Source organism: Suncus etruscus, chromosome 3, assembly GCF_024139225.1.
Source record: "Suncus etruscus isolate mSunEtr1 chromosome 3, mSunEtr1.pri.cur, whole genome shotgun sequence".
NCBI classification, from domain to species: domain Eukaryota; kingdom Metazoa; phylum Chordata; class Mammalia; order Eulipotyphla; family Soricidae; genus Suncus; species Suncus etruscus.
Window position 1 is genome coordinate 62,023,956 of NC_064850.1, and position 144,179 is coordinate 62,168,134.

The following is a 144,179-nucleotide window of genomic DNA, read 5'->3' on the forward strand; positions in this document are numbered from 1 at the left end:
CTTTCTTGCTACCCAAAATGGGAAAATATTTTTTAAAGGATCTATTTTTTAAAAAAGTTTGAGACTTTAATTTCTTTTCATGCCCATAACAGTAGAGAGGGGGTGCCTATATTCTGAGTCCCTCTAAATCTATTATTAATCTTAGATTTCCAACCTGGGTGGGATTTAAAAAATCATTTCATCTCCCAATATTATAATTGGAATAAGGAGTAGGAACATAAGCAAATGACTCAGGTGCTTTTCCTGTAACATTTTATTAGAACTCCATTTTTTGACTTGGAGAGGAACAGGATTTCTTTGGAGAGCCAAGATATTAATAATCACTCTGCAAATTAATAATGAGTATCAACTCACTTAGGTAGAGGCAGTGACTTTTTTAAAATGTTTCATAGTCTTGAGAAACTTAGGAATTCAGAAAATATTTGAAAATGGAATTGAATAGACTGGTAACTGATCCTGAGTCTATTTATAAAAGATAAACTTTGTCTAGTTCAATGTGTTTCAACCAATTTATGACAGAGTCACCCTTCAACCTTGTTTCCTTGCTAATGTTCCCCTGGCCCACTGGATTAATTCCCCTCAGTCTCATGTTATGAGCCCCACTTCTCTGTTTATTTGATGTCCCCCTTGGAATATCCTGATGTTGCCCTTGAAAAATCCAGAAGCTCCCAAAGAGGTCCTATGCACCCCAGTTGATAAGCACTATATTAGTCCTTGGCTCTTGAAATCTAGAAAAATTCCTGTGTAAAATCAAAGGAGCATAGATTGCTCTTTACTTCATTTGCTCAAACAATGCTACCTTGAGAAATATTTTTAGTTGCCTCATTTGTTCATTAATACTGGAGTATCCTAATGGGAAAGGGTTGTCAATATGACAGCCTGAAGAAGACATTCAGCTCTGCAGAAGGTTGGGATAGTTCATACACATTCCAAATATGATTTCTGTTTGGAACTCCACTGTCCTCTTGGTTAGATTGGCAAACCTTTTCACTTCTCTGCTTTCTTAGAAATCCTTTTGCTTCAGTTCACATATTTCTGAGACTCACCCATAGGCATTCACAGTAGGAAAAGTGACAGGATTCATCTCTCTGAACCCCAACAAGTTAGTCCTAAAGGACACTTGCATTTTCAGATTAGAAGTGTCTTACATTTGAAATTTAAACTCTTGCATTAGGGTGATGTTAAGGTAGATGATTGACAGGAACTATTCTAATGTTTTGAATAATATAGGCATCTCAAATTTGTTTTTGTCTACTTTTCCTCATGTAGACACACACTCCAGGCCTGGTTCTTTCATACCACCCATCGGCTAAATCTCAGTCTGTGAAACTTGGCTCTATAATTAGGGGAAGATTGTGTCTGAGCTGCAGAGTCAGCTGAGGCTCAACCAGGCAGGCCCACCAGCTGCGGATTTGCTCACCCAGAGAGAGCCAGTGGGATTATGGGGCACAGAATTTCTCCCAGTCATTCCCATCTTATTAATGCTTCAGTGTAGCATAAAGCTTCATTCATTATTCATAATAATCCAGTCAGAGGGCACTTGGAGACCTGATAAATTCTCACCTAAGTGACAACGGCTGACAGGGCCTAGGGTTTTATAGCCCTTCTCCTGCCATAGCAAGGTGCTGTGGGCAAAGGTCCAGAATGATCCTCCACTAATGACCAGTGTGATATACGAGCAGCTGTGGATTTCCTGACACCCAGGCTCCTCGGCTGAGGCTCCCACCTGCACGCTGGGAGGCAGAGATGAATATCTGTCAGACTATAAAATGCAGGAACAGATTCCCACATGGTAGACTTTTTGGCAACTCACAGGTTAACTCTGAGATGCGAAGCTGAAGGCAGAAAGCCTAAGGAAGAGAGAAAAAAGAGCATAGGTGCTTTTCTCACCATGGAATTTGTATAAATTTGGGTCATGCCAATGGGCTGGGACAATGAAGGTTCTCAATTTGCAAATTCTACATGAAGACATTCAGAGAACTGAGTGACTTTTAAGATGTTGAATATTTGTTGATAAAAATCAATGACCACAGAGTAAATTAGGACTTTAACTACAATTTTCATGAAGAATAAAATCTCTGGAATATTCATGTTAGTTTTTGAAATCATCTTGGTTTCACAGTATGTAAAGAAAAACTATTCCTTTTGTTCAAACTAGAGATTCTTTCTCTTGTGAAAGTTTATTTTTTTGTATGTTTGTTTGTTTTGATATTTTGGGTCATACTTGGTGGCACTCATGTGTTAGTGCTGACTCTGCACTCAGGGATTAGTCCTGATGGTGCTCAGAAGACGATGTAAGACGCCAAGGATTAAACCTAGATAGGCCATGGGCAAAGCAAGCACTCTACACACTGTACTATCTCTCCAGCACTAGAGATCCTGTCTTAAAATATATATACATATATATGTATATATATGTGTGTGTATATATATGTATATATATATATATATTATTTGTTGCTGTTGTTTCCTTGCTTGATGGTGATGATTCTCCAACTGAGAATAAATGCAGTTGTTAGTGTTTTCCTACTTGTTTTGTACTATGTCATGCATGGCCTCTTTAAAGATGTTCTTAAGTCATTATTTTCTTTTGTTTTTTGTTTTCTTAGGCCACACCCATTTGATGCTCAGGGGTTACTCCTGGCTAAGTGCTCAGAAATTGCCCCTGGCTTGGGGGGGGGGGGACCATGTGGGACACCGGGGGATTGAACCGCGGCCCTTCCTTGGCTAGCGCTTGCAAGGCAGACACCTTACCTCTAGCACCACCTCACCGGCCCCAATTTATTTTATTTTAATTTTTACATTTTGGTATTTGGGGCTTTACATTTAAATTTCATATTTATTTTTGAATTTTGGACCACACCTGACAGTGTTTAGAGAGTACTCTTGGCTCTTGCTTAACAATGACTTCTAGTGGCTCTTAAGAATCTAGATGCATAACTGGGGATTGAACCAGAGTTTGTCATGTGCAAAACAAATGTTTTCATCCTTGCATTACCTCTCTGGCACGCCTTTAAATTTTAGAACTTTTGGACGTTTCTTGGTTGAGAAAAGTGATGGAAGGAAATGAAACATTAAAATTAAGAGAAACATCTATTTACAAAAACTTTCCCTGATGTTTTCTGGATGATTCTGGCTGGTCAGGAGGCATGTCCATTATATTCCCAATATTAATTTTACACATGAAATATGAATTGTTTATGGAATGAGGAATTTACCTATCAAACTGTAAGGAAAACATCATTCTAAACATTTCTTTTTATCTTGGTCTCATACATCTCCCTATTGAAGACAGAATTGGTTGGTAAATTTGGAAAGGGAAGTGGTCTTGCTCAACCCTGCCTCCTGTTGTCCTTGGCAAAACTATTTCTTATTGAGTCAGGATTGGCTGGGCCTGTGCTTGAGGGAGTCAGGGAAGGTAAGTGCTGGGAAGGCCATGTGGATGACAGAGTTTAGTCGCATCCCCTGCCTTGGATTTTCCTTTTTTATTTATCTTGGCATTATTTTTGTTGGTTGCTTTAACTATTTAGACTTGAAGATTAGGGAAAATTATGACTTGTTGGATCTCCTTAAAACCCCCCACAACACCTATGTTAAAAGTGAATGAAGGGGCCGGAGAGATAGCATGGAGGTAAAGCTTTTTCCTTACATGCAGAAGGCTGGTGGTTCAAATCCTGGCATCCCATATGGTCTCCTGAGCCTGCCAGGAGCGGTTTCTGAGCATAGAGCCAGGAGTAACTCCTGAGTTCTGACAAGATGTGACCCAAAAACCAAAAAAAAAAAAAAAGTGAATGAAGGACAGTGCAGAAAAGTTCTGTCTCTTTTCTCATGGTCTACTTTTGTAACCTTAGAAGGCTCTTCAGGATAATTAATAGACTAAAACACTTGCATTTAAATCTTGTCTTAAATTATATGGTGAATCATACAATTATACATATAATTTAAGATAATATTTAAATTTAAAAAGCAACAAAAGTTCTCACTTTAGGCAAGTCAGTAATTTTAAGGCTAGAATATTTATTTGTTTTTATTTTATTTTATTTTGGGTGGAGTGGGGCGGTCACACAAGCTGTGTTCATGGGTAACTCCTGGCTCTGTACTCAGGAATCATTCTTGGTAGACTTGGAAGACCATCTGGGATACCTGGGATCTAACTCGGATCAGCTGTTTGCAGGGCAAACTCCCTCTAGGCTGTTCTCTCTCTCAGTTCCCAATACTAGTTCCTCAACTCCAATCCTCCCACCTACTCTGTGTTGCATTTTGAATACCTTTCTCCATAACTCACACTTGTTTCTAATCTTGTGTCAGTCACAGTTCTCAATTTATTCTTAATTAAGCTTTGTTAGAGGCTTATTTTCTGATTATTTTTATACTACATCATACTTAGAATAAGACCCCATGTGAAAAACACCCTAGAGCTATTACAACAGAATAGTTGAAAGTTCTTTGAGTTCCCTGTCAAACAATAGATTTTTTTCCCCTTATGGTTACTATATTGGTAGGCACATAAGAAATCTCTTTTAGTAGAAAATAGGCCTGTTTCCAGTTTCTGTCTGAGAGGATGCTCTCTTCTTTCTTTCTTTTTTTTTCTCCCATGACATGGCCACTATTAATTCTCTCTTTTTGTTTACTGCAACATAAAGACATGAAATCTGTTTCCTTTCACTTTAGTTCTGAAATGGCCTTGTACATTTATTTGACAGTAAGAGATGGCAAAAGCATGATGAATCTATTCTGGGACAGGCCTAGGCAGAATGGCATCTTTCACTTCAGTCTTAGAACCAATAAGATTATCAACTTTTATTTATAATCTAAAAATATTTCATTACAAGCATGTTCATAGTTGGGTGGTGCTTAAATAAAGAAAAAAATAAAAATAATAAAAAGAAGAGTTGAAATCTGTAAATTTAAAAAGAAATAAAAAAACACATCTCATTTACAGGGCCACAGAGATAATTCAAAAGACTGTAAAGCTGTATTAAAACCTGAGTTTGATCTTGGCACTGTAGGGTCCTCACACTCGGGCTTCATAGGGTTACATAGTGTACCACTGGTGGCCCTCAGCACCAGCTGTCCCCAAGCAACAGCACCACATCCCCAGCCCAAAACTATCAAATCATATTTTGCACATCTTGGCCAAGTAACTCTAGCAGTGACTCACAATTCTGAGTGCTGCCGGAATAAACAGTATCTCTCTCTCTCTCTCTCTCTCTCTCTCTCTCTCTCTCTCTCTCTCTCTCTCTCTCTCTCTCTCTCTCACTGTCTCTCACTGTGTGTCTCTCTCTGTCTCTGTGTCTCTCTCTTCTCTCTCTCTCTCTCTCTCTCACACACACACAAAATAAAGCACCTCATTGATGGTTTATCACAATTACTGATAAGCACTTTAAGAACAAACTTTTGTTCAGTTCTTTATCACCCATGACCTATGCTTCCCAGATCAATGTTAATATGGCTCAGATCTTAGTCTCTACATCCAGTTGTCCTTAACCATCTTGAGACTTGGTTCTTTGTTTTTGAAAATGAAAATACATCGAGTCATATAGACATAAGGGAAAGTTTAAATTATGAAGAAATATTCTTTGGAAGGATATTTGACTTACATTTTTAAGTGTCAGATAAATGGCGACCTACTGTAGTGTAGAAAGTACTGACTCTCGTAGGCTAAGATTCTGCACACAGTTCCAGTGGAGGGGGAAATAGCCTGTGTTTGGTGCACACATGTTTTAATTCCCTGAAGAATTTTTATAGACTTTCTGTCCCCTGCAGCTCCTGGATAGACACATTAAACAGGGATCATTCTCTTTTTTATTCTGTCCTCTTCCTCCATTTATTAGGCTAATTAATTTATTTTAATAAGGGAAACTGCATTCTCTTTCAGTCTGGGCCCCAGGCTCTCCAGGCTGTGAATTCTCATTTTCTTCTGTTTCCTTAAGATTTGCTGACCTGGCAGCAACCCCCTTCATCTTTCTCTGAGCAGGAGGGAAATGTATTTAGTGTGTAAAAATTTTCTCCTCACAAAGTAAATGGGGGTGGAAAGAGGGGGCATGCCCCAACACTGGAAGTAATGGCAAATACAATCTGAAAAAAGGTGATGTTTTTCCTATTTGGGTATTAGCTCTGTGCTTGCAATTTGGAGAAGAGGGAAAAAAACACACAGTAACTTTGAACTGATGTTAAACCTCTTCAAAGGGTCATTTTGTCTTTCCCCAATCAAAAGTATAGTAAGGATATGTGGAGTCCAAGTAAACACTCAGCCTAATGCTTTGGAGGCCTAGGAGTAACTTCTGAGGGAAGATGCTCTACTGGTCCTTACTTTTGATGCTAGGTTGACATTCTTGAAGCTCACTGGGAAAGCCCAGTCTCATCACAAAGATCTTTTTAGTTGGCTGTGTTTTCTTTCCTTATCTTGTTTATTATGATCTAATCTTGATCCAGTTCAACACTGATGATGGAAGTTATTTCATTGTGGACACAGAGTAGAAATATGCTTTCATTTCAAAATCATAACACAAGAAGATTTAAAAAAAATAGAAATCTTTCCTTTTCAAAGTCCCTAGGCCTGCCTGCAGGTGCAAGGGGTACTGGTTTCACTTTGCTTGATCAAATCCACGGCAGTATCTGGACATAAATCCCAGCCCTGAGTTTCTTTCATGGCAGGTCATAAGTACAGTTGTTCACACTTTGGGTTTGGATATGGGGGTCACTTTCTCAGCAAAGTCTCGTTTTTCCAGTCCTTGCCTTGGGCTAATAGTTAGTTACAAAGCTCAATCTCAAGAAATGTCAAACCTAATGAAAAGAAGGAGAAATCATAAAAGAGAAAGATGGCTGTAGTTAGAACCCCAGTCCCTCTCACTCAGGCTTCATAGATCTCTTGAGTAGTGAGGACAGAAGTCGACTACTTCCTCATCTCTGGCCACCCTCACCTCACTCATATCACTGGGGTGCTATTCATCAAAGATCACTTCTGAAAGAACAATATAGTAAGACATAGCTGCTAAGTAGCAGAAGAAATCAAACCCTGTTTCCACATTACTCAGTCTCTTCATGGCAGCATTTATATCAGTCATGAGTGTTAAAAGCTCTGAACTTTTAATTTATAGAGCAGACAGCCTTTTTTTTTTTTCCTTTCTGACCATAGGCTTGTATACCTGGATTTAAAGTAAAACCAAGCAATAGCATAGGGGGAAGGGTTATGAGATACCATTAAAAATTTTCGGCATATATTTGGCTTCATCAACCCAAATGCTTCCTTTGCAAGGAAGCAATATCTGGAGAGTCTAGTAGTGAAAAATGCTGAGATTTTGAAGAACTAAGTTTTTATAATCTCTACACTAAGACAATAGGGCATGCAAGACATTTTTCCTTCCACTCTTCCCATCAACCTACCTTCTTTCCCCTTCTCTTATTTCTTTTTTTCATTTGGTTCTGGTCTACTGCCTAACTTTCAACATATATTTTCAACATATGTATATGTATGTATATATTTTTTTCTGGGTCAAGCAAAAGTCTTATTTAGTTTCAAACAGTGAACAAAATATAGTTTTTGCATTCATGGCACTTAATTTATATTTGTTATAAAAAGTGTTGAATCAATGTTAACATTCACAAGAGTATAGTCATTAGAAAATAGTCATACATAAATATATAGCCTCTGTTGTAGAAGTGCTCCGAAAAAGACAAATATGGCATAAGGCGAGTATAAGATATATAAGCAAAGTGACAACCTGTGTCTCTAAAAACTGTCATCAGGACCTGCTTTGGAGGTGCTCCAGCCTTTCAGAACATTGGAGTCAAGTCTAGAACTGGGATCTAGCAGAGCAGATGTGCATGACATTTATAGCAGAGTGGGCCTATCTGAGTGACCCTGTTGGTCTCATGAAATCTCGCTCGCTTTCTGCCTCACCTTTGATATATCTCTCAATCTGTTTCAAAACAAATCTTTTTTATAAAAAATATCTCCATCCCTGAAAATAATATCTTTCTGAGACAAATATAGCTGGAAGATGACAATTATCTGGTAACTATATTCAGTGATAAGGAACAATACATAAATTATATCTATTAAAAATCCTCCTAAATTATCAGAAAATAAGAGCTTTAACACCAAATTTATTCATCTCTTTCGTGCATTGTGGTTAAATGAGTGGGTCATAAGCACAAAAGACAATGGCTTTAGGAAGTAGAGTCATCAGTTTGTATAGGGAGAGCATCATACATTCAGATTCAGAGAGGAGCAAGGAAAGAAAAGGTTCCCTAACTGGCCGGGTGGCTGGGGTAAGCACAGCTCTTTTCAGTTTCCTCACATGCATTCTTGCACCTGAACTACACATCCCCTGAACTGGAAGATCAGTGTGGCCTGGTGGAGGCCCATTCAGATCTGCTGGCTTGTCACTCACCATTGGGCTCTCCTGAGACTTACTGAGTAAATTTTTAATCCTTTTAATTCAGCTCTTTAAGAACTGAAAATCTCATATTTTCTCAGTTTCTAGATCTTGATCTAGAGAAAATATCTGAAATACAATCAGATAGAACCCCCTACCCTGTCATTTATATACTTGTTAGGCCATTCATGAGATCAACAATGCAAGTGGTATTGTGTTAAACTATAAGCAAGTTGGAAAGTGAATGCTCTCTTTTTTACTCAGCACTTAATGAAACTACAACTCTCAGAAATCCTGCCTGGATCCAAAATGTTCACCTCTATGCCAATTCTGGTGAAATTTGACTTAGAAATGGATCTGGAAATGTGGTTTTTCCAGGTTTCTGTAGGAACATTTTGGAGAGCCATGGAAAATATGTTTCCAGGAAGAAAAAGGAGAAAGCTTTGTGGGTATATTTAAAAGGATATCCTATGCTTCTATAGCACAGAAAACGTTTCTGTAATAAAACTGCATTATATAATCACCTACACTGGATTCAGTGAAGAATTAAAATAATAAAGCTAAGGTCTTAGAGGCTGAAGACTTTACATTTGCCACATGCCTTTACCATTTTCCATCACCTCCACAAGAAGACACTTACATTCTTGCATTAAAGTCAAATTATGGTGGCAACACCTGTTTTTTAGGTTATAGTTCCATGTTAGAAATTGTATTCATGACTATAGAATTTTCTGTTTATTATGGCCCTTTTCATACTCCAGCTATTGTCTCACTTATCCCCATAAAACAGCCCTAAAAGTTTGGTATTCTTGAAATGAAATTCTCCATTTTATAGATGAGTAAAATGAGACATGAAAAATTAAGTGATTCGCTAAGCAATTACAACTGGCTAGCAGTGGGATCAAAAATGAAGATGTTAAATGTTAAGGCTACAAGGTAAAACTGCTATATGAATAATGAGGATAATTTTATGTTTCTTCTATATTTCTTTTAGAATACACAAAATTGCCATAATCAACCAGTGTCTGACATTTAATAGATGTTCTGTAAATAATTTCCCCCTTCTCCACCCATTAAAATAAACTCCAAGACATTACAGGACCTTGCTGAGTTCCCAAACTAGTAAAAAGTTCCCAAACTTGTGAGAAGGAATTTGGGACAGTAAGGAATAATGCTAGTTAATAAAGTACTTACTGGAATGAACATGGAGCTTGAGATGTAATTTGAAAGAACAAAGAGCTTCATGAGAGACCAGAAACATTCAAAAATTCTATGGTTTTAGAAGCCTAATTATTTATTTATTTATTTATTTATTTATTTATTTATTTATTTATTTGGTTTGAGTCCACACATGGCAGTGCTCAGGGGTTACTCCTGGCTCTTTGCTCAGAAATCACTCCTGGCAGGCTTGGGGACCATAGGGATGCCAGGGATCAAACCCAAGTCTATCCTGGGTTGGCTGCATGCAAAGCAAATGTCCTACCACTGTGCTATCACTCTGGCCCCTAGAAGCCTACTTTAGTGAATTCAAACACTGATTTGTATCTATTATCTATATATATGTAATATATTACATATACATATACATAATATATTACCATAATATATTATGATTCATGAGAAACTAGACACATTCAAACAACCTGTGGTTTTAGAAGTCTATTTTAGTGGATTCAAACACTGTCTTATAAATGTATAATTATACATAATATTATATATTATAGTGTATATATGATTCAATGAAGACTGTGCATATCTAGCTATACACACATTTTGGTTTGGGGGCCACAATTGGCAGTGTTCAGGCTTTGCTTCTGGTTCTGTGTTTAGGGATCATTCTTGGCAGGCTTGAGAGTGCCGAGAATTGAGTTTAGTCAGCAGTGTGCAAGACAAGTATGCTACCCGATAGTAGCATCTGGTCCCTAAATTGTATTTTTTGATAAAATACTAAATGTTTTTCTTTCATTTTTACATAAAAAAGTATATTGCCTTGACAATTTACAGAAATGCAAATAGGAAGTAGAAACAAAGGTTAAATGTGTGAATACATAAAATAAAAATTAAAGCCAAGATTAAATATTGATGATAATGGCAAATCACAGATGTAAGTTCACTATAATTTAATTGATATCTATAAGAATTTGATATGTGTCAGGTATTGTTGGAGGGATAAAGAATGTATAGTACTTAGCTTTTTACTTGAAAAGTTCTACTTTCTAGAAGGAAAAAATATTATTTCATTTCCTCATATATTTTATCTAGAAGTGAAATTGCTAGATTGCAATAGAGTTTTATTTTAAAATTTTAAGGACCCTCCACATTACATTTCAATAATGGCCTAACTATTTAAATTATTATTATTATTTTTGTACATTTAGTGTTTTTCTTAGAGAGTAGTTCTTAAAAGTACTCACAACTGAAAAAAATACGCTAACAGAATTGGTTGGTGTGAAAGTATACTAGAGACTAGAGTCTTTGCCCTAACAGATTTTATAATATGTTTAAAAATATAAATCTCATTGACTTGGTAAAACTCAAACTGTGCTTTAAAATATTTTAGTAAATATCAACCAAGTGCAATCCACAGGCTTTAGACTCTAACTGAAAGCCTCTTTAGAGAAATAAGTGGGTATGTTATTATAGCAGTGTCTGCTTGTAACACGGTGTTTTGTAGAAGAAGGAGCCAATGAAAACATGTGTATTCATTTGTCTACATTCAAAAGGAATAATGAAATGATAAACACTAATTAATACTGATCATGTACAACGTTAGGATAGAAAGAGAAAAAGAGAAAAATCAGAATTTTTGTCTTGCAGCTTAGAATATGGAAGCACTACTCTTAGAGTCTAAACAAAGAAAATCAAAATAAAATGATTTTTTTCCAAAATTAAAAATACATTCAGACAAATGAACCCAATTTTTTGTAAAGTTGCTAAAATAACTGCTTAGAAATAAATCACTGCAAGTAATTTAACACAGTTGTTGACTGTATAAACCTAAGACCAAAAACACTAAACAAGTGCTTTGGAGGTTTCATGAGGGCCTGATTAAAGCCTCAGAATCACAGAAACAAACAAATCAAAGCAAAACAAGAGCTTCAATAAAAAATCAAGCAGTCTTCACCAATATTTACAGAACTTATTGTTAATGGAATAGTGTTGTTATTACTGTTTGGAAAAATAAATATTGTTTTAAAGAAAATGATTAGGAATAGATTTTAAGTCACATTTGTTGAATTAAATAATTAACGATGGGGCTGGATGGCGATGGATGGAGGCCTTTGTGCTTAGGCCCCAGCCACGTGGCTTCATCCCCATCCAGCTGGCGGATTCCAGGCCCAGGTAATCGGCGTAATCAAGACTCACTCACATGCAGGCATTAGGAAGCATCATCTTTATTCATGCCCTGACCACCACAGGTGTGTGGCCTATCTCATAACCTTTCAAGCATTCAGCCATTCTTAGCCCTGCATCTTATAATTCAGTCATCTTCCTCCGAAAGCCCAGCAGGGCCAAAAGGCAAAGACCCTTAATCCCCTGGCTTCCGGGTTTATCTACCTATTCCAAGACCCCTCCCAGGAATGGGCCGGGTCTTGCAGGTAAAGTATCCGGTTCCCAAGACCCCTCCCAGAAATGGGTGGGTCTTAGATAGGTACCCTACAACATTCAGCTGCATTCAGGATTTACTCCTGACTCTGTGCTCAGGGATCAGGATCACTATTGGCAATATTTGGTGCTGGGGATCAAATTGAAATTGGCCACCAGCAATGCAAGTGAATTACTCCTGTACATATATCCAGTTTTGTGATATTTTCAGATATCATGGTTTCCATGACAAGATAATGAAAGAACAAATATTGTGTGTCACATTTAAATAAAATCTTTATAGTTCTAGGTATATATTGGAAATATAAAAGAAATTCAGGTATTCATTTTTAATAAAAATTCTTATTTGCCTATTACTAGTCGGGCCTTCCTGCTGTCTCTGGCTTCATCTTTGGTGCATCTGCTGAAAGATGGATTCTCTTGTCCTTTCTACACATCACTATCACTACCTGACAGATTTACTATGCAGAACACTAGCAAAGGCATAAGAGCCCTAAATGAGAAACTAGAAGAATAAGAAATAATGGATCTATTTCACATAATGGAACTAATTTTATCCTCAAAAAGCTGAAAACACATTCTTCTCAAGGGTACGTAGAATCTTCTCTAGGTTAGAACACATGTTAGGACACAAGTCTAACTTACATAAATTCATAAATATAAAAATTATACCAAGCACTCTATCAGACCACAATGCCACAGACATCAAGATTTATAGTAAAAAGAAGATGTGGAGAAAATCTAACATATGGAGTCTAAACAACATGATGCTCAGCAATAGCTAGATCAAAAAAAATCAAGGAGGAAATGAAAAGATTTTTGGGGGGACTTAGATAGCAAAGGAACAAAATACCAAAATATATAGGACACAACAAAAGCAGTAATTAGAGGTAAACTCATAGCAATACAGGCCTACACAAAGAAAGAAGAAAAAGACAAAATCAACACCCTAAAGGGACACCTTAAATACCTGGATAACCAAGAGCAAAGGAACCCAAACACAAGCAGAAGAAAAACAATAAAAATTAGAGCATAAATCAACAATATTAAAACAAGAAAACAATACAAAGAATTGATGGAAATAGGATCTGGTGTTTTGAAATAATAAACAAGATAGACAGACTGTTGACAAGACTCATGTGGAAAAAAGACTTATGTGGAGAAGAAATGAACACTTTGATAAAGAAGAAATACAAATGGCCAAAAGGCACATGAAAAAGTGCTCCACATCACTACTCATCAGGGAGATGCAAATCAATACAACTATGAGGTACCATCTTACGCCACAGAGATAGGCGCACATCACAAAGAATGAGAACAAGCAGTGTGGCAGGGATGTGGAGAGAAAGGAACTCTTATTCACTGCTGGTGGTAATGCCGTCTAGTCAAACCTTTATGGAAAGCAATATGGAAATTCCTCCAAAAACTGAAAATTGAGCTCCCATATGTTCCAGCTATACCACTCCTAAGGATATACACTAGGAACACAAAAGTACAATACAAAAATCCCTTCCTCACACCTATATTCATTGCCGTGCTATTTACAATAGCCAGACTCTAAAAATAACCAAGATGCCCTTCAACAAAATAATGGCTAAAAATATTATGCAGCCGTCAGGAGAGATGAAGTCATGAAATTTTTCTATACATGGATGTATTTGGAATCTATTATGCTGAGTGAAATATATCAGAGGGAGAGAGATAGATGCAGAATAGTCTCACTCATCTATTGGTTTTAAGAAAAATGAAAAACGAGGCCAGTGAGGTGGCACTAGAGGTAAGGTGTCTGCTTTGCAAGCGCTAGCCAAGGAAGGACAGCGGTTCGATTCCCCAGCGTCCCATATGTCCCCCCCCCCAAGCCAGGGGCAATTTCTGAGTGCTTAGCCAGGAGTAACCCCTGAGCATCAAATGGTGTGGCCCGAAAAACCAAAAAAAAAAAAAAAAGAAAAGAAAAATGAAAGACATTTTTACAATAATCCTCAGAGACAAAGAGAGGAGGGCTGGAAGGTCCAGCTCACTACCTGAAGCTCACCACAAAGAGTGGTGAGTGCAGTTAGAGAAATAACTACACTGAGAACTATCATAACAATGTGAATGAATGAGGGAAGCGGGAAGCCTGTCTGGAGTACAGGTTGGGGTGGGGTGGGGAGGAGGGAGATTGGGGACATTGGTGGTGGGAATGTTGCACAGGTGAAGGGGGGTGTTCTTTACATGACTTAAACCCAACTACAATCATATTTGTAATCAAGGTGTTTAAATAAAAATATTAATAAAAAAGAAAGGATAAAAAACATCTGCTACATCATAGTAAAAAATAAGAAAGAAGAAAAAAAGGAAGGAAAAATGCTCAAATAAATTAGATTAGAAATGAAAGGGGAGAGATTATAACAGAACCTCCAGAAATTCAAGATATCATGAGAGCTTATTATGAACAATTATATTCTGTTAAGCTAGAGAACATAGAAGAAATGAACATATTTCTGGAAAAATATAATCCACCAAAATGAATGAGGAGAAAATAGCAAGCCCACAAGACCAAACACAAAAAAGGAAATTGAAATAATCATTAAAAAAAATCTCTAAGAATAAAAGTCAAGGTGGGTTTATGGGTGAGTTTTATTGAACCTTCAGAAAAGGGTTCTATCATTGATTTGTGTCTTCCAAAATGTCAAAGAGATAAGAGTCCTCCCTAATAACTTCTATGAAGCTAACATCACTCTCATTCTTAAAGCTGGCAGAGATACTACCAAGAAAGAAGATCAAATTCACTGATGAGCATTGATGCAAAAGTCCTTAACAAAATCTTAGCAAACCAAATTTAACAACACTTCAAAAAGATTATACAGCATGACCAAATGGGTTTCATTCCAAGAATGCAAGGATGATTCAAAAATGCAAATCAATCAACATCAATCAATAATCACATCAGTAAAAGAAAGGATAAAAACCACCTTAACATATCAATTGATGCAGAGAAAGCATTTGACAAAACCCAACACCCATTAATGATTAAAATCCTCAGCAAAATGAGTGTGGAAGGAACCTTCCTCAAGATAGTTACAACTATCTATAAAAAGTCCACAGCCAACTTTATTCTAAATTGTGAAAAATTGAAAGCATTTTTACTGAAGTCAGGCTCTAGGCCTTTATGTCCACTATCTCAACTCTTATAGTATTAGAAGTCCTAGCAATAGCAACCAGACAAGAGAAGGAAATCAAATGAATCCAAATTTAAAAAGAGGAAGTCAGTGGCCAGAGCAGCAGTAGGACATTTGCCTGCAGGTGCTAACCTAGGACCGATTGCAGTTCTTACCCCCAACATCCGATGTGGCCCCCCAAGTCAGGAGTGATTTCTGAGCGCATAGCCAAGAATAACCCTTGAGCGTCACTGGGTGTGGTCCAAAAACAAAACAAAAAAAAGGAAGTCAAACTATCTCTATTTACATATGACATGATGCAACATTGAAGATGCTAAAGAATCTTCTAACACTATTAGAAATAAACCAATACAGCAAAGTGGCAGACTACAAAGTTAATACACAAAAGAGAGTTGCATATCTTTTTACAAATAACAACTCAGAGGAGAAAGAGATCAATGTGGCTGTCCTATTTAAAAGTATGCAAAACTGGGGGGCCGGAGAGATAGCATGGAGGAAAGACATTTTGCCTTGCATGCAGAAGGTGGGTGGTTCAAATTCCTGCATCCCATATGGTCCCCCGAGCCTGCCAGGAGAAATTTCTGAGTGTGGAGCCAGGAGTAATCCCTGAGTGCTGCTGGGTGTGACCCAAAAACAAAACAAAAAAAAAAGTGTGCAAAACTATCAAGTGCCTAGGAATCAATCACCCTAACAAGACAGGTGAGAGACCTGAACCATGAAAACTTTAAAGCACTTAAGAAAGAAATTGAATAAGACCTAACAAAATGAAAGAACATTTCATGTTCATGTATTAGAAGAATTAATATTATTAAAATGACCATGTTACCTAAAATACTGTATAGATTCAAGTCAATCCCTATTCAAATTTAGATAATGTTCTTCAGGGACTGAGAGTAATTAACTATAAAGTATATGTGGAACCATAAAAGACCTAGGATAGCCAAATCCATATTGTAAAACAAGAAACCGAGAGGTATCTCATTACCTCATTTGAAGCTCTACTATAAAGCTGAAATAGTGAAAAAACAGTATAGTATTGAAACAAAGACAGATTTTTAGACTAATGGATCAGAAGAGAATATACAGTTACAAACCCCCAAATATATGGTCAATTAATATTTGAAAAAGGAGCCAATAATTTGAAATGGAAAAAAGGCAGTCTCTTCAACAAATGGTGTTGGAACAATTAGATAACCAGATGTAATTAATTAAAAATTGATCCATATCGCACACTTTACACAAAAGTCAATTAAAAGTGGATTAAAGATCTTGAGATTATACCCAATTTCATAAAGTTCACTGAAGAAAACATAGGCATAAAACTCCAAGAGTTAAACCTCAGAGAAGTCTTTGGTGAGAGGATGCAAATGTCAAGGGCTATAGCATCAAATCTGAATGACAGGGACTACATCAAACAAACAAACAAAAATTCTGTATGGCAAAAGAAAAACGGGTAAAAACTAGAAGACAGTTAAAGGAATGGGAAAAAATTTTGCATTCAATACATCAGATAAAGGTTTGATATCTAGGATATACAAAGTACTCACAAAGGTTAACTCCACAAAACCTAAAAACCCCATGAAAATGGGGAGAGGAAATGAGCAGACACTTCTCTGAGGAAGACCAACAGATAGCCAACAGACACATAAAAAATGCTCTGTCACTTATCATTAGGGAAATACAAATTAAGATAACAATGAGATATCATCTTACACCAGTGAGGATGGCTCATATAAAAAATACTGAAAAAATCTCTGTTTGCAGAGATTTTTGTGGTGAGAAAGGAACTCTCATCCACTGCTGGTAGGAATACTGTTTGGTTCAAACCCTATGGAAAATGGTATGGAGGATTCTCAGTAAATTCAAAATTGAGCTTCTATATGACCTGACTCATCAATATTCTCTCTGGGGTAATATTGGACAGAAAAACATTCATCCAAAAGGATTTATGCACACCACAATTCATTGCCTCACTCAGCACAATAGCTAAGATTTGGAATCAGCCTAGATGTCCAATACTAGATGAGTGTATCATGAAGATGTGATACATAAATATGATGGAATACTACATAGCTGTAAGGAATGATACAATTTGCAGCAACATAAATGAAACTGGAAGATATTATGTTAAATGTAGTAAGCAGAAGAATAAATATAGAATGATATCACTTTTATGTAGTATTTAGAATAATTACATTAAGAAATGCAATGGTCTAAATGGGAGTTGTCTGGAACACCCTTGGCCCCAGAATCTAGTGAGGAGAAGAAAAGGAACTACATGGAATAGGAGAAAAACAAATATAATAGGATGGTTCCAGAGGCCAAGTGGTTTCAGGTACATTTGTAGTGCTAAAAAGGACAGAACTAGGGGGCCGGGCGGTGGCGCTGGAGGTAAGGTGCCTGCCTTGCCTGCGCTAGCCTAGGACGGACCGCGGTTCGATCCCCCGGCGTCCCATATGGTCCCCCAAGAAGCCAGGAGCAACTTCTGAGCGCATAGCCAGGAGTAACCCCTGAGCGTCACAGGGTGTGGCCCAAAAACCAAAAAAAAAAAAAAAAAAAAAAAAAAAAAAGGACAGAACTAAATATCCAAATCAAAGGCAACAACAATGGAATCAAGAGACCCAAACATTGACAATCTAAACTTAAAATAGGCCTGCTATATTGGCAGTTTAGTTTATACTGGCAGTTTGGGGGCACAGGGTTTGGATGGGATTCACTTGGGGAACAATGGTGGAAGTAGGTTGACACTGGTGGAGGGATTGGCCCTCATTCATTTTATGTCTGAAATCCAACTATAAAGGATAATAAATCACAATGATTTCAATAAAATAAACTTTAAAAAATATCTTATTTGTGTGGCCAGAGAGATGCCATGGAGATAGGGCGTTTTCCTTGAGTGCAGAAGGATGGTGGTTCAAATCCTAGCATCCCATATGGTCCCCCAAGACTTCCAGGAGCAATATCTAAGTGTTGAGCCAGGAGTAACCCCTGAGCGCAGCCAGGTGTAACCCAAAGCCTATATCTATCTATCTATCTATCTATCTATCTATCTATCTATTATTTGTCTTATTTGCATTCATTAAAAAGGCCTAGAATTAGCATTAAACTTATGACAATACATTTTTCATTGTTTAGATTATAATTTCTTCAATATTTCACACTAAAAGAAAACATGAATTCTTAAAGGAATGAGTGGTTCCAGGCCAAGAAGCATCAGTACATAAGTTTGTCAGCAAGAAAACTTTCAAATATGGTCAGGATTAAGAAAAACAAATACATATACTTTTAAGAAATAGAGAAGGCAACTTAAAGACACTCATTGGTCAAAGATGAGTAATTTAATCAAGTAGAAAGTACTAGTTGGAGCTATACTTATAGTAGAACAGGTAGAGTCTTTATCATACACTCTGCCGACCTGGGTTTGATCCCTGGTATGCCATATGTACCCACAAACCCACTATGCATAATTTCTGAGTGCAAATCCAGGAATAACCTTTGCCTTGCATGCAGTTGACGCAAGAAAGACCGAGGTTTAGTCCCCTGACATCCCATATGGTCCCCCAAGAGTGATTTCTGAGCACATAGCCAGGATTAACCACTGAGCATCACTGGGTATGGTCCAAAATCAAGAAAGAAGAAAGAAAAAAGAAAGAAAGAAAGAAGAAGAAAGAAAGAAGAAAGAAAAAGAAAGAAAAGAAAGAAAGAAAGAAAGAAAGAAAGAAAGAAAGAAAGAAAAGAAAGAAAGAAAGAAAGAAAGAAAGAAAGAAGAAAGAAGAAAGAAGAAAGAAAGAAAGAAAGAAAGGAGGGAGGGGGAGGAGGAAGGAAGGAAGGAAGGAAGGAAGGAAGGAAGGAAGGAAGGAGGAAGGAAGGAAGGAAGGAAGGAAGGAAGGAAGGAAGGAAGGAAGGAAGGAAGGAAGGAAGGAAGGAAGGAAGGAAGGAAGGAAGGAAGGAAGGAAGGAAGGAAGGAAGGAAGGAAGGAAGAAAGAAGAAAGAAAGAAAGAAGAAAGAAGAAAGAAAGAAAGAAAGAAGAAAGAAAGAAAGAAAGAAAGAAAGAAAGAAAGAAAGAAAAGAAAGAAAGAAGAAAGAAGAAGAAAGAAAGAAAGAAAGAAAGAAAGAAAGAAAGAAAGAAGAAAGAAAGAAAAAAGAAAGAAAAGAAAGAAAGAAGAAAGAAGAAAGAAAGAAAGAAAGAAAGAAAGAAGAAAGAAAAAAAGGTAGAAGGAAGGAAGGAAAATAATTGTAAATAATGAATCAAATACTTAAAAGTTCATAAGTTTATACATAACTCTCAAAGCCAAACAAATTTAATCCAAGTTTAGTGCTTGCCAAGATACTAACTCATCAGATATAAATGATAAAGAAAAAATTTCAAGCACTTGTTAGGGCCCAGAGTAAAATGTACTCATCCCTTTGGGTTTATCGGAGCAAACAAATTTGCACCAGCTCTATTAGGAAGAGAAATAAAGCTAATCTAATTACCTATGCATGGAAAACTTATATAACTATAATTTCTATAGTAAATAGTATAAACTGGGGGTAAAGAGGTTTAAAATCCTATGCTAGAAAATTGGATCTGGCCCTGGGCCATCAAAGCCAGAAGAAGGGTCTCAAGTAATGAGAAAGTGATGACTGCATAGGACAAAACCTTGCCTCTGGTTGCATGCCCTACCTTAAGATAGGTTTCTCTGATAAAACTGTTATTTTTGAAGAAGTTCCTAAATCCTGATGCTTTACATTCTTTAAGATTACAGTAACAGTTTCTTCTTCAGCCCACGAGAGTCCCTAATTAACCTTAGTTTCCATACCAAGATGCCATGTATGAAAAAGCCTCCTGTGGAAATTTTGGGAGTCCATGAGACATTTTGGAGATACTCTTAATTATTTATTCTACTTGTCCCAAGGACTGTGATTTAGAACATTGGTTCTTAACCCCTTTCCTACTGTGACTCCTCTGACTATGTTTTCTTGTGTGGCTCCTAGTCTTACCGATTAGCCCCTTTGTCAAATATTTTGCTCCTTGTGACTTCCACCTTTTGTCCCCTAGGAATATTTTAGGGAAACCAGGAAAAACTGTATTGGTCTTAAGGAATTTTGGGGCAAAAGTACATTGTTATTCCTCCCCAGTAATTTATTTTGGACTCAGTATTCTTTAACATAGACTCAATTATTCTTTTATTAATTTCTATTATATTATTTTCTGGGGCTACTGAGCAACTCTCAGGATGTTCAGAGGTCCCAAAAGCTATCCTTAGCCAACCAAACAGATGGTTCAAAACAAGTGCCAGAAAATTCAATGCTACTCAGGACATAGGGTGTCAGGGATATGCAGGCCACCCTGCTGGAAGTCAAGGGTCTCTGAGGCTGCTCCTTGTCATGCTGGGGGAACAGGTGGTGATGGGAATTGGACTCAATAGGATGCAGACCCTCTAAGTGCTCTATACTATTTTCTATCCCCAATATCTTATTTTTCAAGGAAGACTGAAAAAACAAAGCATTCTTGTATTTAGTTTCCAAATTGCAGTTAGTCTGGTAGCTTTATAAAGAGAATTATTGTGATCTTCAGTCTACGGGAAGATTTGAGGTGGTCTCATTGTGATTTAAATTTAATATCATTATTGTAGTCACTCTTTATTCCAGTGTGTTCTAGATTGCCTTAATCTATTTCTTGCATTTCCTTTTCTTACTCTTTTCTTTTTTGTACACTTTCCTCAATGGTAGCAGGAAATGGCTCAGCTTCCGGGGAGAAATGTTCTTCAGAACCAAGTTTAAAAAAAAAATAGAGAGAGGAAAAGAAAGAAAAAAGATTTTGTAAGTATCAGACAAGCATATTTTATTAAAAATGGGCACAGCCTCAACTTTTATTTATTTATTTATTTATTTATTTACTGCAAAACAAAGTTTTTATTGCAGCTTATTTAGTAAGATGTGATGGGGAGGAAAAAGGAATATATATATTCCTTTATATATATATATATTCCTTTATATATATATATATATTCCTTTATATATATATTCCTTTATATATATATTCGTATATATATATTCCTTTATATATATTCCTTTATATATATATATATTCCTTTATATATATATATATATATATATATATATATATATATATATATATATATATTTGGTTGGTTGGTTGGTTGGTTTTGGTTTTAGTGTCACACCCTGCTGTTTACATAAGTTACTGATAGTTCTGCACTCAGAAATTACCTTTGGAAGGTTAAAGGGAGCATGTGAGACACCAGGGATCAAGCCCCGATCTCTCCTGGGTTTTCTGAGTGCAAGGCAAATGCCCTACCACTGTACTATCTCTCCAGCCCTGGGAGATGTGTATTTCTGAGAGAAAACAAGCCTTCTTCGCCAGAGTGGAAATAGGCAAGCAAAGAGACATTGAGTCAAACAAGAGATACAAATATGTTCCAGGGAGAACAGGGGTTTGAAGAGAAAGCCTTCCACTTATATTTTACATTTAAAGCTTTAAGTAATTTTTAAACTGAAGGACATATTTTTCCACTTGCTAAAGAATGTCAAATTAGATGAAAACAAATGTTCTTATCACCTTTTTTATATTCCTTCTAAACATTTCCATGTTTAGGAGATTGGAAGATTTTTTCTAGATTGAGTGAATGGTACTGTTCTTATGTTATTTTTAAAAAAAAAAACATTTTGAAAACCTAACACAATATTCATACAGCCACTCTCGAGAGAGCCTTTCTGTGAAAGAATATAGTTTCTTTACCTGAAGGCCCAGAAATGACATTAAAGTGAGATTATGCTCCAGCTGAGTCCTGAATAATGAAATGGAAATAGGCAGGTCATGGCTGCAGTGGTTTCCCACTAGAAATGTCACCACATTTTGTTGAGATACATAACAAAGACGGCAGGTTTGCATGCGTAATGCACCTGCCTCCTGCAGACACTGTGAACTTCCCAGGACTTTCTGTATATTTTCTCCTGTGCTTTTTTTTTTTCTTTCCTTCAGCATCCCTTTTGGAAATGAAGCCTGAAGGAAGGATATTTCAGAGATTCACTGCACCAGCGTCTAGACTAGAGCCAGGAGAGAAGCAAGCCCGTTTCGAAATCCCAGATGTGAGATGGTGAGGAGAGTCTCATAAATCCACGGGTCAGGCTGCTGGCCGCTCGCCCTTAGGGCCTTCAGACAAATATAGAAACAGGAGGACTAAAAGAAATGCTGACCTAGTATCTCACAAGTCCAAATTTTTGAAAAACAAAAACAAACCAACCTGATATGTAAATGCTATCTGCAAGGTTTCGAGAAAATTAAGGAAACACAGTTGAACCTTGTGATTCCTTTTCTATATGAAGACCCTTCAGTCCCTAACCCTTGGGCACCCCTCCATTTGCATGTCTGATGCTCCTACTTCATGTTTTTCTCACCCTTACTCCAATTATCTGCTTTATTCTTTTTGAAAACATACTGATCAGCCTTCCTAGAATTCTTCCAAGATGAAGGTTGATTAAAAAATTAGTCAATAGAGGCCTGAGATGTAGTACAGGGGTGAAGGAGCTTTCCTGACACTTTCTCCTCAGGCCTTGCATTAAATGACATGGTTGGCTGAGTTTTACGGGGAGGGGCCCTTGGCCTTCTCAGCACTGCTTGAGAGTCCCCCCTTCAAAAAAAAATTCAATTAAAAATATCTACACAGGCCATGCTTTTTGTAAAAGAGTTATTACGCATAAGAATAAGAAATTACTGTAGGCATTGGGTTTTTATGATAATAAGTGAAAATTTTGATAGGTAAAATGATTGCCATAGGACAATGGTCAAGTTCTTAGTTTGCTTAGTTCCCAAAAGATTATTATTTAGCAGATTCATGTCAGATTGGAGGAATCTTTCCAGATACCATTAAAACATGTACTTGTTTTCTTCTAGTCAATATTTTTATTAATAATGAGTGAAAATAGATTACTTGTTGTAAAATAAGCTCCTGCTATGTGTTGATCTTGTTTTCAGCTTGACATCTATTAATTTTTTTAAATCCTCATTCAGTCCTTAGAGCTGTGATTTTGAAGATCGGTATCACTGGAAAGTCACAGTGATGAGAATCTCAGATCAATATTAAACTAGGTTAACTAACCTTGCCTCAAAGACTAAAGATAGAAACAATCTTTCTCAGTTTACCTATCTCCTCAAAAGTTTAAAGTTAAGGACAATCTTACTCATTTTGTTCTTCTCCAAAAACTTGCCCTTTATTTTTTTTAGGTTTAAAGATAAAATAGAACGAGCCTCCGGGACCAGACAATCATAGGATTTTAGTGTTCTTTCTGGCATCCATTGATTGGCCTAAAATCCACCCTACTTCCCTGCTCTTTTCCTATAAAACCCCTTTCTTATGACTGTAGACAAGATGGTTGTGTTGAGATTCTGAGTCTGCTAGCTTCCAATCTGCTTGTTTCTTGCTAGTAAAGCTCTTTCTTGATCCATCATCCTCTCTAGTTTGGTCCTTGAACAGCAGTGGAAATGGGCCTTGGCAGTCACCATCTTAGAGTAAAGCCCCCAGGCAAAAGTTAGTGAAAATGTAGTTTGGTACTGTAATACAGGTGGAGGAGGTGGCAAACAAGGCACGTTTCTGAGTATAATAACCATTATATTGAGATAAAAGGATTTGTAAATGACAATGCTATATTTTGTAATACCAAAAGAATTTTTGGTATGTGGAATGGGAAATAATTGTTTCTGCTGAACAGGGAGAGGGTGTGACACAACAGAAGTTCATATGGGCTTTCCCCAGGAAGCTTAATGTATTTCAGTGGGTTTTCAACTAGGGCATTTTCACCTCGGGTGTTTGAGCAAATGGTTAAAGTAGTAAATTTAGCCTAATATTCTTCCACCACTTTTCCTGAAGTAAGTCATAAGACTTCATCATTAATGTATGTTCCTTGTACTTGGAGAAAAATATTAGTACCTTAGACTGATGATTTGGGCCTGAAAATCTGTACAAAAATCTGTACATTAAATTAATCCTTATTTTTCTAGTGACTTTGAAACCAGTCCTAAAGGAATAAAGAACTGGACTGAAAATTAACATTGATATTTAATCTCCTCTGGGCCTGTTTGTGAGAGTGAAAAAAATTTTTTCTCTTCTCTTTCAACCAAAAGCCTAAACAAAGTTCATACCATATAGTCTGAACTGTTAATAAGAATTAGATCGGGATATGCTTCAGAACACAAGTCCACATGGAATTTATTGACCATCCTGGTGCTTACCATTCTGCAAATGTGTCCTTTCAAAAAAGAAAGTTCTCCATGGCTTTTTCTACTTAAACTGCTTCTCATGATCATGCAGGCATGATAGTACTCTGATAGTATTCTAGAAGGAAAGTCCAGCAGCTTCTGACCTGCCAACTTCGGGCAGATAGAGCTTTCACTATTGTGTGCCACTTCATCTCAGTTGATAGGCCTGCTAGAGCAGCATTGAAATGGGAACTTCACAAGTACAACCTTTTTCTCCTTTGGCACTCAGAACCCCAAATGCATTATTGTGCTCATTCTTCACAAATTCAATGTGTATTTGTTTAGAAACATTCCTTAAGTCTCCCTTTTCTTGGATAGGTCTCTTTGTCTAAGAAGATAGAGGAAAACACATTTTCCCTGCAGGATATTGTAGGCCAAGATGCAGAGATATACTCCAGGGAGTTAAGTCACTGAAATGGCAAATATTGAATTAGGTTAGCTGGATCATAATAACTGAAGGTAGCATGGTTGCAGAGTAACCAATTTGCACAGCATAATCATAACCACTATCATTATTGTACTGTTTTTTTTTTACAGTTCAAACTAGTTTTAACACTGTGTTTAAGTTTCACATAACGGTAACACAGTACTCTTTTGGCAAAAAGAAAAATATATTTGACATAAACATTTTAACTATTATGTGAAACTAAGGTAAACTAGGGGGTTTGCAGGAAATACTTATCCATCTGGAATTGATCCCAAAGTAAAGATTTGTACTTGACTGTCTTGTGTACTAGGGACATTCAGCAGAGAAGGTAATACATAATTTCTTTTTTAAAAATAGAGTAAAATCTTGAACCTTACACAGGTATCAAAATGAACCTGTTAAGAATCAAAATGAACCTGTTAAGAAACACTTGAAGGCAATAGACATATGCATATGTCAAAATTGAATCATAAAAGAAGTCAAGAATCATGAATTTATCTATAGTCAACAAATTGGCTTTTCCAAAGTTGAAAAATGCAATTCAATGAATCACTACTAAACAGGTCTAAATTTGCATATTTACAATTTATATAATTTTCACAATGCTTACAAGTAATTCAATTGGGTAATCCCAAATGTTATCTCTCCTCTAGGTAATTCTAAGTGTCTGCTTGCAACACAAAATGATTTTTCTACAATGGTTTTCTTCTAGTTTTCACTTTGAAAGATTATTCAAGCTTTAGGGTGAAGAAGATCACCTGGGTAAGCCAAGAGATAATGATGGTGAAGACGGAAAAGAATAGAGTGAATGGGAAACTCTGAAGATAAATAATGAAACTTAGAAAATGATTGGATATGGATGTTGAAGAAAGAGTTGTCATACTTGGGCCACTGAAAAAGTTTAGATTTTTATCTCTGATACAGCATTAAAAATAGAGTACAGTGGGTAAGGCACTTTCCTTGCATGGTGCCATTCCAGTTTTGATCCCCAGCATTCCATATGATCCCCAAGCAATGCCAGGAATAATTCCTGAGTGCACAGTCAGGAGTAATCCCTGAACATCAATGCGTATGGCCCTTCAAAACAAAACAAACAAAAATTCATTCACAAAGATATTAAGTATAAACTTGAATTTATTAAAAATTCAGGAGGTCATTTAAAAGGCAAGGCACATTTATTTGAGGTCGAAGATTTATAATTTGGTGTAGACCATTTAAGGAAGAAACCTAAAATGTCACTTTTTACCCTTCCATCTTAGAAATAGTGAGATTTGTGTGGCAGTAAAAATAAAAATATGATACAGGAGAAAATTTTGGCTATTTTTTAATGTAAAATATTCTTGATTATACATGATTGTTACCAAGATCTGAGAAAATAGCTCAAACAAACTGTTTTGCACTCTGCATGCAAGAGGCCCTGGGCTAACCCAGCACCATGGAACTGTCTGGTTCCTTGAGCACCTGCAGAGAGACTGCCAAATACTGCACGCCAGTAGTACAGTTCAAAAAACAAGACACCCTCAGAAAGTTACTAGAAAGGATAAAAAGAGAAATTGACTCAGTCTATCTTTCACTCAAAGTCCATTATTATTTATTCTATTTCAAACAATTATCTGAAACAATTGTTTGATGACTTCCTAAAACAGTTGCTATTGGCTCATTCCAAATGTCACTGACCCTGTTCAAAGATCTTTGGCTCAAAGAAATCACCAATATTGTTCCTCAGCTTCCTGGTTTTCTAGCTTTATTTTTTAACAACTTCTCAGATGTCAATTTTTTTACATGGAAGCACAGGACCAGAAGCTACTTCTATGAGCTCATGCTTTGCAGGCAGAAGGCCTGAATTGGACCCCTCTGGTAAAACCAGGAACAACTCCTGAGGAGAAAACCAGAAGTAGTCCCAGAGCTTAACTTTGTCTCTTCTAAATAAACAACAAAAATTTCAAATCAAAAGGAAACACTTGTCAATGGCCACGAAACAAATTAACACTAGAAACATCTGATTTGGAGTCAACTGTAACTCAGGCTTAGAGAGGAAAAAGTACTTGTAGAAACAGTAAGAAAAGGAAAAATCCTGGAGAAAATAAAATTTTGGCTAAATGTTGACATTTAAATAATGACAGAGGTAGGGCCGGAGAGATAGCATGGAAGTAAGACGTTTGCCTTGAATGCAGAAGGTAGGTGGTTTGAACCCCAATATCCCATATGGTCCCCTGATCTGCCAGAAGCGATTTCTGAGCATAGAGCCAGGAGTAACGCCTGAGTGCTACCGGGTGTGACTCAAAAACAAAATATGTATGTATATATGTATGTATGTATGTATGTATGTATGTATGTATGTATGTATAATGGCAGAGGAAGAATACAGTTAGAAGAAACTGCAATGGAATTTGGAATATGGAAAATAGAAAAAACATCGTGATAGCTATATTAGGTCTCTAATATAGGTCTCTAATAACCCTACCCTTGCCAGGGTTACTTGAACTTTATTTTTGGAGATGTAATAATGGAAGAATGTTAATCTTCTTCACAGAAAAACATACTTGTCATCAGGTTAGTTGTTAAAGCACTTAGAATCAAAGCTCAAAAATGGAGAATAGTAGCAGATTTTAGATAAAAGTTCAAAATTATCAATCAATGGAACTGAAGGACCAAACGCCATTTTTTTATTTCTGCATTTGCTAAATAGAAGACAACATTACTCATTTGCTTTAGTTCTAATAGAATTTCACTAATAGATTAATTTAGAAAATTGTTCTACTTCACCTCAGGACACTCTGTGACTATTCTGGCAGTATAAAGTGTTAATTTTGTAAATCTTTATTTCTGAAACTCAATGTCTTTGAGGAAAAAGGCATTCAATTAAGTTGATTAATTAACAAAATTTTTTCTTTGTTGGGGTTGGGGATTGTGTCACACCTGTGGTGCTTAGAAACTGAACCTAGCTTTGTGCTTAGCAGTTGCTCCTAGCAGCATTCACAGTAGCAAGTACAGTAATGCAGAGCTTGAATTGGAGCTGGCCAGAGGCAAGGCACGAGCCTTAATCCCTACACTATCTCTCTGGATTCTAGTCTATTAAAAATAATGACATCATCATCATCTTCTTATGTAAAAAACAAAAACCTATGGAATATATTTTTCTGTAGATTTTTTTTTTGGGGGGGGGGCACACTCAGAGAGCCTCAATGGTTACACCTGAGCTCCGAGCTCAGAAATCGCTCCTGGCATTCACAGGGGACCATTTGGGATACCTGGCGATGCCATGTGGTCCGTGTGCGAGGCATACCCCTATGCCCAGTGCAATCGCTCAAGCCCCTTTTTCTGTAGTTTAAAAACAAACAAACAAACAAAAAACATGGATTTGGAGGTATTTTTTATTTGTTTGTTTTGGGGTTTTTTTGTGGGGTTTTTTTTTGTGTGTGTGCAACACCGGTGACGATTAGGGGTTACTCATGACGCTCAGAAATTGCTCTTGGCTTGGGGGACCATATGGGACGCCCGGGAATTGAACAGCAGTCCATCCTAGACTAGCGCCGGCAAGACAGACACCTTACCACTCCGCGACACCACTCCGGTCCTTAAAAAATTGTTTTTAAAATCAAGTACTTACTATCTTTTTTTTGGAGGGGGGGGTGGTGGGAGGTCACACCCGGCAGCGCTCAGGGGTTACTCCTGGTTCTATGCTCAGAAATCGCTCCTGGCAGATTCGGGGGACCATACAGGATGCCGGGATTCGAACCACCATCCTTCTGCATGCAAGGCAAACGCCCTATCTTCATGCCATCTCTCTGGCCCCAGTACTTACTATCTTATAACCAATTACATACTATGTTGACTGCTAAACTCAATACCTTATGCATAAGTGATGTTTGAAACTTCTGAAGATAATAACTTATAATTACCATAATTTATAGTGTTAAGAAGTTTCTAAAATTACTAACAATTTATAAAATAAAAACCTATAGTTCAACATTTATCCTCTTGTTTACAGAAATGGAAAGAGAATGGAAGAATTTGGCTAAATGATTCTTGAGAACCAAAACTGAACCTTTGCCTCTTAAGTCCCCTCTTAATTGATGTGCTAATCGTTGGAAAATCATACTAAAGTGTTGAATGTTCCAGTGCCTTCTGTCCTAAAAGAGCCACACAGTTTACCGCAACCTTGAGACACAAACTCTTTTCCAATATGATACTAAGAACTTGAAAGCTATTCAGCTGATTTCCTAACTAAGTGTGTTGTTGATGTTTTTCTAAAATGCAAACAAATTGAAATTCTTCCTGTTTATTTTAGTTTTTTTTTTTTTCTGGACTGTGATTTTGTCAATGGCTAAGTACATAATAAATAACTTATTTTGGATTTACTTTACAAAGCGACTACTTTAGATACTTCCCTTATTTTGAGATACATCCAAGTGGCTTAAGTTGCAGTGTTGGATAAAAATATTTACTAAAATGTAGGAGAATGTTCACCCAGAAAGCACTAGGTCTAGAAGATTTTGAGAATTATTTGTGGACAATTTGGTTCTAAGCTTTAGCAACTAAAGAAAAAAGAAAGATTTGTTGAGCAGTTGTATTTATTTTTCAATAGTATTAAAAACCTGGAATTTCAATTTCTTAATAATATGGCATTTTCTTCTCTTGACTTAAATGAAGACAAGAGACAAGATAATATCTTAGATTCTTCTCTCTGTAGAGTCTTGTAATCTTGAAATAAAGATATCTTATTCTTACTGCCTATATAGCATAGAATAAGAAAGATGTAGGTCTTTCTTTAATAATACAGGTTCTTTGAATTATATGTTCTCTGAATTAGATAGTAAAATAAACTTAATTAAGTGGCCTTAATCAAGATTTGTATTAGAACCAATGATTATATTATTTGTTATTCCTGTTGTGCAGATCCAGAGTAAGCACAGAGCACAGCTACCTATGGCCCAATTCATCCCCACGTAAAATAAATTAAAATTAAAGAATGTTTATTTCTTATTGAAACAAAGGATTTCAACTTCTATCCTGTGATAACAGTTTCTAGCAAACCATATTCATGTTTTAAAAGAGCTATCTGCATTGTCCACTGGAAAACTATTACTATTTTATAAAACTATTTCAGATTTTATTTTGTTTGGATTTTTTTTTAGACTTCATGTTTCTGAACAATTTTATCTTCTTGAAGAAAAGCCTAATAGGGATATTATGATAGAAGGGCTATTTAAAAGTTAAACATCTGTCTGATTTATTTTATTCTCATGTAAATTTGTTGATCAGTTTAGGTTTAATAAACAAATATTTCCAGAAATATTACCATTTTCATAGATAAAAATAATTTAAGTGGAAGTTTTTAAAAATTATTTTAAATTATAATAACTTGCAGTTTTCTTTATAGGCATTTGATAACTGTAATCAGAAATCCTGACTTGTTAGCAAATTGAATAAACTATATCAAGGTGACAGTTACCCTACCATTTTGAAACTAAAATACTTACAAGAATGATTCTTTAAGGGCAAAAAGGGAAATTCAAGGTGAAAAACAATGGAAAACTCCTTTTTGGGTCTTTTCCTGACAATGTAAGTGACAAAGTTTGAAGGCAAAGTCATAATCATAATGATGTCCCTACAGGTGTGAGGGCATTGCTGAAAGAAGCCAGGGGATCCCAGAGAAACTAATGATAGAGGAAAAGTCCCAGTTAGTTAAACTCCAAGAATGGAAGCAGAAGGCCTAATTGTAAGGCCTACAGCCACAAGCGTGCACAGAAAGGACTTCAGGTCTGAGGTCCTCCTGGAATAAACCTTTAGTGATAACGACACAGTCCACAACAGGGAGACTTTTATATTTATAGTTTATGCTCCATTATTGCCAGAGGCCTCGAATCCCACATAGTCAAAAATCTTCATTCACTGCTGCCTGCTGGGCATTTAACAAGGGCTCTTGTAACAAGGCCCAGAACAAGTGGGAACATGAATAAAAGTGCAGGGGCCAGCCAGGCACCACTGGCTGTGAGGTAGCCAAGTGGAGGCATTGGAGAGAAACAGAGAAAGACACAATGACCCTAGTGCCTCAGGGCATGGCTTCAAAAGGTGTCAACACCAATTAAATTGTAAAAGCTCTGTCAGCTTCTGAAAAGTCATCCAGACAGGGACAAGACAGTCCATAATCAAAGGCTGGGATGTGCTTCGGTTTCGTGTAAGTGAGATCCAGGGTACACACACATGCCTGGTAATCAGCACCACATATGTGAGCCTTCAAGTTAGGGTGTCCCCAATCCGCAGCTACCCAGGTTTACTGCTGGGGGGAGCTTGATCGCGCTTATTAGCAGGCAGCTATTGTTGACTCTCAAAGATAACTCCCCTCCTTCATATATCTATAAAATATATACCATGATCATGTCCATAGTTTAGGTAGAGGATAATTGTCTAGTTCCTTGGTTTGAGGAAAATAGTAACAAACTCTCAAAGTGCATTGAAGAAAACTTTTTTTTTGTTAGCAAAAAGTTGTGGAATCTATTATTTTTAGCAGCAGGAATATTAACAATAATGAATTTGTGTGGGGGGGAATCATTAATTAAAAACGTTATGCCAATAAGGTAATCTACACTTCCCATTCAGCCTTGCAGGGTAATTTAGTACTTTTGAGAATGTACTGGTTCTTGGCAAAGATATCCCAATTAGGAATAATTTCTCTCTCTCTCTCTCTCTCTCTCTCTCTCTCTCTCTCTCTCTCTCTCTCTCTCTCTCTCTCTCTCTTTCTCTCTCTCTCTCTCTCTCCTTCTCCTTTTGTAAAGGCTTTTTTTTCCTTGCCTCCAGGTGACTCTGATAGGTATGACCAATTTGTTGGATGGCTTTCAAAGTGACAGCAGAGTTGGGGATAAGTAAAGCATTTTATAGCTAAGGGGAAAAAAAGATAGAGGAGAACTGTCAAACTATTTCTCACATATTTCATTGCAAAGTAATTTTCTCAGTCTACAGAACTTTTTCATTCACCAGATCAAGTAAAATGCCTGAGGTTTGAGGAAGATGGATTCAAGCTGAAAGAAAACTATTGAAATTACAGTTCCAAGCCTGGTCATTCTTTTAAAAATCACTCAATGGGGCCGGGTAGGTGGCGCTGGAGGTAAGGTGTCTGCCTTGCAAGCGCTAGCCAAGGAAGGACCGCGGTTCGATCCCCCGGCGTCCCATATGGTCCCCCTAAGCCAGGAGCGATTTCTGAGCACATAGCCAGGAGTAACCCCTGAGCGTCAAACGGGTGTGGCCCAAAAACCAAAAAAAAAAAAAAATCACTCAAAATATTATTCTTATATGTAAGTTTTGATATGAAGTACTACTTAATTTAAAAAATTAGAATGCAATCATTCTTTCATAGTAAGTAGTAAAACTATTTGAATGGCACATTGTAATTTAAATTACAATACAAAAGTGTTTCTGGGTCTAGTTGAATTCAAAATTTGTCTCCTAGAGAAGGGTTATCACATTGCCTAATCTACAAGTCTACAACTTGGATTGTTTTTGTTTTTGTTTTTTGTTGTTGTTTGTTTTGTTTTGTTTATGCTTCTTGAATCCTAGAGAACTAACTTGTCTCAGTTTTGGCAAGAAGAAAAAGGGTTATGGAGATATTTGAGGTTTCAGTTATTATTTCACAGTCTAATCACTTCATGGAAATAGGAAATTAAGAAATAATACATTTGTTGAAATTTTAGTATTAATGCTGGGTTTGTCAAAATTAGCTAAATTTTGCTACATAAATTATATCTTAAAGACAGAAACGAGTGATCATTTATAAAACTATGGGGAGCTGCAGAGATAATATAGGAAGTAAGAAACCTGTTAAGTATACAGCTCACCTCATTTTGATCCCTGTCACTTCACTGGGTCTCCTGAGCACTGGCAGGGGTCACACCTGAGCACAGAGCTAGGAATAGCCTCAGAACAAAGCTTGAGGTGGCAATACCTTTATCCATCCATCTTCTTTGGGTATGGAAAACCCTAGGAACAGTGTTCTTGCTCACATTTAATTATTCTGAACTCCTTTTTTTGTTTCCTGCAGGCAGCAGATGTCTGTGTTTTGTTTTCTGATCCAACCTGCTACACTGTGCCTTTTGATGGGAGAGTTTAGTCCAGTGACATTTAAGAAAACTATTGACAGAAAGAGCTGTTGTGCCATTATGTCCTGTGGGGGGGTTGTTGTTACAATTGGGGATTTGGTTTGTGTAATTGCTCTTTGAATAGCTTATTAAGGGTCAGTTTGGTTAGCACAAATATTGCAAGTTCTTTTTCTGTCTCAGAATATTTTTAACTCTCCCTCCCATGTAAATGAGAGTTTTACTGGGTAGTGAACTCTAGGTTGAAATCTCTTTTCATTCAGTACTTTGACTATGTCATTCCACTCTTTCTTGCCTGCATTGTCTCAAATGGAAGATTTGGTTTGATTCTTACGTTGTTTCCTTTACACTTAAGGTTCAATTTTTCCCCCTTACTGCTTTAAAGAATCAAATTCTCTCTGTTTTTTTTTTCCCCCCCATTGGATTACCAAATATCTTGGTGTTGTTCTGCTATGGTCTAATTTGTTTGGCAATCTTTTTGCCTTTTGGTTTGTAGAGAAATTTCTTTCCCAAAAGTGGGGAAGTTCTATGCTATTATCTCCCTTACTACTTGTCTTCCCCTTTCCCATCTTCTTTCCCTTCTTTAATAAGAGATTATTTCTTTAATACAGAGATTATTTCTCTTGTCTTTGTTCATTAAGTATCTTACATTTTTTTCTAGTGTTTTGTCTCTCCTTTCTTTTCTGACTTCTTTATGACTACCAGCTTGTAATTTATCTTCAGGTTTGCCTAAGTGATCCTCCACCTATGTAATTCTACTTTTTTGGATTGCTAGCATGTTTTTTAGTTCCTTCAGTTCCATTTGTATGGATTCTCTCATCTTCTGAAAAAATTCTTCTTAGATATGATTTAAGGAAACACTGAATTTTTAAAGTGCAAATGCCTTCAGTGAACAGCTTTGATATGCAACAAGAGAAATGGGGAATCTATGCCTTGAATCAACAAAAACCGAAATAAGAATCCCATTAGCTTTAAACCTTAATTGATTTTTTTACTATTTCAAACTGGATTTGAAAAGTATAAAGGATCTCAGAAATAAGTTTATGTATTTGTTCAGGTATTCAAGAAAAAGATTAGTACAATGAAATGAAAAAAAGGATAAAAGATGAAAATTTTCTTAAGTTCCAAATCAGAAAACTTATTCTTGAAAGAATTGCTTTCATAACATGCTAAATATTCATCAGCAGCCATAAAATGATTTTCACTTATTCCTTAGGATTTCCTTCTGTAACTAATGTCAAATAGACTAACAAGTAGGAGTTCATAGATTTCTACTTTACTTCACAGTTTCTATCTTAGATGTAATGCAGGGAATATACAAAAAAGGACCAATGTAACAGAACTTTCTTGTGAAATTTTGAGGTAACAGAGGCTGTGTATGTTTTTGTGTGTGCTTTTTTTAGTATTGCTTTTCTACTTATGTAAATAGAAGCTCAAAGATCCTTAAAAGTGGAATGGTAATTGTTAAAGGAGAATTTTTCCTTGTTCAGTTGTTTCTTGGTTCCAGAACGGTAAAAGTTGTGATTAGTACAAGTATGTAACACAGGTAACTGAGTTACAAATATTTCCTTAGAATAAAGAATTTTAGCCTATCTTTGTTACCAAAGGCTTGTACATACACTGAAAATCTTTTTTATTTCATTTTCATAGTCCTATCTATCATCTATCTATCTCTCTATTTATCTATCTTTATTTATTTATTTAGCTTTTTTAGGGGGGGCACAGCCTGTGATGCTGAGGGGTTAGTCCTGGTTATGTGCTCAGAAATTGCCTCTGGCAGGCACGGGGAACCATATGGGAAGCCGGGGATCGAACCCTGGTCCATCCTAGGTTAGCGTGTCCAAGGCAAAAGCCCTACCACTTGTGCCACTGCTCTGGTCCCTTTTAGTCCTATTTTTAACTACCCTTCCACTCCATTGTTATACATTTTCTCTCTATGAATCTAGCAATAGAACAGATGCAATAGCTGTGTTGTTATAATCGTCATCAAAGTACTAAGGAAGATGATCATACAGATTAGCAATTTATGCCTTACAACAAGTCTAGACTTTAACGAGACTAAACATTATGTTACTGGAAATTCTTTGATATAGCACATGAAATTTGTTGGTGGGATGAAAAATAAAGATGGCAAGTGTGTTTGTTTGTTTGTTTGGTTTTGGGTCACACCCGGCAGGGCTCAGGGGTTACTCTTGGTCTATGCTCAGAAATCGCCCCTGGTAGGCATGGGGGACCATATGGGATGCCAGGATTCGAACCACCGTTCTTCTGCATGAAAGGCAAACACCTTACCTCCCTGCTATCTCTCCAGCCCCAAGATGGCAAGTTTTATTGAATAATCAGCACTGAAGACATCTTGAAGCAGGGAATATATAGAAATTCAGAGAAAACTGTTATGATAGATTCAGGTCAATTGCAATGTGGGTTTAGTTCAATTTTTTTATTTGCAAGAACTTATCTACTGTATTACCTATATGACCACCTGGTACTACTGTGTGGGTGTCCTTTGGCCTCAGCCCTCTGTGCTCAGGAATTGGGAATATTTGTAATAAGTTATGATTAGATGACTTTGCTCTTCTCAACTTCCCATTAGTCTAGTGAATCCCCCAATGTTTCTCCCTTTCTCTGCTTGTATATAACTTTACCGCCTTTTGGCACTTTTCCTCCTCAATGTGATTCCTTGCCATTGTCTTACCCTTCCCTTCCTTGTTTTAACTGAAGCCCACCTCCTACCTAGTGGCAAGCTTCCTATTGAAGACTAATAACATAGTCAGAAATAACAAATACCAAAGGCAATAGAAGCAAAGAGCTGGAGATAGAATTTCTTGTTTTCTGACATCTATTCATATTTTCTTCTTACCTCACAGACATCTTCATTAGAAACTAATAAACCCCTGAAGAAAATTTTAACAATTTCTTTATTAACCTATTCATGTGTTCTGCATATGCTTTACTATTCTTTGTTCAAAAATATAGGCATTGTAATATATAATTATAATACAAATAAAACTGAAATAATGTGTATGTATAGCCATTTTTTGTTATAGCAGTTTCTGTTTGAAAGAAAACTGTTGCCATTAAACAATGCAGCCTCTTATGTGAAAAAAATAAATAAATAAACCAAGAACTGCCAGGGAGTCAAATAATGTTCACAAATAGGTTCTAACTACTTTAAGAAACAAAAAGGTACAGATCTTTTTTATTTCAATAATCAGTTAAGAACGTTATTCTGGGTTTGGCAGGCCCCCGCCATGCCAGAGGCCTGCTTGGCCAGGCCTAGGGGGGGTGCGGGACTTGGGTAACCCCAGCACCCCTCTGCCGCCTTGCTCCAGATCTCCAGGGCTTCCCCGGGCCACATGCCTGGGCAAGCCGGTGAGTTGGGTCCCTTGGTGGAGCTTGAAGGTACCCTAGGCCTTCCCCCACTATCCATGCGGCTCCTTAGGGAGGGTCTGGGTGGGGCTCTGAACTTCTGGTCTCCCAGCTTCTTGAAGGATCTCTCCTTCCTGGGAGCCGGGAGTCTAGCAGGAGGAGGTTTGGCTGGCACTGGTAATCTCTGTCCAGTCTACATTTTCAAAATCGCGCGGGGGCAATAGCCCCCACGCGCACAAGAAACATTAATAGTACTCTCACAAGAAACATTAATCGTACTCTCACAAGAAACATTAATCGTACTCTCACAAGAAACATTAATCGTACTCTCACAAGAAACATTAATAGTACTCTCACAAGAAACATTAATAGTACTCACTATCATTGAATTATGGTTTTATGTATGCAGAATGTCCATTTTGTACTCTGCCCTTCTGCATACCCCTTCATAAGTTCATATTTCTCTTTAACTTCTTTAACTCCTATCATCATTACTCCTTTTTTACCCTTTCTAACTTAAGTACTGTTGAGTCCTAAGTCACAGACCAATGTGGTGCCCTAGAGTTAACACCCACCCAACTATTTTAAAAGGCATAAAAAGGACACATATCTTTTCAACATTTTATGGGTGTTTTCTTGACGGCTATAACTTTTGTTAAATACTTTCTTATACAGTGATGATCCCCCCCCCCATGTTTTTTATCTTCTCTTTGTGAACTGCTCAATATGGAATTTGGTGTGAAAGAATCCCTCAGCTTAATACTTATGTTTGAACCAAGTCATGGGTCTTGTTGGAAATGTTCTTATGCCCCCATATATCTGATAGCACCACGTGGCTTTATATCTTGTTTGCATAGGCACACTAACATGGGAAAATACTATACATACCAATAAGTTCTTATCTAATAGAAATGGGAACACACAAATCTTGTAGTGCAATGAGACCTTACACCCTGAACATTGACATAAAGACCTGGCACAGGCCTCAGAAGAATGGGCATTCTCCATTTACCCCTTGATCTACAGAAGACATTTACAAAACATCCAAGGTTGTATATAATGTCACCTGGAGGCATTCCTGTACCAGGGACGACCCTACAGCTGCTCTGACATCGATCTACTCAAAAGAGACACCCCTTAACACTGAGAAGACAACAAGAACAATGACCTGCTTACTGGACAGGGCTTGCTGTATTGCCCCTTTATGGTGAGGTTTGTCTATAACATCACCTGGAAGCAATCCTCTACCACGGAAGACCCTACCACTGCTCAGACATCGTCCTGCTGAAAAGAGACTTCCCTTAACAATGAGAAGACTTAACAACAACAACCTGCTTACAGGACAGGGCTTTCTGCATTGCTCTTTCATGGTGAGGTGAAACGAGAAGGCACTCCACATCATGACTTCAATGTAGGACATGCAGATTCCAGAATCTTTAATACAGAAACGTGACACCAACACAGAGACTGTGTGATAAGTGTGTTGGCGCTACGGACAATGTCTTGGAGCAAACGATAACTTTCCTGAGGCCTAGAGCTGGTCTTATGCCAGGAAACTTCAGGGGTAGGATCTCTTTGTATTTAGGCCAAGGTTATTCCTTTCCATGCCTCTCATATTTGGTGGGCCTATGCAAACAACAATTGCCACTCTAACACCGTTTTTACTGTGCTCCTTTGACTCTAATCCTTAAAACGCACCCACTTAAAATTTGAGGTTAACTTAAGCTAATATGCATGTACATGGAAATGTAAAAAATACTATGCCTTTAATGTTTAAGGAGTTACGTAAGTTTGATGGCTTTAGATTGCCTTGTGTGCTGTTAAGAAATATTATAATGTGCTACAATCTGGGGACTTGAGGGACAAAGTAATTGCACATGGATTCTGTTTTATTTATCTTAACTTTCTTTGGTGAAAGTTCAAAGTTAAGATATCAGCAAGGGGACTTCTTCTGATAATTATGTTATGGGTGATTGTCCTTCCACTGTAACTTTACCTTATCCTCTTTCTTTGCATCTTTTGTTCTCATAATTCAAAATAAAAAAATTATAAACAAAAAAGAACGTTATTCTGATGGAAGAATAGAGATTAGAGCAGAAAAAAATTAGCACCAGTGATGAGGAAGATGACTGAGCTATAGAAGAGAGGCCTTGCATATAAGGGATCAGCAGTGTGAAAAATTATTAATAAATAAATAACTTATAAACTCCACTTCTAACTTTTTCAAAAATAAAATTTTATACTCACTTTACTGATCCTCTCAAAGAACAGTGCAATGAAACTTGAAACACTCATTAGATAGTGTGGGAGTTAAAATAGATGATGCATTATTGGGGCTGGAAAGATAGTGCAACAGGTAGGACATTTGCTTTGCCTGTTGATCCTGGATCAAACCCCAACACCCCAAATAGTATCCTGAGTACCAAAAAGAGTGATCACTGAGCAAAGATCCAGGAATAATTCCTGAGCATCGCCAGGTATTGCCAAAACCAAACCAAAAGAATTTAATTATTGCTTAAATTTTTACCTCATTGTGCTCATTTTCTGTTCTTTTCTACCAAAGCTGCTCTCGGTTTTTAATTCTTGATTTTGAATTTTAATATGCAGAACTGTATAGCAGGATAATACCAAATTAATGCCAATAAGTACATAGAAAAACACAATAGCTTGGTTTATTAGGAAAAATATGAATATGATGTGCTGCACGTGGACTGATAAATTGGCACCAACACATTGACTTTCTTTCTCTCTCTTCCTTCCTTCCTTCCTTCCTTTTTCTTCTTTCTTTCTTCTTTTTTGCTTTCTTCCTTCTTTCATTCCTTCCTTCTTTCTTTCTTTCTTTCTTTCCTTGCTTCCTTCCTTTCCTTCCTTCCTTCCTTCCTTCCTTCCTTCCTTCCTTCCTTCCTTCCTTCTTTCTTTCTTTCTTTCTTTCTTTCTTTCTTTCTTTCTTTCTTTCTTTCTTTCTTTCTTTCTTTCTTTCTTTCTTTCTTTCCTTCTTTCCTTCCCTTCCTCCCTCCCTCCCTCCCTCCCTCCTTCCTTCCTTCCTTCCTTCCTTCCTTCCTTCCTTCCTTCCTTCCTTCCTTCCTTCCTTCCTTCCTTCCTTCTTCACAATTGGCACTGTTCAGGGATTACTCTTAGCTCTATGCTCAGAAATTAGTCATGGCAGACTTGGGGAACTATATGGGATACCAGGGATTGAACCTTGTTAGCCATCTGCAAGGCAAAAGCCCTTCCCATTATGCTATCTCTCTGGTACCTAAAACATAGGAGTTTCTTGAAAACAAGTATGAATGTAACTATTAACAAGGAGAGATTAGGTGCTGGAGTGATAGTATATCCGGTAGGAGACTTGCCTTGTGATGCATGACTCAAATTCTATTCCCTACTCCTGGCATTTCATATGGTCCCATGAGCTCTGCCAGGAGTAATACCTGAATATCCCCCAAAGACCTATGTAAGTAAATGAGTAAATAATAAATAAATAAATAAATAAATAAATAGGAGACAGTATGATAGGCAGAGAAAAACTCTGAGCATCAGTGGACTCATTTATAGTCAATAGTACAATGAGTTAGCTTCACAGTTATGTACCTAATGATAGAGATAGATGTTGAAAATATTTGATTCACTTATCACACTTTCTTGGACTCTGAATTAAAAAAAATGTTTTATGTACAATAGTTTAGTTTTCTATCAAGAAGGGAGATCAGAGAAAAAGAGAAGACTTTTTAAAACTCATTGTGATTTTTATTGAACAAGAGAAATAGTAGTGTACATAGATTAGGTCAAGGTTGAAGCAATGTTTTTGGAAAAACTTTGAGCACCTAATCATGGACTTTTTTTCCCTTCACTTCTAAATCCTTGAGATTTTCATGTAGACAGTATTTCTCCACAAACACCTAATAAAACAGAGGAATAGGAAAGAAAGGTAGGGGATTTTAAATAGACTTTTGAGCTGACACCTGGTTTTTATCAAACTCACACTCTGATATTCATTAGCCTGCCTTGATGTCTTTTTGTTTCTTGAATATAAGATAGAGCTTATTTTAATGACTGCTGAAGACAGGTTTGTTTCGAAAGCCAGTTAGGGTTTTGAATCATTTAAATTAAATCTCATACCTTTTCTTAAAATATTAAGAGATTCTTTTCTCAATTTCTGTTTGCCATTGGCTATATGATCTTCAGGGTTACAGAGACCTAGAAATAACAAACTGAAATAAAGTTTTCTGAAGTGTCAGATCCCTCTTTTTGCGAAAGGAAACTATTTTAATTAGTATAAATTGTCCATTTTGAATGCCTAAAAATTGAGTTCACAAAACTTTATATTAAATGAGAATTTATATGATATACTTCGTAGGTAGAGTTGATACTTTAATGAAATAAAATGATGACCGTGTGTGAAGAAATGCTGAAATTCAAAGAAAGTCAGTCTTATTTGGTTGCACATCATATGAGAATATAATGAAAACTTAAATATAAAAGCTTAGGATTTTTAAAAAGAATATCAGTTCATATTAAGAACAGGACCATTGGGCTAATCAGGATATGCTTCCTGAACTCATGTCATTAAACTTACGTCATTTTCAAAGACCAATGTTGTAGAACCAAAGAAGGAGTTCTAGTCAAGCTGGTTCTTAGAGAAAATTTGGACTGAGGTTTCTGGGCTGTATGATGGGAGCAAGAGACAGAAGAGGGTGTTCCAGTAAAACAAAGAATTCATACATGAAAGGAGTTGCACTGTAGACAGCTGGAGCTGTCATGAGATCTCTAGGACGGAATGACTATAGGACTGGGAAGAAGAGGCAGCCAGTGTTGAGGATCAAAGGCTTGCAGATTGGAGAGTCAGGCAGGAATCCCTGACAGTCTCAAGCCTTCCCCATTTTTCTTTCTATAAGGGTTATTAAAAGGAGGAATATATTGATGGTAAATCTTTTATTTATATGGTCACATTTCACCTTTTTGGGCAAAATTAAGTCTGAACTTGGCTAACATGAATAGCTTCTGTAATTCAGGATACTCCCTTGGTTTTTTGAAGTCATTATTTTTCAACAATGCTTTCTGTGAATTTTATTTCCCTTTTCACTTAATTTATTACTTTTACCTATTTTTATTAAGGAATATTGACTTACAAAGTTGTTCTTAACAAATACCTTTATACAATTTTCCAGAACACTTCTATCTCCAGTGTGTGAAACTCTGTACACCAGCATCCCCAGGTTCCCTCCCCACAACTCAGCCTGTCTACTTTATGGTTATGGTTAAATAAAATTTGGTTATTGCAGTTTGGGTTTATCAGACCTAAACACCACCAATATGCCTGAGGCTCCTGACCACTAGCCCTCTTACTTATCATCATGCAAGGCTAGTTCAACATACAAAACCAATCAATGTAATGAACCATATCAACAAATACTATAGTTTTAACTTTTCTCTGTCTTCTACCTAAAATTCTCTTTTTCCTTTTTCTAGCAATCGGGTTCCTCTTCTTTTAAAAGACAGTGTAAATCACCTTTCCATAAAGGTTTCTGCTAATTTCAACTTTTTTCCATCTTTAACCAAGGAAAATATATTTGTTTTCAGTCATGGCACTGGACATTTAATTTTTTTCCTATATTTTCATAGCATTTTAACTTACCTCTTGAATTTTGCTGCGACAGAATCTAAATATATTTATATAATATACATCAGGGGTCTCAAACTCGTGGCCCGCGGGCCATTTGTGGCCCTCCATACAACATTTTGTGGCCCTGCCCTAGAGGAATCTTGTTTTGTTTTGTTTTGTTTTAGTTGTTTGGGTCACATCCCCAATGTTCAAGGCTTACTGCTGACTTTGCACTCAAGGATCACCCCGACTTTGCCTTCAGCAGCCCCCAGGTAAATTGATTTTGAGACCCCTGATATACATGCTATATATAGAACATATAAGATAGATAAATATATTTTATTTAAGATTTTATACATATTACAGTATTCAAATAATATATATTATATGTTATATTATATACACAATGTTATAACATATATAACCTCTATTTAGTCATACCATATCTATAAAACATAGCCCACATATATAAGTTTATATAATTTAAATTCCGTTCTAGAAATAAATAACCTAAATTTGTGTATGTTGCTAATTTATCCATATCTGAGTGTTGTTGCATTGTTTTTCACTTAGTCTAGTAATCTAGTTAAAAGAGACAGTGACGGATATGGGTTCTGGACCACTGAGAAAGTACAGAACATCACTCTCTGTAAGATTATATTTTTAGGTTTCTTATCACTTTGTAAGAACTATTTTTGGCTCAGAAAAACATGTGACACATGAAATAGTAGATAATAGTTATAAAAACAGCATGGTATTGGAATAAAGACAGACCCTCAGATCAGTGGAATAGGCTTGAGTACTCAGAGAAGGTTCCTCAGACATATAACCACCTAGTTTTTGATAAAGGAGCAAGAAATCCTAAATGGAGCAAGGAAAGCCTATTCAACAAGTTGTGTTGGCACAACTGGTTAGCCACTTGCAAAAAAGCGAACTCAGACCCCCAGCTAACACCATGTACAAAAGTAAAATCCAAATGGATTAAAGACCTTGATATCAGATCTGAAACTATAAGATATATAGAACAACATGTAGGTGAAACACTCCAGGACATTGAGACTAAAGGCATCTTTAAGGAGGAGACAGCACTTTCCAAACAAGTGGAAGCAGAGATAAACAGATGGAACTATATTAAGCTGAGAAGCTTCTGCATCTCAAAGGAAATAGTGCCCAGAATACAAAGGGCACCCACTGAGTGGGAGAAATTATTCACCCAATACTCATCAGATAAAGGGCTAACATCCAAAATTTACAAGGTACTGACAGAACTATACAAGAAAAAACAACTAACCCCATCAAAAAATGGGGAGAAGAAATGAACAGACACTTCGAAAAAGAAGGCAAATGGCCAAAAGACACAAGAAAAGATGCTCAACATCACTAATCATCAGGAAGATGCAAATCAAAACTACTATGAGGTACCGCCTCACGCCACTGAGATTGGCACACATCACAAGGAATGAGAACAAGCAGTGCTGGCGGGGATGTGGAGAGAAAAGAACTCTTTTTCATTGCTGGTGGGAATGCTGTCTAGTACAACCTTTATGGAAAGCGATATGGAGATTCCTTCACAAACTGGAAATTGAGCTTCCGTACGATCCAGCTATATCACTCCTAGGAATATACCCGAGGAACACAAAAATACAATACAAAAATCCCTTCCTTACTCCTATATTCATTGCAGCGCTATTTACAATAGCCAGACTCTGGAAACAGCCAAGATGCCCTTCAACAGATGAGTGGCTAAAGAAACTGTGGTACATATACACAATGGAATACTATGCAGCCGTCAGGAGAGATGAAGTTATGAAATTTTCCTATACATGGATGTACATGGAATCTATTATGCTGAGTGAAGTAAGTCAGAGGGAGAGAGAAAGATGCAGAATGGTTTCACTCATCTATGGGCTTTAAGAAAAATGAAAGACATTTTTAACAGTATCTCAGAGAGATGAGGGCTGGTAGGTGCAGCTCATGACATGAAGCTCATCACATAGAGTGATTAGTGCAGTTGGAGAGATGACTACACTGAAAACTATCATAACAATGTGAATGAATGAGGGAAGTAGAAAGCCTGTCTCGAGTACAGGTGTAGGGGGGTGGGGAGGAGGGAGATCTGGAAAATTGGTGGTGGGAATGTTGCACTGGTGAAGGGGGGTGTTCTTTACATGACTGTAATCATACAACTATAATCATGTTTGTAATCACAGTGTTTAAATAAAGATAATTATAAAAAAAGAAAAAAAAAGAAAAACATGTGACACATGAAATAGTAGATAATAAGGCAACTTTCAAGTTACTATTAAGAAAACAAAAGTGGGGCTTTATAATCCACTCTTCAAATTGCAGACCTTTCAAAGTTTTCTTTAAACAAATGTCATCTTTGGGTAAGAGTTTAATCAAATTGGTGGGGAAATTCATAATCTACCTAATTATCTAGCATCAGTGAGTTCTACCTCACTTTGTTCCTTTAATTGTTTCTGGATGAATTCATAAAATTCCATCTACTCAACGTCAACTTTTACTAGACTTTGCCCCCTTAGGCTTGGATGACTGGAGTTCATCATATTTTATTTTTAAGCCTATAGGTATATTTCATTTTCTCTCCTGGTGCCAGAAGAAAATCTACTTTGGTAGTAACTTTCAATGGAAAACCCATTCTACAGTGCAGCCGACTCACAGGGCACATGTGAATTTAACAGGCAGGTTTAGTGGGCTATTCAGCAGTAGAGATTAAGAAGCTAAAGTCAGTAGTTTCAAAAATGATGACGTTATTCACCTTCTGCTAAAAAGCCCTGCATATGGTAAAAGTCTGGTCCACTTTTAAGCATGTCAGGTCATTTAGGCACTTGAAATTTCAGCAGTTTCACATAGTCTTAACTATAGTGATTTAACTCTTGAGAAATGTTTTTAGAGAAACAAAACCACAATCCTGTGTGTTTAGCTATTTTTTTTACCTTACTACACAGTATTCTAAATATTATAATGTATAACCTGAGAGTAAAACCTTTATAATTTTACTTTTTAAAATATTAATCTTGAACTAATTTGGAAAAATAAATATTTCTGGCAACACTTAAGAGTTAAACTATTAAACTCTCATAGTTTAAGAAATCTTACTGGCCTTAATATGAATGATGTTGGGAGCAAGACCTTTACTTTTTCCTTTCCTCGGTTTACCTTCCCTTCTACTTTCTAGAAGCTGTCCATGTTTATTCCTTTTCATTTTTCTCTTTTACTTTTTCTATTCAGGCCTAAATCAATCAAATTAATACTAACATTAATTATATTAGAAATACAGGCTGATGATACTGAAGTAAGCAGTCAAGGGTAGGAGATGGCAAAACTTAGCTTTTTTGTTTGTTGTAGATTAAAGCTGTGAGTCAGTTCTATGAGTCAACTCATTATCTATTTACATGGTCTCTAATGAGAAAGTTTGGTAGAATGAAATGAGCCAGAAGTTTGCAGATGTGGTCATTCTAAATTTTGAGTTCTAGTTCAGGTCCCCTTCCTGGAACCAATGACCTGAATATCACTCTTCTCCTACCCATTTTCTCTGTAAAATGAGAAGATTAACTCCAACAGGCTTTATTCTTCTGTCCTTTTGTGATTCTAGCATATCTCTCTGGAAAATCTGAATGACTACTCCCAAAAGGAAAAAACCAAACAAAAAAACCCGAATGATGACTCACAAGCAAGCTTCTGGGTTATCAACATTTCCTAAAAGAAATTGTGAATGAAATATTGTAATAGTAGGGTAGAAATTGCTGTAAATAGAAACATAAAATAATTATATAATCACCAGCTCTGCCAATAATTTAGAATACTAAATATTTCTCAAAAACTAATCCATTAGGAGTGATTCCTGAGTGCAGAGCAATGAGTATCCCCTGAGCAGCAATAGGTGTGGTCCAAAATTTCAAAAAATATTTTTGAAAGAAAATTACAAAATCAGTTTTAAATATCTAGTAATTTGACTTTTAAAATACAGACAAGGAGATTGTCATAAAATTTAACCGATATTACAAATTAGTACAGTATTAGGAACATTGATCTTATTGTGCATGCTTGATAATGCACATTTTATGTTCTGTTCAGCCCTATAGACATTCCCATTTGCTATCAGGAAGAAAACTGAAATTCACTATTCATGGAAGGAGTACTATTAATGAAGTTAACATGGAAACTTTCTCCCATGTAGTCCAACTATAGTACACTCAAATTACTTTAGAATAGGACTCTAGTTTTTTTCAAAAGAGAATTTTTCTCACTCTCCTTGAAAATTCTAAGTATTGAAAAATTTCAGAAAAAATGTTTTTGATATTTGACATTTTTTATTTAGTTTCAAATTAAAAATAGTAGTAATAGAAACTTTAATGTTTTATAACCAGACTTATAAAAATTAGAGGTGACTGTACTTTGTGAAAAACTTTTAAAATGAAAAATCATGGTATATACAAAGAACATAGAAATAGACATTGATCTGATCATGGCAATATCTCACTTATTGAGAAGAAACGGCTTTTTATATAAAAAAAATTGAAACATAATTCTTTGTTCAAATAATACATTAGAAGAAAGTTCCCAAGTTTTAGAATGTGAACTGATAGAAAGTATGGCAATAGGATAATAAGTCTTATCCCTTTAATGTTTAGAGTTCTCTGTGTCTTGGTTTGCATTCCTCCCCACTCTCATAGTTGAAACTCAACTGGCAAGCTCATGAGATTAGGCACTCCCATATGAATTTGAGCACTTCCTGGCTTTTTACAGGCCAGAAATAACAGCACAGAGTGTTTTTACAATAGAACTACTTTTGGATAAAAACAGGAAAGGGAGAGGCATGTTAAAATTAAATATTTTATAAGATGAATAGAACTAAATAGAACCAGAAGAAAACAATGATTTCCTTTCAATTTAAGGCAAATTAAAATGGACTCTGATTATATCTGTTACTTGCTTGTTTTTAGATAGGAAAATTATCCCAATATGCTTTTTAAATGATTGCAAAAATGTGTGTGTGTGTGTGTCCCTAGAAATGAAACTACCAGTAATTCCATAATTTAATTCCCTACTCTGCCCCATTTAGAAGAGCCACTTTGTTGGGAAGCTTTGCCATTATTTGTTGACATCAATTCTCAAGAACAGAAACCAATATTTGTGTTTTCCAGCAATTTTTCCACTATGAATTAAGATTGAAATTTTAAGGAAGGCTATTAATATCTTTTAATTTTATGATAATATTTCTCATCATCAGGAGTCAACATTGCAGATATGTATTATTCAATATTAACTACATACTGATTACAGAGTTCTAATTCTACCACTTTCTAAATGAAAAGTCGTATTGTTACTAAATGCTATATTATTTCTCAAAATTGAAAGAGGAGAGCATTGTTCTCTAAATGGACTCTCAGGAGCAGAGCAGATGATCTTTTGCCTTTTTGTATTTTCCTTTGGGGTATCTGTTCTTGAAGAGAACAATAAACATGTTTCCTGTATCAGACTATCCTGATATTTTTCTTTATTCCTTTTGAAATCGTACCAGTTTTTCTTCTGACATGATTGTTATTCTTTCCAGCCTGGCAACCTTGGGCTAACAGCAGACACCGGTAAATGCAATGCTTTTTCTTTAAGCCTTTTCTAATTTTTAATTAAAAAGAAAAGCTAGACGCTTGCAGATCACCTACAGGAGTGTGACTCTCCATGGTTACCTGTCACTCAAGAGCTCTGGCTCTGAGGAATGCTAATTAGCCCCACTAAAGCGCCATAATTGAACTGGAGAGACAGCTCCTGAAGGTGCAGGTCTGCCTTCATTCAGAACCGTCCTGCCATCTGAATGGAGGGAGCCCCCTGACAATGTAAGGGAAGAAAGGGAGATGGGGAGGAAAAAGAAAAACAACAACATTCCATCTGCCATTTTTAACTCGCCGTTCTGAAGTAATTATCAAGATGTAACCTGGATACCAAGTCTCTACTTAAAATATTTTTCTTTAACCATTAGAGAATGAGCCATAGCGTCTGCTTGACAATGATCTCGAAGAAGAGTAATACATTTGAACTGTGCAAAAGGAATCATCTGGGATAATCAAAGGAGATAATGCTAATGATGAGAGCAGGTGTATGTTTTGGGGAAAATAACTTATTATTTAAAAGAGAGCAATATTTGCACCCTGACAACTATCCTTACAGGAATGAACCTTGGTTATAGTTTTGGAGGGTAAGAGAGAATGTTCTTGATGTTGTAATGTCTCTAACATAGACATTTGTGTTTTCCCAAATTTAGAGGGGAAAATAAGATTTGGTAAATCTAGGACAAAGCAAAAAAAAAAAAAAAAAATATATATATATATATATAGCAATTGTGTTCCAAATGGATTTCATCTTTTCAACTCAGTTCCAGATATTAATATGGAAAATACACAATGATAAAACTATCAAATGCTTGACAGCTGATATAGATGTGGAGATATATAGAACTAAAGCAATACATATTAAAAAGTGAGGTAGTTCTTTGTGTGTGTTTGTTTTAGCTTTTCAGACTATACCCTGCAGTGCTTTGGGATCACCCCAGGCAGTGCTCAGGGGATCAGACCATGCATCTGGTGCTTTTGGATGTGAAGCATTGCCTCAATTATTTGAGCTATCTCTCTAACCCCTGAAGGAGATCTTAACTGAAATCATTCTAACTTCAGGCTCTAATCATTCTAACTTCAGACTCTGAAAGATAGAATTTCACAGATTATTAGTATTACAGTACTTTAGAGTTGAAGGGACCCTAGATAAAAATAGGAGTTTCTAAAAAGCAAGACACAGACAAGCACTATATGACTTAATAAATGATGGTAAAGTAGAAATGGGATTCAAATAAAGAATTTCCTAAAATAAAGTTTATCATTTGTGATAAGGAATATAAATGGTAATTGATAAATTTTTTTAATTATAAGATAATATGGTACTCTAACATATAGGTGAGAGAACCTTGCTGTCCTTTGTTATAATGGAATATGTACAGCACTTGGCTCAATGCCTGGGTTCCTCTATATATTTTTTAAAAAAATAAATATATAGGAAAAGCCTTATATGATTTGACTATTTTAAATTCCTTTCAACTACTTAAAATGTTGGTCCACTCAATAAGATAATTTTGCACCTTTTAAATTTTTATTTATTTTGGGTATGACTCAGTCTGGAAGTTAATTTGGTTGTGGTGACTTTGACAAATGTCTTTGCTAGAATAACTGGGCACCACTGTTATATTCACTGAATTAGCCATGTGTTATAAACTAGTTACTTTGTTCCTTCAGAGAATTACAACATATTCAAGCAACATATTTAGAACACTGAGCATATGTGTGAAGAAAAGAAACAAATGAAAATGAAAATCTAGCACCAATTATGTGACTACTATATTCCAGATATGTACATATAAATTCTTATAACAAATTCATACTTTTCATTGTTTTATACACATTTTATAGAGAGGAAATAAGTTTCAGAATGTGTTAAGTAATTTTCTCAAAGCCTTCAAGTCAAAGAGCTAGAATTTAATTTCAGTTTAACTCAGAATATATACTCTTTCCACATTATATATTTGTAACTTCCAATCAATCTCCTATTCTCTTAAAGATGAAAGACTATGCACCTGAAAACTCAATTCTCTGATTATTTGTATAACAGTATGGAGAACATTATATAATGACTCTTTTAACTATTGATCAACCGATTTTGTGAGAGAAAGTCAGGGAATACTTCTACAAGATGTCCAAGAATTGAAAACTAAAAAATATAAAGGGACTATCCCAGTTCCTTTGCAGATAAAATAACTCATGTAGAAGGATAAATAACCTGGTGAAAAATAAGCTTTGTGTGTTTTTGTTTTTGTTTTTTTTTTTGGTTTTTGGGCCACACCCAGTAACGCTCAGGGGTTACTCCTGGCTATGCGCTCAGAAGTTGCTCCTGGCTTGGGGGACCATATGGGACACCGGGGGATCGAACCGCGGTCCGTCCAAGGCTAGCGCTGGCAAGGCAGGCACCTTACCTTTAGCGCCACCGCCGGTCCCAGCTTTGTGTGTTTTAAAAACAAACAGAAGGTCCCAAGTTCCTGAGTAGACTGATGAGGCAAAAGTAATTAAAGATGTAGTTGGAAATATAGGAGTGTAACTCTTTTAAGATCTTATAGGTAAAGTGAGGGATTTCACTGCATCTTATTCCATTCATATTGAGAAGCATCAGCTGATCTTTAAGTAGAGCTCGGATATTAAGCTATTTACACTTTTAAAAAAATCACTGAACTTACAATACATTATATTGAGAGGAAAAAGGAGGCCACACTGCTGTTCTAATTGTTTTAGATAAGACATTAGGGTTTCTTCAGTGGGGAATGTAGGAAATTATCAATTTGACATCTAATATGAAGAGATGCTGAGCTGATTTATGTATGATTAGTAGTTGGTGTAAGAAAGCTCCAGGATGTCAACAATGGACCTAATATTTCAGCCTGAAAACCTATGTACCTAGAATTTTCATTAGTTTTATGACTCTTCAGAGATTAGATGTGAAGCGTGAAGTTGAGCTGTTGGCTTTTTTTACGTGGTAGAGGCAGTGGGATGTGAGTGAAGCTGCTGGGGCTTTCGCAGGGAGGGCACTCAGCTGTCTCACTCCTAAATGCTTCTCAGTTTTCAGTCAGAAGACCAGTGTACTTAATGCAATTTTTAGTAGTTTGTTTTGAATATTTTTCTGAAATTAGGTGTGAATCTGTCCAAGTTTTCTTTTTATATATGTGTATTAAAATACTATAGAGAAAAATGCTATTATATTGCATTGGAACACAACCATTTGTGCTCAGGGATCATCCCTGATTGGGCTGAGGGGACCAGATGGGGGTACATACTATGATTGTTCCTAGGTCAGCAGTATGCAAAACAAACAGTATGTCGTGTCCATTTTACAGTCACTCTGGCTCCAAAAAGTGCTACTTATTATGTCTGAAATTTTTTTTTACCTCAACTACTATCTAATAAATATCATCTAGCAATTTAATTTGTGCATTTGATTTGTGGACACTGATTTTGTGAACTCAGTATACACATGAAAACTATAACAAACATCGGTAACATAACAAAGTAAACATAGCATAGCTACGATTATATTTTTATTTTATTTATTTTCATTTGTTTTGTTTTCTGGGTCACAACCAACTGTGATCAGGACTTACTTCTGGTTCTGATTTTAGGAAATTAATCATGAAGAGAAACAGGGAACCATATTTGGTGTCCAGGATTAAACCTGCGTGAGCCACATGCTAGGCTAGTGCCCTGCCTGATTTATCATCTTTTCTGCCTCCCACAACATTAGCTACTAGTTTAAGTTAAAAATAACAATAATAACCAAAACTTAGTCTCCATTGTTAAAGATGTACCATTACACTATTTAAGAAGAACATAGATTTAGAAAAGAAAGATTAAATGATTGTTAATTTGTCCCTCACCACCATCTCCGCACACCCACTGCCCCAGGATCACTTGAATAGGTTTCAAGAGAGAATAATTCAAAGCCTGTCAAATGGAGAGTTGACAACACCTTTCCCACCTGGTAAGTTAGCAGCCACATCATGTCAAACCTTCATTGTTCATGTGAATGGAATGCTGTGAAGAGACCAGCCCTTCTCCACACCCTGAACTCCTTCTCTTCAACTCTAAATTTAAGAAGACATAAAAGTAAAAACTGGGTTTTGATAAGATCTGACCACTGCATAAAAACCTGAGTTACAATTATTATTTTATGTACTTTGAACTTTACTGCTCACTCCTTAGGAGAGAATGTTGGGGGGGGGGGGAGGTTGTCAGTAGAAATATAGAAAGTAAAAGAAAGAGAGAGCTTGAGTTTAAGCTTACAGAATGTGGGGTTATTTTCCACTAACCAATGGTTTCCATTATTTTTATGAGACAGAGTGGGTAGAATTTTTGACCTTATATTGAATATAACTATCAATACACAAAATGTTGATAAGAACTAAAAATATCAGATTAACAATATTGTTCTAAAATCAATGAAAGGCCTTTAGTTAAATTTACTTTTAAGAATATTTTCATCACTACTGAATATTTTGATAGTCTTCCAGATAATTCAACAGCTATTACCCATTCTCTAATTATTCTTTCCTTCATCTTGCCTTTATAACTTTAATATTAAACTTCCACAGTATTTACCTTTCTTTTCTTTTCTTTTCTTTCTTTCTTTTCTTTTCTTTTTTTTTTTTTTTTTTTTTTTTTGCTTTTTGGGCGACACCAAATAACACTTAGGGGTTACTCCTGGCTATGCACTCAGAAATCGCTCCTGGCTTGAGGGACCATATGGGACACCAGGAGGTTTACATGTGCAAGGCAAAGCCTTACCGCTTGTGCCACTGCTTTGGCCCTCACCTTTCCTTTTAAATACTTTGCTTGGAAGTAATTTTTATAAGTTCATTTTAAAGCTTTTTCAAATATTTTTCAGAAACATATTTGAGAAAATTAATGTGGATAAAGAAATTTCTAGAAAACAGTACATGAATAAATCTAATTTACTAACTTACTTGCTCTTTTATGACTCATATTGAGATCTTAAGCTAGGTGATATTAATCCTCCAACTTCATGGCTTTTCTAAAGGCCACGTTGTGAACAGATTTTTCAGGCTATAAATGAACAAAGATTCTCCTGTATTTAAGACATATATGCAATGGATGATTCAGTCATTTCTTTTGTTTATTTACAAATTTAGGATATTTTGGTCAATAAAATATAAATAGGCATAATGTATGCAACTTCAAGGTCATGCTTTAAGGCATGTATTTTTCTTTGCCATATTTTCTTCTTCTTGGTGACAAGTATGTGGAATTGGTGGTCAACTATCTTAGATCATTTAGAGTCAGCTCATAGAAATGACAAGCCTTAGGAGAGAAAAGCTACCTCATAGACTTCTCATTACTTGATGGACAGAGCCACAAAGTAATTAAAATTCATTTGAGGAATAAACACTCAATTATGTGTCTTTGTCAAATAATTGTAAGTATTCTTGCTAATTATAGCATTGTGTAAATATAAAAATATTTTATAGGTACAGGAGCAATAGTGAGGCACTTGATTTGCACATAATATATCTGTATTTGATCTCTGATATCCCAGGTGATCCCTCAAGCACCTTCAGGTGTGATTCTTAAGTGCAAAGCCCAAGAATTACCCCTGAGCATAGCTGGGTGTGACCCCCCCATGCCAAAATAGCCAACATCGTCTAAAAATAGTATGAACAGTAAATAGGTCAATTTTGGAAGTGTGCAAAATATTAAAAAATGGTTAGTTTAATCTTTTTGTTTTTAATTTTAATTATGACAACAAAGATGCAAAGAAAGAGGACAGGGTAAAGTTACAGTGGAAGCCCAATCACCCATAAACAGAATTCTCGGTAGTCCCATCGATGATATCCCAGCCTTGAAGTTTCAGCCAAAGAACATTAAGAAAAACAAAACTGAACCCATGTACAATACAATTACTTTGTCCCTCAAATCCCCAGTTGTAGTACATACTATTTCTTAGCAGCACACAATATAATCTAAAGATATTAGACTTATGTAACTCCTTGAACATTGAGGGCAAAGTACATTTATCTAGTTCCATGCACATGCTTACTAGTTTAAGTTAACCTCAAAAGTTTTAGTGGGTTGTTTTTTTTTTAAGGATTGGAGTCAAGGGAACATAGTAAAAAACGGTGTTAAAGTGGCATTTGTTTGCATAGGCCCACCAAAATATAAGGGACATGGAAAGAAAAATTATGGTCTAAATACAAGGAGACCCTACCCCTGAAGTTTCCTGGCACAGGACTGACTCTAGGCTCCAGGCAAACTAGTTTGTCCAATTCAAGTCATCGTCTGTAGTGGCAATACACCTCCATTCCTTACATAGTCTCTGTTGTTGGTATCATGCTTCTGTATTAAAGATCCTGGAGTCTGCATATCCCATATTGCAGTCAGGATGGTGCAGAGCATCCTCTCGTTTCACCTCACACTTAAGGGGCACTAGAGAGAACCATGTCCTGTATAGCAGGTTGCTATAAAAGACCTTGGATGTTTCATAGATAGCTTGCCTGGTTCTGGCGTGAATGGAGGATGCTCATTCTTCTGAGGCCTGTGCCAGGTCATTATATCAATGTTCAGGGTGTAAGGTACATTGTACTGAGATTTATTAGATAAGAACTTAACTATATGTATAATGTTTTTCCCATTTTAATGTGTCTATGCAAACAAGGATCAATGCCATGAAGTGTTATTGGTGCATCTGGAGGCAATAGGAACAAGACCAGCAATTTCCATGACATAGTTCAATCATAGGCATCAAACTGAGGGACAGTTCCACCAACAATCCTTACTGAACAGCTTACAAAGAAAAGACAAGATGAAAAGTGGATAGAAACATCATGGTAGAAGAATATTTAGAGAGTTACAGCAGTTAAAGAAAATACCCATAAAATATTCAAAAGATATATGTGTTCAATATGTGTTCAATTTGTGTCCTTCTAAATAGTTCTGGGATTTGTTAGATCTACTGTATGTCTTTGGTCAAAAATTAGAACTGTGTGTTACTGAAGTTAAGAAGGGTAAATCTGGGGTACTGATGGTTGGGAGGAGTATATGTTCGTGTGGGAGCGCTAGCCCCCGCGCGGTTTGCAAAATGTAGACTGGTATGAAATTGCCAGTGACAGCCTGAGTATAGCTGAGCAGCTATCTGCCACCCCCAGATCAAACTCCACCCCCTAAGCCAACCTCTGGAGCCGGCCTGGGAGTGGGGAAAACCCAGGGTGCCCCATCAGCTCCTCCCAGGAACCCACCTGGAGATGTGGAGGAAAGGGGGAGAGGGGGGTTGGGTGATCCAGGTCCGGGCCCCCCTACCCTAGGCCGGGCCAAGAGGCCCCTGGCACATGCGGAGGTCTGCCAGTTGCCCGCCCAAGCCGGCTAAAAATCCTGCTCCAGGAAGGGAGGGAGACCCTCCCAAGCCTGAAGGACAGGGATTTAAGCCCCACCCTAAGCCAGTCTTCGGACCTGGCCTGGGAGTGGGGAAAACCCAGGGTGCCTCATCAGCTCCTCCCAGGAACCCACCTGGAGATCCGGAGGAAAGGGGGAGTGGGGGTTGGGTGACCCAGGTCCGGGCCCCCCTACCCTAGGCTGGGCCAAGAGGTCCCTGGCACATGTGGAGGTCTGCCAGTTGCCCACCCGTGCCGGCTAAAAATCCTGCTCCAGGAAGGGGTTAGTTCAATCTTAACTATTTTTGATTGAGTAGTCCCAACTTAAGTGATAGGACTTCGTTAATACATCTTCAATAGAGATGCATTTCTGGTCAATAGAATAAGATATTTGATTTCTAATATACTTATAAGTAAATTTACAGTGTATATTATAAAAGTCTCATCATATTGGCATCGTTGCATTAAAAATAGTGTGAGTATAGGTATCAATGCTAACAGTATAATAGCATATTTCAAATTTAGAAATTAGTGGTGTCTTTGGAAAGTAATTTCATACTATCTCATAAAGTTCTTCACTCTTTGAAAGATGTAATATAGCATGCAGTTGCAAAAAGATGCTACCCTTAGATCTCACTGAATCTCTTAATTTATTTTTTGCACAATGTAATTAAACTAGAATAATCAGAAATACCAAATAACCTCTTTAGTCCCTTGGAGAGAATAAATTGATATATGGGGCTGAAGAGCAAGTAATAAAGCCAGAAGCTGCTTAGTTTTTATTATATTCACTTGCCTGAGAAGCAACTTATTCCAACACATCATATTCTGAGTGTCAGAGTGATCAACTTTGTTCCCTCGAAAAATCACAAATTGCTTTATATCAAGGGCTTTAGAGATTACTTCAGAATTTAAACCTTGTATCTTAAATCTGCCCAGGGCCTGTACTGTGCCATTTTATGCTTGTTCTCTTTGATTCTCTGGGAAGCATTTTAGGACAGGTGTTACCTAACAACCCCTTTAGTGATTCAGCCAGACATACCTAGGGATCACATATTCTGTTACATTAATTCTGTTAATAAAATAAAAGTCAACTATGACAATAGCTCATAACAAATATTGGACCTATCAATAGCAATTTACATAATTTTTTGGTTTGTTCTTACAGCTTTCACTGGGAGGTTAAGTGCTGAGTACATAATCTCAAAACTGAAAGGTTTTTGGTAACAATGAGCTGACTCAGAGAATATTTGTGGTAAGTCTGGGTCTGTACAGCTGCTTTTAGCTCTCAGTTAAAATCTGCAGATATTGCCCACAGAATATCAGAATAGATGAGGATTTTGATGTTGATCCATCAACAACTAATGAAAAATAAAGTATCCTAAAAGTGCTGATATTTATTAATTCTCCTAGCAGGATAATTATGGGAAAAAGACTTTCCAGGCCATTGGCAGATGCCTTCTATTTTTTGGGGGTGGGGGTGGGTCACACCCACGGTACTCAGGGGTTACTCCTGGCTCTGTGCTCAGAAGTATCTCCTGGCAGGATTGGGGAATCATAAGGGATGCCAGGCTTGGAACCAGGGTTCATTCTGTGTTGGCCATGTGCCTTACCACTCGGTGCTAATGTTCCCATCAGGCAAATGCTTTCTCAATAGTAATTTATCAGTGAGTACTTTCCAGTCTCAAAATATGTGCTGGGGCCAGAGCAGTGGCACATGGCTGACCTAGGACTGACAGTGGTTTGATCCCCTGGCATCTCATATGGTCCCCCAGCCAGGAGCGATTTCTGAGCTCAGAGCCAGGAGTAAAGCCTGACGTTTGGGTGTGGCCCAAAACAAACAAATAAACAAACAAAAAGTGCCAAGTATTTCCTATGGCTTACCTTGTAGAGATTTTAGAATAATTCTATGATGTAGCTATTACTATTGATGTTAAAAAAAACTCAATTTAGAAAATTTAAGTACATTGCTTTAAATTGCCTAATCTTAGAATTGGTAGTGATAGAATACAAGCTCAGGTTAGTTTGATTTTTTTGTTTAGAAGTAATGTTTTAGGTTTTGGTACTATACAGGGTAGTAAGTACAGGATATTAAATATAGGATATCAAGTATATGATAGTAAGTCTAGGATAATAAGGGTTATGGTAATTACCTTACATACTGCTGATCCTGATTCAACACCCCCACACTGCATATGGTCTCCTAAACATCTCCAGAAATATCCCTGAGAGTGCTGCCAAATGTGACCCCCAAAATAAAGCAACATTTTGTACAAGGAAACTGTGAAGAGAATTAAGACAATATATCTGAAATTAGTTGAGTTACACCATAGAAAAACCTGATTGAAATAAAAAATACAGCACATTCAATACTTAAAAAGATTTGATTTTTTTTTTGTTTTTTGGGCCACACCTGTTTGATGCTCAGGGGTTACTCCTGGCTAAGCACTCAGAAATCACCCCTGGCTTGGGGGTACGATATGGGATGCCGGGGGATCAAACCGTGGTCCTTCTTTGGCTAGGGCTTGCATGGCAGACACCTTATCTCTAGCGCGACCTCTCTGGCCCCAAGATTTAATTTCTTATTTTTAAAAGAAAATTGTGATTTCCGGCCTGATTTCACCCTTGGTGCGGCTCATCAGCCAGCCTGCCTTCCTGTGAACTTTCCGGGGAGTCTGCCTTCCCGTGAGCCTTCCGTGGAGGTGAGTCGACACGCCCAGAAAGGGAGGAGCCACTGAACTTCGCTGGATCTCAGATGCCAGCACCCTTCTGCCTCTCTACTCTGCTGTCCTGCATTTTCGGCCTGATTTCACCCTTGGTGCGGCTCATCAGCCAGCCTGCCTTCCTGTGACACGCCCAGAAAGGGAGGAGCCACTGAACTTCGCTGGATCTCAGATGCCAGCACACTTCTGCCTCTCTACTCTGCTGTTTTGCATTTTTGGCCTGATTTCATCCTGGGTGCGGCCCATCTGCCAGCCTGCCTTCCTGTGAGCCTTCCGTGGAGGTGAGTTGACATGCCCAGAAAGGGAGAAGCCAGAGGAGCACGGTTGCTCCGCTCCCCTTCGTGACAGTGCACAGCATTTAGCCGATGAATACAATCACAACACGTAGAAAAACACGCAGTACTAGTGTGACAATGGGGAAACAACACGGGCCAGTGCCAGACATAGAGAATGAAGATGGCAACTCTGATGACTTGAACATGACCAACCACCTAGTCAGTCTCTCAGATAAGGAGTTTAGAGTTGCAATATGGAACATGTTCAAAGAACTCAAACAAAGTATAGAAGAGAAAACTAAAAAGAATCAGGAGAATATGAAGATAGAAATGAGAAAACTCCAAACAGAAATTTCAGATCAAATAACAGGTCTGAGAAACTCAGTAGATGAATTGAAGAAAAACATGCTTGAGATTTCCCACAGGTTAACAGCAGCTGAGGATAGAATCAGTACACTGGAAGATGAGATACATAACAATTACATACAGCAGAAGAAATTGGAAAAAAGCCTCAAAGCAAATGATCAAACAATGGAAAAATTACTCAAAGAATGGGAACAGATGAAAATAGAAGTCTATGATAAGCTCAACAGAAACAACTTAAGAATCATTGGAGTCCCAGAGACTCAGGAAGAAAATCTCCAGGAAGAATCAACAGTCAAGAACATCATTAAAGAGAAACTACCAGAGATAATGAATACATGTGATCAAATCCTGCATGCCCGAAGAGTGCCAACTAAAAGAGACCCCAGAAAAAACACCCCAAGACACATCCTAGTCACAATGACGAATCCCATAGATAGAGACAGAATTCTGAAAGCAGCAAGATCGAAAAGAGAAATTACATTCAAGGGAACATCCTTGAGATTTACTGCAGACCTGTCACCAGAAACACTCAAGGCCAGAAGGCAGTGGTGGGACATAGTGACAAAACTCAATGAAATAAATGCTTCGCCTAGAATACTGCACCCAGCAAAACTCACTTTCAGGTTTGAAGGAACAATACATAGTTTCACAGAAAAACAACAGCTCAAAAACTTCACAGACTCAAAACCATTCTTAAAAGAAAAACTGAACGGCATACTTTAAGACAAGGCTTACCAACAGACACACCAAACTTTAATATAAAGATGGCACTAACTCCCAGGACAATTCTTTCTCTCAATGTCAATGGACTAAATGCACCAGTTAAGAGACACAGAGTGGCTAAATGGATCAAAAAACTCAATCCAACCTTCTGCTGCCTACAAGAAACGCACCTGAATAGTCAGAACAAACATAGACTCAAAATAAAAGGCTGGAGGAAAATCATCCAAGCAAACAACACCCAAAAAAAAAAAAGCAGGAGTGGCCATATTAATATCAGATGATGCAAACTTTATACTTAGGAAAGTTGTAAGGGACAAAGATGGACATTTTGTATTAATCAAGGGATATGTACAGCAGGAAGAAATCACCCTCCTAAACATATATGCACCGAATGAGGGGTCAGCAAAATATTTAATACAACTGTTGACAAATCTGAAAAATAATATCAATAACAACACAATAATTGTGGGAGACCTCAACACGGCATTGTCAACACTAGACAGGTCAACCAGACTGAAACCCAACAAAAATATATTAGACCTGAGGAGAGAAATGGAAGAAAGAGGCCTAGTAGATATATACAGGACACTCAACCTCCAGAAGCCTGGATACACATTTTTCTCTAATGTACATGGGACATTCTCTAGGATAGACTACATGTTAGCACACAAAACATACCTCCATAATATCAAGAGGATAGAAATTTTGCAGGCTGCCTTTGCTGACCAAAAAGCCCTAAAATTATATATAAACTACAAAGGGACACAGAAGAAAAATTTTAACACCTGGAAGTTAAATAGCCTCATACTGAATAATCAGTGGGTCCGAGATGAAATCAAAGAGGAAATCAAAACCTTCCTGAAAACAAATGACAATGGAGACACAAATTATCAGAACCTATGGGACACAGCAAAAGCAGTACTGAGAGGAAAATTTATAGCTTTGCAAGCACACATCAGGAAAGAAGAAGGGGCATACCTGAATAGCTTAATGACGCAGCTCATAGAATTAGAAAGTGCTCAACAAAAGGATCCAAAAATAGGGAGGCAGAAGGAAATAACAAAGCTGAGAGCAGAAATCAATGAAGTAGAAACCAGAAAAACCATCCAAAAGATCAACGAAAGCAGAAGTTGGTTCTTTGAAAAAATAAACAAGATTGATAGACCACTGGCAAAACTAACAAAGAAAGAAAGAGAGAGAAACTTGAAAACTCGTATTAGGAATGAAAAAGGAGAGATCACTACTGATATGATAGAGATTCAAAGGGTAATCAGAAACTACTTTGAGAAACTCTATGCCACTAAAAATGAAAACCTGGAAGAAATGGATAAATTTTTGGAATCTTATAATCTTCCACGATTGAATGAAGAGGATGTAGCATATCTAAACACACCCATTACTATTGAGGAAATTAAGAAAGTAATCAAATGTCTGCCCAAAAACAAAAGCCCAGGCCCAGATGGATTTTCTAATGAATTCTTTCAAACCTTTCAAGAGGAACTACTACCAATCCTGGCAAGACTCTTTCATGAAATTGAAAAAACAGGAAAACTTCCAAATAGCTTTTATGAAGCCAACATTACCTTGATACCTAAACCAGACAGAGATGCTACAAAAAAAGAAAATTACAGACCAATATCGCTGATGAATGCAGATGCAAAGATCTTCAACAAAATCCTGGCAAATAGGATTCAATGCCTCATTAAGAAGATCATCCACTACGATCAAGTAGGTTTCATTCCAGGAATGCAAGGCTGGTTTAACATCCGTAAATCTATCAACATAATACACAACATCAACAGCAAGAAAAATAAAAATCACATGATCATATCAATCGACGCAGAGAAAGCATTTGACAAGGTCCAACACCCATTCTTGATCAAAACTCTCAGCAAGATGGGAATGGAAGGAACCTTTCTCAATATAGTTAAGGCCATCTACCACAAGCCAGAGGCAAATATTGTCCTCAATGGAGAAAAACTGAAAGCCTTTCCTCTAAATTCTGGCACAAGACAAGACTGTCCTCTCTCACCACTCCTATTCAACATAGCACTGGAAGTACTCGCTATAGCGATTAGGCAAGAAAAGGATATCAAGGGAATCCAGATAGGAAAGGAAGAAGTCAAGCTCTCACTGTTTGCAGATGACATGATACTCTACTTAGAAAACCCCAAAGACTCTACCAAAAAGCTTCTAGAAACAATAGACTCATATAGCAAGGTGGCAGGCTACAAAATTAATACACAAAAATCAATGGCCTTTCTATACACCAATACTAATAAGGAAGAAATGGACATTAAGAAAACAACTCCATTCACTATAGTGTCACACAAACTCAAATATCTTGGAATCAACTTGACTAAAAATGTGAAGGACCTATACAAGGAAAAATATAAAACTCTGCTCCAAGAAATAAGAGAGGACACGCGGAAATGGAAGCACATACCCTGCTCATGGATTGGCAGGATTAACATCATTAAAATGGCAATACTCCCCAAAGCACTGTACAGATTTAATGCGATCCCCCTAAAGATACCCATGACATTCTTCAAAGAAGTGGACCAGGCACTTTTAAAATTTATTTGGAACAATAAACACCCTCGAATAGCTAAAGCAATCATTGGGAAAAAGAATATGGGAGGAATTACTTTCCCCAACTTTAAACTTTACTACAAAGCAATAGTTATCAAAACAGCATGGTATTGGAATAAGGACAGGCCCTCAGATCAGTGGAATAAGCTTGAATACTCAGAGAATGTTCCCCAGACATACAATCACCTAATTTTTGATAAAGGAGCAAAAAAATCCTAAATGGAACAAAGAAAGCCTCTTCAACAAGTGGTGTTGGCACAACTGGGTAGCCACTTGCAAAAAATTGAACTTAGACCCCCAGCTAACATCATGTACGAAGGTAAAATCCAAATGGATTAAAGACCTCGATATCAGCCCCAAAACCATAAGATATATAGAACAATACGTAGGTAAAACACTCCAGGACATTGAGGCTAAAGGCATCTTCAAGGAAGAAACTGCACTCTCCAAGCAAGTGAAAGCAGAAATTAACAGATGGGAATATATTAAGCTTAGAAGCTTCTGCACCTCAAAGGAAATAGTGCCCAAGATACAAGAGCCACCCACTGAGTGGGAGAAACTATTCACCCAATACCCATCAGATAAGGGGCTAATCTCCAAAATATACAAGGCACTGACATAACTTTACAAGATAAAAACATCTAATCCCATCAAAAAATGGGGAGAAGAAATGAACAGACACTTTGACAAAGAAGAAATACAGATGGCCAAAAGACACATGAAAAAGTGCTCCACATCACTAATCATCAGGGAGATGCAAATCAAAACAACGATGAGATACCACCTCACACCACAGAGAATGGCACACATCACAAAGAATGAGAATAAACAGTGTTGGCGGGGATGTGGGGAGAAAGGAACTCTTATCCACTGCTGGTGGGAATGCTGTCTAGTTCAACCTTTATGGAAAGCGATATGGAGATTCCTCCAAAAACTGGAAATCGAGCTCCCATACGATCCAGCTATACCACTCCTAGGAATATACCCTAGGAACACAAAAATACAATACAAAAACCCCTTCCTTACACCTATATTCATTGCAGCTCTATTTACCATAGCAAGACTCTGGAAACAACCAAGATGCCCGTCAACAGACGAATGGCTAAAGAAACTGTGGTACATATACACAATGGAATATTATGCAGCTGTCAGGAGAGATGAAGTCATGAAATTTTCCTATACATGGATGTACACGGAATCTATTATGCTGAGTGAAGTAAGTCAGAGAGAGAGAGAAAAACGCAGAATGGTCTCACACATTTATGGGTTTTAAGAAAAATGAAAGACATTCTTGCAATAATAACTTTCAGACACAAAAGAGAAAAGAGCTGGAAGTTCCAGCTCACCTCAGGAAGCTCATCACAAAGAGTGATGAGTTTAGTTGGATAAATAACTACATTTTGAACTGTCCTAATAATGAGAATGTATGAGGGAAATTGAGAACCTGTTTAGAGTACAGGCGGGGGTCGGGTGGGGAGGAGGGAGACTTGGGACATTGGTGATGGGAATGTTGCACTGGTGATGGGTGGTGTTAAGAAAAAAAATATTGTTATTCAATAATGGAATACAATGTATATACAATATATTATTATATACAATACATTGCATTATAAAAAAAAGATTGTGAAGGAAAATAAAAAAAAAAGAAAGCCCTCAATTAAAAAAAAAGAAAAAAAAGAGAAAAAAAGAAAATTGTAAAATTTTCTGTTTCTACTAGTCTTATTTATTTTAAACATCACTCAATACTTGAAAATTTCCAACATCAATAGAATTGGTCATTTCCTGTCGCTATATTGTCATGATTTTGTGTCTGTACTTATATCCCTGTGCTATCCGTGAGACTATATGTTAATTGTCCTGAAGAGAATGTGATGTCCTGTTGTATGAAAGGTGATTGTCTCCTTTTATATTCTCTCTCCATGGAGAGTGAACTCTTCAACAAAGACATGGTCTGTGGTGAGCTTCCAAGTAGAACAAAAATCAAAGCAAAATCAAGACTTACAGCAATATTACTTTTAAAAACAAAAAGCCTATAGTCCCCTTCTAACTGCAATAGAAGCAGGGAACATTTTTGCTATAAATTGATAATACTGTTGACCAAATCTCAGTGTTGTTTGGGGTGTTGACTGACAGTAGCAGCAGATAATGTAGATAAATCTGTCCTTAAGAACAATGTTTCTTTTTTTTAACAGTGGCCCCCCTCTGAAATGTTTGCTTTCCATGTGTCTTTTCCCAGGCTCTTCTACCACTTGATTCTTTAGTTTATGATGTAGCCTCCCATTTAGGTAATTTTTACTTATGGCCCTTTTAGATTATCTTAGGGACCCATAGTAAGCAATAAGGCCTTGCATTTGAGAAACTCTCCATTGAAGTCTAAATTTTTTGTTGCAGTCTCTGAATAAGAAAGTAAAAAAATCACAGTTTTGTTTTGGTTTGTTTGTTTGTTTTGGCATTGAGACAATATCCAATACTGGAAGTTGTCCAGGCCTTACTCTTGACTATGAGCACAGACTTCTTGAGCCAGGGATCAAATCTTGGTCCTTTGAATGCAGAGCAAGGACTCTATCTGCTATCCAATCTATCCTTGCCCCCAAACCACATTCCAGCTCAGCCTCTCCTCAACTGGTTAGGATGTGTCTGAAACAAACTCTTTCACATGGTGCTCATTCCTTTTACAAATTAGCCACAGGATGCTGAGGGTAAATGTTGATGAGAGTAAATGTGCCATTTACTCCATGTACTCTAGCCAGAAGTAAAATAGGAGACATAGGAATTCTTTATGCTGCTTGCCATACAGTATTCAGTAAACTTATGAATTCATATTTTCAGAACACTTACTAATCTGACCCTTATTTATGATTTAACACAAAAATTATATAAACAGAAAGCTTTCCACTTGTGTCTAAAAACCTGGTCTAGATAAAAAGATTATATTATGTGGCGTGAGAAGGGACTAATCTGTTTAGCTAATGAAATTCCTTCCTGTATGATACATGTATTACTTCATATATTAGAAGAGTCTTTTCCTGGTGTACAAATACAAGACAATCATTTGTCTACTACACTAAAAAAATCACAATTTCTTTGGCAACTATATCTAACGGAATTACGTCTATTAAACCCAGCTATTTAAAAACCTAATCATTTGCTCTCCAGATTTCAAAATGTTTGTTTATGATTTTATGACAGCAACCCATCACCATATTGGTTAAGATTATATCTAGCATTTAGGTCTGCATTATGATTTTGGGTTTTTCCCTCAAATGAAGAATTTGTAAATATACAAAAATTAAATGTGGGAATTCTATTTTTGTTTTAATATTTTTGCTAATCATGTGTATGTTATATTACTTCTCAGTTATGAAAGTATAATAAAATAGACATAAGTAAATTTACATATGTAAGACAGCCCCACATTCTGTTTTTTAATTGTATATCAAGTTTATAAAATGCACAGTGAGATATTATTGAATCCCAAATGTTAATCAATATAATACATATATTGGTTTATTGTTACAAACAACAATTTTTCAAAAAGAAAAAAATATTACAACTGGATTAAATAGATGCTATTTTTAAATTGAATAACTTTGGGTTTTTTTAACAATAGGTTTTTTTTGACATTTTCCAGAGGTACTGTCACCCCAACATTGCTCACAAGATTATATATATGCTGTGCCTGTTTCTTGCAGGGATAATACTGAAAATATATTTTGTTTATTCTTGAGCCACCTCAGTAGTGCTTAGAGCTTACTCCCTATTATGCATTTAAGATTTACTTTTGATGGGCTTGGGGGACCATATGGAGTGCAGGGTATCATGGGTTGGCCATATGCAAGGCTAGCATTCCACTGACTGTGCTGTCTCTCCAGGTCCTAAAATAAAATATTACTTATTATTGCATTTCAAAACCTTTATGCAATTTTAATCATTTTTATCTACAAAATTAATCTAGAAGTAAAAATGAATTCAGTCATGATTAGGATGATAAATGTCAAGCTGGGTTGACATTAGAAAGGAGAAAAGTTTGAAAAATAAATAGATAAATCAGCAAACTCAAGTCCACTTAAACCTCCTAACCCTGCTATTATTTGTATTATGGAACAGTAGATGTTACGGTCAATAGGCGGGATCTCATCTGGAAATCCAGAGAATTTTATTTGAACATATATTAGTGTAGTGACATAACAAGTAACTCAGCCATCTAAATAAATTGATAGGAAACTGTTTACTCAGAGTTGTAGATATCAGTTAAGTAATTTGGGTAGAAAAATCTAAATAGCTAGTCAAATTTGTTTCAAAGGACATTGTGTACATCATTATTGAGGGGGAGAAGGGTTGAAACCACAATCTGGAAGTGCTCATGGCTTACTCCTGGCTTTGCACTTGGGAATTACTCCTGGAAGTGCTCAGGGAACCACATAAAATTCAGAGAACCAAACCTGGGTCAGCTACATGCAAGGCAAGTTCTCTAGAGCTGTACTATATCTCCAACTCCAAACATTATGATTTTTGAAGTTGTTATAATTTTATATAAGAATGGGAGTGCAAAAAGCAGCACAAAACAGTAAAAATATAAAATGCCATCCACATAATAGATAAAAAGATTTAATAGATGATGATAAATAGCATCAGCTTTTTTTTTTCTGAAAATTAAGTTATCTTTCAAAGTCATTCTATCTGACTTTGAATTGTCCCTGTTTGAAATTTGAATACATCTGGGATATGCATTGCATCTGATAATAACACACTGCTTTATTACAACACTGAAATTATTACCATAATTATTATGCAACGTTTGTATTGTTATTTTTCATAGTTGGTTTGGCTTTGCCTCTTTAATTGGATTGCAAATTGCCCTCTTTAAGAGCCCTGCTCCACCTTTCTTTCCCTGCAGCATCTTCCAAGTATCTTCTCAGAAAAAGGAACTCAGGTATTTTTAAATGTCTGGTTGGGTGCTATACATTGGCTTAGCACTTGGATGTAATTAAAATATACTTATACATTTCTAGTATAGCATTTTACTGAAATGAGTATTCGACATGCTCATGATGAGATATGCAATGAACATGTTGCAATGCAAGATACTTGAGATCTTGTGTCTTAGGAAAACAACTTAATTTTTAACCTATTTATGCATATCAGTAGACATTTAGAAACAGGGCAAGATAATTTGCTTAAGGAAACAGAACCATTTATAAAAAGGGTTCTGAGCCAGTAAATACTGAATCATGTAGAGAATTATGGTTGTTTCTGTGAGAACTCTTCACTGGCAATGTAGAGATTACTCATTGTTCTTTTTAGAAAATGATATTTAAATATCAATGCAGTTTTAACATATTTGTGAAAGATCTACTCAGAAGCAATTTGTATAAACAATACTGAATTTTAATGTCACCTTGCTCATGTATAGGTGGTCATTCAAAATAAATGAAAAAATAAATAAATGAAAGTATGGATGGGCTCACATTTCTAAAACCTTTTCAAATAATTTAGTGAAAATTGTAAGGGAGGACTGATAAGCAAACAGCAACAATTCAGTAGAAAATATTGACCTCAGAGCTGGGGCTACAGCTAAGATGGTAGAGCACTTTCCTAGCAGGAGTGAGGTCCTGGCCATGATCTCCAGCAATGTGTGATTCTCTTGTTCTATAGAGGTTATCCCTGAGCAACGCTAGGATATTTTCTTAAAAAATAGTGTTTAGGCCAGTAGAAACCAGAATGGGAATCATAATTTTTACATTCATTATACATTTAATATATAAAAATATTATGATACTTTATATATATAATCTATGGAGCACTTAGTTTATACATGTACATACATTTATTGTTTTGCACCAGGTCTATATCTCAAGTCTATCCTACCAGACTCTACCACTCCTCATGCTTCCTCAATGGCTTCCACTTCTCAATGGCTTCAGGTGTCTGGTCCTGGTTCCCCCTCAGTTTTAGATGTTTTCTCCAGTTGTTAATCTGGAAAACTCCATTTTCTCTCATAGGCTAGCTAAAAAGCAGTTTTCTTTCTTTTTTGGCACCCAAGCACAATATCATTGTCTTCTTTGGGTTTACTATTACACTGAATGTCTCAAGTAGTCAATAAAATATCATTCATTTAGTAGCATGACTTTTGTTATAAGTCTGCATCTCCCACCAGATACTAGAAGCTTCTTGAGTCAGGGTGATCATCTTTGACTGTTACTGTGGTGAAATAGATTTGATTAGGAATAGTGAATTCAGAAAAATGTAGACTTTTAGAGACACCATTTTCAAAGAATGCTGAGGCAGATTACAAGTAATTTATAAATAAAGGAAACAGGTGCCCCAATGATAGTACCTTGGGTTGGTTGTTTGTCTTGCATGTGGCCAAACAAGGTTTAATCCTGGGCATCCCATAAGGCCTCTTAAGCACCTAAAGACATAGTTCCTGAGTGCAGATCCAGGAGTAAGCCCTGATTATCACTGGATGTCGGTCCGAGGATTCCAAATTCTGCTCCGTCGCGGAGAAATGAAGGGAGACCAACTCAAGCAAACGCTCAGGTGGATTCTTTTATTCTGGTACCAGGGTCTACAGCCTCCTCCCACAGAGCAAAGCCAGAAAGACCGCGTGCTACGGCTGGTTCCCCCTTATATAAGATGGGAAATGGGAGGAGAAGGAAGTAGAATGATGCACTTCCTTGAGGGCTGGGCTTCCACCATGATAACACAGATCATTGGGTGAGGTAGGGGTAGAGGCGGGACTTCCGCCACAATAACGCAGACCATTGGTGAGGTAGGGTTTCCGGCCCGATAGCGCGGATCATTGGGTGAGGTAGGGGTAAAGGCGGGACTTCCGCCACAATAACGCAGACCATTGGTGAGGTAGGGTTTCTGGCCCGATAGCGCGGATCATTGGGTGAGGTAGGGGTAAAGGCGGGACTTCCTTTTCACTAGACACAAGCTTGTAAACATGTCTTTTCCTAAGTAAAACCCGGCATGGCATGGATTTTATTCCTTTTCATCTCCCCACTTCTTGTAGTAAAACTTCTAATCCTAGAAGTCAATGTGGTCAGGGGCCTCCACTTCCTGATATTCCTGGTCAAAATTATCTGCCTGAGCTAATTCTTGATATTGTTGACGTAATACCATAAGTTTAACGTCCCCAACCTGGGCTCGTATGAACGCAGTGATCCGATTGATTATGCATGGACCAATGGCTACCAGAAGTAAAAGGCTCAGAAGGGGTCCCAGTAGGGGCATTAGATAGGGGAGAATCCCACCCCATAAGGACCATAAGGGACCATCTAATAGCTCTTTTCTTCTTTGGGCAAGCTCCTCTTGATGGTGTCTGATCCTGTCTCGCACTATTCCTGACTTGTTAGTATAGAAACAACATTTTTCTTGCAAGGCCACACAAAGCCCTCCTTGCTCTGCCAAGATCAAATCTAACCCCCGCCTATTTTGTAATACCACTTCAGCCACGGAGTCAAGCTGGTCCAGCACATCATTAATGGAATTATATACTGTCTCCACATCTGAAATTAATTTTTGCGAGAGTTTGTTATATTTGTCTATTGATATGGCTAGCCCTGCGCTTCCGGTTGCTAGTCCACCCGCTACCCCTAGCCCTACCAGTAGGGGCAGGAACATTATAGCTCATCGAGACCGTCGGGTGCCGCCTAAGAGATCTATGCTAGGCAAGGGGATGGACTCTGTCCCCGGGATGATGTCAATGTTGGGGAGCACTAATGCTGGGATGCATATTCCGGTCCAGTTCTGGGGAAAAAGAGAGTAAGCCAAATTTCCACCACATATCCATGCCCGTCCCGGAGGTAAACACCCTGGGCTAGAGGGAGCAGGTAGGACTTCTGAACACTGAGTAGCCCCTACCTGACCCAGGTCTACAGATTCGGTGCTGTTATGCGAATAGCAAACAGATGATTTAAAGCTAAAAGGGACTACCTTAAAGGGTTTGACATAGGTACAGCTAGAAGAAGCAAAGGTTAGATTACCTAGTTGGACAGGGATAGCCAAAGGCCAATTTTCCCCCATTCTCATACAAAGCCAACAATCAGCAGCTAGAGTAGGGTTAGAGAAATTAAGAAGTTTGTGAGTTTCTTCTAGGATGCCATGAGTATTTGGATCTAACTTCTCAGCAGGCATCCGGGGTCGGAGGGAGGGGTGCCGGGGCCACTTAGGCATTTTAGTCTCCACTTCCTTTGTAGCCCAGTCTATGGCCTTTTTTTCTCTTTCCTGGTCTGTTGGCCCTCCACCATCCGAGATGTGAATGGGTGCCTTTAGGGGCCAGCAGACCAAGTCTCCCACTTCAGCCATGCAACTTGCGGCTCCATAGGGAGATCTATAGCTACTAACTGTCCATTTTCCTCCTATGCTCCCCTTGTAAGTTTCAGTGAGTCTGGCCACCAGATATGCCCGGTTATTTTTGGTACACTCTCGATACTCCCGATAGCACCGGGAGTGAACTTGAGTAAGCTCCACACATCCAGCAGGGCACTTCCCCCCCGAAGAGGGAGGCAAGGGTTGAGGTTTTTCTCTACACACCCATTCTGGTTTTCCCCCCCCCTTGGGAAGAAGTAGGGGACTGGAGGTAAGCAATTCTAGTTCCACAGTCTACTGCTCGAGTGTACAGGAGCCTACTGTTGAGTTGATAGCCTCCCATACAGTCACAGGGGTTTCCAAATAGTTTTTTTTACCAGTTCTTCTGGGCTTATGGGCTCATCGAGTCCTCCTTCAGCCAGTGCCAGGAGGAGCATTGTTAGAGTCAGAGGGCATATCAGGGCTAGAGTGCGTTCGCCGGACTCGAATCTTGAGAGGATTCTCGGTGCGCTCCACTTTCCACTCATTACGGTTGAGGTCAGCAGGGGCAGGTTTCAGATGGGAGGCGTGAACCCAGGAGGCAATGCCGTCCACCTTAACAGCAGTAGGGGTGATCAGAAGGACGACATAGGGTCCCTTCCACCGAGGCTCCAGTGTCCGCGAGCAATGTCGCCTCACCAGGACCTGGTCTCCCAGCTTGAAGGGATGTGGCACCGTCAATTCTCCGGGTTCATATGCCTGTCTGAGTTCTTTCCAGACTTGGCTTTGTAGGGCAGCGATGGCGGCCAGCCGAGCTGCTAAGGGAGTGGAGGGGGGAGAGAAAACATCATAAGGCTCAAAAAGCATTCGCACCGGGGGGGGGGGGAGCACCATACAACACTTCAAAAGGAGTTAGTTTACACAAAGAGGGCAAAGGGGTATTCCTAGCCCTGAAGAGGGCAGAAGGTAGGAGGGTAGTCCAGTCCCCTATGCCAGTCTCTAGAGATAATTTGGTTAAAGTCTCCTTAATAGATCTGTTCATCCTTTCTACCTGCCCTGAGCTCTGTGGGCGATACGAACAGTGTAATTTCCAATTTATGCCCAGGGTCTTGGCTAATCCCTGACTTACCTGGGCCACAAAAGCTGGTCCGTTGTCTGACCCAATTACCTGAGGAAGTCCAAACCTGGGGAAGATGTCATCTAATATCTTCTTAGCCACCACCTGGGCTGTTTCCTTCTTGCATGGGTAGGCTTCCACCCATCCTGAAAATGTATCTACAAAGACTAGCAAATACTTTAGTCCATATTTGGCAGGCTTGATTTCAGTGAAATCAATCTCCCAATGTTGGCCTGGTCTCTCCCCTCTCAGTCTCTTTCCGGTTCCCATCTTAGTAGGATAGGCATTTACCAGTTGACAAGGTTGGCAGGACCTTACAATTTTTTCCGCCATTTCCTTTAGCCTCTCTGGTTTTGGTACCCGAGGCCATTCCTTAATTAACTCCATCATTTTTCTGGCCCCTAAGTGGGTGAGTTGGTGAAGAGTTTGCAGATACTGATTTACCTCTGGTTCTTCAGAAAGGGGGTCTACAGTTGTTGACACTGGTGGGAGGTTGTCAGGTTCAGTAACAATAAGTGCAGGGATCTCCTTCATGCGGGATGCCGCTGCCTTTGCTGCTTCATCAGCTCTTCTGTTTCCGGACGCGACGGTTTCCTTTCCCGTTTGATGACCTGGACAGTGAACTATCGCCAGTTCTTTGGGTAGGAGAAGAGCAGATAAAAGACGCAATATCTCTTCTTTGTGTTTAATTTCCTTTCCTGCAGATGTCAGGAGTCCCCTCCTTTGGTAGATAGCGCCATGGACATGGGCAGTTCCGAAAGCATATCTGCTATCTGTGTAGATGGTTGCCCTTTTTCCTGCTGCCATTTCTAGTGCTCTGGTAAGGGCTATCAACTCAGCTCGCTGAGCAGAGGTCCCCTCTTTCAGGCATTTGGACTAGATAACGTCATGGTCACTCACCACTGCAGCCCCAGCTCGTCTCTCTCCATCTTGGAGAAAACTACTCCCATCTGTGTACCATATGACATCAGGGTTCTTTAATGGCTGGTCCTGTAGGTCCCTTCTCAGCCCACTCTCTTCGGCCAGCAAATCCTGGCAGTTATGCAACACTGGTGTCTCTGACTCTTCAGGGAGCAGGGTGGCCGGGTTGAGAATCACAGGTAGGCCGATAGTTATTCTGCCTTTGTCTAGAAGGATGCTCTGATAGTGGGTAATACGGGCATTTGAGAGCCAACGGTCGGGGGGCTGTCGAATTATACTTTCCAGAGCATGAGGGGCTATTATAGTCAGCTTTTGTCCCAAGGAAATTTTTATCTGCATCCTTTACCAGAAGTGCAGCTGCGGCTATTGCCCTCAAACATTTAGGCCACCCACTGGCCACTGGGTCTAGTTTCTTTGATAGGTAGGCAACCGGCCTTTTCCACGGACCTAGCGTCTGTGTCAGCACTCCCCTTGCCATTCCCCCTTTCTCTTCTAGATATAAGGTAAAAGGCCTGCTAGCATCAGGGAGGGCCAGGGCTGGGGCTGTGAGCAGAGCTGTTTTGATAGAGTCAAACGCCCTTTGGCATTCATGGGTCCACTCAAACTTGGCATCCCCTTTTGTGAGGGGGTACAGTGGGGCTGCCAAGTTGGCGAAACCAGGGATCCAGAGGCGGCAGAAACCTGCCGTCCCCAGAAACTCACGTAACTGCCGGCGAGTAGTAGGTGCAGGGATCTGTGCCACGACCTTCTTCCGGGCCTCCGTCAGCCATCGCTTTCCCCCTCGTAGCATGTATCCCAGAAACGTCACCTCTCTCTGGCACAGCTGCGCCTTCTTAGCTGATGCTCTATACCCTAGCCGAGCAAGTTCCTTCAGCAGGTTATGAGTGGCCTGCTTGCAATCTTCTTCAGTTTTTCCTGCAAGTAAAATATCGTCCACATACTGGAGCAGGGTTACCTGGGGGTGCTGGCTGCGGAAGAGACTTAAGTCTTGGTGCAAGGCCTCATCAAAGATGGTAGGGGAGTTCTTAAATCCCTGAGGCAATCTGGTCCAGGTTAGTTGGCCTGAAATTCCTGCCTCAGGATCACTCCACTCAAAAGCAAATAAGGGTTGACTGGCTGGATGTAGAGACAGGCAGAAGAAAGCGTCTTTTAAGTCCAATACACTATACCATACTCTTTCAGGACTTAAGGTGCTGAGAAGATTGTATGGGTTTGGCACAGTGGGATGGATGACTTCCACCTGGCTGTTAACTGCCCTTAGGTCCTGTACTGGCCGATAGTCCCCGGTTCCAGGCTTCTTAACTGGGAGTAATGGAGTATTCCAGGCTGACTGACATTTTACTAAGACCCCTTGTTGGAGAAGTTTCCGGATATGAGGAGTTATGCCTTTTTTCGCTTCCTGACTCATGGGGTACTGCCTAACTCTCACAGGGACAGCAGTAGTTTTTAACTCTACCACTACTGGAGCCTGTAAGGTAGACAACCCCAGTCCAGCAGTTTCGGCCCAAGCTTCTGGAACTAGTCTCAACCAAAAGTCGGTGTCTTGGCTTTCAACTGGCAAGGGGTCATTTGTAAATAGTCTATATTCATCCTCAGCCCTGATGGTCAGGACGGAGGTGGTAAGTGGTTGAACACTGGGATTAAGAAAAGCAATTTCTGGACCAGTTTCTTCAAAGGTTATCTGGGCTCTGAGTTTGGTTAGCAAGTCTCGTCCCATTAGAGGTGAGGGGCAGTTTGGTATGACCAGGAAAGAATGCTTGATTTCTCCTTTCCCCAAGTCCATAGTCCGGGAAGTAGTCCAGGAACGATAGCTACTTCCATTTGCTCCTTGTACTAAGGATTGCTTACTAGAGAGGGGTCCCAAAGGTTTCTTTAGGACCGAGTATACTGCCCCTGTGTCAAGTTCAAAGTCTATGGGAGTCCCCTCCACCTTAAATTTAGCCCTGAGCTCCCGGAGGGGGTTGGAGCCCTGACCCCCCTATTCAGATTCAAGGGCCAGGGTCCTTGAAGGTTGAGGGGATCGTGGGGGTTGGGTGCTACGAGGGGATCGTGGGGGTTGGGTGCATTCCCGAGCCCAGTGTCCCCTCTGGCGGCAGCGAGCGCATTGGTCCTTGTCCAGGGGTCGGCGTCTTCGTGGGCCCAGGTCCCTACCTTTCTGACCTGTGCTAGATCTGTCTACTGCTACTGCCAAGACCCTTGCCAGTTCCTTATTCCTTCTTCTGTCCTTTCGTTCTTCCCTCCTCTCTCTCTCTTCCCTCTCTTTCTCCTCTGCTTCTCTCCTTTCCCTGTCTCTCTTCTCCTGCCACTCTCTTCTCTCCTTTTCTAGTCGCTCCTCTCTTTCTTCCTTTGTTTCTCTCTTACTGAACACTTTCTCAGCCTCCTTTACTAGATCTTGTAAAGTCTTTCCCTGGATATCCTCCAGCCTCTGGAGTTTCTTTCTAATATCTGCTGCTGACTGTCCTACAAAAGCCATAATGACTGAAGCCTGATGAGTTTCAGAGGTTGGATCAAAAGGAGTATACCTCCTATAGGCTTCCATCAGCCTTTCTAGGAAAACCCCGGGAGGCTCATCGGGTCCCTGTATTACCTCTTTTACCTTGGCTAGGTTTGTGGGCTTTCTAGCCGCTTCCCGGAGACCTCTCATGAGAGTCTGGCGATAGGTGGACAGATTCCCCCTACCTTCATATGTGTTGGGGTCCCAATCCGGTCTCCGCAAGGGGAAAGAGTCATCAATAACATCAGGTCTGGTTGTCACCAAGCCATCTAATCCTATCACATTTTTCCGGGCTGCTGCCAAAATGCGGTCCTGTTCTTCAGTAGTGAACAGGGTACGAAGCAGCTGCTGGCAGTCGTCCCAAGTAGGCTGGTGGGTGTTCATCAGATAATCTAAAAGATTAATTAACCTAGTGGGGTCTTCAGAGAAAGAGGGATGGTTAAGCTTCCAGTTATAAAGGTCAGACGTGGGGAAGGGCCAATACTGGAGGGCAGGCATCTCCCCCCCCCTCCCATCGTCCATCATGGGCCCTACTGGCCTCAGCGGCATGATTGGCAAAGCTCCAAATGTCGAATCTTTTTGCCTGCTGCGGGTTCCCGCAGCTGGCCCTGCTCGCTGGCTCTCATCCGGCAAGGACTCTGGGGATGATGGAGGCAAGCAAGTTGCTCCTCCCCCTGTCCCCTGGAGCACGTGAGAAGCTGCTCCTTCCCCTCCCCCCTGCAGCACGTGGGAAGCCGCTCCTCCCCCAGCCCCCTGGAGCACATGGGAAGCCGCTCCTCCCCCAGCCCCCTGGAGCACGTGGGAAGCCGCTCCTCCCCCAGCCCCCTGGAGCACGTGGGAAGCCGCTCCTCCCCCAGCCCCCTGGAGCACGTGGGAAGCCGCTCCTCCCCCAGCCCCCTGGAGCACGTGGGAAGCTGCTCCTTCCCCAGCCCCCTGGAGCACGTGGGAAGCTACTCCTTCCCCTCCCCCCTTCAGCACATGGGAAGGCTGGGAAGCTAAGGAGAGATCTAATGGGGAACGGGGTTCTGCAGTCGCCTCCCCTGCTGGAGCGGAAGGGGTGCGAGCAGATGGGTTGTAAGGGGGGGTTCAAAGAGAAGTAGGTCCGTAGTGTCAGGGTAAATGCGGGGCACAGCTCGCTCCTCTTTAGGCTGTGACTCCGATTCCCTTTTCTCCTTCATGGGTAGGATCGTAGGCTCCAAAAGCGGCTGTAAAGAAGAAGGTTTAGGGGGGGGGAAGGAATGGCCGCACCCAGTCAGGGGGACTGGTACAGAGGTCCTCCCACATGAGAATGTAGGGTTCTTGATCAGGATGTCCATGCGGCCCCGGTCGGTACACGATGTCTCTCACTCTGCGAACTAGGGAAATATAAAAAGACCCCCCCTTTGGCCATCCAACTTGAAAGGCTGGCCACTCAGCAGCACAGCATGTCTGCCACTTGCCCCTTTTTACGGCTAGGGAACGATTTTGTGCACGAGTCCTCACTTCTGACCAGGGGTCCAGAGTGAGGGACAAAGGAGTTGTCTGCTTCTGTCCCATAATGAGAACAGTAAATCAAAGGAGTAGATGAGGAAAAGATTTGGGGGGGGGGGGGCAAAGGAGGTGAGGATAGAAGAGTTCAAAGAATTTAAGCCAACACACGTCTACAGAACCTACACACTTACACGACACAACTACAATGGAACAAGACAGAACAGAGGAGCAAAACTCAAAAACAGAAATCTCTAATTAATAGAAATAAGGTTCACCACAGCAGCCTGGGGAACGTCTTCCCCGCTGCAAACTCGAACTCCTGGGGGCCCTCCAGGGTCGTGACCTATAGTTTCTGAACTCGTCAATTCACTACCACCCGGTATCCACTTCGAGTGGGGACTCTCAGGTCCTCGGTCACCCTACCATTTCCCTACTTCCATTTTTGATGCACATCCAGTCACAACAACATAAAGTATACTGCCAATTTCTACCTGAAACAAGTTACAACCGACAACATAAGATACATTGCTAGCTTCTACTCACAACAAGTTACAACCAACAACACAAGATACATTGCTAGTTTCTACTCACAACAACCCAACACAACAACACAAGCTACATTAATTAGAACCCACCGAGTGGTCTGTTCACTACCCCCGCTCCGGGCAGATCTGGTATCTCCTGGCTGGCTCGCCAATGTCCGGTCCGAGGATTCCAAATTCTGCTCCAAATTCTGCTCCGTCGCGGAGAAATGAAGGGAGACCAACTCAAGCAAACGCTCAGGTGGATTCTTTTATTCTGGTACCAGGGTCTACAGCCTCCTCCCACAGAGCAAAGCCAGAAAGACCGCGTGCTACGGCTGGTTCCCCCTTATATAAGATGGGAAATGGGAGGAGAAGGAAGTAGAATGATGCACTTCCTTGAGGGCTGGGCTTCCACCATGATAACACAGATCATTGGGTGAGGTAGGGGTAGAGGCGGGACTTCCGCCACAATAACGCAGACCATTGGTGAGGTAGGGTTTCCGGCCCGATAGCGCGGATCATTGGGTGAGGTAGGGGTAAAGGCGGGACTTCCGCCACAATAACGCAGACCATTGGTGAGGTAGGGTTTCTGGCCCGATAGCGCGGATCATTGGGTGAGGTAGGGGTAAAGGCGGGACTTCCTTTTCACTAGACACAAGCTTGTAAACATGTCTTTTCCTAAGTAAAACCCGGCATGGCATGGATTTTATTCCTTTTCACTGTGAGAACTCTTCACTGGCAATGTAGAGATTACTCATTGTTCTTTTTAGAAAATGATATTTAAATATCAATGCAGTTTTAACATATTTGTGAAAGATCTACTCAGAAGCAATTTGTATAAACAATACTGAATTTTAATGTCACCTTGCTCATGTATAGGTGGTCATTCAAAATAAATGAAAAAATAAATAAATGAAAGTATGGATGGGCTCACATTTCTAAAACCTTTTCAAATAATTTAGTGCAAATTGTAAGGGAGGACTGATAAGCAAACAGCAAAAATTCAGTAGAAAATATTGACCTCAGAGCTGGGGCTACAGCTAAGATGGTAGAGCACTTTCCTAGCAGGAGTGAGGTCCTGGCCATGATCTCCAGCAATGTGTGATTCTCTTGTTCTATAGAGGTTATCCCTGAGCAACGCTAGGATATTTTCTTAAAAAATAGTGTTTAGGCCAGTAGAAACCAGAATGGGAATCATAATTTTTACATTCATTATACATTTAATATATAAAAATATTATGATACTTTATATATATAATCTATGGAGCACTTAGTTTATACATGTACATACATTTATTGTTTTGCACCAGGTCTATATCTCAAGTCTATCCTACCAGACTCTACCACTCCTCATGCTTCCTCAATGGCTTCCACTTCTCAATGGCTTCAGGTGTCTGGTCCTGGTTCCCCCTCAGTTTTAGATGTTTTCTCCAGTTGTTAATCTGGAAAACTCCATTTTCTCTCATAGGCTAGCTAAAAAGCAGTTTTCTTTCTTTTTTGGCACCCAAGCACAATATCATTGTCTTCTTTGGGTTTACTATTACACTGAATGTCTCAAGTAGTCAATAAAATATCATTCATTTAGTAGCATGACTTTTGTTATAAGTCTGCATCTCCCACCAGATACTAGAAGCTTCTTGAGTCAGGGTGATCATCTTTGACTGTTACTGTGGTGAAATAGATTTGATTAGGAATAGTGAATTCAGAAAAATGTAGACTTTTAGAGACACCATTTTCAAAGAATGCTGAGGCAGATTACAAGTAATTTATAAATAAAGGAAACAGGCGCCCCAATGATAGTACCTTGGGTTGGTTGTTTGTCTTGCATGTGGCCAAACAAGGTTTAATCCTGGGCATCCCATAAGGCCTCTTAAGCACCTAAAGACATAGTTCCTGAGTGCAGATCCAGGAGTAAGCCCTGATTATCACTGGATGTGGCCCCAAACAAAACAAGACAATAGCCATAACCTGGAAACCATAAAACTGTTTAAAAGATCACTTAAGGGGCTGGAGAGATAACACAACTGTGGGGCGTTTGCCTTGCATGCTGCTGACTCAGGAGGGACCCGGTTCAATTTTCTGCTTCCCATAAGGTCCCCACCATTTCCCCTCCCCCCCCCACCAGCCTGCGGGGGGGGGGGTGAGGGTGGGGGATGATTTTAGAAACCAGAGCCAGAAGTAATTACGGAGCGCCACTGGGTGTGACCAAATAACCAACCAACCAACCAATCAATCAACTTTAAAAAAAGATCACCTAAAAATGGAATATTTTATAATGCATAAAGTGACATATTTAAGATAGATTTTACTATAATTGTTTATGTGAAAAAGGTATAAAGGCATGTCCTCTCCCATTCTGTTAGGAGGAGTAAAAAATGACTACTAAGGTAGCTAGAGAACATTTTGGTAATAAATATTGAGTTCTTGTGAAAATAATTTTTCTCCAAGACATTTTACATATTAGGAAGTTACCAGGAATTATGAAAAGTATAGCTGTGTAATAATGTTAACATTATAAATTGATCATAACCATGGATATTCAAACCTTGAACCTTCTTAAACTCATATGATAAATAATATTTAGATATACAATACCAATAAAGAAATTTATTAATATAGTTTACAAATATAATAAGAGCAAAAAAATCACACTATAATAAATTAACAATGTAGAGAGTTGGCATTTATGACATTTATTTACCCATCAAAAATAATGTAGAAAAATTAGAGGGTTTTATTGTACACTAAAATTCTATAATACATTCTGGAGCAAGTTGTTCACATTCTGGAGATTCTATCATAAATACTACTTTCATCTCTTAATAGTAACTTTTGAGGGAGTGCACACCCGGCAATACTCAGGGGTTACTCCTGGCTCTGCACTCATAAATTACTCCTAGCAGGGGATAATATAGAATACCAGGGATTGAATCCAGGTTGGCTGCAGCTGTGTGCAAGTCAAACACCCTACCCACTATGCTATCACTCCGGCCCCTTAACAGTAACATTTTATAAAACTAGAATTAAAACAAAAATATCCCAAGTTAATAATAACATGAGGCAGTGGAGAGAGCACTAAGGAGACAGTGATAAAATAGAGCATACACGCAGGGGTCTCAAACTCAATTTACCTGGGGGCCGCAGGAGGCAAAGTCGGAGTGATCCTTGAGTGCAAAGTCAGTAGTAAGCCTTGACATTGGGGGGTGTGACCCAAACAACTAAAACAAAACAAAACAAAACAAAACAAAACAAAAAAAGATTCCTCTAGGGCAGGGCCACAAAATGTTGTATGGAGGGCCATTTGTGGACCGCAGGCTCTGAGTTTGAGACCCCTGGAGGGAAACAGATGTATCATGGGTTTGAGGAGACAGTGAGTAGGCTGGAATTAAGCAGGTATCTGGGCTGGGTTTAGAGATTGATGATGTACAGTGGAATCAAGCAAACACATATATGTATGTATCTTTCTAATGACTATATTAAACTTTTGCAGCTTGATAAAAAAGGAAGAAAAATGACAGAGTTTTTTTTCACTCATCTTTCTGGATGCTCACAGCATCAGTCTCATGAATGACTTGATTAAAGAGCCTCAATTCAAGGCTTCTTCACTGTAAAGTTATGTTCTCCTCATTATAACTAATAAAGGCTTTGTAGGCGAATACTTTAAAATTAGTTAACTATGTTCTTTCTCCTTGTTTAAATTTAATTAATTGATATATGGATGAATTCATGAGTTCCCATTTACTCTGTGGTTAAATTACCTGTTAATCACATCTCTGCTCAAATTTTGCCATTGGGAAAATCTTCCGTCTGATTCTTGTGTTCTTATATCATGTTCCCATGGTCCTTTGAGCACTTTTCTCATCCTGGGGTGGACAATATTTCATTTTCTTGCTGTGGTCAAAAGTATGTTGACCCTCATCAGCTATATAATTTGTAAATATTTTCTCCTATTCTTGTAGGTTGTCTTTTTTATTTCCTTGTTGTTTGCCTTAACTGTAGGAAATATTTGGATTGCTAATTTCACTTCTTGCTTTAGTGCTCCTTATTTTTCATGTCAGTAAAATGACAAGATGAATTAAAGTGCTTATTTCCTGTATTTTTTCCCTAGAGTTTTATGATTTAAGATCTTCCATTCAAGTCTAAATGCATATTGCATTGACTATTTTTTATATGGTGTAAGAAAGGAGACCAGGTTTTACTCATTTACTCTTGAATGTCAGTTTTCCAAACAGAGTTGAAGAGTCTGTCTTCTCCTGTTACACACGCTTAACTCCTTTGTCATCATGGATGGTCTGGGTATGGGTTCACAGAGAACAAATCGGAGGTTGACAAAAGCAGAAGGTGACAAAATGGATGGACATGATGGAAAGGTGCAATTTATAAGATAAATAAGTTCTGAGAAAATAATGTATAACATGAACACTAAAAGATGCTGAGGGAATAGATCTTCAAAGTTCTCATCACAGGCCATGGAGATAGTTCAAAGGCTGTTAGATTACAGAGATCTTGAATTAGATCTTTGCTCCACATAATTTCCTGTGTACTGCTAGGACTAGTCTTGGTGAGAGGCCAGACTCTACTCCTCAGACTCTAGCCCTGAACCTTAGGTCTGGATAGCCAGTTCAAGTATTTCTGGTTGGGACCCTTGACCTCCTGAACACTGCTTGAGAAATTTCCCCAAATAAAAGATTTCTCATCACACATGCACATATAATTTGTAAACTGTGAATTAGTAAATACATCTACTAAACTTATTATGGTAATCATTTTGCAATATAGACATAAAGCAATTTACTACAAAAATTTATAATTTTCATTTATTACTTGTTATAGGTACGCCATGTTATATGTAATTATTTTACATATAGGCATAAATGCTTTATATATAACATATATGTGTAGTGTATTAGCATTACAATAATTTTAACTATCTTACAGTATATTACTAAAATATGTTGTAACAGTATCATTTAAATGGTTTTCTACAAATCTAGACTGATATTTACAGAATTCATATATATATATATTTGTGTGTGCTTGATTAAATGTTTTATTTTATCTGTGCCTATGTGAGTTTACTAATTCATTATCTAAAATATTTTTGTTGTTCTTTTTCAAAATAATTCAAAACCAGATATTAAAAAGATAATAAATTAAAATATTTCAATGAGTATTTTAATGAAGAATGAATTTTATATTCCTAGCATATAATATATAGGTAGAACATTTTACTATCACCTATGTACTGAGAGCAATAATAAAGTGTAATCAATTTTTCTTAGTATTAATAAACTTGTACTAAGCATTTCCTATTAGTTATTGCTGGAAATAAATTCCTCCCAATTGCTGACTAAGGGGCACAGAGCCAAGGCTTTTTCCTTGCATTGGTGTACTGGTGGTATTTCTCATTGCCAATGCAAGCTGCAGAATGAGCAAAAAAGAATCCAAAGTAAAACAATTGCTTTTTAGCAATGATAAAATTGTCACTGGGTGAATAGCCCATATTCACGTGTCCCTAATGAGAAGCAAGTACAAAGAACCAAGGTTCAGCAGACCAGATTTGATATGCTATCTGCAGTTTCAACTGGCTGTATGGCTTCAGGGGGCAGTATTTACATAGAATACAATACAAAGGAAACCCACTTTATAAAACAAGCTTGAGATTTTCTACTTCTTCCGACTTGAGAAGGTCTCTGAGCCTTCCTTACCTTCTCTAGAAGTGGACAAAGTAAAGCAATCTGGTTCATAGTTTTGTTGTTGTTTTTGGGCCAAGCCCAGCAGTGCTCATGCTTTGTGGTCAGAAATTGCTCCTCACAGGATAGGGGACCATATGGAATACCGGGGATCAAACTGCGTTCGTCCAGGATTGGCCTCAACACAATGCCTACTGATGTGCTATCACTTTGGCCCCCATAGTCAATATTTTTTATAATGGAACAAGTTAGTTCATGAGATGTATTCTACTTACTACCTTCTAAATTTTGCTCTCCAGTATTTTATTTTTTTTCTTTATGTAATACATAAAGTTGTGTCCATGTCAGTATGTAAGCAAGACTTCAGTTGTACCCTTTGATTGCTATATGTCACTAAGATTTTGGAGAGCATCTCACATAATTTTCATCCATGAGCTTTCAATCAACCCAACAAGGTGAAAATTAGAGGGATATAATTCCCTTTTATGGTGAATATCCTCTATCTATTTTTCACATTTTTCAATGTCATGGGATTAAAGATGGCTTTTTCCCTGTTATTTTATTGTGCTATGATGTAGCATTTATATATAGTATATGATAGTCACAAATATCCTTCCTCCCTATTTTTACTCTTTCCTTCTATATTCTTTTTTCCTTCTGTTTTGGAAACTAAATAGAAATAGATTATGTTATCACATATTCAGGCAGTTTTAGAAAAAGAACACATTTAGTTTATCCAAAACATTAACTTTTGTGAACAGATTTTTAAAACTTATTCTTTAAGAAAAGCTCTTTGTTGCCAAAAACTTTAAAGATAGTGCAGTTTTCACAGATACAAACCAGTCTTCTGTTATTAAAATCATAGTATAGTATGATGCATCTACCAATTAAGCCAATATTACTATATTCTTAAGTAAAATCACTTATTTATTTGTATATCTATGGTTTTTAACCTACTGTTTTTTTTCCTTTTCTTTTTTTTTCTTTTTGCTTTTTGTACCACACCTTGTGATGCTCATCCATTAGGAACATCTGTTAGTCCTATATTTTTATTATAAATAATGCTGCAGTGAACATAGGGATGCAAATAGCACTCCAGGTTAATATTTTTTCTTGGTTTTTGGGCCATACCCGGTGACACTCAGGGGTAACTCCTGGCTATGTACTCAGAAATTGCTCCTGGCCTGGGGGACCAGATGGGATGCTGAGGATCGAACCCATCCTGGGTCAGCTGCGTGCAAGGCAAATGACCTATTGCTGTGCTATAGCTCTGGCCCCTACCATTTTTTTCTGCTCTGGGATTTTACCGAGGATATCACAGTACACTTATCTCCCAAGATTGTAATCTCCTCTTGGTTAAGACAATTTTGGAAAACTGAAAAGTTTTAGTGAGGTCTTTTCTTTTTTACTATTTCCTTCAGTTAGCTTCTGTGTGAGATTAAAATTAGGATAGAGTTATGTGTTTAGGAAATAGGACAGAGTTAGAGGAGGAAGACCTAAAGATAAAGTACCATCAACACTTAATTGCTTTAGCCTTATTAATTTTAACCTTTATCACCTGACCAAAGGATGCAGGTCAAGTCTCACCACAGTGAAGTTACTCTTCTTTTCTCTTTCCACACTGTGGGGTTTGGAAGGGAGTCAACACTTTCAGAGCAAACTGGAGGTGTGCTGAGCTATGAGACTAGGGAGGAAATTGATATCATTAATCTGCATTATTTGGGATTCTCTGGGATGGTGATTGATCTATGTTTTCACAGACAATTCTTTATCAGAAATACCCTTTTCCACATTTCTAGTGAACTGTGTATCAACCCTTAAAAAGTCTCTTTTTGTTTTTATTTTATTTTTTTTGAGGCCACATATGGCTCTCCATGTAGGAATTATTCCTGGCAGGCTTCAGGAGACATTTGAGATGCCTGGGATTTAACCCAGGTCAGCCACATACAAGGCAAGCATCCTACCTGCTATACTATCTCTCTGGCTCCAAAGATCTAAGTCTTAAAATGATTTAGAAACTAGATCATTTTTTGCTTCCTTGACAATTTATGTATATATCTTTGATGGCATTTGTCACATTATTTACTATTTGTTTGCCTGTTGAGCAGCGATATCATTAAGCCTTGGTGATACTGGAAGTTTCATGCTTGACTCTTCATTCTGTCTAAATCCCTGCCTGTGGAAGAGTAGATTCTTAAAAAAAAAAAAAGTATTGGAATTGGAGGGACAAGGAGTATGCCTTTGCTAGTTAACAGAGTTGACTTTAAATGCAGAGTCCTTCCTACAAAAATGGGGTGCTACAAATCTGCAGTTAATAGGAAATACATCTCGAGCTGTTTTTATCTTCCAGTAACGATGTGTTTATGAGATTGTCTAGACTTCCCTCTGCAGCCATCTTATCAGGAGGTGGTGAGATGACTGGTCAGAGTTAAGGTCACAGTTTCTGGACAAGGAACTGCCTCTATTTTTCTGTGAGGAGAACATAGCCCTCAGGCAAGAATGGAAACCAAGGTGACCCTGGCCTCATTAGCAGACTGCCCTAACAGACTGAGTCAACCAGACAGACTACAAAGGCGACAGGAAAGGAACCTAACAACATAGAAGTTTACTTTATAACATATAAACTGCAGCCTGTGTTGACATTCACAAACAGGCTTGGCTGTTTCAACTGTCAGGTAGTCAAGAAAATATTAAGTCAGTCAGAAAGCAGTCAAGTTAGGCAGCAAACATCTCTGACTTATTTTTTCCCTCTGACTAGACTGTGCTGATTTGACTGGATTGTTTGCAGAAACCTGTCACCTTTTTTTTCCTCACAAAAAGTCGATGCTTTTTTTAATTGAAATGTAATGAAATAACTGTTACACCATATAAGTTCATTTTCTTAAGAATATATGTCAGACTATCAAAATCAGTTTAAGAAAAATCCTCATCATTTTTTTCCTCTTTAATGTCCTGGACTGTTATTTGGTTTCAGATTAAGTGAATTCACAGTGCCATCTAGTGCCTGGAAACAGAAAGACCAGCATCTCTGTCGAGACATTTTATTGTTTTATTTCAAATTAAACTTTATTTTATTTTATTCTGTATTATAGTTTTCATAGAGTTGAAAGCTTCATTTTATAGTTGCATAGTATTGCAACCAATCCTGTCACCAGTGTTTCAAAATCCCTTGTGGGAAATTTCTAAATTGGACATCGACTGTAAAAATAGTCATCACCTTATTCTCTTTGCAAATCACTTCCCTTTTGGGGGGCTACCACTTTCAGATTTTGAATCATTGTTAGAGTTTGCTGGAGATTGATATTTCATAAAACTAAGTGGTTTGAAGCATCCTTCACTAAAGTAGAAACTGGAAAGTGTCCCCAAACACAAAATATGTCTTTTTCTTTGAAGAGTTTTAGCATGAAGTGAATTCACAAGGAAACCCTAGAAGAAAAATATAAATCAAAACTTCTGATTAAATATTTTTCACCAAACAGGGTGAGGTAGAAGAGAAGAATCCAAAGACATGTTTATTCCATCTACTGATGAAGTATATATGCTCTGAGTTTGTTTGGAATTAACATACACAAAGGAAAATTTTTGCTGAAGAGGAATATCAGCTCAGAGATAAGGAATAAATGTGTGTCCCAAACATTTTCTCCTTTCTTCCCAAGTAAAATTGTACTGATCTTTCCTGAACCTTATTTAAAAGGCATGAGGATGAAGCACAGGGAAAATATTCTTGATGTGGAACTAATTCTGACCAAGGTATAGAATGGAACAAATTTGCAATTTTTGTTTTATTATTGAAATAAAGTGGTATGTTCTCCTTTTTTCCTCTCACATTAAAGTTTCAGTAGTGCTTAGAAGGGATTAGGAAACCCGATTTTCACAGTGAGCAGCACAGCTGGCTTTCAGATCCCATCTCGGCATGGCCCAACACTGCCAGGCACATACTGGGATAGGGTCTAGTGAGGATTGAGAGCAAGGATGACAGGAAGAGCCTACGGCACAGGACCAGAAGAATTACCTGAACTGCAGGAGAGAGGGTTGCTTGAGCTCCAGGCAAGAGTGATAAACCATGAAGACTTTATGCACCGTTTGCAAATCATAAGGTGATCATTTTCTAAGAGTAGAAAAGTAATTATTAAGGGTGTAGATGATCCTGCTTAACCACTATCATCTTATGTAGATTATCAATTACCGAACACTAAATGAAAATCATTCCTGTAAAGAACTGATGAAAATTCAGTCAGGAAATCAACTGTAACTAGTCACACACAACCTTATTTTCATTGTTGTTGTTGTCATATTGTGATTCATTTCAGCCAATTTCCTTTTTTTTTTTTTGGAGTTCTCATATAGCTGTATTATTAAAGATGTATTTTACAAACACCCCATGTTTTTTTAATGTCAGCTTTGTTGGAATTAGTGAAATGATATCGTTCAAGGAGTTTTCCTTGTTATTAAGAATATTAAAATAATAATCTCTTGCCCCTAATTGTCCATCTTTCTTTGCAATTGCAGTATTATCACACAATGTATGAAAAAGATGTTTGCATGCTAAAATATTTATGATCTAGTCTACCTGCATTATCAACTCATCACATTTATTGGTAAGCAATTGCAGTGCCTCTTGGCTAAAAAAGCAATGCCAGGAGTGGTAAGGCTCCTCTTGACAGCTGCAAGGGGCTTCTGCTAGCTACTTCAATATTCCTTGCCCTTGGCAAAGAACTTAGTGAGAACAATAAAACATATTGTTGTAAAGCAGTAAATGTAGCAGTTTGCCAGTTTGCATATTTCTAAGCTGCTACCATGATACAGGTAGCTGTGGGCAGACCTTGCAGCTTTGCCAGCCTTCCTGACTTTGAACAAAAGTGTTTTGTTTTAGGCCATTCTTATTGGTTAAGTTTTTAAGGGTGTTTTTATATATCTAGAAGTGGTTTGGGGTTGGCTTGTCTTTGCCTTGGTTTGTTTCTTTAATGAGAACAAACCAGGAATTATTTTTCTTAATTTCACACAAAACCTAAACTTCAGTGAATTGAGGTTGGGAATAATTTTTGAGAGAAGTTGGCAGTCACGAGGTATACAGCATTTGAACTAGAACTAGATCATATTTGTTTGCCAGGATTGATTTGTTACTATCCCCTAAAATGATAGCCTTTCTTTGAATTAGCAGCAGTGTTGTGAACACAGAGTTGGTTGGGTCTACACCTAGGCTGGCAGCATCCCACCTGCCTCTTTCCTGTCCAGTGTGTCTCTGTAAACCTGACTTCACTGTAAAGGCCCCACGTACCTTGACTGTGTAAGCAGGGAAATGAGCTAATGTTGAGAAAGTGCCTACCACAATGAAATTAGAAAGAACTTGCTATTCAAAATGAATAAGTTTTTATTTTCTCTGGAATATAAAGTTATTTTAAGGTGTTTCCTCCCAAAATATTGCCTAAATATCAACCTTCTGCCTCATCCAAGTTTTCCATGGTCTATTACCAGAACTCATCTTTAGCACTGAGTGTTTTAAAATGTGTTAACTTTATGTCATTTTGATCCCGGGACTCATTCATTTCAGCAACAGATGAATGTTACCCCAGAGTTTTACATTTAAGACTTTCTGGTGATAGGATTAGATGAAGCTATATATTGAGAAAGTATATTCAAGAAATAGTGGGGCTGGAGAGATAGCAAGGCGGTATGGTGTTTGCCTTTCACGCAGAAGGTCAGTGGTTTGAATCCCGACATCCTATATGGTCCCTTCTGCCAGGAGTGATTTCTGAGCATGGAGCCAGGAGTAACCCCTGAGAGCTGCCAGGTATGACCCCCCCCAAAAAAAAATAGCAGAGTATAATATAAAATGTCATTTCTAATTTTTTTTCTGTAAATCATAAAAAAAATAAAAAACCATAGAGACAGTACAGGGGTAAAGCACTGGCCAGGCATGAGTCAATCAGGTTTGATCCCTGCACCACATATGGTTTCTTGAACACCATGAGGAGTAATCCTTGAGCACAACTAGGTGTGGTTCTGTGCTCAATACATAAAAACTTAAGAATAAAAACAAAAAATTTTAAATGATCATCTTTACTTTTTAAAAAAATTCTTATTTTTTTAGTAGAATAAAACTTGGTAAAAAAAATAAGACATACACTTTTCTTAGAAAAAGAAAGTTAAAATTTAACATTGGTGCTGGTCTAGGTTCAAAAGGCTTAATTTTGTGTCATTTTGTTTGTTTGAGGGCCATATTCAAAGCTACTTACTTCTGGCTCTGCACATAGGGATCACCGCTGATGATGCTCACAGGACCATACGAGGTGCCAGGAATTGAATCTGAGGATGTTGTCTACAAGACAACTATCTCTGGCTCCATGTGTACACTTTCACGCCTCTAAATTGTCATGCAAGATAAATAGAAAATTAAGGTAAATTACTATAGACTTAGTTATAATTCATGTAGTTTCCATAATCACCTATATCTAAGGTTCCATTACCTGTGAAGTATTGTCCCTAAAATATCTTGTAAAGTAATTTCAAGTAAGTTTAAGCACTGAGCCAAGAGCACCCTCTGAGTACCACTGTTATACTCAAATTTGGAAGAAAGTCAGGTTGCAGAGGTAGTCCATCAGGTAAGGCACTTGCCTTGCATATGGTTGACCAGATTTTAAAACCTTCATTTCATATGGTTCCCCATCTGAGCCAGGAGTGATTCCTGGGTGCAGAGCCAGCACCAAAGATTCCACCTCCCCCCTAAAAATAAATGAAAGATGAAAAAAAGAAGCAAGAAAGGAAATGAGGAGAAAAGGTTGAAGGACTGAATGTGTAGAAATTACTTTTCTATCAAATCTCTTAGAAACACATAATTCTACTTAAAATAGTATTGTGTGAAGAAATAATTCCCAGTGTGTTTGGAAGAATGATTCAGGTCTTCACCAGCACAAAGATCAATGCATTAAAATGTAGAAAAGCAAAAAGTCTATTAGGAAAAATCATAGTTGAAACTATAGATAATGACACTTTGAAAACTTGATGGAGTTCTGTGAAAAATAGCTGCTTCTTGGTTGACAGATAAACATAAATTTACCATTAGTAAGCTAGCTGTGAACTAAGATATTTTATATGAAGCTGCCATATATTCCCCAATCTAAATAAACAGCACAAACCAAGGTATATATGTAAAAAGTATATATATTAAATATATGTTTGTATAATTTGTGTTTGAATCATATTAAACCAGTGCTCAGGGGACTACATATGTTGTGAATTAAACCTGGACCTCCTCTAAGCAAAACTAGCTCTCCAGTCCTTTGAACTATCTCCTTGACCCAAGCCTCAGCATATTTTTAAGAAAATATTTGAATTCTATAGGATACAACTGGTAAATTAAGGCAAAGTTCTTGCTGTCAGTGGTTGGAGAGCTAACCAGTGGCTATTGGCATGCTCTGAGATACTTTGAAATGCTGTGCCTCAATCCATTTTCATCTCCAGCTGATATCTTTTGGCTCTTTCTCTTTCTCTCTGTTCCCGACTCCTATGTTACCTTAGCTAAAGCACTTCTCATCATTCTTCTGGTATAAAGACAGGCAAAGCATTATAATTTTGAATATTTCCTATGATTGATATTGCTTTTCTTATTGTTTAAGGTGTAGGGATAACATTCAGAGTCTCACACATGAAAGACATACTCTTTGTCATCTGAAAAAGAACTGGAAACTGAATAGAAAGAGGAGTTTTATTGACAGGAAAACAATTTAAGTTTGGAAGGATGTTCACTAGCCTAGACTGAAGAGCAAGTTTCAAAGAGAGGCACGAGTGATCAAGTTTATGCCCAGCAAAGAAACAGTAGCATGGCAACTTATACATATTCTAGTAGTTTTTTAGGGGACTCATACATAGTCATAAGGGAGAACAACAGTATCAGGTTAAGGGAAAAGCAATGGCCATCCATTGAATGAACCGAAAATGGCAGAAAAGCATTATTGTGGTGTATTTTTTTGGAATGATAATGAAGAGAAAGGTGAATGGGGTTGAGGAGGGCTTCAGTGACTGAAACTTTTTTTCTGGGAGCCAGATTCTTATCAGTACAAAAGTCTTTTAAGGTTCTATCTTGGTCCAATCAGAATATCAACAATAAAAATGTAAGAAAGTGACTTGTCACAGGGAAAAGTTGTCCTGCTCTCTAAACTACAGACTCAGATCAGTCTATTTTAATTTCCTAACCACAATTAGTCCTTTTAATTTTTTAGTTAGAAAATAGAAGGATTAGAATTGCAAAAAGTTTTGATATTCTATACTGAACCACATCCCTTGCATGCCTGTTCTTTATACTTTTTGCTTCCTTTTTATTTCTACATTCCTTCACAGAATCCCTGTTTCCACTTACTGTGGAAGTATCTCTTCTCATCATGCAAATAATTGTCTTTTAATTATTTTTTTTCTACAGACATATAGCCTGTCAGGAAAGAAGAAAATGCACCTGTTTTGATCTTAGAAAGACTTGAGATGGTGTTAAGGGTTAGAGTGACTGCATAGAAATGTTAAAAAACAATTGCACAATCTTAACTTCCAACGCCTGAGGCTTGGGCAATTTTCTTTATTTTTTTGGATAAATTTTATTTATCTAATTAGTAAAATAAAAATATCAATGAAGTCAAATTTCTAAGATTGTGTAAAGATTGAATTAGATGGTATATAAAATTTGTACACTGTCTAGCATAGGGTAAAATGTTACTAAACAGAGGCAGTGGCCTCAGGCATATTGGTAGTGTGAGATATCTGATCTATATATGTATAGATATATGAATATATTAGATATAAGATATATGTGTGTTAAGATACATACATATATACATATATAAGTGTGTATATATATGTATACACACACACACACACACACACTACTGAGTCAGGGAGACAGTAAGCATGGGACCTAGACTACATAGCAAAGTTAAGGATGTGCCTGTCAATGAGGCAGCTTGGGATACAGGATGCGTGAAGGAAACCAGGAACATTTGTGGAGGGAAGTTGACGCTACTGATGACTGATTTGGGGACACCAAGTTGATGAATCTCAACTATGAATTTTAAGCTTTTTAAATCATGGTAACTTAATAAAAAAAAGAACAAAAAAGATGAAACTTTCATTTTATTGATATGTGTTTAAGATCACAAATACAAAGAGAAATAGTTACTATTTGGAATTAAAGCCAAAAGATTCCTGAGATCCTTGGAATCATTTTTGAAGTGCCTGAAATAAATATTTATATAATAAAATAATACAATTATACATTTTATTTTGATTTTTTTCAGCCTCTGAGTGACCATCAGCTACATCTATAATTTTCATGAACCATACAAAAAACATGTCCCAACAACCAGAATTCCCTTCTCTCTTTCTTGAACTCATTTCCATTTAAGAAAGGTATTTTGTTAACACAGTACAGGAAATCTAGGAATGTTGTTTAAAGCAAAAGTTCTAAGAATTATCATTACAAGAAGATATTCTTCTCTTCTTAGCAATGCATCTCTAAAAGAATATAGAACATATTGTGCCAATTATTTTATGACATAAACAATTATGCTTGTGTCCTAAAACATACACAGGAATGTAGCTCTGCTATTTCTCAATCACAAAACCAGAACAATAGAGAAGAAAAGTAACTTTGTAAAATAGATGGTTATTAGTATCCACAGATATGAAGCCAATCATCCCTTCTTTGAAGGAGGGAAGTTAAAAGTCTAAGCAGAAAAGATGCTTCAAGTTAGGTAAGCTGAACTGTATTGCCACAATTTTAAGTCAGTGTGAGATGTAAAGTCCGCCAACACTGTATTTTTAATTGGTAAAACTGGCTTTTAGGGAGATGAGAAGACAGAAAATTCTAAGGTGCTACTCAGAATACATTAGATATCTGTCTTTCAGCCAATTCCTAACCAGGATGGGTTTAATGTTCCTTATCTGTTCCACCACAATGGGAATATTTCTATGGTTATAACTTTGCACTGCATAACAAAATTGTTTTTTCTGCTGCATTAATCTTAAATAACTATTTTTCAACATGCCATTGCTCTCCTAAAGTCAAATTCAAGGCCTAAACAAAGCATATACTTAACAGTTTCTTCATGACCATACCTTGTGCGATAGAAGGACCTTCTTTGCATGTGGAAGTGGACTGGAAGTAGGGAGGACTTTAGAATTGCATGGAATAAAAGCATGAAAATTATTTGTATTCTACATGCTTAGAATGAACACAGAGAGCTGGAAACACATGCTAAATAGTCTTAGCTCTGATAGCAACATTATACACTTTTAGACAGAAGTGGTTTGCCAAGGGAACTGGAAGAGGATGAGAAAATCCATTCTTTAATTGCAAAGGTTGAAGTAAACTGATAATGCAGTGATTTCTAAATAATTTGGATTAATACACTATGAATATTCTCACCAGGAATCTGAAATCATAATGTGATACTTATTACATCTAACTAAATAAAATAAGAACTAAGTAGAATATCATGCCTAATATTATTAGAAATTTTATTTGTTCAGGGACCAGAGAGCTCTCCTTCTCAGATATCTAAAATGACAGTCTATTGACTTCTGCCATTGAACCCAGTAACAGGGTTCGATGCCCAACAACTCATATGGTGCCCTGAGCACATGAGTGATCCCTGAATAAACCCCAAATACAACAGAGTATGATTCCCAAACCAAACAAGATCAAACAAACAAAAAAGAAAACCACATAAATTTATTCTGTTCAATTATTAAAATATGCTTTCTAAATAATAAACTTTGCCTTCTTAAATATTAAACAAATATGCTGAGACTTAGAATTCACCGTTATTTGTTAATAAGTTCAACAAGTATTTATTCAAAAGCTGTGTTTCCTTCTTTAATTGTTATTGTCACGGAACATTTGCATATGTATTGATGACTATTGTTTTTGTGCCTAAGATTCATTTGACATTAATGCCTCGGTTTTCTATAATATTGTCTTGGCTTTTTAAGGAAAAACTACTAGTTTTTATTCTTTCTTTTGTTGGAGGGTAGTATGAACTAAATAGGCAATGGTTAGATATTACTTCTGGCTTTGTGCTCAGGGATCACACCTGGTGATAGGTGACTATATTCGGTACCAAAGATCAAATAAGCAAGTGTGTCTCCCTTATGCTATTTCTCTGATTTTTACATTAAGTTGTGATTTATGGACATAAAATGATCAGTACCACTTCTTCTTAGAGACCTACAATAGCAGCCTTTTGACTTCTGACATTGGGCTCAGCAAAGTTTCATTTCTTTGCCTTTTAATCTATTAGAGGGCCGGGATAGGAACTACACTCCAGACTTTTCTCCTAAGTTTTACTTGTGGGATCTATATAGATAATCTCTGGCAAGTACTTAATCAGCAACTGTACATAATCATCATAAGATCTATTAATATAATCTCTGTTCTTCAATTCTAATTTTGAGTCTATTTTTGAGCTACATATTAGAATTTACACTTGGTTTGTTCTGAGATAGTTTCACTCTCAGAATGTTTAAAATAAATGCTTATCTTCCTCAAACATTATATTTAGATTCTCCTTTCTCTTATTGCTAACTTTAAAGTTTTTCTTATATAATCAGGGGCTAGCTTTATTCTTTAAATTACCTCTGTCATATCCTGCTAATTGTGTGATATTATTCAAAATTTCTCAAAATTTTCTAATCTCCTAAGACTCAGTTTAGTTCTGATTCATATACTTTTAGACAATTATTAAGATAAATATTTAGCAAGTTTAAAGATATGTATCTGCTTTTTATTTAGAAGTCTTTAGTATTCAGACTCCAAAAGATACAATTTTGTTATTCTCTTAATTTTAATATTGTGCTATTATGCTTTAATTTATAGTTAACTTACAATAGGAAAATAATTGCAAATAGTTTCATAGTAAACTATTTATGGTTATTCATAATATATTCATATGAATATATATGTATTCATAATACTGCATAAGGAATAAAGAATCAAAGTGGATAGGCAGTATGATTTTAAGTTCGATAAATATAAGTACTCATCTAGAAAAAGTTGAGTAAAATTTCTACATAAAGTTAACCATTGGCATAGTTTTAATTTTCTTTATATATTTTTCACTTTATTACAATGGATACTTAGACTTTCATAATTAGAAATTGCAGATGTCATACATTGAAAACATATAAAGTGGCTACCTGAACTGAGTGATAAAATTTTAATCTCCTTTAAGACCTCCTATAATCATACCTCATGGTCTTTTTATCCCACGCTGTTCCAGGCATAGATATTTCCATAGTTTCTTCCTAATGCACTGATGTGTATATATATATATCCAGAGCCCATTTCTGTTCAAGTTTTCATATCTCTTGTTCAAGTCACTTGGGTATCTTGTCAGCCTTGATTTTTTTTGTTGCCTTTTTTTTTATTTTGAGATGTTCAGATTTTATTTCAGACTCAGTATTCACACCTACCAATGCTCAAGGGATCATATGGTTTGCCAGGGATTACATTCAGGTATGCACGTGCAAAAAAACTGTGTTACCCTTTCTAGTATTGCTCTGGCCCCACAGTGGGTAAAACTTTTATCAAAATCTTAATGCTCTAAGCCCCAAACTCCCAAGACTCTAAGAAATCCTCACCCTTAAGCACTTTACCTAAGAAATCTCTGTTTTTGTTTCTTTTCAGTGCTCACACCTAACCATGTGCTTCGGGCACTACTTGGGGGATCATATGCATTTCTCTCTCTGACCCCTACTTGAAATATCTTTGAATCTTGCTGTTAAAAAACAAAACAAAACAAAAAAAAACTGCTTTGTGAGCTGTAGTTCCATAAGTATAAACCTTATTTCTCTCATGAAAATGTAATCTTCCTAAGCCTGGCTTTATAGAACAATCAGGATTCTCTGTTAAAAGTTGAAATCTCTCCAATCTTCAGAGGTAGCTTCAGGGAACATGCCAGGTTATAAAGGAAAAAAAAAAGTTATAAATTTTTGAGCTAGTATTTAAAGAGAACATTTGTTAGCTTACCTAAAGAATGGAAATCCAGATAAAAAGTGAGCTTTCGATCAGTGGACCCTGTTTTTCTAAGAATTATTAAGCCTGCTTGGTGTTGTCTTCATTCTCTGGCAGATTTGCCTCTTTTAACCAAAATTCCAATGATTCTGGTTGCCATGTCTGCTGTGATGTACATTGCACAAAACATCCCAAGACAGAGCCAGGGATGTAGGTCAAATGGTAAATAAAGCATCTTCTTGGCATGTCGGAGGCCCTACGTTCAAGCTCTGATATCCATGGCCTTACCAGTGTCTCTGAAGTATCCCTGATTTTAAGATTCACTCTGATGAAGTCTGGTTAGGTTTCATGACCACTAGACATCAAAATCTGTGACCAATAATTGAAAACACTGACTAATCTGGGTAAATATCTTAATCTTGATAACTGGTTCTGAAAGTGTTTTCTTTAATCTCTTAAAACTAATTGAGATGACAAAATTAATATGGTATATATATAAAGATAATGATTTATAAAGATGTGCAAACATATATTATATAGAGTATCAATATGATATAAATCAAAGTTACTTTAGTACAATTTAAAATTATAAATTATAAAAAAGTACTTTTAGAAACAATAGAGATATAATTTTTCACTGGGGAAAATTCTTCTACAGTTCAATTTCATGGTAGGATCTTTAGCTTTTTTTTTTTTTTTTTTTTTTTTTTTTTTGGGTCACACTCGGCGGTGCTCAGGGGTTACTCCTGGCTGTCTGCTCAGAAATAGCTCCTGCCAGGCACGGGGGACCATATGGGACACCGGGATTCGAACCAACCACCTTTGGTCCTTGGATTGGCTGCTTGCAAGGCAAACGCCGCTGTGCTATCTCTCCGGGCCCAGCTTTCTTTAGGACTCTCTCAGTGTCACAATTTGATGGCTCACAATTTGCAGTCACATTTTGTTAACTTTCCATGAAAACCACCACTTCAGGACTTAGAATATCCATATGGGGAGAATTAGGAAATATGTCTGGAGAATCCAGGAGGAAAAAAGAATCTGAAAAGCACATCATGATGCAATTTTCAACACTTCTTATTCTGGACTCTCACGAACATTTGGTTGGCTAGTTCCTCTTTTACACTTGAACTCCCAACCCCACCCCAAAATTGAGTAAGTACAGCTTACTGTCAACTGTTATTTAGGAAAGTGAGGGGAAATTCTGAAGTGGGGAGTGAGTCTTAGAGTGTCAGTTCCACAGGCTATTGTGTTTGGTTGATGAGAACCTGGAAGGGAAAGCATCAAGTGGGGAGTAAAAAAGTGTCAAGTCCCAGTGGGGAGGAACTGCTGTGGACAGTGATGGCTAATTACAAGTTCCTTTCCAGTAAAAAAAATAAATATTTAAAAAGAAAGCTCTGCATTTCATAGGTGGATTGAAATAGCCCTCTGGCTGTTGTACTGCTAAGAAGCTATTTGAGGTGCCAAAATAATACAATGGGGGGGGGTGTACTTGCCTTGTATGTGGCTGACCTGGGTTCATTTTCTGAATCTTATGCAATCCCTTGGGCACCAACACAAGTGATTTCTGAGTGCAGTGCAACAAGAAAACTTTAAACATTGCTGGGTGTGCCTCCCCCTGAAAAGAAAATGATTTTAGGGGCCAGAGAGTATAGTAGTGGGTAGAATACTTGTCTTGCATGCAATGTACTGAAATTCAATCCTTAGCACTATATATGTCTCCCCTGCACCTGAGTCTGTCAATAGTGATTCTTGAGTACAGAGACAGATATAGTTCTTTAATCACAGACAGGTATAGACCCCAAACCACCAACCAACCAACCAAGCCCCCCAAAATAATAACCCAAAATAGTAAATGCACTTTTGAAAAAATTTTTAGTTAGAGTGTTTGATAAGAAAAAGAATAAATAGGGAAAGGCGAATGATTGCCACAATTGATATGTAGTGATAATGCTAAAAAGGAAATAGATAAAGATAGGATGCAAATGGACTAACAAAATGATGATTTAATTTTCACTTTTTGTTTTACTGAACTGAGACAGAGAAATAGCTCAGTGTCTTTAATGTGTGACGGTCTTGGCTAGATTTCCAGGTCACAGGTCCTCCCTCCTTAAAAGACCAAACTTGATTCTCAGATCTAGCATATATCTTGAAACACCTTCTGTATTCAGAGCAGCAAATGCCTTTTTTTTACCTTTTAGAGCTATTTAATGTCCTCCTCCTTCTGTAGCCTCCCCTTTCTTGCTTATATGTGTGTGGCTCTGAGTTCAGTCCTGAGTACCAACCAAAAGGAGGGGGAAAAAGAAAAAAACTAGCTTTTAATCAGAAAATATGAACATCATGGCTGACAAAAAGAAAACCTGAGAAAAATATGAATGAGTTTTAGAATCATTTTTAAAAGAAATGGATAAATCACTGCTCACATTTATGAATATTTCCCCCCTCCCACCATTGTTGTCCTCATTTTCCCTCATAGACTGCTAGTGTAACAAGTCCCCTTTGTGTATAGCTTATTGTAGTTTGGGTATTGAGTTTGTTGTCATTGACTTTGGGTTTGGTGTTTAAGTCTGATCATTTTTATTTTCACTCAATGTTCATATGACTGGTTGCTCCTGGTAGCACCCATTTTTTCCCCTGAATTTATGAGGGAGAACAAGTTGATTCAAGGGAAGACAATCTGGTGATAGGAATCCCCCTTGATTATATGTAAATATGTACCTAAAATAATATTGTCAACAATATGTAAGCCACGATGATCAAAATAAAAATTATATTAAAAAAAAGAAAGAAAGAAAAAAAGAAAAAATAAAAAGCTGGAAGGAGTCTGTCTAGTGGATATAAATATCAATTTAAAAGAAGAAAGGGAAAAAGAAAAAAAGCAAAATAAAAAAACAAAAATAAGGAATGACAAAAATATTTCTGAATATTTTAAAAACAATTTATGATACAATGATATATATTCAGTGAAAATATGATGAAATAAAACCAAAATAAAAAATATAAAACCTAATTGTCATTAGAAAATAAGTTTGGGTCAGAGAGATTGGTGGGTGGGCTGAGCAAATGTCTTATATACATTGATTTGTAAATGCTGAGGAATTAATTCCTGTCTCCTCGGATAAATATCATTTGACCATGGTGCAGTATATTTTATCGTACTGTTGATTCTGTTTGCTGTCATTTTTGCTTATTATTTTTGCATTTATATTTGTCAATGATATTGGCCTGGGTTGTTTTATTTTGTTTTGTTTTTAGTGTCTTTCTCTGAAAAAAAAAAACATTATCTTCTGATACTTCTGACCTCATAAATATATGTGAAAATATTTTCTTTTCTTTAATTTTTGGGAATAATTTGAAAATAAGCAGCATAAACATTTTTATACTTGTCAATAAAAGTAATCTGGCACTAATAAATTTTTTTAAAATCATGAATCCTATCTTAAATTATTTTTCTTTCTTCATGGGTTAATCTTAGTAAGTTGTATGGTTTTTAGAGTCTTTTAATTTCTCCAGCATTACTCAAATATTTTCTGAAAAATTTTATGGTATATTTTGAAAGGGAGAACACCCAGCATACTAACTGCTTATTCTTTCCTCTGCAAATTCTCCTTAAAATGAGGTATTTTTTAGCAACCTATCACTTATTCTTTTTTTTCCTCAGTCAGTTTTCAGCTGAGTTTTACCTCTTTATTATTTCTCTATCTATCCTCTTATCTCCATTCCTACTTCAGATAAGAGCCTATTTATCATCTACTTTGATTACTACAAAAAACTCCAAATTGATGCTTGTCTTGTTCTATTTCTAATCTACTAAATGCACCCTGATCGATTTATGTGCCATTCTCATTATATTACTCTGCTGCTAGGGAGATATGATGGCTCCTTACCTTTTCAGGTAAAGACCTACTTAACATGGCTTAAAAGGCCCTTAAATGTCACCCTTCTAACCTCTCCAACAATTCAAGCTTCTTCCCTAAGATATTCGCTTGGTTTCTCCACCTGCAGTCTATTCTCAGCTGTTGATTTTTGTGCAGTCTTCTCTCTAGTTTTAGCATTTCTCTTCCATATCCCATGTTTGTCAGGATTACTTTCCCTTAAACCTCAGCTTTGGTATTTCTTTATCTTTTCAAAAGGCTAAGACATGTTTTAGGTCTAATTCTGTAAAATTACAGTGGTAATATACATACATTTTTTTTCCTTATATCATAACAAAAATGACCAATTTTTATAAAGAATGACATTTTACTGCAGGGCACACGGGTGATGATTGGGTAAAAGTTTTAGCAGTTCTTGAGGGACCATGTAGTACTGGAAATCAAACGTAGGAGCCCACATGCAAAGTATCCACTCCATCTTTATGAGTTCTTTTCTCAATTTCTATATTTGGTAATAATCATTAATCAGCATAATGTGCTAAATCAAGCTGGGATTCAGAAATAGAGGGAAGAAATATTTAACTTTTGACATTGAGAAATGATAGTCTAGGGATAAGACAATGATGACTAAATGCTAAGTGGCATGGCATTGTATCATGACTGACAGATCATCCATGAAACAATGGCTATATTTTTAGGTAGCAGATTAAAACCATAAATTAGATAAACTCCTAGAAAACTAGGAGAATATGTAGGAAAGGATCAAAGATAAATTTTCGGTCAAAAGAATCTAATACTCAGCATTACTTGGTGCTGGCATTAGTACTACTGATTCTTTGGCAAAAAAGGAGTAACATTGACTTATTTTTACTGATCATATTGTCACTTCACAGCTGGAGTGATGGGTGGTGTTGTATTGGCAAATGCATCTATTACCTACTTCTTCCTCTTCTTTTTCTATGTGGTCAAAAACATTTCACAAAAACCTTGCTTTAATCTTACTTACTTGCTTTAACCTTGCTTTAATTTTACTCATAAAATCAGCTTTTTAAACTTGAACTTTTGCACCATCATTGTATGAACACTCTTGTCTCTCTGAAAGACTTACAAGTACATACATTGAATGCTCATTGAATGGTTTGATTTGAGGTGTTTGGACATATTTACGTTTATGCTTAAGAAAGCATTTTTCAGAATTGTTACTATAAACTGTGAATTCTACCAGGAAACAGTTTATTCTTTAGAATATTGGCAAGATTTTGTGTTCACTATAAACTTGATTTAAATATCATTTTATATTTATTGGTGTAACACATATGTTCTTATTAGTTGATTGCACAATAATGTATAAAATAAATTAAGATGTTATCTTAACAGAAGTGCCAGCATGATTTCAAAAATATTCCTTTTTAATTTCTGTTCCGTTGCAAAATAGAGAGTGGATTTACTCTATTTTTAAGATGAAAGACTGAGACCTGTCTGCCTACTAAATACAGGGCCTTGCTCACTGTGATCTCCTTTACTTTTAGTGTGAAGGGAAGCAGAACAAGAGTTGATATGAGATTTCTATTGAGTCCCAAAGTAAAACCAACCTACTTCTTCCTTATTCCCACAAGAGCTACTCACTCTCACTAGAAGATGAGCCCATAGCTGCCTTCATTTCATTTTGAAAGCAAGGTTGTGTATCTACTTTGCATCTTAGGATATAGCCCTGGTTGTCCACAGCATTGTTTGGCTGTCCTACCCCTGTACAAAGAAACAAGAAAAGTCAAGGTAGAACATGTGACCTGAATGTGGAGACCCTGAATTTGATCCTGGAACTGCAAAAAACTTAAATAAAACTTTATTAATTCATTAATAAAATGAGAAAAATGTCAGGGACGGAGTGGTGGAGCAAGCGGTAGGGCATCTTCATTGCACGTGCTAACCTAAGACAGATTGTGGTTTGATCCCTGGCTTCCCACCTGGTTCCCCAAGCCAGAAGGCATTTCTGAGTGCATAGCCAGGAGTAACCCCTGAGAATCATTGAGTATGGCCCAAATAAAAAAAAAAAAAAAAGAGATAATGTCATCACAATCACTTTAAAGTAGTTACATTACAATGACTTTCACCTACTTTCCATTTGCTATTCTTGTCTACTTATATATTGTGTATTTGATTTAGTTTTATAATGGCAATGGTCATTATTACTATAAATACATATTTGATTTATTATGTTTCAGGTAACAAGCTGCACATATAATACTGCCATTTACTCTTTCTGGGAATGCTAATTTGATTCAATATTACAAAGGAAGGAATTAACACAGAAATGTCGGCAAATGCTTAAGGCCACAGTGTTGTGATTTAATGATGCTGGGATATAAAAATAGTCTAGTAAACATTGTGCTACATCCTCTTTTTATTGTTTGTTTGTTTTTGGGTCACACCCAGCAGTGCTCAGGAGCTACTCTTGGCTTTATGTTCAGAAATAGTCCCCGGTAGGCCCAGAAAATCATATGGAATGCTGGGATTTGAACCACTGTCCTTCTGCATGCAAGGCAAATGCCCCACCACTGTGCTGTCTCTCTGGCCCCTTATGTCATCTTTTTTTTTTTTAATTTAATTTTTTTTTGATAGAGAGGAGGATGTCTCTAGTGGTGCTCAGGGGCTATTACTGGCTCTGTGCTCAGGAATGACCCTTGGCAGTGATTGGGTGATCATAAGTAGTGCTAGTTTTTAAGGTAGGATTGGCCACAGGAAAGACAAAAAGAGCCTTACCTCCTTTTCAATATCTCCTGGGGTCCTACATTGTCTTTTTATTTGGAAGGGAGTTGGTCCCTATCCTCTGATGCTCAGGGCTTAATCCTGGTTTAGTGCTCATGGACCACTTCTGGTGGTGCTCAGGGGACTATAGATGGTGCTGGGGATTAAATTAAGACAAATGCCTTAATCTCTGTACTGTCTCTCTAGTCCTACTCTGTCTTTTTAATAGCAATTATATTATATGCAGTTTTTGTTCACAGTGAAACAACTGGAGAATAAATTGAAGACAAAGGGAACCCCTCAAAGATGCACTTAAAATAAACTTCCTCTTAAACAGAAATGAGAACTTTGGTCAGAGTAAGTCTTCCAGTAAATACATATATGTCTTCCAGGAAATAGAACCCGATGGTATTTCCAGAAAAACTTGAATGTGTGCTACGATCAAATTCAACAGTTTTAAAAACTGAACGAGTGTGTGAATGAATAATATTGCAAAGGTATATAACCTCATATCATGCTACTACCATATAGCTTTTTCAGATCATTCTTTGAGGCCAATAACAAAGCTCTCTGCACAGATAGCTCCCTTCAAGCCATCAATCTTCCACTTTCAAGACAAAGAAATAGGAAATAGGCAACTTAGAAAGAACAGCAGTTATATTTGCTCCAGGAGGTGCTTGAGGTGCCAGGCATGCCAGAGACTGAAGCTGGGTCACCTGCATGCAAAACACATGTACTCACACTGAGCTGTCTGTGGCCATGAATCATTGAATTTTGTTTTGTTTTGTTTTGTATTTGGGTCACACCCGGCAGTGCTCAAGAGTTCCTCCTGGCTCTATGCTCAGAAATTGCTCCTGGCAGACTCTGGGGACCATATGGGATGCCAGGATTTGAACCACTGTCCTTCTGCATGCAAGGCAAACGCCTTACCGCTGTGCTATCTCTCCGGCCCCAAATCATTGAATTTTTAATGTCCTCTATGCTTGGAGTCTTAATTTTCTCATTCTTTCCATCCAATAGCGAATATTCTTGAAGTTGATTTTTAGGAAAATCATCCCAATTCAACTTGAGTGAGGAAGGAAGCAAAATAACTGATCTCAGGCTTTTATGGATGAGTCCAGAGGTAAACCCTGAGGCTCTGGTGCACATAAGTTGCTCATTCTCCCCACTCTCCCACGTGGAATTCATTTATGTCCAGAAGCTTACTGGTTTTCACTGATAGCATATTATGCAAGCCACCCTTAGTCAATGCGGAAATAGCAAAAAGAAAGGGGAAAATTTTATTGTTGTTATAGGTGCTTAAGTCTTCGGGTGGTTTATGTTGACTCTGCTTTTCTCAGTTCTGTTAATTTGGGCTACTGTCAATGCAGCCGTGCTAATCTAGGCTTCAGTTTTACACACTGATGTTGCAGGAGCTTTGAGGATCACCTTACCTGGGATATTTCAATACCAATAGCTTTGCATACTCTGGCCAACTTTGTTTTGTTAACACTTTCCATCTTAGAAAGCAATAGTACTGATTTATGATGTTATTTCTTGATTTTATGTCTATAGGCTAATAGAAAAAATATTCAAAATTTTTTATTATCTATTTTTGTCCATTGTGTGGCAGTGTTTTCAGGTACAAATGAAAGGACTAAAATTCAAGGTAGTTATTTTTTTTACCTTATAGTTACTGATTCAGCAAAAGCTCAAAATAAGGAGCATTAGAAACATCCTCAGGAAGATGACTTAATTAAAAACATATGTAAACCAATTAAGCTTTTTAGGATAATTTTTTAGGATAACACGTACAACAAGATTCTAAATTTTTGTTTATGTAACTGGAAAAGCTATCACAGATAAGTGAGTTATCTCTGAAAAAAAAAACCTTTTTTCTAAGAAATAATGTGGCAATTCCATCATCTTTGACCATGTGAGTGCTTATAGAAGAGCTTATTCAGCAAGGTGATGATACAAAATCATGACTCAACATAAAAATATGTGCATAGTAGAAAATCCAGTATTCAGGCGACTAGTACACAACTATACACTTATTGATGTTGTGTAGAATAAGGGAGGGGCCAAGTGTGAAATGAATCACAGAATTCAATGACAACAGTGTCAGTCAGTGGTAAATATTACTCTTCAAAACTGGTATCAGAGAGAAACTTCAATTGAGCAATCTGTCTCTCTTAGGTCAAGGGAATTTTCTTTTTAATTTCCCAAATACTTACTGTGCTTATGCAAAAAAAAAAAAAAAAAACCCAAAAACCAAAAAAACAAAAAACCCAAATAGCAAAAAAATATCCAAAACAAGAAAAACCTTGCCACACCAGATCCTCTTCCTTTATTTTTTTTCTTTTTCTTTATTTCTTCTTTTAAATTTATGTTTATAGCTTCTAGATGGGGACTCCTCCCCTCTTTCTTTTCTTTTCTTTTCTTTTTTTTTTCATTTTTCAACAGAACCATAGAACATGAATCATTTTGTTCTGCCTCATAAGTTGAGGGAAAAAAAAGTAGATGGTATCAAGGATAAGTAGTTTCATGAACACTGAGTGAAAATAAAAATGAACAGACCTAAATACCTAAACCAAAGTCAACGACAATAGAATCAAGGGATCCAAACTACAACAAGCTAGACCCAAAACAGACCTGTTACAACAACAGTCCAGGGGGCTAAAGGTGGATGTATGGGTTGCATGCTGGGTACAGGGACAGAGGGAGGTCAACACTGGTGATGTTGACTAGTACACTGTCACTATGTACCTTAAATATAAGTGTGAAAGACTTGTAATTCACATTGGTTTCAATTAAAATGGTAAACACACACACACACACATACACACACACACACACACACACACACACACACACACACACACACACACACACACACACACACAAAAACTCCTCTTGGGCCCTGAGAAATATCATGAGCTGTTAATGAGACAAAGAGGTTGAGTGAGCTGTGTCGCTGGCTTAAGGCCAAGCCAGAACAAAAATGGAGGCTACTGGCTCACATTTTAATCAGTCTTTCAGTGATGGTAAGTACTTCATTTTTTAAGAAAAATCCCTTGGGGCCAGAGCAATAGCACAATGGTTGGGTGTTTTTTTTGCACACAACTGACCCCGATGAACCGGGTAGATCCCTGGCATCCATATGGTTCCCTGAGCTCTGCCAGGAGTGATTTCTGGATGCAGATCTAGGAGTAACTTCTGAGTGACATTGGGTATGCCCCCACACACACAAAAAAAAGAAAAGAAAAAAAATCCCTATACTACATCCACCTTGATTCTATAGTGTTCAAACCTTTTAATATCAGTTTTTTTTAAATAAACTTAGGAATTTATATTAACTTGACTATTCCAGAAAGTTAACATCTTTATTATTTTTTTCTTTTTTAAAAGGACTGGAAAGCACCCTCGGGACTCGAACCACCAGAGGTGACTGGTTTTAAAGCAAAGCTCTGTTACTGCGAAGTAGCCGCTGAGCTAAGGTCAGTCCAACATCTTGACTTTTTAATGATATTTACAGTGCTGTGTTTCAGGCAAATAATAATTATATTCTAGAATTATCTTTTCATGTGTTCAATTATCAGTTGATATTTAGAACTGAATTTATGAAGTTTGGTTGAAATCAGAATCTATTAAACTTGATTTTTAAATTATAATCTACCTGCATAATTAATATGTTGGAAAATCAGAGAACCTAGGATATTAATGATATAAATATGGAAATCTTTCAGGGATGCAGTATGGTAAGTAATGAAGGGATAGGGTGGGTCATTGGAGTCTTTTGGATAGACTGAAAGCTCAGTGTTGCTTTGTTTGTTGTTAAAGCAACTTCCTTAAAGTGCTACATGTTTGTGGAATATAAATTAAAACTACCTGCCACAGTGACATTTGGGTAACCTAACCATTTACAAAGACCTGCTACTTAATGAAGTTTTAACCATTACTATATTGGTGCTGGGTTAGTGAAAGGTCTTCATCCATTTAGGAGATGCTACAACAAATTTATTACAGTCTGGGGAGCTTAAATTTCATTTTTTACATTCGTGGAGGCTGGCAGTGTAAGGACAGATGCCTCTCTGGTCTGGTTCTGGGGAGAGTAATTTGAGTTATAAACTATCAAATCTTGCATACATAAGTGGTGGAAAGAAAGTGAGCTTGTGTTCTGGACTCTTTTTAGTTAAGGATGTCAATCCCATTCATGTTAACTCATCCACATGCACACACTCTATATCAAAATAACAAAACCCTATAGATTTTATTCAATGTGTAATTTTAGTGGAGAGGGGTACAGCATTATTTGTCTTAGCATGCTAATCTACTAGATCCCAGAAAGTTTGGTTTGTTTGATTCATTTAAAAAAAATCAAAATTCTTGTGCTAATAGCTGTCATTGACATTTTCCTCCCAAGAAATTAATTTTATATCTTTTTGTAGATGCACACATGTTCATCATAGCACTATTTACAATAGCCAAGATCTGGAAACATATCTTGTTGGTTTCCAGAAACAAACAAATGCCTAGCAACTAATGAGTAGATAAGAAAGTTGAGGTCTGTAGACACAACAGAATACTATTCAGCTATGAGAGAAAATGAAAATTCACAGCTTGTTGCCACTAGAAGAAATTGAAGGGTGTAGTAAAAAGTATAGTGAGCTAGAAAGTAAAAGAAACATGCCAGAGGAGCTTGCTCACATATGGAATATATAAAACAACAAAACAACAACAAAGATATTATTAAAGTGTACAATGGAAACAAATGCTGAGAAAAGGTGTATAGAACTGGAAAAGGAAGAGGTAGGAAGAAGAAGAAATTGATCTTGGGATAAAAGTGAAGAGATATTACAACACTAGTGGACAGATTGGAAGAGTCCTCTACAACTATAAAATGGATTTATAGTACTTTATAAACTGACAATCCATTTCAAGTAATAAAATAAAAATTAAAATATTGAAGGAAAAAACAGTTGAGGTTTGTGGCAATTATGGTTATATAATTCTTTTATTCTATCTGCGTATGCATCTATTACTATGATATATCTATGAAGCTATTAGTATTCTGCTTTAATTAGTAATGTTTTACTGATTCATTAGTGGTTAATGAAGTAAAAAATCCTAAATGCACATTAATTTTATATTTGTATACTATATACTTTTAAAAATTCTTTCAGCAACTATAACATAAAAGACATTTTATAAATTGATAAAAAAATTTTTTTTGTTTTGTTTCTAGGATCACATGAGACAGTGCTCAGGAGTGATCCTGGCTCTGTGCTTAGCGAGATCACTCATTCCTGGTGAGACTAGAAAACCAACCATATGTGATTCTAGAGATCAAACCTGGGTCATTTATGGACAAGAAAACTAATATACCCATTGACCTATCACTCTGCCCAAAGATGAAATTTTTTTAAAAACATTCACATTCAACTTATGTCTTTGCTTTATTATCTGACAAAAAAAATGCTATGTTGCACTAATTCATTCTAAGTTAAATGGAAAGTTCTTACCTATTATCAAAAAACAACTTTGTTTTTCAATTCAGCGCTCATGTCACATTGAAATCTATGTGTTTGTATGAATTAAAATTTTACACTTCAGTTTCAGGGAAATAGCTTAAAGGGCTGATTGTGTGCTAGTCTGCAGGAGGCTCAGGTTCAAGTACCTATACTGTATAGTTCACCTAAGCATCACTGGGAGTTACCCAGGAGTACAGAGCCTGGAATAGTGTCTGAGCCAGGTGTGCTCCCCACTTCTCAAGAAAACTCTAATAAAAAGTAAAATATAGGGACTGAAGCAATAGCATGGTGGATAGGGCATTTTCCTTGCATAAAATCAACCTGCATTCAATCCCCAGCACCCAATATGGTGCCCCAAACACTGCCAGGAGTGATTTATGAGCACCAGACACCATAGGTTGAGGGCCCCAAGCAAAAATAAATACATAAATAAAATTTACATTTCAAATTTCTTAATATAATAAAGCTATAGACAACCAGGTTGCAAGCTTGCACAATTTATTGGTAAATAGAGATGACACTTAGTCAGCAGCTCTGTAATTCAAGTGAACCTCTGGTTTCACATCACAGACAATGCTCAAAATCTGTTTCATCACATCTTCCATGTACTGGCTATAGTTTCCATTCAATTCCTTGATCTTCCCTCGTGTTTGCTCCTCTATTTCTTCTGAGAGATTGCTCTGAGAGCCCATTATCTGCCAAAATGAAACAATTACAATTGATTACACAAAAGGGTATTGACTAATTGCTCAAGTTAAATTTGTTGTAGTCTATATATCAATGAAAATACTAGGATAGATGTGATATATATACTTTATACATACACATATATTATAGAAACCTGTTAACAAAAATGGCTGAATTCTTGTGAAGTATCAGTTCCTTTGTTAGTGCCTGGATAGGCTATTGCCATTGTGATAGGTGGTATTCATAATGCCATTTTGCAAAATGAGGAGCCATTTAGGGAACTTGCCTGAGGATCAAACAATGCAGCAGTGGCCTACTCTGTCCAAAGAACTTGAATGGCTCCATCCTTTAATTACTTATCCTGCTAGCTCCCAAAAGATAATTGAGTAGATAAAAGCAGAAATCTATTTTTCTTGTTAAGAAGTTTCATAATACAGCATTACTTATCAAAACAGTGTATGTAAATTGTTTTCCTTTAAGTCAATTACATCATGTGATATTCTAACAAACCAAAGGAAGATTTTCTAATCGTCATGTCTTTGTGTGTTTGTGTGTGTGTATGGTTGTGTGTGTGTGTGTGTGTGATCCTGTGGTGTTTAGTATTTCAGCACAGGCTGAGCAGTACACATGTGGTCATGAGATTAAACCTGAGCTTCCATATGCAAAGCACTTTGAGTTATTTCCTCAAACCTCTAAAATTAATATCTTAAATCCTGAAAAATTTAGAGGGCACATTGTTGTAAACTATGAGCTATTTTTCTCTGAATCATTTTCAAAATTGTAATTATTAGACATTACTGTAACTCTTATATGGGATTTAAAAAATTTATCTCAATCTTAAGTCTTAAAATTATTTTAATGGAGATAACACAACCACTTGGTGGGAATATTGCATAAATATCAACTAGATTCATAATTATAATGTATGTAGAACAGAGTCTAAAATGTAATAGAATGTAAGAAATACATAAACACAAACCATATAAGTCATTAAAAGTGCTTTAGTTAGGAGCTGGAGTAATAATACTGCATGTAGGACTATTGTATTGAACACAGCTGATCCACATTTAATCCCAGGTATACATATGATCCTTGAGCCAGGAATAACCCCTGAGCATCATTGGTGTGACTCCAAAACCAATAAAATCAATTAATAAAGTAAAATAAAAGATTTTAGTTATACTAAAAAGTTTTAGTTCTACTAAAAATTAAATAAGGTTAACTTTTAAAATATTATTTATTTAACCACAACTTAATGTACAACTAAGTGAAGTGTATCATGCTTTTTATGCCATCTTTGCAACTAGTTGTGTGTTTTATACAACACCTTAATTGAACATTTCAAGTAGTCAGTATCTGTACATGCTCACTATGTGTTAAAGTGGAAGCAGAGAAAATAGTTACTGTAAGGAAGCAGAACTCTGTCAACCAAAAACACGTCTTCAACAAAAAATTAATTTCACAGAAAGGACCCTGAAGGATGGAGGAAGATGTCTATTGAGGAGATATTTACATATAAATGTCTTCCTAAACTCCTCTTAGGCAAAATCTAAGAAAGGGGAAAGTGGAAATTAAATGGACCTACTGTCTGTTTATATAATCTAACAAGCCTTCCTTTTTTTCTTCCCCAAATCCTCTGACTCTAGGATGACATCTGAAATCACATGTAAACTACTCAGCTTGTAACTGTACAAAAGGAATTAAAGATATGTTTAAAATAGGCAAGAATTCCCTCACTTGGGGTACTGAGAATGTTGCCTTTAACTGGTCCTTCCCCCAATGTCTATACAAGGAAGAGAACATATTGGTTAAACTCTCATTCCTCAATTTATATTGATTACCTACCAGTGTGCAAACTGTCCTTTCTGAAAAACAAATATCCTTGTTTTTTTCCCTATATAAGCCAGTCCTCATAAACATACAAACATGGTAGTCTGCTGTCTTGTTGGCTGGTTGCTAATAAAGCTCTTTCTCCATCTCTCACCTTGTTTCTTAATTGATTGACCTCTTAAAGTGGCAATAGAACTAGGCCACTGAGGTTATATTCTCTGTTAGGTCACTGTCATGTACAGAGGATAAATATATATCAGTGACAAGTTTCATCTTCTTTCCTTTGGTTTAGGTTTGAGGCCACACCTGGTGACACACAGGACTTACTTCTGGCTCTATGCTCAGAAATCTGTCCTCAAGGTATCAAGGTATCGTATGGGGTTCTGAGGATTAAACCCATATCTGCCACATGCAAGGCAAGTGCCCTAACCCCTGTGCTATTGCTCAGCCCTCCTTTTACTTTTTTCTTATCATTTTGCCTCATACTTGTTTGATAATTTCTCCAGACTGAATAATCTAGAGGGGTACAGCAGTTTCTTTAGTACCTGGACAGCAGTTAATTTATACTTGTATTCTTAATTATTTTGTTAAAACAACATGATAATTGTATGCATCTAGTTAAAAGAAAGAGGGTGAAAGAGGGTGATTAGCATAGAATCTTTTTTTTAAAATAGGAACGCTTCACGAATTTGCATGTCATCCTTGCGCAGGGGCCATGATAATCTTCTCTGTATTGTTCCAATTTTAGTATATGTGCTGCCGAAGCGAGCACAGCATAGAATCTTAACAGTAAGCAAATATTATTAGTCACTAGTCTTTTTTTTAATATGTTTCTTGAGGGGCTGGAGGGATGGTGCAGAGGTAGGGTGTGTGCTTTGTATGTGGCTGACCCAGGATGGGGTCCCATATAATCCCCCAAACCAGGAGTGATTTCTGAGTGCATAGCCAGAAGTAATCCCTGAGCATCACCGGCTGTGCCCCCCCCCCAAATACACACACACACACACACACACGTGTGTGTGTGTGTGTGTGTGTGTGTGTGTGTGTGTTTTGAATTTTGGCTGTTTTGAGTTTTTGTTTGTATTTGAACCACAGTGATAATGCTCAGGACTTACTCCTGACTCTGTGCTCAGGATTTATTCATGGCTGGCTCTGGGGATCAGATGGAGTGATAGCCATCAAATGCTGGTCAGCAAGCACCCTACCCAATATACTATCTCTCTGGACCATTTTTTCTAATTCATTGACACTTTTAGAAACATTGGACTACCCTTGAAAAAAAAATTCACAATCCATGCTTAAAGCGTATATACCCCTCATATATATTATCCCTCCTCCCCCACATCAGAAATCCTTCTATCCTTTCTTTTTTCGATCACAATCTAATATTCCTCCTATTTAACCCTCTTTACCCTCATTAGGTACCGAGACTGACCTCCTGCCCCAATAAGCCACTACCCAGCTCCCTAAACAAAAGGACACCCTCTCAGCTCCACATCTCGTGCCCTGGCAAGAAACTACAACCAACACTCCTGATGACTCATGCTTTGTGGCCCTTCTTCTCACCCCCACCAAATGTGGACAGTTGCATGCTACCAGATTCAGCTCCAGAAGGACCCCAGCTCAAGGACACTACCTGATCCCTTACTGCTGTAAATCATTTCTCAAACTCAACAAGACCATGGTGTGTTATGAAAATGTGCCCTGGATTTCACCCCCCACAAGAATATCTCAAAAGACTTATGGGAAAGCCTACATTTCCTGTATATGTTTAATACCTCTATAAGAATACCTCTTAGCCTGTTTATTCCCAAATGTAAGATAGTTTTTTACATCACTTTTTAATTACTTTTTTAAACTTTTTTTTATTTATTTCTTCTATTACATATATATATTTTAACTTCACCTCTTTTGTTTCTGCTTGTTATGAAAACCTACAAGAAAAATTCTTGCCTGGGATAAAAGCTCAGGTCAAAATCAGGGCACAAAGATTGTGTAGCCTGTCATTCTTACCCCAAATGCACCAGCAATATAATATGGCACCATTCCTTTTTGCAAATGTATACTAAAAAGGGGAAAATTTTATGTATAGATGCAAGCTCTTATTTACTAGGAATAAGAACTCATACATTTTATAATACAGGGGTGCCTCCATCCTGAACATGTGTCATGTGAACCCAACTTAGACTTCATGTTTCGAACAGCAACCATCCAATCCCAAACCCTAGATCCTAGACATAGAATAGACACAGTTCCCTGCAACAGCACCAGGAATGAAACCCCTCCTGGGAAATTCCTAATACTACTCTAGCACTAACTTGTGCCAGTTTTGATATGACATCCTGACAACGATGAAACTGCAACAGCTTGATCTAAGAGCAGGTTGTCTTATCTCATCACCTAATGGTAAGTTAAAATCAGAAGGCACGTCATCCTTTTATCTGTACAAAAACCAAGATTACTAACTACAGAAGACTGACTTTGACAACCATGACTGGGCAGAACTTCTACTGGGATCAATAAGAAAGACCCTAGACTAGGCTTCTGCCTAAGTACAAATAAGAAATGATCAGACTTAAACACCAAGCCCAAAGTCAACAACAACAGAATCAATATCCATTCTACAACAAGCTATTCACAGAGGGATCCAGTTACACTAGCAGTCTGGGGGGCAAAGGAGGGAGATATGGGATGTATGCTGGGAACAGGGGTGGAGGGAGGACAACACTGGTGGTGGGAGTGCCCCTGATTCATTGTCACTATGTACCTTAAATGTTATTATGAAAGATTTGTTATTCACTTGGTCCACAATAAAAATTAAAAAAATCCAGAATTACATTCTGCATAATTTTATTATTTCTAGCTTTACTTGATATAATTTGAGTTTCCATAGTATTTTCTAGGTAGTATGACTAATCTTACACTGTTCTAATAGGTTTTCCTTGGGAAAAATTCTGTGCTTATAAAAAAAAATCTGCAGGCAGTTTTAATTTAACAACAGTAAGAATTTAAATGAGTTAGTGTCAGTCTATGAAAAATTTGGCCAGGATTTTCTTGTTTGCTAGTATATTGTAAGTACGTTCAGACATTTCCTGGCATATGCTAACCACATATTTGTTAAACTCATTTGACCAAGTGTTTGGGCATTATAAGAAATATATTATTTGTATTCTGCTAGTCTTCTCATCAGAAGTCGCATAGAAGTTTGAGCCACAATATAGATTACAGTGTAATTATTCTGTGATAGGTACTGGTCAAAAGGACTTCTTAATCATTTTCAGAATTTAAATCTGAAGACTGATGTTTATAAACTAATAATGCTTATTAAATCCCAACTCTCAATAAGTGCTTTTTATTTAAGTTGTCCAAATGTTCCTGCTGAAGCAAAGCAGCAGCAAAAGTTCAGGAAACTTTGTTTAGGCAAATCAGTTTGCATTCTTAGTTTGTGCAGCTTTAAGAAAACAATCAAAAGTATTATACAAAAGTATGAAATGCAATTAAAATTCTAGAAATCTTCAATGTACCCAATTGAATCTTGTTTGGGTTCACACTAATCTAATTTTTGCCTGTGTCAACAATAGATTGAATTCTTCAATGCAGTCAAGGAGTTTTTTTTTTCCAGCAGTATTTTCTTCAACTGAAGATGTTTTATTTAGGTAGCAATGGAAGCTAGAAATAAATTAAATTTAGCTAAAATGGTATGTGTTGATGTATAACACATTAGTTATTAAAATAGCTATTTCTGTTGACAAATCATATGTACAAACAAAACAAAACAAATGAACAAAAAAAAAAAAACCCTTGAGGTACAACACTCGGGTCACAGAAAACAGACTCCTTAGGTGTTCTCTGAAACCTCCCACTTGCCCAGGGTTAATGATGTTGTGATTTCAATGCAATGGCAACATGTCAGACATCTGGAGGTCACAGGAGGAAAGAAGAGCTTGCTAATGGCTTTTCAACATGCTTGAAGTAGCCAAGGCCTAAACGTGGTGACCTTTTCTCTGTAAGTGTTTGATCAACTAGCTGTATAATTGGCTCAGTGCTAATTATGAGAGTAATGAGGACTTTTAATTATTCTCCAAAGGTGAGAACAAATATCTTCAACCATATTGGATCTTATGAGATCCTTCTAGAAAAATTATGTTCCAAGAGGCTTAACCCAACCATTTGCTAAGACTGTTGTTTGTTTTGCTTTGCCTGACTTAAAAAATTAAAAATGTAAGCTCTGGGGAGAGTGTACAGATTAGGGTGCATGCCAGACCTGGGTTTGATCCTTAGCTCCTGATGCAGCTTTGGGTATGGTTCAGTACAACTGGGGTAGCCCAGGTGATCTCTGGCATTGCTGGGTTGGAGGAGCTGAGCAGACTTGATCCCTCACATTGAACTGATTTGCTAGTATGGCTGAGTTTCATTAGGATTGTCCTTGGCTCCCTGAGCTCTGTCTGGGAGGCTCCAAAATACCAAACAAAATGTAAATATGTTAGGGTATGAGAGATAACTCTGTGAGCTGGAATTGGGGATCTGCTTTACATATAAGGGCCTGGGTTTGATAATCAGCACAAGATTTCCTACTCACCACTAGCACCAAGCCTTAACCAAGCACTGAGCTCACAGTAACCCCTAAAGGACCATCACATGATCAAGGCTAGCCTCCAAAACAAACAATACCCCCAAATGCATATTACAAAGTTCTAACATAGTATAATACAAGCTTATTGGTGTCAAGAATGATCATTTTCTCAGGACCTAATATGTCATGTTTACAATAGGTCTCCATATATAGAAAAGATAAAGGAACAAAGGAAACACTTTATGCTGATTTTCTGCTTCTTAAGATTAGACCATATTTCAATGTTGAGGGAAAGAAGAGAAAAAAAATAATATAAAAAATTGCCCTTGGGTGCTCATAGTCTAGAGGAAGAGAGGCAACAAGCAACAGACACTTCTTCAAAGAAGAAATACAAATGGCCAAAAGGCACATGAAAAAAGCTTCACATCACTAAAATCAAGGAGATGCAAATCAAAATAACTAGGTACCTTCTCATGCCACAGAGACTGGCACACATCACCAAAAACAAACAAACAAAAAACACAAGAAATAACAGTGCTGACGAAAATGTAGGGAGAGAGGAACTTTCGCTCACTGCTGGTGAAAATGTTGTCTAGTCCAGCCTTTATGAAAATTTATGGTGAGAATACTGTCTATTTCAGTCAAGATAGAGATTCCTCAAAAAACTGGAAATTGAGCTCCCATATGATCCAGCTATACTACTCTTAGGGATATACCCTAGAAACACAAAAACACAATATGAAAATGCCTTCTGCACACCTATATTCATTGCAGCACTATTTACAAGAGCCAGAATCTGGAAACAACCCAGATGCCCGACAACAGATGAGTGACTAAAGAAACTGACATGCATATACACAATGGAATACCATGCAGACGTCGAGAAAGATAAAGTCATGACATTTTCCTATACATAGATGGACATGGAAACTATTTTCTTGAGTGAAATAAGTCAGTTAGAGGGAAAGACATAGAATAGTATCACTCATATGTGGGATTAAAGAAAAATAAAAGATATTACTGTAATAATACCCAGAGACAATAGGAATGAGGGCTAGAAGAACCAGCCCATGAGATGAAGCTTGCCACAAAGAGTGGTGAGTTCAGACAGAGAAATAATTACACTAACAACTATGATGACAATAGTAGTAAGTGAGAGAAATAGAATGTCTGTCTCAAATACAGGCAGGGGATTGGGAAGGAGGGAGTTGGGGGTTATTTTTGGTAGGGAGGTTGCACTGATAAAGGAGGGTACTCTTTTTTATAACTGAAAACTAAATACAAGCATGTTTGTAATTATTTGTTATCATTTATAATCATTTGTAATCATGGTACTTAAATAAAGATATTACAATAAAATTAAAATAAAAAATAAATCTGACTGCTACAATACTAAGTAGAACATTTTTAGAACTGATGAGCAAAAGAGATTATGTAGAGCTAGTTATATGGAGCAGTCTATACTTGTAAGGATTTAGAATTTTATGATTTTTTTTTTTTTTTTTTTTTTTTTTTTTTTTTTTTTTTTTTGGTTTTTGGGTCACACCTGGCAGTGCTCTGGGGTTATTCCTGGCTCCAGGCTCAGAAATTGCTCCTGGCAGGCACAGGGGACCATATGGGGCGCCGGGATTCGAACCGATGACCTCCTGCATGAAAGGCAAACGCCTTACCTCCATGCTATCTCTCCGGCCCTTATGATTTTTTTTAAAAATAGTGACAAGAAGAATTTTGTTTTGCTGATTTTCTCACTTTATTGTAGAAGAACTTTTTAATTTTAATAAATATCCCACTGGAAATAATTTTCCTGTCATAGGATTCAACTTATCTGGTCCAATATAAGCTCCAGGCCTATTTCCACTAAAAGAAAAGCTGTAAATACAGATTTCCAAACTGCCTGAAGTTCATTTTGCAATATCACGAGCTTTTATTTTTATTCTTACAAAGGCAAAAGAAAGGGGACAGAGAGGTGGCACAGTGGTAGGGCATTTGCCTTGCTAGCGGCTGATCTAGGACGGATGACAGTTCAATCCCCTGGTGTCCCATATAGTCTCCAAAGCCAGGAGCAATTTCTGAGTGCATAGTCAGGAATAACCCCTGAGCATCACTGGGTGTGGCCAAAAACAAACAAACAAAAACAACAACAAAACAAAGGAAAAAGAAAATATCAGGTAAACTTTAGTTGTGACTGTGGTATTTAAGAATTTATTTTCATAATATGGAGGAGATGTTAGCTCTAGAAATCTTATGCAGCAATTTTTGGTAAAATTTGGATATATTTTAAGTGCTAGTTTGGGGAAAGCATTTATTTCTATTTTTTCTCAACAATATTGAATGAACCCAACTACTGGAAAAATATTAAAAAAATGCCTCATAATTAGAGCAACAGTAGAGAAGGTGGGTAGTTTGTCTTATACACGGTGTACCTGAGTTCAATTTCTAACATCCCATATGGTTATTTGCACCCCATCAGGTGTGATTTTTGTGTGTAGAGCCAGGAGTAATTCCTGAACACTGCTGGGTGAGACCCCAAATTCCATCCTAACCCAAGAAAGAATGAAAGAATAAAAAAATAAAGGAAGGAAGGAAGGAATAAAGAAGAAAGAAAGGAGGAAGACACATACAAAAGAGAGAAAGAACAAAGGAAAAAATAAAAGGAAAAAGGAAGAATGAAGGAAGAAAAAGCTGAAAAAAGAAAAAATAAAGAAATAATGAACAAAAGAACAAAAGAAAGAGTGAAAAAAGAACAAACAAAAGAAAGAAAATGAAAGAAAGCAAGGAAGGATTGAAGAAGAAAGGAAGAATGAGACAAGAAATAAAAAAAATGTAATAATGAAAAAAGAACAAAGGAAAGAGAAAAAGAGGGGCAGGAGCTATGGTGCAAGCAGTAAGGCGTCCTCCTTGTGCATGATAGCCTAGTACTGACCACAGTTTGATCTCCTGGCATCCCGTATTGTCCCCCAAGCCAGGAGGGATTTCTGAGTTCATAGCCATGAGTAACTCCTGAGTGTCACCGGGTGTGGCTAAAGCCAAAAAAAAAAAGAATATAAAAGAAAAATTAACAAAAGGACAAAAGATAGCAAAGGAAAAAAAGGGAAAGAATTCAAGAAAGAAGAAGGAGAAAGAAAGAAAGAGAAAAAAGAAAGAAAGAAAGAAAGAAAGAAGAAAGAAAGAAAGAAAGAAAGAAAGAGAGAGAGAGAGAAAGAAAGAAAGAAAGAAAGAAAGAAAGAAAGAAAGAAAGAAAGAAAGAAAGAAAGAAAGAAAAAGAAAGAAAGAAAGAAAGAAAGAAAGAAAGAAAGAGAAAGGAAGAAAGAACAGGAGACTACCTATGTTCAATAATCTCTGTATTGGTCATAATCTAAATTGACAAAAAAGACAAAGGAAATTTGTCTTAACAAACCCATTCACAATAGTAAAGCATTTATATGTTTTATTGATTTGGAAGATAAACATTGATAGATAAAAAGAATTTTGTTTTTTTGTTTGAAGGACACACAGAGCCCAGGTCTTAAAACTCATTTTATTTTCAGGGGTCAGTCCAGGAAGCAAAGAGGACAGAAGTAGGACAGCTGGGATGCAAGGCCTGTGATGCAACTGCTGTTATCTAACCCCTGATACTGTTATTTTATGTAGCAAAAAAAAAAAGCCTTTAAGGTGAAAATGTGAAATTTATGATTCTATACTATTTAAGATTTAATATAATATGGTAATACGTAACTGCTGGATGCAGTCTATTTCAGTTTACATTTTGCAATTGACTTCATTAGTATTGTTATTTAACATCAATTTTAGACTAAAAGTGGGCTAAGTTTGACTTACCTTTGACTGTTTCAGTCTAAATTCCTTATCTTTCTGCAGTCTATACTGATCAATTTCTGCCATGGCTTCTTCCTTAGCTTGCTTCAGGCGCTTCACTTTTCCTGAAAGTTAACAGTGTCATAGATGGACAGGTCATTACATGAAATTTCAAAATTGATTTTAAAAATAAAGGTGAGGAGCCGGAGAGATGGCTCTAGAGGTAAGGTGTCTGCCTTGCAAGCACTAGCCAAAGAAGGACCACGGTTCGAGACCCCAGGCATCCCATATGGTCCCCCCAAGCCAGGGGCAATTTCTAAGCGCTTAGCCAGGAATAACCCCTGAGCATCAAATGGGTGTGGCCCCCCCAAAACAAAAATAAAATAAAATAAAATAAAGGTGAGGTCTTCCTTATTTTTCTTTTAATTATTTTAATTATTTTTTAATAATAATTTCTATTTTGACCAAAGTGGATTACAAATCAATCATTCACAATAGTATTTTAGGTACATAGTGACATTGAATCAAGGGAATGACAAACTTCAGTTATTCATAATAGTAAAATTTTCTTCTTTTTTTGCATTTTTATAACGTAAAAATGAAAGTGTTCACACTTTAATGTTTATATAAAATATCTGCCTCCTTAGTCACAGTATCAAATCAATCAAGAAAATGAATTTTAGCTGCTTACAAATTTTACATTTTACTAATGTCTAAAAGACATTATTTGGTTAGATTTTCTGGCCTTTTGTGCTGCCAGGAACCTTTGAGTCCTTGAGACCACACTGCTGGATCCTATTTAATTCTGGCAAATCTCCAAAAGCAATACAATGTGCAACATAGTTGTGATCCAACTGACTCATAATTTTTAAGTGATTTTATTGGGACTTTTCCCTGACCATTCATTTGCTGGCTCTGTCTGATTAAACCCCACATCACATCAAAGTATAAATATATATACATATATATGTATATATATTTTGGAAGTAGCCTTCACTGAAAGGACTTGAAAGTGGTTGTAAAAACGGTTATTTTTAATGGTTAGGGGATTGAGTTAAGTAGCTCTTTTTTTTTTTATTAAGCGCAAAGGTGTAAGCCTTAAGCCAGCAGACAGCCACATAGATGAAAGCTTTAAGCAAGCACAATGCTCTGGATCATTAGCTAACACATGACTGTCTTCTGGACAAGCAGAGTAAATTTGGGGGGGGGTGATAGACTGATATTAATTGGTCCTGTGCCCCACCATCCACCTCCTTCAGGGGGTTAAGCACTAACACTTTGTGATCATTAAAATGATAATGAATCTCAAGTGTATTTAAAATTCTTTTCTTCTCTTAATCTATTGTCTTTCAATTTCAGTTAAAAGCATTTGTTCTTTTGCTCCTTGAATCTTTTTCTTTGATGATATTTCTTAAGCTTTCCTTTATGCAGACTCTAAACTAAGTTACATTCTCATTCAATAGGCAAAAAGCAAATCTTAACATATTTTTTTGTCATCTATGTTTTTCTGGGTCTTTATAGCATTTGAGTTTACATAATTCCTAAATTTCTCCCCCTGTTATATATGAGTTCTGCTCTCCTGGTCATTGTATCAGTGTATAAGATAAAGATAAAGAGCAAAAGTTTATAAGCTCTATCTTTACCCATAAAATTCTAAATCCAGGTGGAGAAATAATACAATAGGAAAGGCTCTTGCCTTGCATTCAGCTAACCAGAAATTAATCCCAGCCCTGCATGTTTCTACTAACACCACCAGAATTTATCCCTGAGTGCAGAAACAGGAGTATATACCAGCTAGGTATTGCCCCCAAACCAAAACAAACAAACAAATAAATTACCATAATTCTGTTGGCAATAAATTTCCTTCTGATGTTCTTTGCATAAAGGAACATTTTTAGCAATATTTACCTTTTTCCTACTTAAGTAATGATCAGTACAGTATTTCCTTCATCTCTATACTTCTAACAAGTTTATGCAAACCAGTCACATCCTACTCATAGAATAATAGGTGCTGCGTTGGTAGACAAAACAATCTCACTTTATTATTATTGTTTATCAACACTTGGGCAAATGTGTCTAAAATGCACTCACATTTTTGAAGTAGTAAAGAATTACAAAACACAAAGATATTGTAGGAAGCATCATCCTCTAACTAGCACATATAAATCTAACTATCACATATAAAACTATTTATTTCAACATTGTGACTTCAGTACATAAAAAGTCACAGTAACAGGAAAAGTTCTATGTGCCCTACCCCTGAGCAGCATCCAGTGCACCACTGAAGAGTTGTATATTAGCTCCATCACCTGGTGACAGGCTCAGAGTGTGGTTGTGGTTTTCTTGGTCATGGCACCAGTCACCTGCTGGTTCTGATTCAATTAAACTGGAGAGTCACCAGGAAATCGCTGCTGGCACAGCAATTTTCTGGGTAGACTCAGCAGCTGCCACTGTGTGAAAACCTGCACATAAGCTACTGCGATAATACAGCAGGACAGACTGGAGTCTCCAGCCCATTGTTTTGTTAGAGGTGAAGCAAAGTCATGCATCAAATCCACTCACCTTAACCTCTAGCTTATTTCTCTGCATAGGAGATTTTCCAATTTTAAAATAGCACCCTTTTCCTGAAGAATGAACAACATGACTCCTGAGATCTAAAGGATTTCAGAGTTTTAGTTCTCAATACTCTCTGTATCAAACATGGGGACATCAGATGGAGATATTTGGTCCTGAGTATCTAACAGGGGAAGGGAACTGACAATCAATCAACTTTCTGATTGAAACAAGTGGTGATCTTAAGAATGCCTCATGATTTTAATTATTCTGATAGAGATAAGTGTGATTCTTATGTATGCATCTAGCATTTATTCAATATTTATTATAAACCTCTCATATCTTATTTTTAGGACTAGGAACTGAGGATAGAGAAGCAAAGATAATATGGTCTTTGCTTCCAGTTGAGTGTACTTAGAAAACTGTAGATGTTGCCCCAACTTCCAAGAGGAAAATTATAAAGTACTTGAAATTATGTTGTGTACTGCTTTGAAAACAGTGTGATATAAATCTAGGCTCTACTGTAAAGATGACAATTAAAGTAACTTCTATGGAAATATCTACCACTGAAAATCTAGAGAACATGTACTTTTCTTTTTTACTATTCCATTAGTTACATCTTATGTTCATAGAGCAAGTAAAAAGTATAATTAGATACAAATATGTAGTGTAGAGACCCAGGAAGTAGATACCAGGTCATCTTGGGAAAAACTACTGAGAAGCAAACCCATGAAATAGAATAGACTTATTAGCTAGGGAATATGGGTGGTCAGTCATTCTAGAAGATTATACAAAATGGCACAATGCTTTCTAAAGTACTGGGGGGACTTCTTATGGATATTATTTCACATTAGTAAAGCCATTACTTATAGACCCATATCTTGTTACACAGATGGATCTACATTCAGCAAGCCACACCTTTATAAGTTGTTAGCTTGGAGGAAAAGGGATCAGAGACAAGAGTTTTGCGTATCTTGATTATAGGTAATTTCAAGACATAGGATAAACTGCCCATTGAGGGCAATTTAATTAAAACTGTGTGAGAATGCAAGGCTAGTGTTCAGAGATAAACTCTTCTTGGCATTTGGTTAGAAGTTTCCAATGTACAGTGTATCCCAGTAATTTATGAGCTTGGAGACACAGAAAACTGGATTGCTGAACTGGTTTTGAGACTTTTTTTTATATAAAAGCTGCAATTTCACTTATTCTTTGAGAGAATTAAGTATACAGTAAGCACTGCTACAATAAGCATTAGGATACTTCATAAAATTGAACAATTCATTTTGCCCTTGAGTTTTCACACTTTGTATAATAGGTCCAAAATCCAGTAGAAAAAGTGCATTAAATTATTGACAAAGAGGTGTAAACGGCTCCTAATCTTTTTTTTTTGGGGGGGGGCACACTCAGTGATGCTCAGGGAGCCATATGGCATGCTGGATAATGAATCCATGTAAACTACTTGAAAGGCAAATGTCCTTATACACTTTACTATCACTTTGGTCCCATAAACTGCTTGTAATACTCCTTAGAAAAACAGATACATGACTGCTGGAAATAGTAAAGAAGCAATGGCATTGATAAAGGGGTCTTCATGCTTTGAAGGTAGGGCCATATATAAACATGAGAAACAGGCTGTGCTGATTACCACACTTAAGGGATTGGAATCAAGATAGTAGTTTAATGGAGAGGACTGATTAGGATCAAATATTAATGGTGAGAAGTGTTTCATAAATTGGGAGAAGAAAAAAATTAGCCAAGGCTAGAAATTTCATGTGTGGTAATCATTATCATGGAAATTTAAGGCACATATTAGAAGAGATCACTGTAAGAAGTGGCTGCAAGATGAGAAGATAAAAATCCAAATAAGTGTCTAAACATAAGAGACTGCAAAGAAGGGAGAAAGATAGCCATAGTGTCATTCAATGACAAATGGAGAAAATGTTAAGGAGATAAGGAGGATTTTGAACTGACATTGGTGATTTTGGCATGAAAAATGTAATGGAGATGTAAAGTCAAAAGTCTGAACTGGACATGGTAGAAAAATAGAATGAAAACAATCCAGATATTGTGAATGTGGCTATTTCTTGGTGACATTTTCACTAACAAAGAGAAATAAAAAAGACAAAAATGGAACTTTTGAGTATATTTGTCAGAGGTGGTTGTGAGTTGAATTGTAACCTCCAAAAAGACAAGTTTAGTAAATGTTATTTAGAAATGGGATTTGAGCAGGAGTAATTAAATGAGTTCAGTTATATTAAAATGGTTCCTAAATCCAATGATTGATCTACATATAGAGAGGAAGAATTGGACACACAGAGACAAAATAAACATTCAGGAAAAAAAAGTCCTGTGATTACAGAAGCAGAGATTACTATGATGTAGTTATATAACAAGGAATGCTGAAATTTGCTGACAATCCTTGACAGACTGGAAAGTCTCTTCAATGCCTCTGAATAAACCAACTTGGATATTATATCATTTTGTCTGAACTCCAGAATATTAAGGTGATGCCTTTCCGCCATTTAAAACCTTTAGATGTCTGATCTCCAGAATATTGAGCTGATTGTTTCTGCCATTTAAAGCCTTTAGCAGTAACTAGTTAGAACAACCTCAGGAAATTGTGCCAGAGGCTTTCAGAGAAACATAAAGGTACCAGTGGAGCAATGCATGCAGAGTCAGAAATCTGAATGTGGTGGGAGAAGTAGGTAACCAAATGAGTGAGCCACCTGGCAAAATTATGCATAACCAATATGGAGATGACCTCAGTTTGCTACAAAAACAAAGGCTAGCTTGGAAATATGTTTAGATCCGATGTTACCAAAAACAATTTTTATTCTGTTCTACCACGTGAAAGAAACAAAATCCTTTATTTTGGAGGAATTGTTAATTTTATGACAAAACCTACCTGGTTCATGGAATGCTATTATTTTTTTCACTTATAACTGAAATAATGTCAAGCAACCTTTTTATTAGACGTTACTGTGATCTCTTGTTTGAAATTACAGGCAATGTCTAGTTTGGAGACTGGTGTAGAACTTTTCTTCTGACTATTTCATATCTTTCTCTAATTCCTGAGTGCTTGTTTTATTTGTTTTGTTTTCTTTCTTTTTGTTCCTGTCACCCACTTATGATATCTTGTTTAAAAAGTAGCCTATGGGCCAGAGCATTAGTGCAATAAGTAAGATGATTGCCTTGCACACAGCCAGCCGAGGTTTGATCTCCAGTATTCCATATGGTCCCCTGAGCACTGCCAGGAGTGATTCCTGAATATAGAGCCAGGAATAACCTCTGAGTGTCATTGGGTGTGGCCTAAAAACAAACAAACAAAAAAGTCTATGTTGTGTTGTGTTAATCCTTCTATAAATATAACCAAATACTATTTACAGATGAAAATGTTTTCTGGTTATTATTTTAATGTTATCTACTCAAGAATATGAAAACTCAATAAACTTTCAAACACCCCATTACTCTGTGAACTATAATGAATTAGGAACTATTTACAAGCCCACAAAACACACAAGGCAGGCCCATAAAGCTCTAGAATAATGACTTGAACTTCATTAGTTTATTAAAAAGCATGTCCTCATGAACCAAAACACCCACTTGCATAGTAAATAATTTATTAAATAAAGGTGCTTGTTTAAATAGTTTGAGCTAAATGCATTTTGGAAGGAAATAGGTTATTAGCTGAATTAAAAATAATATTAATGATTGGCATCATATGGGCCCATGAAAGTTAATCTGATTAGTGTTACCCTGTGTATTTTTAATTAGAAGCTATAACTATTCTTAGTATTTGGATTTTTGCACTGAAGAACCTCATAGAAAATCATCTTCAGAATTCAATAACATTCTATTATTTCTATTATGGTATTTTTTTGACAATACTTTACTAAGCAATAGACAGGCATTCAGAACTGAGACATCCAGCAGCAAATTTTTCCCAGTGATATTTTTAATTATTTATACTTATTAACTTATTTTATTAAAATAATCCATGACATAATAGTGTGAATGTCTCCAATGCAAGACTTTGGAAACTGAAGTACAATAAGATTAAAACAGAACTGCCCAATGTTGTATGGCTAGAAGGAAGCAGGAACTTAATTTATTCTCAGGCAGAACAACTGGAAGAAGTGTTGACCACACTACCTTGGTAGGAAATTCAAGGGGACTGCCTTTCATTGGGCTGACATGGAGAGGGTAACTGCAGTCCATAGTATTGTCAGGTCACTCCCAGAAATATCCGGTGGACCAGGCAGTACCAGGAATCAAACTTTAACTTTTCCCATGCAAATCATCACTCCAGCCTGTTCATCTATTATTGCTGCTGCCTGTTGCATTCATTTTTAATGACACGATGAAATAAATATTTTTCTTATGGAAACCGCAAGAAGTAAAAGATCATATAATTTGGAGAATAGTAAGTCCTTGCTCCTTCTTTTGCACTTAAATGTTTTTTTTTTTTATCTAATCTCATATAAAATTCAATGTCCCAGGCCAAAAACTACAGGGCAAGTGTGAAAGTCTGTTGTGAAAACATAACTTGTTGCAGAACAATAGACAGTCACACACACAAACATACGTTGATTACTGATTTTTTTGTTTCAGTAAAAGACATTAACTTTCACTCTAGAATAATCTAAAATAGTGTCTAACCTACTTATTCTATCTTAATTTAGCCAAACAGAAAGATTTCTTTACACATAAAACTTTGAATAGAAGTCTTAATATCACTTAATCATTATTAGTGAATAGAGGAAAATCTCCAATATTCTCTGTACTCTTTCTAAAAACAATTCAGGTCTTCCCCTTTTGACATACAATTGACATGAATTTATTTAAAAAATAAAACTAGGCTTGAGAGATAGTATGGTACAAGCTGTTTGTCTTGATTGCAGCCAATGCCAGTTTGATCCCTGATACCACCTAAGCACTTGTAGGAGTAAACACTGAGTACACAGCCAGAAATAAATTCTAAAAATTTAAAACTAGGTGTGCAAGAGAGAAAGAGAGGAAAAGGAAAAAAAATGAGTGAAAAGTAAAGAAAAAGAGAAAAAAGAGGAAGAAGAGAAATAATGAAAAAAAAAAGAAATAAAGAAGGAAAGAAAGAAATGAAAGGAAGAAAAATAGGAAAGAAAAAGAAATGAGAATGTTCAACTCTATTTCATTTTTCTATTGCTATATTATAACATACATATATATTACGTATTTTAAAATACTTAGGTATAGTTGTCTGATCTACAAAATGTGTTAGTTATCCATATATCTATATTTTTATTTAAAGGAGATGTGATAAAAGTTTAAAGGTACTAATATAATGTATACCAAAAAAAGCACAATTTAAGGACAAGCTAATTATTTTACTATTCTGCTGCTTCAAATTCCAATTTTCTAACTGCTCATAGTCTGTCTCTTCACCTCCCATCCTAACCTTACCTCTCTGTGTAGCTGGTGAGTGTCTGAAGATCAGTGTGAGTCTTGCCCATTCCATTTGCACAGACTTAACAGCTTTCAGGAGCTTTCCAGCTAAATCAGGTCTACAGCCCCTTACTATAGGCAAAAACCATTTGCACCATATACTGTATGATGTAACAGCTTCATTAACTCGGAGGCAATTTTCTTAATGGAATGTTTTAGTATTTTTGTAACATACTACAGAAATATTGCTGTTATTAATGTATTTTACTTCTAAAATTATCAGCATGTAAATTGCAGGGTTTCCTCTCATATTCCCTTATTCTTTTTTTCGTTTATTAACAGCTCTAGCTAAAACTCTTTACATGTGTCCTTGACATTCAAATAAATGAATATAAAGAAGAGAAACTTCCTACCATGGTGCTCGCTATTGTGATTTACTGGTTCTTATTTTAAATCTCAATTATGGAATAGTTTTAAAGAAGACCAAAAAAATCACACAGAAATTTTAAATTATTGGAACATAAAATTAACATTTTGCATGTTAATCATATACACAATATATATTTTGCCATACTGACTGATGATGAAAAAAGACCTGAGAGTAGTTGACTCCCTAGAATAAAAACAAATAAATTTTACTTTTGTTTTTATCATAAGATCTGGGGTGCGCAGCAGGGGTGTGACTCAGACCCAAAGCATCCCTCTGATGCTGGGTCTGATTCCAGCACTCTTGCATTCTCCCCCCACAAAGGAAATGAAAGAATAATCTGAGGTGAGTTTGGCTTGACTGATTCCACCTCCAAACAACGTGATACATGATTTGAAATGTTTTTGCTAGTGACCTGGAAAACAAAAGATAGTTGGTAAACGCCATTTGAATTATAGGATCATGAAGGTGATCTAAAGCCTCATTTTGTTGTTTCTATAATGAGGAAGCAAAGGTTATCATATCAGCTCTGGAGTTTTAAATGTGGTTAAAGAAATTTGAATAAAGTAGAGAGAGCTGCTTACTGTTTAAACCAGCAGACCTGGGACTTCATTTTTTAAAAATAAGATTATGCTGCCTGCACACCATTTTACAATCACTTGCAACTAGTTGGTTGCAGAAAAAAGAAGTGAGAAGTGGCTAAGTTTGATGTTCAGTTACTTACTCCATTCTTCCCTCTTCTATCACCACCACACACACACAAAGTCTTTTTTTTAACTTAACACCTACATTGTTAAAGGTTCAGAAAATCAATTTATTTTGAATGAGAAAATAATTATACCTGTGTTGGAAAACCTAAATGAATTGGGCAAATGCCTAACTTCTAAATCTTTGCTTATATGAAAATCTCATTTTTCCTACCTCTCATTCAATACATGTAAACAAGCTCTTGTAAGTACTTCATCCAAAAAGAGGTCAGCATCAGTATTAAGCCAGGGCACCTGTATCACTGAACTCTGAATTTAATTGCAGAGACAGGACATTTCATTCACTGCATAGATTATTAGAGATTAAGGTTACTTTATGATGTGATGCAAAATGGAATAGACCAAAACATAAGTATTGGCCCATGGAGCCTATATTTTTTTAAATTTATTTAAACACCTTAATTACATACATGATTGTGTTTGGGTTTCAGTCATGTAAAGAACACCACCCATCACCAGTGCAACATTCCCATCACCAATGTCCCAAGTCTCCCTTCGCCCCACCCGACCCCCGCCTGTACTTTAGACAGGCTCTCCATTTTCCTCATACATTCTCATTATTGGGACAGTTCAAAATGTAGTTATTTCCCTAACTAAACTCATCACTCTTTGTGGTGAGCTTCCTGAGGTGAGCTGGAACTTCCAGCTCTTTTCTCTTTTGTGTCTGAAAATTATTATTACAAGGGTGTCTTTCATTTTTCTTAAAACCCATAGATGAGTGAGACCATTCTGCGTTTTTCTCTCTCTCTCTGACTTATTTCACTCAGCATAATAGATTCCATGTACAATGGAGCCTATATTTGAGCTACAGGTCTACATTAGTTCACTATAAAACTCTGAAAGTGTTATATACGGAAGGTGTTAAGATCTGTGAATGAAGCTCTATTCTAATCCTGCTTCTAAAGCAAGTTGCATACTCCCTAATTATCACTCTCCTCCCTCTTTGCAAAAAACAGAGTTAGTATAGGGATAAATATGGTAAATATTAGGCAAGATGTCTGTACAAAATCATCTTAAGCAAACAAACAACTAAATGTATTTATGACCTTGAATAAATGATGGACTCTGTCTCCTTATTGTATGCCTAAGTGTGTAATAGAAGTGCCTACTTCAAACAGTCTTTGTGAATATCAAAGTGAATAGGAAGGGGTTGGAGTTTACCCTGAACATTCTGTGTGTGAACCTTCAGATGCATGGCTGAACAAAAAGGAAGTTCGAAAATGAGGATACAAAGGACATATTTTAAAATGTTATAAATGAGAAGTGGCCAAGAGAAGAATGCAAATGAGCTATTAACTGTCATTATCCATTTTTTTTTGCAGAAAGAAAAAATTATGATTACAGAGGATTAAAAAAATTGTTTAAACTTAGTCACTAATAGGCAGATTCAATCTAGAAGTTGGCTAATGGTTCCTAACCATTGCACAATACTGAGAAACTGAGGTCATTGCTTGATGGAAGTTGCAGAGACAGGGCTGAAGTCCGGTTTTCCTTAATTTCCAAGACTGTCATCATTCTACTTAGTCAACACTTAAGTCTCTTCATAGCACCTGAGTCAGGAACACCTTCCCCATTGCAGCAATAGAGATTAATTCCCTCACTTAAGACTCATAGGAGTGTGGTAGACCACAGGCTTGAACTGGGATTGACCACCCCCAAAATCTATGCTCATCACTGTTTCTACCTCCTCCACAGTAGGACAAAACCCTCACAGGTGGGGGTGGAATGGAAACTTACTCTTTTTGGCTTCTTCTAGCTTGTCTTTGGCTCTTTTTTCTGCCTGAAGAAGCTGGTGAATCCCTTGAGACTGGCTGGTCATGGTGCGGCTGTTTTAAATTAGGTAGATACTGTGAAATCTGGGAAGCCAAGGTCTATTTATCCTTTTAGAAATGACCACATACCTCAGATTGTTGTGTCAACAGAGCTCTACACACAACTGATTACTCTTAACTGCCTGTTTGGGCCCTCTAGGTGGGTTCCAAGGAGAGTCCAAGGATGGAATCCAGAAAAACAGGTTAAGTCAACACAAGGAAGTGGAGACTTGGTCATTTCTGCCAAGTGTTGCTTTTCTTTATGAAATACAGAGTTTTAATGGATTGTTGAATCTACTTCTAAAAATTATGGGTATAATTTCTTTTCCAAAATCAGCTTCCAGAAAACATTAACCAGTTGACTCAATTTTCCTTTCCAAGTCCTAAGGCCTTTCTTTATGTTTTGTCCATGTTCTTTGTTTGTTTCTTGTGATTCAATTATTGGTACCAAACAAATTTATGACCCTTTTTGGGAAGGAGATTTCCTGGGTTTGTGCACAGAAAATAGGCTATAGATCTATTCTTTTCTTTTTTTAGGTCTCAGGTAACAGATAGAAATAAAAAGAACTCCTGGGGGTATTTTGTGGCTTTCCTGTTATACTATATGCTGGAGTTCCAGGAGATCTCAGTATGGTATATGAAATTAAGGGAAATTAAAACTATAGATTTTGATTTAAAAATATGTCAATGAAATTTAAATTTCTCAATACTATACCAAAGAAATAGCATGCATTGTTTGATTCAATTTTGATTAGCATGTTTGAGACTCAGGAGAATGTTTGGTTATCATGCAAAATCATAAAATATCATTTAAGCATACCTAAAATTTTGATTTAGATTAAAAAATGGAATCTTTTTGATTTATGACCAAATGGTTCTTTCCTTGAAATGATCTGCAGTTTGTAGTTTTGTGAATTATTGCTTTCATAAAATACACTTTTATTGCCTCATCTAGAGATGTCAGGTTCAATCTCTTGAATTAGGTATATGAATTTAAGGATACTTGTAAAACAATCTGTGAACTCAACCTTTAAAGATTTTAATAAAAATGTTGTCCTAAAAATTTAGGACCATCTCATTACACATACCTATTTCCCTATTTTATGTGCATATAACCTTTTGCAAGTCCTTCTGAACAGAATAGCCTTTTTATTCCCCATGGAAAATCCTTTTGTTCCTTTTGCATTACTGATTCAACTTGTAAAATTTAATTTTCATCACTTAATTATAATAATTAGTATAACTAGACTATGTAGATATGTGAGCAAATAGCTCTTGGTAAATGTATATTTCAGCTGGTTAGAGTAAAAGTGTGAAGTACAGTGTGGAGAGCAATTCATTACTCTAAGTGCAACCTGTCTTAGACATAGATTAGCACATTTTTACTAACAGAATGAATAAAAACTAGTGGTTATTTCCACAAATGGTTAAATGGAGATCATTATAAGCAATGTGCTTTCATCTCTTACCAACAGCATTTACCAAGTATTTCCTTTTTATTCAATGAGGCTCAATTTTAAATTACAAAAATAGAATCATTCACATGGAGTAAGATCCCTAGAGAGGACCTGGGGAGGAAGGAATTGAGGAGGAAAGACATTCTTCAAATAAAGTTTAAAAAGCAGAAGGGAGTAGAGAGATAGTACAACTAGTAGGGTGCTTACCTTTCTTGTATCTGAACTAAGTGTGATCTTCAGCACACTTTATAATTCTTGGAACTGGTGGTGGTCAGGGGTTACTCCTGGCTCTGCACTCAGAAATTACTCCTGGCAGGCTCAGGGACTACATGGAATGCCAGGGAATAAACTGAGATCAGCTGTGTGTAAGACAAATGTCCTACCTGCTATGCTATCCCATAGGCCCCTACAATAACACAATTTAAATCATGTAAGTTAACTGCAATAACTTAATTTGAATAATATAAATCAATCTTATTTTTATGTTAAAGTAATAACAATGATGGCTAGTTTGTGTGTAGGAAACATTATTTGATGGGATTGCCTGTTATTTATTATTTGTTATTTATAATACCTTATATTACTTTATTATTTGTCATTATTCTCAATGAAAATTTAAATATTTAGCCACAAATTTCCCCAAAATTCTAGATAGTAGAAGGCATTTGTTTTTCAGAAAAATAAGATAAGAAGACCGATTACTCATTATAATTTTGTAATAAGGAAGTGTGAAAATCAGTATAGTGTATATTTATATTACTGCTCTTTAATTCCCTTTTCTAAATACACTTGTAGTTATTTTTTTACTGGTGTAAAAAATGTAAAAATATGTATTTATTAAGGAGTGAAAACTCCTAAGGACAAAATATATGCTCTTTGAAAAAGTTCAGTTATTTCAGTGTAAGAGGATTGTAGTGAAATACCTCTCATTTTTTGCTTGCCATTTGTTTGACAAGTTAATAGAATGTTTTGAATAGCTTTTATTATAAATTTAGCAAGCGTTCCATATATATTTTTTTGGTTTCTTTTGTTTGAAGTTTCATTTCTGCTTCGACTTCCTCTTAGTATCCATCCAATCATCATCTCTGCACATTTTAGCTAATCACATGATCCTTCCTTCTTTTGCTTTAGTGACAAGTGAACCAATGCCTGGTTTCCTGAAGGATTAGTTTCTAGGTATTTCAAAAGTGTAATCTTCAATCTTTAAGTGAAGCTCTAATACTGGTCTGTGTCAGTTTCCCTAGCACTGTACATGCTCATCACACACACACACACACACACACACACACACACACACACACACACACACACACACGCATCAGTATTCACCTAATCACTCTACTGCAGCATGCAATAAAAATATGCCAGATATTGGGCATCTTCTTTCCTTAACTCTAGCACTGAATAGAGAAATGTCTTTCCTTTTTCCTATCTCCCATCCTACGACTGATTCCCTTCTAGGATACTCATACAGTCCTCTTCACTTTGTTCTACTTTTCCGCCTCAAATACTTTTCCAAAATTTTATCTAGAAAATATTATTAAAAATAAAATCTGTCTAGAAAATCATTCAAAGTCATTTACAGTGTCTACTTTATTTGTTCGTTTGTTGGCTATTATGTAACCACAGTGCCTGGGACAAACTCAGACATCCTACATGCGAGGCATATATATATGCTCCAATCCACTGAGCTCTCTGGCTTTAACCACATTAACTTTAAAGGATAAACCTTTCTACATCCTTTCAGACCTAATAATCCTTTCTTGACTTCATAACTGTGTAGGGCATTTATCAAACTTAATTTGCCCCCTTTCACTCTCAAGCCATTAAATATTCTCCCTGAAGTAATTGCACCAAGTGAACACCAAAATTAAAAAATTAGGGCTGTTGCAGGAAGGGAACGAGGATGGGGGGAGGACAAATTTGGTGATAGGTGTTCCCGATTCAATGTTAATATGTACCTAAAATATTACTGTGAAAGATATGTAAGCCAATATGATCAAAATAAAAAAAACAAAAGAACACGAACAACGAAAAAAAATTAGGGCAGGAAAGTAAATACTGTGGGTAAGGCACTTGCCTTATATGTGACTTAGTTTTTATTCTTAACACCACACATGGTTCTCTGAACATTGCCAGAAATGATCCCTGAGCACAGAGCCAGGAGTAATCCCAGAACATTACTTAATATGCCCCAACTTAATATTAATAATATGATCTTGATCATTGGAATTATAACAATAACAACATTTACATTCATATTTTTCTTTATAGAAAATAAAACTATGAATTCTATAAACTATGAGAATGTCAAATAAAGATTCTGCTCTACTTTAAACTTATTTTGGGAAATAGTCCACTTGTATCAAAGTAACATGCATTTATCTTCTAACTATTGTAGCAAATAGGTAATTAGACAGATCTATTTTCTGTAAGCAGAAGTGGCAGTTTAGAGTTAAAAGTAAATATTTTCAGCTATAATGAAGTTTTATATACTAGTTTCTAGATAGTCTACCATTTCATTGTCTATTCCTGGAAGTCAGTTATATAGGTATTTCTTTTAAAAATCTGATTTTCATAAGGAATGCACTCTTTTCTGTTCTTTACTTAGTTTCTGAAAATCCTGTATCATATATGCCACATCCCTAACCTCTACGTTGTTTTTTTTTTTTGGGGGGGTAGTTTTTTTCTCTGAGCTCAGATGGGATGCTGGGATTTGAACCACCATCTGTCTTGGATCACCTGTGTACACAGCAAACGCCCTACCACTGTGCTGTCCCTCCAGCTCCAGCCTCTACATTTTTAAAATCAATTTTGAATTACCATTGCTTCCGATGTGAAACTATGGATCAAATCTATTCATTTGCATATGGCTATCCAGTTTTCTTTACATTAGTTAAAATATTTTGTCCATTTTTGCTTTTGTCCATCAAATATTGTCCATTATTAAGGAGCTAGAGCGATAGTGTAGTGGTAGGGCATTTACCTTTCACGGCACCAGGTATGGTCCCCAAAACAAAACAAAAAAATTGTCCAATATATGTACATTGATTTCTTGAATATTGATTCTATTTTATTTAAGTATCTCTATTAATTCTAATACTAGATTGTTTTGATTACTATAGCTTTATAGTACATTTTAAGTTTGAAAACACAATACCTCTTATTTTTATTTTTCCTTAGATTTGCTCTGGCAATTTAAAAAAGTTTTGTGTACTTATAAACTTCATTAATTCTTTTTTTTTTTTTTTTTTTTGGTTTTTGGGCCACACCCTGTGACGCTCAGGGGGTACTCCTGGCTATGCGCTCAGAAGTTGCTCCTGGCTTCTTGGGGGACCATATGGGACGCCGGGGGATCGAACCGCGGTCCGTCCTAGGCTAGCGCAGGCAAGGCAGGCACCTTACCTCCAGCGCCACCGCCCGGCCCCGTTCATTAATTCTTGTTCTCTGTTCTTGAAGAATGTTATTTGAATTTTTTATAAATCTAAATAATGATATGACAGTTATTTTAGTAATGATAATTCTTGTAATCATGAACATGGGATATCTTTAAAGTTCCTAGTATCTAAAATAGTGTCTAAAAGAATTGCACATTTAATTGTATTTTTAAATCTCATTTGTTGATTTTGAGTGTTTTTTGTTTGTTTGTTTTTGTTTTGGGGCCACAATGGTGACACTCAGGGGTTACTCCTGGCTATGCACTCAGAAATCGCTCTGGGCTTGGGACACCACATGGGACGCCAGGGGGATCAAACCCAGGTCCATCCTAGGTCAGCCACCTGCAAGGCAAATGTCCTACCACTGCACCACTGCTCTGGCCCCAAATAAGTCATCTCTCTCTCTCTCTCTTTCTTTCTTTTCTTTCTTTCTTTCTTTCTTTCTTTCTTTCTTTCTTTCTTCTTTCTTTCTTTTTCTTCTCTTCTCTTTCTTTCTTTCTTTCTTTCTTTCTTTCTTTCTTTCTTTTCTTCTTTCTTTCTTTCTTTCTTTCTTTCTTTCTTTCTTTCTTTCTTCTTTCTTTCTTTCTTTCTTTCTTTCTTTCTTTCTTTCTTTCTTTCTTTCTTTCTCTCTCTCTTTTTTCTTCTTTCTTCTTTTTCTTTCTTTCTTCTTTCTTTTTCTCTTTCTTTCTTTCTCTTTTTCTTTCTTTCTTTCTTTCTTTCTTTCTTTCTTTCTTTCTTTCTTCTTTCTTTCTTTCTTTCTTTCTTCTTTCTTCTCTTTCTTTCTTTCTTTCTTTTTCTTTCTCTTTCTTTCTTTTCTTTCTTTCTTTCTTCTTTTTCTTTCTTTCTTCTTTTTCTTTCTTTCTTTCTTTCTTTTCTTTCTTTTCTTTCTTTCTTTCTTTCTTCTTTCTTTTCTTTCTTTCTTTTTCTTTCTTTCTTTCTTTCTTTCTTTCTTTCTTTCTTTCTTTCTTTCTTTTCTTCTTCTTTCTTTCTTTCTTCTTTCTTTCTCTCTTTCTTTCTCTCTCTTTCTTTCTTTCTTTCTTTCTTTTTCTTTCTTCTTTCTTTTTCTTTCTTCTTTCTTTTTTCTTTTCTTTCTTTCTTTCTTTCTTTCTTTCTTTCTTTCTTTCTTTCTTTCTTTCTTTCTTTCTTTCTTTCTTTCTTTCTTTCTCTTCTCTCTCTCTCTCTCTCTCTTTCTTTCTTCTTTCTTTCTTTCTTTCTTTTTTCTTTCTTTCTTTCTTTCTTTCTTTCTTTCTTTCTTTCTCTTCTTTCTTTCTTTCTTTCTTTCTTTCTTTCTTTCATCTCTTTCTTCTTCTTCTTCATCTGTTTTTTTTTTTTTTTTTGGTTTTTTGGCTTTTGGGCCACACCAGGTGATGCTCAGGGGTTACTCCTGGCTATGTGCTCAGAAATCACTTCTGGCTAGGGGGACAATATGGGATGCTGGGGATCAAAACAGGTTCCTCCTGAATTTGCTGCATGAAAGGCAAGCATCCTACCACTATGCTATGGCTCCAGCCCCTATTTTATTTTCTTTTGTTTACATATAGACTTTGTAATTTGATTTTGCAGGCTGCTGCTTTACAATATGAATTATTTTGAAACTTTTTTAATGAAATTTTTTCAGTTTTCTGTGCATATTTTTATGTCACTAGTAAATAGTGATAGTTTAATTTATATTTTCAATTTAGGTGCCTTTTACTTCTTTTTATTGGCAAATTACTACAAAAAGTTGAGAATGGGCATCTTTGTCTAATGCCAGACACTAAGGAGACAGCTTTTCAGGTTTTGAACATTGAATATGACAGTAGTAGTATGTTTGCAGTTTTGGCTTTTGCTTCATTGAGGTTTCATCCTTCTATCCCCATTTTGTTGAGTGTTCATTTTTTTTTGGTTTTTAGTTTTTGGTTTTTGGGTCACACCTGGCAGTGCTCAGGGGTTACTCCTGGCTCTACACTCAGAAATTGCTCCTGGCAGGCTCAGGGGACCATATGGGAAGCCGGGATTCGAACCACCGACCTTCTGATTGCAAGGCAAATGCCTTATCTTCATGCTATCTCTCAGCCTCTCTCTTTTTTTTTTAATGATATAATGTTGACTATAGGCAAAAGGTTTCTCTCTGTGTATACTGACATAATGGCATAAATTTCACCTTTACTTTTTTCATGTAATATATTAATATTGCATATATTGAACCATTCCTAGAATAAATTTCATTTGATCATGGCATACTATCCTTTCAATGGATTGAATTTTGTTCACTAAGATTTTGTTAACAATATACGTATGTGTGTTCTTCAGGGATATTTATCTAGAATTATCTTTTTTTGTTGATGCTTCTGCTTTCTCTAATTCTCTCATTTTCTTTTTCTTTCCTTTTAGACAATGAATATCAACTTCTTGACTTTTTTCTATCTCTCTCACTCTATTTTAATCTATCTTTCTGATGCCTTATCAGTTCATTTTCTATGTCCCCCCCTAAAGTTTTGGCATTGCCTAAGGCTCCATCTTTGGTTGACTTTCTTTCTCAAGTCTACCTTCACACCTGGGTCATCTCATCCTGATTCATGGGCATAAATACCATTTACATACTATACACTGATTGCTCACAAATTAATTTGCCACTGTGTGCCTCTTCCTGGAATGCTAGGCCTAGATGTACTGTATTGAGTAAAAGGCATTGCTTGTTTAACATCTTATAATAGAGGTCCCCCCAGTCTGACTTCCTATATTACCCTTATTTATTCTTTGAGAGTACATGGAACTAAGTTTAAAGTATATTTCACTATATTTCATAATTTTTGAGTCACTCACTTGGTATATTTTAATTTCCTTCACCTTATCATATGTTAAAATTATGCATTTTTAGTAATCAGAACAACATAAATTTTAAACCAAGAGTTGTGGAATCAGAAATAATGTAGGCCTGAATCTCTGCTCAATCTTTCTTTTTGCTGTATACCTATTACTTTGTGAATGCTAGATAAACCAGTAACTTTATTACAGTTATTATAAAGTTTTATCCATAAGTTCCTTGAATTTACTTTTTAGTACTGATTAGTGATATACCTTTAAAGGTTTGTAATTAATCAATACCTGAAATAATAAGCAGCACTTTTTATAAATATTTAATAAGCATGCAATATTTAGTCCAATTTCAATGTCACTCTCATTGATCATATTCTTATGCTTTCTTCCCATCCCCAAATTGACTTATTCCTTAGCTAGATTTTACATTTAAAAAAATCAAAACGCATTAAAGTACTATTTTAATTTTTGAAGATAAATCATCATGTGTTGACAGATTTCCATGTGAAATGGTACTTGGGGAGATACTTAATTTAGTAACTTCATAACACAGAAACAAAGTCAATAATATTTGTTTATTTGTTTGTTTGGGGTTTTTTGGCTCTGCTCTCAGAAATTGCTCCTGGCAGGCACAGGGGACCATATGTGATGCTGGGATTTGAACCAGTCTGTCCTAAATCAGCTGCTTGAAAGGCAAATTCCCTACTATTGCTATGCTTCTCTCGAACCCCGAAAGCAAATAATCTTACCAACTTTGCTCATAGGTCAAATCCTCTACACACTCTAAACATCTAAAATTATAATTTAAATGAGCTAGAATGCAGAACTTCTGTTTCTAAGCAATAACCATTTCTTTCTGAAAGACTATTGAGACACAGTGTAAGATAGTTTAAACAATATGGAGAACACTGACTGGAAATGAAAGAGTTTATTAAAGATTCTTTCTCCATGTTTGAAATAAACCCTAATAGTTGGGGAATATAGTCTCACTTGAGACTTTTGTTTTATCCATTTTGTTTCATAATTCCTGTCAGCAAATCTGCAACCCTGATGTTTTCACCCTTGGATAAGACAAACTGGTGATCGTTAGACATTTGCATTTCATCAGCTATTGATCCCCAAAGGCTGAACTTCAGACATCTCATTCTTGTAATGTTATGATATAAAGATGCTTAAAGCTGAGATTCAAAGACCAAGAAACTGAGGTCAAATTCCTTTTCACAAATTGGTTAATCTTTGGCACACTGCTTAGGCTTATTCATAAAATTTTGTAATGAAACAATACCTTTATCATGAGTTTGTCATAAAGATGAAATTGAATCAGATATGAAAAATGCCCATCATGTATATTAAGTGCTCTGCTAACTATGATATACAGCACAAATTATGCCCAAAATGTTATGACACCTTGTTGTCTGTTACATAGTATCTGAATTTTTCTCATATGTTGTAGTGATTTTGCTTAGTACCCTTCTGGACTGTGCAATTATTTTCTGTTGGGTCAATGCCACATCATCTAAAATTATGGCTTTGATTTTTACAATTTATAAAGTAGAAGATAATTCTTATCAAACCCTTGAGGGTTTGTTAAGTACTCCAGTGGTTCATGTTAGCCAGGTAATTTATATTCTTGCTGAACAGCCTATAAGGAGCAACCCCCAAAGTTAGACTCTTTATTGACCAATGTCAGCTTAATTATAAACATGGTTTCCTCAAAATTTTAGCATTAATATCCTTTTTAATGAGGTATACAGGCAAACAGAAAACATCATATGAATTGCATCATCTACCAGTGACCACTTATCACCAGTTATCATGGTTGTGTTACATCACAGTTAAAGGAACCACAGATGCTGGATCTGCAATGGCTGTAGATTTTGACCAAAGGCAAATATAAAGCCACAGTACAGTTAACTTTGTTTATAAAATTTTTGTAAGTAATTCCATGTCTAGCCTATGCTGAAGATAATCCACTTGCATCAAAGAAAGGAGAAAAATAAAAAAGTATCTGGGTATTTCATTATTTCTGTCTTTAATTGACTTATTGTGTGCATAAAGAAGAGGCAAGTTGGACATTTTCTTGAGATGTGTTCTTGAGATGTGGAAGGTTTATATTCTTTTTTATTATTGATTTATAACTATAATATATGCCATTATATTTTCTTGGTTATGTCAAGATTAAATAAGACAACAGATAACAAGCTGCTTAGAGATATTAATGTCAGTTGAGACTTCACTATTGATGTGGATCTACATAATTAAACAAAATTAGAAAAATACACCATTCATTTTACATGTTTTAGATCAGCCCAGATAGCTTATCGATTGTGGAAATCACTATCCCCCATGGTATCATTTGCAATACAAATTATTTGACCTAAAATACACAAATTTCACAACACAACTGTAGTACTCTGTGCAGCAATGGAGGAAAGATATCTGTTGGTGTTGGCAATAATATCTGCCACTTGACACTAATTGTTAATATGAAGAACCTGAGATTGAGAATCTTCATGATTTGACCAATGCATACAAGTCATAAAAGATCAAATTAGAACTAGAATTAAATTTTTAATGTTCTTTTGGGTGGGCACCTGACAGTGCTAATGACTTACTCCTGACTCTGTGCTCAGAGATTACACCTGGCGGTACTTGGGAAGCCATATGGGGTGCTAGGAATAAAATCCAGGTTGGCTCCATGCAGGGCAAATCCTTACCCACAATTCTATTGCTCTGGCTCCTCTTAATATTCTTTGAAAGTTGATATTGTATTTTATCATTAAATGATTTAGGAATGAGGCATCTATGGATTTCCATGAAAAAGACTGTAATCTGCAAATAAGTTGGATTATTGATATGTAACAGGTAGTGGTTAAAGTTGGCAGTTATTGTCTTAATATAAATTAATGAGTCCTAGTATTGGTAGAGAGGTGGTGCAGCCTTTCTCAGCTCAGCCTGGCTCCTGTTACCTTAAGCCCAACGGTCTGAAAGCTGCAAGGTAATGGCAGAGAAACTCACAAAGGGGTTAGATGAAGGTCCAGGAGTCAGCCAGCTTTATTTCACCGTCCCTACCGCCATGCACACCTCCTCACATGGCCTCTATACTAAGCCTTTTCCTAGCAGCTACTTCTCTACTCTTTCGGACTCTCAGCCTGTCTCCTTTTCTGCCTTTTTCAGGCTTCCTTGTTGACTAACACCCTTTGCTGAAGCTACTGATGCTGCTTCTTTGATGATGCTCAACTGCTGATGATAAATCTGATGCTGAATCTCTCTGTTGAATCTCGCTGTTGACGCTCACTTCTGCCCTCGCTTCTGCTACACTTTTCTCTTTAAAGTTCCTTCTCAATCCTTCTCTCACCCCAAGTCAGCCTCCTTTACCTGCTCATTCCAGGTGTGGGCAGTTCTGATCTTTCAGGTGGGATAAATAAACTAAGAAAAAAAAAAAAGAAGTTGGGGGAGGGGATACACACAGGCAAGTATATACAAATGCGTCTATAACTTTCTATCACCAAAAAATACTGGGATTCTCCTACCTGTAGCCTAATTCTCTCTCTCTCTCTCTCTCTCTCTCTCTCTCTCTCTCTCTCTAGCTCTCTCTCTCTCTCCCTCCCTCCCTCCCTCCCTCCCTCTCCCTCCCTCTTTCTCTCTCTCCCTCCCTCTCCCCTCCCCCCCTCTCTCTCTCCTCTCTCTCTCCCTCCTCTCGCTTACTCACTCTCTCCTCTTTCTTTCTCTTTCACCTTGATTAATATAAAGGAATCACTGGGTAAATTTGTTATAGAATCTGAAAATTCATCTCCTCTGAGGTGTTTCTATGTGGTAAGGTTTGTTTGAGACACCCCAGTGCTTAAATCATTGGTAAGGTGATGATGAGGAAGTCCTAGGGGGGGCCCTATTTTTCTGGTTGGGGTAAAAATTGCCCTGAATGATTGAGGGCATCATGAGGTTGAGAAGAGGGTGTTTCCCAGCTTGTATTATAGAGAACCGAGACTGTTTTGCACATCATCTACCCATAACCTCCCTCACTAAAACTCTTGTCAGGGAAGCACAAAGGAAGTAGTGTTCCTCTTTCTTTTCATCCTTCCCCCAGGCTGCTCTTTGACAGTTGTTTGTTCTTTTTTAAAATTGTCTAGGACTGCTCAAATATTTCTTTAAAATTAGTTAAAATATTTATGGATTAGAGAAAGAAGAAATACATGTTGACCTACATTTTAGTGACCCTAGAGAGTAGTTACAAAACCTAAACTATCAAAGAAAAATGACAAGAAGTGAACCAGGGAAATAGAACCAAGTGGAACCTTTATTCTGAGATGAATCTTATTCTCATGCAATTTTGGCTTTGGCCTACGAAGCAGCTGATCACAGTGAATGTGAAGTGAACAATAGAAAGATGAGCAACCAAAGGCATTCATGAGATTATACCCAGAAACTCATACCAAAGGAAATAAGGCGGGCTGGAATATTAGCCCAGATTAGGGGCTGCTACATTCTTAACTAGGGGAAAATGGGTGAAAGAGAAATTTATAGAGACCTAATGTTACTGAGTGGAGCAGCTAGGGGATGGCTGGCTCATATGTTTGAGGTAGTCCCCATTCCTCATGTGGAGGCTGCATTGCTTTCTGTTTCTTTTTCTTTTTCATAGGCAATATCTTATTTTTTAAATAATTTTTATTGTGACCAATGTGCATTACAAAAGTCTTCCACATTATATTTAAGGTACATAGTGACAGTGAATCAGGGCCATTCTCACCACCAGTGTTGTCCACCCTCCTCTCCTGTTCCCAGCATGCATCCAATACCTCACCCTTTGCCCTGGACTGCTAGTGTAACAGGTCCCCTTAGTAGTATAGCTTGTTGTAGATTGGGGGTCTTGATTCTGTTGTCATTGACTTTGGGTTTGGTGTTTAAGTCTGATCATTTTTTATTTCCACTCAAATTACAAGTGACTGTTTGCTCCTGGTATTATCCACTTTTTTTTCCTCCTAAATTTATGAGACTGTTTTTTTTTTTAATACATGATATGCCTTATAAGTCAAATTAGATTCTAAAAACTAGCATTGTGATTTAGAGTCAGTATATGCTCAATTTACTTCTCAGTTAAATCCTAAAGCAGATTGATGTCAAGATGTTAAAAATCCAAAACCAAAACCAAAAACACAACAGACTTGCCCATGACATCTTGAAATGTGCCTGGCTACCTCAAAAGAGAATATTCTAGAATAAAATGCACTCTTGGTGTCAGAAATTTTGTCTATAGAAAAGAATCCAAGATACCTCATTTAAGTATTTTTTAAATGCTTCCTAAAAAAGGCCACCCTGCTCATATGCTGATTTTTTTCTCTTTTATCTCCTCAGCTTTTACTGTGGCTAAGCAAAACAGCTTTCATAGCTCTTATCTAGAGTTTTCTTCCTCTTGTGGAGAACATTAGAACATTATTTATTCCAGTTTATCTAATATTCTTGCATTTTAGTAAGCAGACAAGGGAGAGTTATTGGGGTAAGCAAATTTTACTCTAAACAAATATGGCTTCCTCTTTACATGTCAAAGACCCTCCTGGGCAGGAAGGGTTACTACATAGGTCCTTTGCCTTTACTCCCCCCACCCATGAAAGTTGGTCTTTATTTCCCAAAAAGTACAGCTGTCTATATGGTCTCTTCCCCTTGCTCCATGAAGTGGAAAGTCCCCCGTACACACGTTTCACCCTCATCAGCCTGGTTTGGATTATTTCCTGAAGCAACTCCGCTTTAGATTCTCTTCCCCAGGGTGAAATTATGGCATAGAGAGCCTTTACATTCTATAATAAACAAATATATCTACATGGGCGGTATTACAATGACATTTTATTCTTTATGTGACTGAAACTCAACTACAATCATATTTGTAATAAAGGTGTTTAAAAGATATTAATTTTAAAAATGACATTTTAACTATTACAAAATCTGTCACATTTTAAAATTGTTCCCCCTCCCCAGGAGTTAGTTTTATGGTATATTATTTTTCTATAGTTTAGGTTTCATGGTTATTATAGTGTTAAAGCTTTTAGTGTTCAAAGTTTTTATGCAAACAGTTGACAGTATTTCAGTGAACTAGAGTTATAAATTAGATTTGAATACTAAGAGAAAGATTCAAGAAAATGATAGGTATCTATGTAATTCCAAGAAACTTTTATCTACAGTTTTTTAAAAATTCTTCTTTTGATTTTTGGTTTTGATTTTTGATGAATACCATCAAACCCTGGTTGCATTCAAGGCTTACCTTTGGTTCTATATTCAGGGATCACTCAAAATATTTTGCTTACAAAAACCTGCTATTAATTATTTTTCAAAATTGTTCCTCAAAGTTTTAGAAATGCTTCCTTGTTAACAGAAAACACAATACAGGGCCCAGCCTCTGGAGCAGGTACTTTGGTGTCAGCCAACAATCTTTTGTGCTTACTGTAAATAAGAAGAAATGACACTGAAAGAAGTGACTGGTCTAATTAGAATGGGAAGCCTATTTATGTGAATTTGCTTTCACTAGCTTCTTCTAAATGATTCCACTTTGCTTTGAATTTGAATTCTAAAAACCTCTAAGATCTGGACAGTTTTCAAGATAGAGAAGAACCAGGATTTGAGATAAAATTGGAAACAGTATTAAAAAGAGCAAGGAACATAAAATTGCACTTGGTGTAATTTAAAGAGTTTGACAGGAGCCAGGGAGATTGTTAAAAAAGCTAAATGCATTATTTAGAGGCTGGAAGCACTGGTTCAGTCACTAGCACCAGACAGGTCTGAGAGTGATCCCCAAACATCATCAAGGGAATATCCACTGAGCACTGCTAGGTGTGGCCCAACCCTCCTGCACCTACCCAAAATTAAAAAATAATTTGAGGCCTTGACAGTATATAAAAACTATGCACTGATGGTAAGACTAGTGTGCACAAATATAACTCTATGCACAAATTGATCTACATCAAGAGTAGAACAATGGAAGAATTTCTCTTTTATGTATCATAGTTTCAATGCTATTGGGGAAAATTATTGGAAGTTTTGACTATATCACTAAAGATGAATGTAATAGATATAGAAAGGAGAGCAAAATGATCAAAAGATTAAAAACGGAAATATCTAAGAACACAAATGCCTTTTAAACCTGAGGGAATACCCATCCTGTTTAAAGTAGGAAAGATATGAACTGACACTTGCCAAAAATAATATGAAAACAGAGGTGGGGCAGTTAGTTCTGTTCGGAGATAAGAATGTTATCACACTGTCATCTCCTTTAGAATCTTGGGCCTGATACTCCTCCTGAAACTTTCAGTCTTGCTCCTAATTTGTTTTTACCCTTTGTTTGACAGTTTTAGAGAAATAGCATAAGAGAATTTTCTCTGTGCCCACAATTCCTTAATGTTCTCTAAAATATACACTGTATGTGGTCCC

The 144,179-nt window shown here is 36.9% G+C and overlaps 2 protein-coding genes and 1 non-coding gene across 3 annotated transcripts; all 3 read right to left on the reverse strand.

Moving 5' to 3' along the window:
- Positions 1–1,504: 1,504 nt before the first annotated feature.
- Positions 1,505–73,780, reverse strand: LOC126004334 (uncharacterized; the record flags this gene model as incomplete). The annotated part of the gene is made up of 3 exons (XM_049770782.1): positions 1,505–1,762; positions 71,425–71,615; positions 72,604–73,780. Coding segments are annotated over 3 exons (1,626 nt in total), but the record flags the coding sequence as incomplete, so codon positions are not given.
- Positions 73,781–107,730: 33,950 nt separating this feature from the next.
- ATP6V1G3 (ATPase H+ transporting V1 subunit G3) lies at positions 107,731–129,078 on the reverse strand. Its single transcript, XM_049769746.1, has 3 exons — positions 128,997–129,078; positions 118,116–118,216; positions 107,731–107,904 (listed from the first exon to the last, which is right to left on the reverse strand). The coding sequence occupies exons 1-3, from the start codon at positions 129,076–129,078 to the stop codon at positions 107,731–107,733; spliced, it is 357 nt and encodes a 118-aa protein (XP_049625703.1).
- LOC126005744 (U6 spliceosomal RNA) lies at positions 110,392–110,498 on the reverse strand. The gene has a single exon (XR_007494781.1). It is a non-coding gene; the product is annotated as a U6 spliceosomal RNA (small nuclear RNA).
- Positions 129,079–144,179: the final 15,101 nt, after the last annotated feature.

Coding starts and splice junctions, on each gene's coding strand:
- ATP6V1G3 (XM_049769746.1), bottom strand. CDS start 129,078: ATGACCAGCCAGTCTCAAGGGATTCACCAGCTTCTTCAGGCAGAAAAA. Junction 118,217..128,996: donor GCTAGAAGAAGCCAAAAAGA/GTAAGTTTCCAT, acceptor GTTAACTTTCAG/GAAAAGTGAAGCGCCTGAAG. Junction 107,905..118,115: donor TTAGACTGAAACAGTCAAAG/GTAAGTCAAACT, acceptor TCATTTTGGCAG/ATAATGGGCTCTCAGAGCAA.